This window comes from Oncorhynchus gorbuscha, linkage group LG13 (assembly GCF_021184085.1).
Source record: "Oncorhynchus gorbuscha isolate QuinsamMale2020 ecotype Even-year linkage group LG13, OgorEven_v1.0, whole genome shotgun sequence".
NCBI lineage: Eukaryota > Metazoa > Chordata > Actinopteri > Salmoniformes > Salmonidae > Oncorhynchus > Oncorhynchus gorbuscha.
In genome coordinates, this window is record NC_060185.1 from 49618445 (window position 1) to 49762623 (window position 144179).

A 144179-nucleotide genomic window follows, 5' to 3' on the forward strand; every position below is an offset into this window, starting at 1 on the left:
TCGGCAAGATGGAGCTGCTCTTCCTCCCGGGGAAGGACTGCCCGTTCCATGATCTCGCCATCACGGTTGACAACTCCATTGTGTCCTCCTCCCAGAGCGCTAAGAACCTTGGCGTGATCCTGGACAACACCCTGTCGTTCTCAACTAACATCAAGGCAGTGGCCCGTTCCTGTAGGTTCATGCTCTACAACATCCGCAGAGTACGACCCTGCCTCACACAGGAAGCGGCGCAGGTCCTAATCCAGGCACTTATCATCTCCCGTCTGGATTACTGCAACTCGCTGTTGGCTGGGCTCCCTGCCTGTGCCATTAAACCCCTACAACTCATCCAGAACGCCGCAGCCCGTCTAGTGTTCAACCTTCCCAAGTTCTCTCACGTCACCCCGCTCCTCCGCTCTCTCCACTGGCTTCCAGTTGAAGCTCGCATCCGCTACAAGACCATGGTGCTTGCCTACGGAGCTGTGAGGGGAACGGCACCTCAGTACCTCCAGGCTCTGATCAGGCCCTACACCCAAATAAGGGCACTGCGTTCATCCACCTCTGGCCTGCTCGCCTCCCTACCACTGAGGAAGTACAGTTCCCGCTCAGCCCAGTCAAAACTGTTCACTGCTCTGGCTCCCCAATGGTGGAACAAACTCCCTCACGATGCCAGGACAGCGGAGTCAATCACCACCTTCCGGAGACACCTGAAACCCCACCTCTTTAAGGAATACTTAGGATAGGATAAAGTAATCCTTCTCACCCCCCCCTTAAAATATTTAGATGCACTATTGTAAAGTGGCTGTTCCACTGGATGTCATAAGGTGAATGCACCAATTTGTAAGTCGCTCTGGATAAGAGCGTCTGCTAAATGACTTAAATGTAAATGTAATATTTGTAATAATGACAATTACAACAACACTTATTTTAACTTAACATCAATAAACATCAATTTAGTCTCAAATAAATAGTGAAACATGTTCAATTTGTTTTAAATAATGCAAAAACAAAGTGTTGGAGAAGAAAGTAAAAGTGCAATATGTGCCATGTAAAAAAGCTAACGTTTAAGTTCCTTGCTCCGAACATGTTAAAGCTGGTGGTTCCTTATTATTTTAACAAGAGTCTTCAATATTCCCAGGTAAGAAGTTTTAGGTTGTAGTTATTATAGGACTTTTTCTCTCTATACCATTTGCATTTCATATACCTTTGACTATTGGATGTTCTAATAGGTTTCTTTAGTATTGCCAGCCTAATCTTGGGAGTTGATAGGCTTGAAGTCATAAACAGCGCAATGCTTGAAGCACAGCGAAGAGCTTCTGGCAAATGCAGGAAAGTGCTGTTTGAATTAATGCTTACGAGCCTGCTGTTGCATACCATCGCTCAGTCAGACTGCTCTATCATATCATAGACTTAATTATAATATAACACACAGAAATTACAAGCCTTAGGTCATTAATATGGTCAAAAATGGGAACTATAATTTCAAAAACAAAACATTTATTCTTTCAGTGAAATACGGACCGTTCTGTATTTTATCTAACGGGTGGCATCCATAAGTATAAATATTGCTGTTACATTGCACAACCTTCAATGTTATGTCATAATTATGTACAATTCTGGCAAATTGATTACGGTCTTTGTTAGGAAGAAATGGTCTTCACACAATTCGCAACAAGCCAGGCGGCCCAAACTTCTGCATATACCCTGAATTTTCCTAGTTAAAAGCAATTCATGTTAGCAGGCAATATTAACTAAATATGCAGGTTTAAAATTATATACTTATGTATTGATTTTAAGAAAGGCATGGATGTTTATGGTTAGGTACATTGGTGCAACAACAGTGCTTTTTTCGCGAATGCGCTTGTTAAATCACCCGTTTGGCACCGCATCAATTTTATATATATATATATATATAATCAATCTGAGTAGTAGCCCACATTACAATACTATATATATATATATATATGCAACGCAGGACAAGTTAGATAAATGAGTATCATCAACCATGTGTAGTTAACTAGTGATTATGTTAAGGTTGATTGTTTTTTTACAAGATATGTTTAATGCTAGCTAGCACCTTACCTTGGCTCCTTGCTGCACTCGCATAACAGGTAGTCAGCATGCCACGCAGTCTCCTCGTGGAGTGCAATGTAATCGGCCATGATCGGTGTCCAAAAATTATTACCGATTGTTATGAAAACTTGAAATCGTCCCTAATTAATCGGCCATTCCGATTTAAATCGATTGACCTCTAGCCAGTAGTGTGCCCTAGAAGGCTATGCTGATCCAGTAATGATGACAACTAATTTCACTGACTTATCTACAATGAACAAAAATGTAAAACACAACATGTAACAGTTTCAAAGATTTACAGTTAGTATAAGGAAATGTAGTCAATTCAATTACATAAATTAGGCCCTAATCTGTCGATTTCACACATGCATCTGTTGGTATTAATTTTTTTAAAGGTTGTGGATCAGAGAACCCGTCCGTATCTGGTGTGACCACCATTTGCCTCCTGCAGCGCAACATATCTCCTTCGCATAGAATTGATCACGCTGTTGTTTGTGGCCTGTGAAATGTTTTCCCACTCTTCTTCAATGGCTGTGCGAAGTTGCTCGATATTGGCGGGAACTTGAACACGCTGTCGCACACGTCGATCCAGACCATCCCAACTGTGCTCAATATTTGACATGTCTGGTGAGTATGCAGGCCATGGAAGAACTGGGACATTTTTTGCTTCACGGAATTGTGTACAGATTCTTGCAACATGGGGCTGTGCATTATCATGCTGAAACATGAGGTGATGGTGGTGGATGAATGGGCCTCAGGATCTCGTCACAGAATGTCTGTGCATTCAAATTGCCATCGATAACATGTAACTGTATTCGTTGTTCGTAGCTTGTGCCTGCCCATGAACACACATCAATCTGAGAGACAGAGTAGTAGCCCATATTACAATACTATCTCTGCTGTATACTGTACACACGTCAATCTGAGAGGCAGAATAGTAGCCCACATTACAATACTATCTCTGCTGTATACTGAACACACATCAATCTGAGAGGCAGAGTAGTAGCCCACATTACAATACTATCTCTGCTGTATACTGTACACACGTCAATCTGAGAGACAGAGTAGTAGCCCACATTACAATACTATCTCTGCTGTATACTGTACACACGTCAATCTGAGAGGCAGAGTAGTAGCCCACATTACAATACTATCTCTTCTCTGCTGTATACTGTACACACGTCAATCTGAGAGGCAGAGTAGTAGACCATATTACAATACTATCTCTGCTGTATACTGAACACATCAATCTGAGAGGCAGAGTAGTAGCCCACATTACAATACTATCTCTTCTCTGCTGTATACTGTACACACGTCAATCTGAGAGGCAGAGTAGTAGATCATATTACAATACTATCTCCGCTGTATACTGAACACACATCAATCTGAGAGGCAGAGTAGTAGCCCACATTACAATACTATCTCTGCTGTATACTGTACACACGTCAATCTGAGAGGCAGAGTAGTAGCCCACATTACAATACTATCTCTTCTCTGCTGTATACTGTACACACGTCAATCTGAGAGGCAGAGTAGTAGACCATATTACAATACTATCTCTGCTGTATACTGAACACATCAATCTGAGAGGCAGAGTAGTAGCCCACATTACAATACTATCTCTGCTGTATACTGTACACACGTCAATCTGAGAGGCAGAGTAGTAGACCATATTACAATACTATCTCTGCTGTATACTGAACACACATCAATCTGAGAGGCAGAGTAGTAGCCCACATTACAATACTATCTCTGCTGTATACTGTACACACGTCAATCTGAGAGGCAGAGTAGTAGCCCACATTACAATACTATCTCTTCTCTGCTGTATACTGAACACATCAATCTGAGAGGCAGAGTAGTAGAGCATATTACAATACTATCTCTGCTGTATACTGAACACACATCAATCTGAGAGGCAGAGTAGTAGCCCACATTACAATACTATCTCTGCTGTATACTGAACACACATCAATCTGAGAGGCAGAGTAGTAGACCACATTACAATACTATCTCTGCTGTATACTGAACACACATCAATCTGAGAGGCAGAGTAGTAGCCCACATTACAATACTATCTCTGCTGTATACTGAACACACATCAATCTGAGAGGCAGAGTAGTAGCCCATATTACAATACTATCTCTGCTGTATACTGTACACACATCAATCTGAGAGGCAGAGTAGTAGCCCACATTACAATACTATCTCTGCTGTATACTGTACACACGTCAATCTGAGAGGCAGAGTAGTAGCCCACATTACAATACTATCTCTTCTCTGCTGTATACTGAACACATCAATCTGAGAGGCAGAGTAGTAGCCCACATTACAATACTATCTCTGCTGTATACTGAACACACATCAATCTGAGAGGCAGAGTAGTAGACCACATTACAATACTATCTCTGCTGTATACTGAACACACATCAATCTGAGAGGCAGAGTAGTAGCCCATATTACAATACTATCTCTGCTGTATACTGAACACACGTCAATCTGAGAGGCAGAGTAGTAGCCCACATTACAATACTATCTCTGCTGTATACTGTACACACGTCAATCTGAGAGGCAGAGTAGTAGACCACATTACAATACTATCTCTGCTGTATACTGAACACACGTCAATCTGAGAGGCAGAGTAGTAGCCCACATTACAATACTATCTCTGCTGTACACTGAACACACGTCAATCTGAGAGGCAGAGTAGTAGCCCACATTACAATACTATCTCTGCTGTATACTGTACACACGTCAATCTGAGAGGCAGAGTAGTAGCCCACATTACAATACTATCTCTTCTCTGCTGTATACTGTACACACGTCAATCTGAGAGGCAGAGTTGTAGACCATATTACAATACTATCTCTGCTGTATACTGTACACACGTCAATCTGAGAGGCAGAGTAGTAGCCCACATTACAATACTATCTCTGCTGTATACTGAACACACATCAATCTGAGAGGCAGAGTAGTAGACCATATTACAATACTATCTCTGCTGTATACTGAACACACATCAATCTGAGAGGCAGAGTAGTAGACCACATTACAATACTATCTCTGCTGTATACTGAACACACGTCAATCTGAGAGGCAGAGTAGTAGACCACATTACAATACTATCTCTGCTGTATACTGTACACACATCAATCTGAGAGGCAGAGTAGTAGCCCATATTACAATACTATCTCTGCTGTATACTGTACACACGTCAATCTGAGAGGCAGAGTAGTAGCCCATATTACAATACTATCTCTGCTGTATACTGAACACACGTCAATCTGAGAGGCAGAGTAGTAGCCCACATTACAATACTATCTCTTCTCTGCTGTATACTGTACACACGTCAATCTGAGAGGCAGAGTAGTAGACCATATTACAATACTATCTCTGCTGTATACTGAACACACATCAATCTGAGAGGCAGAGTAGTAGCCCACATTACAATACTATCTCTGCTGTATACTGAACACACGTCAATCTGAGAGGCAGAGTAGTAGCCCACATTACAATACTATCTCTTCTCTGCTGTATACTGAACACACATCAATCTGAGAGGCAGAGTAGTAGCCCATATTACAATACTATCTCTGCTGTATACTGTACACACATCAATCTGAGAGGCAGAGTAGTAGCCCACATTACAATACTATCTCTGCTGTATACTGTACACACGTCAATCTGAGAGGCAGAGTAGTAGCCCACATTACAATACTATCTCTTCTGTATACTGTACACACGTCAATCTGAGAGGCAGAGTAGTAGCCCACATTACAATACTATCTCTTCTCTGCTGTATACTGAACACATCAATCTGAGAGGCAGATTAGTAGCCCACATTACAATACTATCTCTGCTGTATACTGAACACACGTCAATCTGAGAGGCAGAGTAGTAGACCACATTACAATACTATCTCTGCTGTATACTGAACACATCAATCTGAGAGGCAGAGTAGTAGACCACATTACAATACTATCTCTGCTGTATACTGAACACACGTCAATCTGAGAGGCAGAGTAGTAGACCACATTACAATACTATCTCTGCTGTATACTGTACACACATCAATCTGAGAGGCAGAGTAGTAGCCCATATTACAATACTATCTCTGCTGTATACTGTACACACGTCAATCTGAGAGGCAGAGTAGTAGCCCATATTACAATACTATCTCTGCTGTATACTGAACACACGTCAATCTGAGAGGCAGAGTAGTAGCCCACATTACAATACTATCTCTTCTCTGCTGTATACTGTACACACGTCAATCTGAGAGGCAGAGTAGTAGACCATATTACAATACTATCTCTGCTGTATACTGAACACACATCAATCTGAGAGGCAGAGTAGTAGCCCACATTACAATACTATCTCTGCTGTATACTGTACACACGTCAATCTGAGAGGCAGAGTAGTAGCCCACATTACAATACTATCTCTTCTCTGCTGTATACTGTACACACGTCAATCTGAGAGGCAGAGTAGTAGCCCATATTACAATACTATCTCTGCTATATACTGTACACACATCAATCTGAGAGGCAGAGTAGTAGCCCACATTACAATACTATCTCTGCTGTATACTGTACACACGTCAATCTGAGAGGCAGAGTAGTAGCCCACATTACAATACTATCTCTTCTGTATACTGTACACACGTCAATCTGAGAGGCAGAGTAGTAGCCCACATTACAATACTATCTCTTCTCTGCTGTATACTGAACACATCAATCTGAGAGGCAGATTAGTAGCCCACATTACAATACTATCTCTGCTGTATACTGAACACACATCAATCTGAGAGGCAGAGTAGTAGACCACATTACAATACTATCTCTGCTGTATACTGAACACACATCAATCTGAGAGGCAGAGTAGTAGCCCATATTACAATACTATCTCTGCTGTATACTGAACACACATCAATCTGAGAGGCAGAGTAGTAGACCACATTACAATACTATCTCTGCTGTATACTGAACACACATCAATCTGAGAGGCAGAGTAGTAGCCCATATTACAATACTATCTCTGCTGTATACTGAACACACATCAATCTGAGAGGCAGAGTAGTAGCCCACATTACAATACTATCTCTGCTGTATACTGTACACACGTCAATCTGAGAGGCAGAGTAGTAGCCCATATTACAATACTATCTCTGCTGTATACTGAACACACGTCAATCTGAGAGGCAGAGTAGTAGACCACATTACAATACTATCTCTGCTGTATACTGTACACACGTCAATCTGAGAGGCAGAGTAGTAGCCCACATTACAATACTATCTCTTCTCTGCTGTATACTGTACACACGTCAATCTGAGAGGCAGAGTAGTAGACCATATTACAATACTATCTCTGCTGTATACTGAACACACATCAATCTGAGAGGCAGAGTAGTAGCCCACATTACAATACTATCTCTGCTGTATACTGTACACACGTCAATCTGAGAGGCAGAGTAGTAGCCCACATTACAATACTATCTCTTCTCTGCTGTATACTGTACACACGTCAATCTGAGAGGCAGAGTAGTAGACCATATTACAATACTATCTCTGCTATATACTGTACACACATCAATCTGAGAGGCAGAGTAGTAGCCCACATTACAATACTATCTCTTCTCTGCTGTATACTGTACACACGTCAATCTGAGAGGCAGAGTAGTAGACCATATTACAATACTATCTCTGCTATATACTGTACACACATCAATCTGAGAGGCAGAGTAGTAGCCCACATTACAATACTATCTCTGCTGTATACTGTACACACGTCAATCTGAGAGGCAGAGTAGTAGCCCACATTACAATACTATCTCTTCTCTGCTGTATACTGAATACATCAATCTGAGAGGCAGAGTAGTAGACCATATTACAATACTATCTCTGCTGTATACTGAACACACATCAATCTGAGAGGCAGAGTAGTAGACCACATTACAATACTATCTCTGCTGTATACTGAACACACATCAATCTGAGAGGCAGAGTAGTAGCCCACATTACAATACTATCTCTGCTGTATACTGTACACACGTCAATCTGAGAGGCAGAGTAGTAGCCCACATTACAATACTATCTCTGCTGTATACTGTACACACGTCAATCTGAGAGGCAGAGTAGTAGCCCACATTACAATACTATCTCTTCTCTGCTGTATACTGTACACACGTCAATCTGAGAGGCAGAGTAGTAGACCACATTACAATACTATCTCTGCTGTATACTGTACACACGTCAATCTGAGAGGCAGAGTAGTAGCCCACATTACAATACTATCTCTTCTCTGCTGTATACTGTACACACGTCAATCTGAGAGGCAGAGTTGTAGACCATATTACAATACTATCTCTGCTGTATACTGTACACACGTCAATCTGAGAGGCAGAGTAGTAGCCCGCATTACAATACTATCTCTTCTCTGCTGTATACTGAACACACATCAATCTGAGAGGCAGAGTAGTAGACCACATTACAATACTATCTCTGCTGTATACTGTACACACATCAATCTGAGAGGCAGAGTAGTAGCCCACATTACAATACTATCTCTTCTCTGCTGTATACTGTACACACGTCAATCTGAGAGACAGAGTAGTAGCCCACATTACAATACTATCTCTGCTGTATACTGTACACACGTCAATCTGAGAGGCAGAGTAGTAGCCCACATTACAATACTATCTCTTCTCTGCTGTATACTGTACACACGTCAATCTGAGAGGCAGAGTAGTAGACCATATTACAATACTATCTCTGCTGTATACTGAACGCACATCAATCTGAGAGGCAGAGTAGTAGCCCACATTACAATACTATCTCTTCTCTGCTGTATACTGTACACACGTCAATCTGAGAGGCAGAGTAGTAGATCATATTACAATACTATCTCCGCTGTATACTGAACACACATCAATCTGAGAGGCAGAGTAGTAGCCCACATTACAATACTATCTCTGCTGTATACTGTACACACGTCAATCTGAGAGGCAGAGTAGTAGCCCACATTACAATACTATCTCTTCTCTGCTGTATACTGTACACACGTCAATCTGAGAGGCAGAGTAGTAGACCATATTACAATACTATCTCTGCTGTATACTGAACACATCAATCTGAGAGGCAGAGTAGTAGCCCACATTACAATACTATCTCTGCTGTATACTGTACACACGTCAATCTGAGAGGCAGAGTAGTAGACCATATTACAATACTATCTCTGCTGTATACTGTACACACATCAATCTGAGAGGCAGAGTAGTAGCCCACATTACAATACTATCTCTGCTGTATACTGTACACACGTCAATCTGAGAGGCAGAGTAGTAGCCCACATTACAATACTATCTCTTCTCTGCTGTATACTGAACACATCAATCTGAGAGGCAGAGTAGTAGAGCATATTACAATACTATCTCTGCTGTATACTGAACACACATCAATCTGAGAGGCAGAGTAGTAGCCCACATTACAATACTATCTCTTCTCTGCTGTATACTGTACACACGTCAATCTGAGAGGCAGAGTAGTAGACCATATTACAATACTATCTCTGCTATATACTGTACACACATCAATCTGAGAGGCAGAGTAGTAGCCCACATTACAATACTATCTCTGCTGTATACTGTACACACGTCAATCTGAGAGGCAGAGTAGTAGCCCACATTACAATACTATCTCTTCTCTGCTGTATACTGTACACACGTCAATCTGAGAGGCAGAGTTGTAGACCATATTACAATACTATCTCTGCTGTATACTGTACACACGTCAATCTGAGAGGCAGAGTAGTAGCCCGCATTACAATACTATCTCTTCTCTGCTGTATACTGAACACACATCAATCTGAGAGGCAGAGTAGTAGACCACATTACAATACTATCTCTGCTGTATACTGTACACACATCAATCTGAGAGGCAGAGTAGTAGCCCACATTACAATACTATCTCTGCTGTATACTGTACACACGTCAATCTGAGAGGCAGAGTAGTAGCCCACATTACAATACTATCTCTGCTGTATACTGTACACACGTCAATCTGAGAGGCAGAGTAGTAGCCCACATTACAATACTATCTCTTCTCTGCTGTATACTGTACACACGTCAATCTGAGAGGCAGAGTAGTAGACCATATTACAATACTATCTCTGCTGTATACTGAACACACATCAATCTGAGAGGCAGAGTAGTAGCCCACATTACAATACTATCTCTTCTCTGCTGTATACTGTACACACGTCAATCTGAGAGGCAGAGTAGTAGACCATATTACAATACTATCTCTGCTGTATACTGAACACACATCAATCTGAGAGGCAGAGTAGTAGCCCACATTACAATACTATCTCTGCTGTATACTGTACACACGTCAATCTGAGAGGCAGAGTAGTAGCCCACATTACAATACTATCTCTTCTCTGCTGTATACTGTACACACATCAATCTGAGAGGCAGAGTAGTAGACCATATTACAATACTATCTCTGCTGTATACTGACACACATCAATCTGAGAGGCAGAGTAGTAGCCCACATTACAATACTATCTCTGCTGTATACTGTACACACGTCAATCTGAGAGGCAGAGTAGTAGACCATATTACAATACTATCTCTGCTGTATACTGTACACACATCAATCTGAGAGGCAGAGTAGTAGCCCACATTACAATACTATCTCTGCTGTATACTGTGTCAATCTGAGAGGCTACTGAAACACATCAATCTGAGAGGCAGAGTAGTAGACCATATTACAATACTATCTCTGCTGTATACTGAACACACATCAATCTGAGAGGCAGAGTAGTAGCCCACATTACAATACTATCTCTTCTCTGCTGTATACTGTACACATCAATCTGAGAGGCAGAGTAGTAGACCATATTACAATACTATCTCTGCTATATACTGTACACACATCAATCTGAGAGGCAGAGTAGTAGCCCACATTACAATACTATCTCTGCTGTATACTGTACACACATCAATCTGAGAGGCAGAGTAGTAGACCATATTACAATACTATCTCTTCTCTGCTGTATACTGTACACACATCAATCTGAGAGGCAGAGTAGTAGACCATATTACAATACTATCTCTGCTGTATACTGAACACACATCAATCTGAGAGGCAGAGTAGTAGACCACATTACAATACTATCTCTGCTGTATACTGAACACACATCAATCTGAGAGGCAGAGTAGTAGCCCACATTACAATACTATCTCTGCTGTATACTGAACACACATCAATCTGAGAGGCAGAGTAGTAGCCCACATTACAATACTATCTCTGCTGTATACTGTACACACGTCAATCTGAGAGGCAGAGTAGTAGCCCACATTACAATACTATCTCTTCTCTGCTGTATACTGAACACACATCAATCTGAGAGGCAGAGTAGTAGACCACATTACAATACTATCTCTGCTGTATACTGAACACACGTCAATCTGAGAGGCAGAGTAGTAGCCCACATTACAATACTATCTCTTCTCTGCTGTATACTGTACACATCAATCTGAGAGGCAGAGTTGTAGACCATATTACAATACTATCTCTGCTGTATACTGTACACACGTCAATCTGAGAGGCAGAGTAGTAGCCCGCATTACAATACTATCTCTTCTCTGCTGTATACTGAACACACATCAATCTGAGAGGCAGAGTAGTAGACCACATTACAATACTATCTCTGCTGTATACTGTACACACATCAATCTGAGAGGCAGAGTAGTAGCCCACATTACAATACTATCTCTTCTCTGCTGTATACTGTACACACGTCAATCTGAGAGGCAGAGTAGTAGCCCACATTACAATACTATCTCTGCTGTATACTGTACACACGTCAATCTGAGAGGCAGAGTAGTAGCCCACATTACAATACTATCTCTTCTCTGCTGTATACTGTACACACGTCAATCTGAGAGGCAGAGTAGTAGCCCATATTACAATACTATCTCTGCTATACTCATCAATCTGCTGTATCTCTTCTCTGCTGTATACTGTACACACGTCAATCTGAGAGGCAGAGTAGTAGCCCATATTACAATACTATCTCTGCTGTATACTGTACACACATCAATCTGAGAGGCAGAGTAGTAGCCCACATTACAATACTATCTCTGCTGTATACTGTACACACGTCAATCTGAGAGGCAGAGTAGTAGCCCACATTACAATACTATCTCTTCTCTGCTGTATACTGTACACACGTCAATCTGAGAGGCAGAGTAGTAGACCATATTACAATACTATCTCTGCTGTATACTGACACACATCAATCTGAGAGGCAGAGTAGTAGCCCACATTACAATACTATCTCTGCTGTATACTGTACACACGTCAATCTGAGAGGCAGAGTAGTAGACCATATTACAATACTATCTCTGCTGTATACTGTACACACATCAATCTGAGAGGCAGAGTAGTAGCCCACATTACAATACTATCTCTGCTGTATACTGTACACACGTCAATCTGAGAGGCAGAGTAGTAGCCCACATTACAATACTATCTCTTCTCTGCTGTATACTGAACACATCAATCTGAGAGGCAGAGTAGTAGCCCACATTACAATACTATCTCTGCTGTATACTGAACACACATCAATCTGAGAGGCAGAGTAGTAGCCCACATTACAATACTATCTCTGCTGTATACTGAACACACATCAATCTGAGAGGCAGAGTAGTAGACCACATTACAATACTATCTCTGCTGTATACTGAACACACATCAATCTGAGAGGCAGAGTAGTAGCCCACATTACAATACTATCTCTGCTGTATACTGTACACACATCAATCTGAGAGGCAGAGTAGTAGCCCATATTACAATACTATCTCTGCTGTATACTGTACACACATCAATCTGAGAGGCAGAGTAGTAGCCCACATTACAATACTATCTCTGCTGTATACTGTACACACGCCCACATTACAATCAATCTGAGAGGCAGAGTAGTAGCCCACATTACAATACTATCTTCTCTGCTGTATACTGAACACATCAATCTGAGAGGCAGAGTAGTAGCCCACATTACAATACTATCTCTGCTGTATACTGAACACACATCAATCTGAGAGGCAGAGTAGTAGACCACATTACAATACTATCTCTGCTGTATAACACACATCAATCTGAGAGGCAGAGTAGTAGCCCACATTACAATACTATCTCTGCTGTATACTGAACACACATCAATCTGAGAGGCAGAGTAGTAGCCCACATTACAATACTATCTCTGCTGTATACTGAACACACGTCAATCTGAGAGGCAGTAGTAGTAGAACACACATCAATCTGAGAGGCAGAGTAGTAGCCCACATTACAATACTATCTCTGCTGTATACTGAACACACGTCAATCTGAGAGGCATTACAATACTATCTCTGCTGTATACTGAACACACGTCAATCTGAGAGGCAGAGTAGTAGCCCACATTACAATACTATCTCTGCTGTATACTGTACACACGTCAATCTGAGAGGCAGAGTAGTAGCCCACATTACAATACTATCTCTGCTGTATACTGAACACACATCAATCTGAGAGGCAGAGTAGTAGCCCACATTACAATACTATCTCTGCTGTATACTGTACACACACATCAATCTGAGAGGCAGAGTAGTAGCCCACATTACAATACTATCAATACTATCTCTGCTGTATACTGAACACACATCAATCTGAGAGGCAGAGTAGTAGACCACATTACAATACTATCTCTGCTGTATACTGAACACACATCAATCTGAGAGGCAGAGTAGTAGCCCACATTACAATACTATCTCTGCTGTATACTACACACGTCAATCTGAGACACACGTCAATCTGAGAGGCAGAGTAGTAGCCCACATTACAATACTATCTCTGCTGTATACTGTATACTGAACACACATCAATCTGAGAGGCAGAGTAGTAGCCCACATTACAATACTATCTCTGCTGTATATGTACACACGTCAATCTGAGACACATTACAATACTATCAATCTGAGAGGCAGAGTAGTAGCCCACATTACAATACTATCTCTGCTGTATACTGTACACACATCAATCTGAGAGGCAGAGTAGTAGCCCACATTACAATACTATCTCTGCTGTATACTGAACACACATCAATCTGAGAGGCAGAGTAGTAGACCACATTACAATACTATCTCTGCTGTATACTGTACACACGTCAATCTGAGAGGCAGAGTAGTAGCCCACATTACAATACTATCTCTGCTGTATACTGTACACACATCAATCTGAGAGGCAGAGTAGTAGACCATATTACAATACTATCTCTGCTGTATACTGTACACACATCAATCTGAGAGGCAGAGTAGTAGCCCACATTACAATACTATCTCTTCTCTGCTGTATACTGAACACATCAATCTGAGAGGCAGAGTAGTAGCCCACATTACAATACTATCTCTGCTGTATACTGTACACACATCAATCTGAGAGGCAGAGTAGTAGCCCACATTACAATACTATCTCTGCTGTATCTACACACGTCAATCTGCTGTATACTGTACACACGTCAATCTGAGAGGCAGAGTAGTAGCCCACATTACAATACTATCTCTGCTGTATACTGAACACACATCAATCTGAGAGGCAGAGTAGTAGACCACATTACAATACTATCTCTGCTGTATATCAATCTGAGAGGCAGAGTAGTAGACCACATTACAATACTATCTCTGCTGTATACTGTACACACGTCAATCTGAGAGGCAGAGTAGTAGCCCACATTACAATACTATCTCTGCTGTATACTGTACACACGTCAATCTGAGAGGCAGAGTAGTAGCCCACATTACAATACTATCTCTGCTGTATACTGTACACACGTCAATCTGAGAGGCAGAGTAGTAGCCCACATTACAATACATCTCTTCTCTGCTGTATACTACACGTCAATCTGAGAGGCTAGACCATATTACAATACTATCTCTGCTGTATACTGAACACACATCAATCTGAGAGGCAGAGTAGTAGCCCACATTACAATACTATCTCTTCTCTGCTGTATACTGTACACACGTCAATCTGAGAGGCAGAGTAGTAGCCCACATTACAATACTATCTCTGCTGTATACTGAACACACATCAATCTGAGAGGCAGAGTAGTAGCCCACATTACAATACTATCTCTGCTGTATACTGTACACACATCAATCTGAGAGGCAGAGTAGTAGCCCACATTACAATACTATCTCTGCTGTATACTGTACACACGTCAATCTGAGAGGCAGAGTAGTAGCCCACATTACAATACTATCTCTTCTCTGCTGTATACTGAACACATCAATCTGAGAGGCAGATTAGTAGCCCACATTACAATACTATCTCTGCTGTATACTGAACACACATCAATCTGAGAGGCAGAGTAGTAGACCACATTACAATACTATCTCTGCTGTATACTGAACACACATCAATCTGAGAGGCAGAGTAGTAGCCCATATTACAATACTATCTCTGCTGTATACTGAACACACATCAATCTGAGAGGCAGAGTAGTAGCCCACATTACAATACTATCTCTGCTGTATACTGTACACACGTCAATCTGAGAGGCAGAGTAGTAGCCCATATTACAATACTATCTCTGCTGTATACTGAACACACGTCAATCTGAGAGGCAGAGTAGTAGACCACATTACAATACTATCTCTGCTGTATACTGTACACACGTCAATCTGAGAGGCAGAGTAGTAGCCCACATTACAATACTATCTCTTCTCTGCTGTATACTGTACACACGTACACACGCTCTGAGAGGCAGAGTAGTAGACCATATTACAATACTATCTCTGCTGTATACTGAACACACATCAATCTGAGAGGCAGAGTAGTAGCCCACATTACAATACTATCTCTGCTGTATACTGTACACACGTCAATCTGAGAGGCAGAGTAGTAGCCCACATTACAATACTATCTCTTCTCTGCTGTATACTGTACACACGTCAATCTGAGAGGCAGAGTAGTAGACCATATTACAATACTATCTCTGCTATATACTGTACACACATCAATCTGAGAGGCAGAGTAGTAGCCCACATTACAATACTATCTCTTCTCTGCTGTATACTGTACACACGTCAATCTGAGAGGCAGAGTAGTAGACCATATTACAATACTATCTCTGCTGTATACTGTACACACATCAATCTGAGAGGCAGAGTAGTAGCCCACATTACAATACTATCTCTGCTGTATACTGTACACACGTCAATCTGAGAGGCAGAGTAGTAGCCCACATTACAATACTATCTCTTCTCTGCTGTATACTGTGAACACATCAATCTGAGAGGCAGAGTAGTAGACCATATTACAATACTATCTCTGCTGTATACTGACACACATCAATCTGAGAGGCAGAGTAGTAGCCCACATTACAATACTATCTCTGCTGTATACTGTACACACATCAATCTGAGAGGCAGAGTAGTAGCCCACATTACAATACTAGTAGCCCACATTACAATCTATCTCTTCTCTGCTGTATACTGACACACATCAATCTGAGAGGCAGAGTAGTAGCCCACATTACAATACTATCTCTGCTGTATACTGAACACACATCAATCTGAGAGGCAGAGCAGAGTACATTACAATACTATCTCTGCTGTATACTGAACACACATCAATCTGAGAGGCAGAGTAGTACTATCTATCTCTGCTGTATACTGTACACACATCAATCTGAGAGGCAGAGTAGTAGCCCACATTACAATACTATCTCTGCTGTATACTGAACACACATCAATCTGAGAGGCAGAGTAGTAGACCACATTACAATACTATCTCTGCTGTATACTGAACACACATCAATCTGAGAGGCAGAGTAGTAGCCCATATTACAATACTATCTCTGCTGTATCTGAACACACATCAATCTGAGAGGCTAGTAGACCACATTACAATACTATCTCTGCTGTATACTGTACACACGTCAATCTGAGAGGCAGAGTAGTAGCCCACATTACAATACTATCTCTGCTGTATACTGAACACACGTCAATCTGAGAGGCAGAGTAGTAGACCATCAATTACAATACTATCTCTGCTGTATACTGACCACATTACACATCTCTGCATCAATCTGAGAGGCAGAGTAGTAGCCCACATTACAATACTATCTCTGCTGTATACTGTACACACGTCAATCTGAGAGGCAGAGTAGTAGCCCACATTACAATACTATCTCTGCTGTATACTGTACACACGTCAATCTGAGAGGCAGAGTAGTAGACCATATTACAATACTATCTCTGCTGTATACTGTACACACATCAATCTGAGAGGCAGAGTAGTAGCCCACATTACAATACTATCTCTTCTCTGCTGTATACTGTACACACGTCAATCTGAGAGGCAGAGTAGTAGACCATATTACAATACTATCTCTGCTGTATACTGTACACACATCAATCTGAGAGGCAGAGTAGTAGCCCACATTACAATACTATCTCTGCTGTATACTGTACACACGTCAATCTGAGAGGCAGAGTAGTAGCCCACATTACAATACTATCTCTTCTCTGCTGTATACTGAACACATCAATCTGAGAGGCAGAGTAGTAGACCATATTACAATACTATCTCTGCTGTATACTGAACACACATCAATCTGAGAGGCAGAGTAGTAGACCACATTACAATACTATCTCTGCTGTATACTGAACACACATCAATCTGAGAGGCAGAGTAGTAGCCCATATTACAATACTATCTCTGCTGTATACTGAACACACGTCAATCTGAGAGGCAGAGTAGTAGCCCACATTACAATACTATCTCTGCTGTATACTGTACACACATCAATCTGAGAGGCAGAGTAGTAGCCCACATTACAATACTATCTCTGCTGTATACTGTACACACGTCAATCTGAGAGGCAGAGTAGTAGCCCACATTACAATACTATCTCTTCTCTGCTGTATACTGTACACACGTCAATCTGAGAGGCAGAGTAGTAGACCACATTACAATACTATCTCTGCTGTATACTGTACACACGTCAATCTGAGAGGCAGAGTAGTAGCCCACATTACAATACTATCTCTTCTCTGCTGTATACTGTACACACATCAATCTGAGAGGCAGAGTAGTAGACCATATTACAATACTATCTCTGCTGTATACTGAACACACATCAATCTGAGAGGCAGAGTAGTAGCCCACATTACAATACTATCTCTTCTCTGCTGTATACTGTACACACATCAATCTGAGAGGCAGAGTAGTAGCCCACATTACAATACTATCTCTGCTGTATACTGAACACACATCAATCTGAGAGGCAGAGTAGTAGCCCACATTACAATACTATCTCTTCTCTGCTGTATACTGTACACACATCAATCTGAGAGGCAGAGTAGTAGACCACATTACAATACTATCTCTGCTACTATCTCTGCTGTATACTGTACACATCAATCTGAGAGGCAGAGTAGTAGCCCACATTTACAATACTATCTCTGCTGTATACTACTACACACATCAATCTGAGAGGCAGAGTAGTAGCCCACATTACAATACTATCTCTGCTGTATACTGTACACACATCAATCTGAGAGGCAGAGCCCACATTACAATACTAGTAGAACACCATCAATCTACAGTAGCCAATATACTATCTCTGCTGTATACTGTACACACATCAATCTGAGAGGCAGAGTAGTAGCCCACATTACAATACTATCTCTGCTGTATACTGAATCAACAGGCATACAATCTGAGAGGCAGAGTAGTACTGTACCACATTACAATACTATCTCTGCTGTATACTGTACACACGTCAATCTGAGAGGCAGAGTAGTAGCCCACATTACAATACTATCTCTGCTGTATACTGAACACACGTCAATCTGAGAGGCAGAGTAGTAGACCACATTACAATACTATCTCTGCTGTATACTGTACACACATCAATCTGAGAGGCAGAGTAGTAGCCCACATTACAATACTATCTCTGCTGTATACTGTACACACGTCAATCTGAGAGGCAGAGTAGTAGCCCACATTACAATACTATCTCTTCTCTGCTGTATACTGTACACACATCAATCTGAGAGGCAGAGTAGTAGACCATATTACAATACTATCTCTGCTGTATACTATCAATCTGAGAGGCAGAGTAGTAGCCCACATTACAATACTATCTCTGCTGTATACTGTACACACGTCAATCTGAGAGGCTCACATCAATCTGAGAGGCAGAGTAGTAGCCCACATTACAATACTATCTCTGCTGTATACTGAACACACATCAATCTGAGAGGCAGAGTAGTAGCCCATATTACAATACTATCTCTGCTGTATACTGTACACACATCAATCTGAGAGGCAGAGTAGTAGCCCACATTACAATACTATCTCTGCTGTATACTGAACACACGTCAATCTGAGAGGCTGCCCACATTACAATACTATCTTCTCTGCTGTATACTGAACACACATCAATCTGAGAGGCAGAGTAGTAGCCCACATTACAATACTATCTCTGCTGTATACTGTACACACATCAATCTGAGAGGCAGAGTAGTAGCCCACATTACAATACTATCTCTCTGCTGTATACTGTACACACGTCAATCTGAGAGGCAGACCACATTACAATACTAGTAGTAGCTGTATACTGTACACACATCAATCTGAGAGGCAGAGTAGTAGCCCACATTACAATACTATCTCTGCTGTATACTGTACACACGTCAATCTGAGAGGCAGAGTAGTAGCCCACATTACAATACTATCTCTTCTCTGCTGTATACTGTACACATCAATCTGAGAGGCAGAGTAGTAGACCATATTACAATACTATCTCTGCTGTATACTGTACACACATCAATCTGAGAGGCAGAGTAGTAGACCACATTACAATACTATCTCTTCTCTGCTGTATACTGAACACATCAATCTGAGAGGCAGAGTAGTAGACCATATTACAATACTATCTCTGCTGTATACTGAACACACATCAATCTGAGAGGCAGAGTAGTAGCCCATATTACAATACTATCTCTGCTGTATACTGTACAATCACATCAATCTGAGAGGCAGAGTAGTAGCCCACATTACAATACTATCTGCTGTATACTGAACACACATCAATCTGAGAGGCAGAGTAGTAGACCATATTACAATACTATCTCTGCTGTATACTGAACACACATCAATCTGAGAGGCAGAGTAGTAGCCCACATTACAATACTATCTCTGCTGTATACTGTACACACGTCAATCTGAGAGGCAGAGTAGTAGACCACATTACAATACTATCTCTGCTGTATACTGTACACACGTCAATCTGAGAGGCAGAGTAGTAGACCATATTACAATACTATCTCTGCTGTATACTGTACACACATCAATCTGAGAGGCAGAGTAGTAGACCACATTACAATACTATCTCTGCTGTATACTGAACACACATCAATCTGAGAGGCAGAGTAGTAGACCACATTACAATACTATCTCTGCTGTATACTGTACACACGTCAATCTGAGAGGCAGAGTAGTAGCCCATTACAATTACAATACTATCTCTGCTACAATACTACTGTATACTGAACACATCAATCTGAGAGGCAGAGTAGTAGCCCACATTACAATACTATCTCTGCTGTATACTGTACACACGTCAATCTGAGAGGCAGAGTAGTAGACCATATTACAATACTATCTCTGCTGTATACTGAACACACATCAATCTGAGAGGCAGAGTAGTAGCCCACATTACAATACTATCTCTTCTCTGCTGTATACTGAACACACATCAATCTGAGAGGCAGAGTAGTAGCCCACATTACAATACTATCTCTGCTGTATACTGTACACACATCAATCTGAGAGGCAGAGTAGTAGACCACATTACAATACTATCTCTGCTGTATACTGAACACACATCAATCTGAGAGGCAGAGTAGTAGCCCACATTACAATACTATCTCTGCTGTATACTGTACACACATCAATCTGAGAGGCAGAGTAGTAGCCCACATTACAATACTATCTCTGCTGTATACTGAACACACATCAATCTGAGAGGCAGAGTAGTAGCCCACATTACAATACTATCTCTGCTGTATACTGAACACACATCAATCTGAGAGGCAGAGTAGTAGCCCACATTACAATACTATCTCTGCTGTATACTGAACACACATCAATCTGAGAGGCAGAGTAGTAGCCCACATTACAATACTATCTCTGCTGTATACTGTACACACGTCAATCTGAGAGGCAGAGTAGTAGACCACATTACAATACTATCTCTGCTGTATACTGTACACAGTCAATCTGAGAGGCAGAGTAGTAGCCCACATTACAATACTATCTCTGCTGTATACTGTACACACGTCAATCTGAGAGGCAGAGTAGTAGACCACATTACAATACTATCTCTGCTGTATACTGTACACACGTCAATCTGAGAGGCAGAGTAGTAGCCCACATTACAATACTATCTCTTCTCTGCTGTATACTGAACACACGTCAATCTGAGAGGCAGAGTAGTAGACCATATTACAATACTATCTCTGCTATATACTGTACACACATCAATCTGAGAGGCAGAGTAGTAGCCCACATTACAATACTATCTCTTCTCTGCTGTATACTGTATCAATCAGGCAGAGTAGTAGACCATATTCAATCTGCTGTATACTGAACACACATCAATCTGAGAGGCAGAGTAGTAGCCCACATTACAATACTATCTCTGCTGTATACTGTACACACATCAATCTGAGAGGCAGAGTAGTAGCCCACATTACAATACTATCTCTGCTGTATACTGTACACACGTCAATCTGAGAGGCAGAGTAGTAGCCCACATTACAATACTATCTCTGCTGTATACTGAACACACATCAATCTGAGAGGCAGAGTAGTAGCCCACATTACAATACTATCTCTGCTGTATACTGAACACACATCAATCTGAGAGGCATTACAATACAATACTAGTAGTAGCACCACAATCTAGGCAGAATACTAATACTATCTCTGCTGTATACTGTACACACGTCAATCTGAGAGGCAGAGTAGTAGACCATATTACAATACTATCTCTGCTGTATACTGTACACACGTCAATCTGAGAGGCAGAGTAGTAGCCCACATTACAATACTATCTCTGCTGTATACTGTACACATCAATCTGAGAGGCAGAGTAGTAGACCACATTACAATACTATCTCTGCTGTATACTGTACACACGTCAATCTGAGAGGCAGAGTAGTAGCCCACATTACAATACTATCTCTTCTCTGCTGTATACTGTACACACATCAATCTGAGAGGCAGAGTAGTAGACCATATTACAATACTATCTCTGCTGTATACTGTACACACATCAATCTGAGAGGCAGAGTAGTAGCCCACATTACAATACTATCTCTGCTGTATACTGACACACATCAATCTGAGAGGCAGAGTAGTAGACCATATTACAATACTATCTCTGCTGTATACTGAACACACATCAATCTGAGAGGCAGAGTAGTAGACCACATTACAATACTATCTCTGACACACATCAATCTGAGAGGCAGAGTAGTAGCCCACATTACAATACTATCTCTGCTGTATACTGTACACACAGAGTAGTAGACCACATTACAATACTATCTCTGCTGTATACTGTACACATCAATCTGAGAGGCAGAGTAGTAGCCCACATTACAATACTATCTCTGCTGTATACTGTACACACATCAATCTGAGAGGCAGAGTAGTAGCCCACATTACAATACTATCTCTGCTGTATACTGAACACACATCAATCTGAGAGGCAGAGTAGTAGACCACATTACAATACTATCTCTGCTGTATACTGAACACACATCAATCTGAGAGGCAGAGTAGTAGACCATATTACAATACTATCTCTGCTGTATACTGTACACACATCAATCTGAGAGGCAGAGTAGTAGCCCACATTACAATACTATCTCTGCTGTATACTGAACACATCAATCTGAGAGGCAGAGTAGTAGACCATATTACAATACTATCTCTGCTGTATACTGAACACACATCAATCTGAGAGGCAGAGTAGTAGCCCACATTACAATACTATCTCTTCTCTGCTGTATACTGTACACACGTCAATCTGAGAGGCAGAGTAGTAGACCATATTACAATACTATCTCTGCTGTATACTGAACACACATCAATCTGAGAGGCACAGTAGTAGCCCACATTACAATACTATCTCTGCTGTATACTGAACACACATCAATCTGAGAGGCAGAGTAGTAGACCACATTACAATACTATCTCTGCTGTATACTGAACACACATCAATCTGAGAGGCAGAGTAGTAGCCCACATTACAATACTATCTCTGCTGTATACTGTACACACATCAATCTGAGAGGCAGAGTAGTAGCCCACATTACAATACTATCTCTGCTGTATACTGTACACACGTCAATCTGAGAGGCAGAGTAGTAGCCCACATTACAATACTATCTCTGCTGTATACTGTACACACATCAATCTGAGAGGCAGAGTAGTAGACCACATTACAATACTATCTCTGCTGTATACTGTACACACGTCAATCTGAGAGGCAGAGTAGTAGACCACATTACAATACTATCTCTGCTGTATACTGAACACACATCAATCTGAGAGGCAGAGTAGTAGCCCACATTACAATACTATCTCTGCTGTATACTGTACACACGTCAATCTGAGAGGCAGAGTAGTAGCCCACATTACAATACTATCTCTGCTGTATACTGTACACACGTCAATCTGAGAGGCAGAGTAGTAGCCCACATTACAATACTATCTCTGCTGTATACTGTACACATCAATCTGAGAGGCAGAGTAGTAGCCCACATTACAATACTATCTCTGCTGTATACTGAACACACATCAATCTGAGAGGCAGAGTAGTAGCCCACATTACAATACTATCTCTTCTCTGCTGTATACTGTACACACATCAATCTGAGAGGCAGAGTAGTAGACCATATTACAATACTATCTCTGCTGTATACTGAACACACATCAATCTGAGAGGCAGAGTATCTCTGTAGCCCACATTACAATACTATCTCTTCTCTGCTGTATACTGTACACACGTCAATCTGAGAGGCAGAGTAGTAGACCATATTACAATACTATCTCTGCTGTATACTGAACACACATCAATCTGAGAGGCAGAGTAGTAGCCCACATTACAATACTATCTCTGCTGTATACTGTACACACGTCAATCTGAGAGGCAGAGTAGTAGCCCACATTACAATACTATCTCTTCTCTGCTGTATACTGAACACATCAATCTGAGAGGCAGAGTAGTAGCCCACATTACAATACTATCTCTGCTGTATACTGAACACACATCAATCTGAGAGGCAGAGTAGTAGCCCACATTACAATACTATCTCTGCTGTATACTGAACACACATCAATCTGAGAGGCAGAGTAGTAGCCCACATTACAATACTATCTCTGCTGTATACTGAACACACATCAATCTGAGAGGCAGAGTAGTAGCCCACATTACAATACTATCTCTGCTGTATACTGTACACACGTCAATCTGAGAGGCAGAGTAGTAGCCCACATTACAATACTATCTCTGCTGTATACTGTACACACGTCAATCTGAGAGGCAGAGTAGTAGCCCACATTACAATACTATCTCTTCTCTGCTGTATACTGAACACATCAATCTGAGAGGCAGAGTAGTAGACCATATTACAATACTATCTCTGCTGTATACTGAACACACATCAATCTGAGAGGCAGAGTAGTAGCCCACATTACAATACTATCTCTGCTGTATACTGAACACACATCAATCTGAGAGGCAGAGTAGTAGACCATATTACAATACTATCTCTGCTGTATACTGAACACACATCAATCTGAGAGGCAGAGTAGTAGCCCACATTACAATACTATCTCTGCTGTATACTGTACACACATCAATCTGAGAGGCAGAGTAGTAGACCATATTACAATACTATCTCTGCTGTATACTGAACACACATCAATCTGAGAGGCAGAGTAGTAGCCCACATTACAATACTATCTCTGCTGTATACTGAACACACATCAATCTGAGAGGCAGAGTAGTAGACCACATTACAATACTATCTCTGCTGTATACTGAACACACATCAATCTGAGAGGCAGAGTAGTAGACCACATTACAATACTATCTCTGCTGTATACTGTACACACGTCAATCTGAGAGGCAGAGTAGTAGCCCACATTACAATACTATCTCTGCTGTATACTGTACACACGTCAATCTGAGAGGCAGAGTAGTAGCCCACATTACAATACTATCTCTGCTGTATACTGTACACACGTCAATCTGAGAGGCAGAGTAGTAGCCCACATTACAATACTATCTCTGCTGTATACTGTACACACATCAATCTGAGAGGCAGAGTAGTAGACCATATTACAATACTATCTCTGCTGTATACTGTACACACATCAATCTGAGAGGCAGAGTAGTAGCCCACATTACAATACTATCTCTGCTGTATACTGTACACACATCAATCTGAGAGGCAGAGTAGTAGACCACATTACAATACTATCTCTGCTGTATACTGTACACACGTCAATCTGAGAGGCAGAGTAGTAGCCCACATTACAATACTATCTCTGCTGTATACTGTACACACATCAATCTGAGAGGCAGAGTAGTAGCCCACATTACAATACTATCTCTGCTGTATACTGTACACACATCAATCTGAGAGGCAGAGTAGTAGACCACATTACAATACTATCTCTGCTGTATACTGAACACACATCAATCTGAGAGGCAGAATACTATACTATCTCTGCTGTATACTGAACACACATCAATCTGAGAGGCAGAGTAGTAGCCCACATTACAATACTATCTCTGCTGTATACTGACACACATCAATCTGAGAGGCAGAGTAGTAGACCACATTACAATACTATCTCTGCTGTATACTGTACACACGTCAATCTGAGAGGCAGAGTAGTAGCCCACATTACAATACTATCTCTTCTCTGCTGTATACTGTACACACGTCAATCTGAGAGGCAGAGTAGTAGACCACATTACAATACTATCTCTGCTGTATACTGTACACACGTCAATCTGAGAGGCAGAGTAGTAGCCCACATTACAATACTATCTCTGCTGTATACTGTACACACGTCAATCTGAGAGGCAGAGTAGTAGACCACATTACAATACTATCTCTGCTGTATACTGTACACACATCAATCTGAGAGGCAGAGTAGTAGCCCACATTACAATACTATCTCTGCTGTATACTGTACACACGTCAATCTGAGAGGCAGAGTAGTAGACCACATTACAATACTATCTCTGCTGTATACTGTACACACATCAATCTGAGAGGCAGAGTAGTAGACCACATTACAATACTATCTCTGCTGTATACTGAACACACGTCAATCTGAGAGGCAGAGTAGTAGCCCACATTACAATACTATCTCTGCTGTATACTGTACACACGTCAATCTGAGAGGCAGAGTAGTAGCCCACATTACAATACTATCTCTGCTGTATACTGTACACACATCAATCTGAGAGGCAGAGTAGTAGCCCACATTACAATACTATCTCTGCTGTATACTGTACACACATCAATCTGAGAGGCAGAGTAGTAGCCCACATTACAATACTATCTCTGCTGTATACTGAACACACATCAATCTGAGAGGCAGAGTAGTAGCCCACATTACAATACTATCTCTTCTCTGCTGTATACTGAACACATCAATCTGAGAGGCAGAGTAGTAGCCCATATTACAATACTATCTCTGCTGTATACTGAACACACATCAATCTGAGAGGCAGAGTAGTAGCCCACATTACAATACTATCTCTGCTGTATACTGAACACACATCAATCTGAGAGGCAGAGTAGTAGCCCATATTACAATACTATCTCTGCTGTATACTGAACACACATCAATCTGAGAGGCAGAGTAGTAGACCACATTACAATACTATCTCTGCTGTATACTGAACACACATCAATCTGAGAGGCAGAGTAGTAGCCCACATTACAATACTATCTCTGCTGTATACTGAACACACATCAATCTGAGAGGCAGAGTAGTAGACCACATTACAATACTATCTCTGCTGTATACTGAACACACATCAATCTGAGAGGCAGAGTAGTAGCCCACATTACAATACTATCTCTGCTGTATACTGTACACACATCAATCTGAGAGGCAGAGTAGTAGACCACATTACAATACTATCTCTGCTGTATACTGTACACACATCAATCTGAGAGGCAGAGTAGTAGACCACATTACAATACTATCTCTGCTGTATACTGTACACACGTCAATCTGAGAGGCAGAGTAGTAGACCACATTACAATACTATCTCTGCTGTATACTGTACACACGTCAATCTGAGAGGCAGAGTAGTAGCCCACATTACAATACTATCTCTGCTGTATACTGTACACACATCAATCTGAGAGGCAGAGTAGTAGACCACATTACAATACTATCTCTGCTGTATACTGTACACACACGTCAATCTGAGAGGCAGAGTAGTAGCCCACATTACAATACTATCTCTGCTGTATACTGTACACACGTCAATCTGAGAGGCAGAGTAGGCCCACATTACAATACTATCTCTGCTGTATACTGTACACACGTCAATCTGAGAGGCAGAGTAGTAGACCACATTACAATACTATCTCTGCTGTATACTGTACACACATCAATCTGAGAGGCAGAGTAGTAGACCACATTACAATACTATCTCTGCTGTATACTGTACACACATCAATCTGAGAGGCAGAGTAGTAGCCCATATTACAATACTATCTCTGCTGTATACTGAACACACATCAATCTGAGAGGCAGAGTAGTAGACCACATTACAATACTATCTCTGCTGTATACTGTACACACATCAATCTGAGAGGCAGAGTTGTAGACCATATTACAATACTATCTCTGCTGTATACTGAACACACATCAATCTGAGAGGCAGAGTAGTAGCCCACATTACCACATTACAATACTATCTCTTCTCTGCTGTATACTGTACACACGTCAATCTGAGAGGCAGAGTAGTAGACCATATTACAATACTATCTCTGCTGTATACTGTACACACATCAATCTGAGAGGCAGAGTAGTAGACCATATTACAATACTATCTCTGCTGTATACTGAACACATCAATCTGAGAGGCAGAGTAGTAGACCACATTACAATACTATCTCTGCTGTATACTGAACACACATCAATCTGAGAGGCAGAGTAGTAGACCATATTACAATACTATCTCTGCTGTATACTGTACACACATCAATCTGAGAGGCAGAGTAGTAGCCCACATTACAATACTATCTCTTCTCTGCTGTATACTGAACACATCAATCTGAGAGGCAGAGTAGTAGACCATATTACAATACTATCTCTGCTGTATACTGAACACACATCAATCTGAGAGGCAGAGTAGTAGACCACATTACAATACTATCTCTGCTGTATACTGAACACACGTCAATCTGAGAGGCAGAGTAGTAGACCACATTACAATACTATCTCTGCTGTATACTGTACACACATCAATCTGAGAGGCAGAGTAGTAGCCCATATTACAATACTATCTCTGCTGTATACTGAACACACGTCAATCTGAGAGGCAGAGTAGTAGCCCATATTACAATACTATCTCTGCTGTATACTGAACACACATCAATCTGAGAGGCAGAGTAGTAGCCCACATTACAATACTATCTCTGCTGTATACTGAACACACATCAATCTGAGAGGCAGAGTAGTAGCCCACATTACAATACTATCTCTGCTGTATACTGAACACACATCAATCTGAGAGGCAGAGTAGTAGACCACATTACAATACTATCTCTGCTGTATACTGTACACACATCAATCTGAGAGGCAGAGTAGTAGCCCACATTACAATACTATCTCTTCTCTGCTGTATACTGTACACACGTCAATCTGAGAGGCAGAGTAGTAGACCATATTACAATACTATCTCTGCTGTATACTGAACACACATCAATCTGAGAGGCAGAGTAGTAGACCACATTACAATACTATCTCTGCTGTATACTGTACACACATCAATCTGAGAGGCAGAGTAGTAGCCCATATTACAATACTATCTCTGCTGTATACTGTACACACATCAATCTGAGAGGCAGAGTAGTAGACCATATTACACTACTATCTCTGCTGTATACTGTACACACGTCAATCTGAGAGGCAGAGTAGTAGACCACACCTCTCAACAGCTGGCCCCATTTCCATCATATAAACAGACACAAGAGAAGATAGTGCTTTCCACTTACCATGAGCATTGTAGCAGGGTAGCGTCAGCAAAACTGTACAAATTCAAAAAGCAAATTGTTAAAGAAAGGAAGTCTAGAGGTTCTACCCAAATTCTAGCGAATGTGCAGAGTTTGAAAGGGATGGTCACGTACCAAACATCAGAAGTGGAATTGTCATGGTGACTCTTTCAATGAAGCAGTCTCATTCATAGATGAAAAACTAAGATGCACAGAAATAAGTAGTCTATTTCAGCCACACCTACAAGTACCACCCCTGAAAACAATATCCAGTTGGCTAGCTTTCCCCAACACACCATAGTATGACCCAATCTCAGTCAATAATATGTTGTATGAGTCATTTGTTTTGTCTGGGGACCTACTTTTACAGTTGTAGATGGTGAAAATGTAAAGTGAAAATTACTGCATTAACAATTTCAACTAACTATTTTGTTAATTTCCACCTAATTGTTACTCATGTCATAAAGGTGATTCTACAACTTCGGGCACTTTCAGAAGTTAAAATGTATTGATACACAATTGTACCAGTATTATAATTGTAGAAACAATATCTGATAATAGCTGTGATCGTACCATTCAGGATTGTATATATTCTTGTATTTTTTCCCGGACAGCCAAAGACAAATGTCATTTCCATCACGTCATTAAACATCCATTTTAGCTTCAAATCATTTTATTGAACACATTTCTTATACATTTGTACATTAACGTTTTTAAATATTATTTTAAGTGATTAAGGTTTTCCTAATATTAATAATTCAACACAATGCCTGAATGTATAAACTTACATTGGTGACAGTTGAAAACATATATTTATCATGATAAATATGCTATTTCCAACCAAACTTGTGAGATTATGATAAAAACCATATGATTTCCCTATTTAAAAAAATCAATCAATGTAATTTATACATAATATACTCATTTACCTATGGGTTGTGGTAGAAATGTTACACATTTAATTAATATAGGACAAACATTTCAAACCACTGGAACTAGCATGTTTTCAACATGAGAACAGTGTTTTGTCATTGACTGCACTTAGATGCAACAACTAGAACGTCTTGCACCTATTGTCGTGCTTCCACCTGTCACCAGAGGGCGACAGAGACAGCCCTAGAGACGATGACGCAAAGGTGTTTTCTAATACTAAATATGATTCCCTTGTAAGAGGTGTGTTTCTGTTACCCTTTGCAGAAGCTTGATTCATTTGCGCTTGTCTCCTGAGTACGTTTTCAAGTCCTGGTGTTTATTTTTCCCCCCCAGTGTTAAGTTGTACCTTCTGTTTAACCGTTTCCTAGTAAAGTATTTCCACTATACCACTGATTCCCCGTCTGGTTCTCTGCTGCTGGGTCTGACCTCATGTCACGCCTATATATTGAGGGAAGAGTTCATTGAGAGATGCACATGTTCTATTTAATGTTTGATTTTATGTCCTGCTTTGTATGTACTGTATAGTGAGTATCTAAGGCTTAGAAAGAGAGCTAAGTTCCTCCTAGAACAAGGCATCCAGCCCCATGTGCCTTTTGGTCACTGGATGGGCCTCTGGGAATAGTCCAACCACATGCTGTGGTCTGTATCATATGATGTTGTCTCACATCGCAATCAGACAAAGTTGGTTTGTTTTAGTCATCCTCAAACAATGTTTGAACATTGTGGATAACCACCGGACTTGAAATCCACTAGTAATGACTCTAATGCTGAACTTTCGATTAAACATTAGCCTTTGAACCGTGTCTGTCCCTTTCATTAGGCTTCGCACATGAAAAAAGATACAGGCAGCCTAGAAGATACTGCTGATTTTATATATGTGAGAGTGGAATAACTGCTCCTCCTTCTAGAAATGTTTTTTTCTCTTCTAAAAATACATACAAAAGTAATGTTTGCATCCGGCTACTAGGAAATTCCATGTGACTTTCTGGAAGTTAAGGGTGGAGAGAGAGAGAAATTATTTTTTAGACCTATACTGGGTTGAAGGCCCATCACTCACAAAGTGTACAGCAGTAGCCTTTGGAGAGAGCTCAAGGAGGTAGGCTGGTGTTTTTGAGAGATGGGCCAGATACCAGAGGGGTCATGCCGCATAGAAGAGGTCAAAGAGCAAAGTGAAACCTTATCATTTGTGGTATATCCAACACAGGTGTGGAGGGTCACCTGCTTGTGAGAATCACCAAAGTGAACTGCCTAGATTTCACTGGTGTATTTTACACAGGTAGGTCTCTGCTTAGTCAATATGCGCGATTACCTCCTTTTTCCCCAGATTCTCTTTTAATTCTCTGTTTGGAGTATTGGTGTTGAATGTTGTACAGGTGTTTACCCAACTTCTCTTTCAATCCTTTGGAGAGGTCCACTAGAATCTGCAATGTGACACACTCCCTTTTACTGTCAAATGTACCGTGAACTTCTCCATGTTTCTCGCTTTTGTCTATCTTATCGCTTTCATCGGCTTTGTTTTCCCACTCAACCATGTCTGCTCACCAGCATCAAAGCGCAATGTTTTACGCTCTTTTGCTTGGCAATGGGAGCACTCTCTGTACAAGCACTTTTTCTGTCAGGTTCTCACAGCACAAAGACTCAATAAGGTTCTCAACGTTGCTGCAGCTGATCACCTTCTGATACTATAGTTTGTCCGCCATGAACTGGAGGTTGGCGTGGGTTTTGCAGAGGCATGTGTCCCTATCCTGGACTGTTTTTTAATTTTTAATTTTACCTTTATTTAACTAGGCAAGTCAGTTAAGAACAAATTCTTATTTTCAATGACGGCCTGGGAACAGTGGGTTAACTGCCTGTTCAGGGGCAGAACGACAGATTTGTACCTTGTCAGCTCGGGGATTTGAACTTGCAACCTTTCGGTTACTAGTCCAACGCTCTAGCCACTAGGCTACCCTGCCGCCTGACAACCCAAAAAAAGGATATATTATGAATAATTCATAGGAAACTTTTTATCTCTGAATATTCCCTCTTAAACTTCTGATAAAGGGGCCACCCGAGTGACCCAGTGGTCTATGCCGAATTCCAAAGAAGAAGCCTGGAGGAGAGAGCGATGACTAGAAACTAACCCGGTTGACCTTTTTATCTGTGGATTAATTGTCGGAGTAGAGGACCTTGTGCATTTCAGGTAAAATAACAACTCAATGTTTATATCCCTGGACAAATGAAATAGCAACCGCAAGCTGGCTAGCTAAATTTCCATGAATATTGAATGCTTTTTCGATTTGTCACCCCACACTTGACGCGATCAGGACACGCAGGTTGAAATATTAAAATGAACTCTGAACCAATTATATTACATTTGGGGGCCGGTCGCAAAGCATTCAACATTTATGGCAATTTAGCTAGCTAGCTTGCTGTTGATATAAACGGTTAACAGAGTTTGTTTCTATTAATCTCTCCTCCTTCAGGCTTCTTCTTTTTTGGACTTTATATGGCAGTTGGCAACCAACTTTAAGGTGCATTACCACAACCGACTGGAGTGGGGACCTCAGTTAATCTTTCAATCACCCATGTGGGTATATGCTCCTAAAAACCATTGAGGAGGTGAGAGGCTCAATGTCAACAGGACTTGTGAGGCATATTTCTCAAACTAGACACTTTAATGTACTTGTCCTCTTGCTCAGTTGTGCACCGGGGCCTCCCACTCCTCAAAAACAGAGAAGCTCAAATGTCTGGGTCACGGGCAAAACAGTGAAATTAAGGTATAAAATGCATCTGAAAGGTAGCTAAAATCCTTGATCGAGAGGTGTTAAAGTCTGGGGTGATTGTAGTGTGAACTTAACATAAAGAATAAAATAATCGTTTTAAATCAAATGTAAAAAAATTGTGCCCCGATGACATAAGTGCCTGTAGTTGCAGAACCACCCATAAATGTGTATATTAAAGTATATATAGTGCACAAACACGGTTGAATATTACACGTTGTTAGCATGACCACTGCTTTTAATCAGGGCAAGGTGACTGGAAACATGACCGAATACAAACAGTGTAGCTATTCCCTCCGCAAGGCAATCAAACAAGCTAAGCATCAGTATAGAGACAAAGTAGAATCGCAATTCAACGTCTCAGACACAAGAGGTATGTGGCAGGGTCTACAGTCAATCACGGATTACAAAAAGAAAACCAGCCCCGTACGGACATATTCAATCAATCCTTATCCCAGTCTGCTGTTCCCACATGCTTCAAGTGGGCCACCATTGTTCCTGTTCCCAAGAAAGCTAAGGTAACTGAGCTAAACGACTACCGCCCCGTAGCACTCACTTCCGTCATCATGAAGTGCTTTGAGAGACTAGTCAAGGACCATATCACCTCCACCCTACCTGACACCTTAGACCCACTCCAATTTGCTTACCGCCCAAATAGGTCCACAGACGATGCAATCTCAACCACACTGCACACTGCCCTAACCCATTGGACAAGAGGAATACCTATGTGAGAATGCTGTTCATCGACTACAGCTCAGCATTTAACACCATAGTACCCTCCAAACTCATCATCAAGCTGGGTCTCGACCCCGCCCTGTGCAACTGGGTACTGGACTGCCTGACGGGCCGCCCTCAGGTGGTGAGGGTAGGTAACAACATCTCCACCCCGCTGATCCTCAACACTGGGGCCCCACAAGGGTGCGTTCTGAGCCCTCTCCTGTACTCCCTGTTCACCCATGACTGCGTGGCCACGCACGCCTCCAACTCGATCATAAAGTTTGTGGACGACACTACAGTGGTAGGCTTGATTACCAACAACGACGAGACGGCCTACAGGGAGGAGGTGAGGGCCCTCGGAGTGTGGTGTCAGGAAAATAACCTCACACTCAACGTCAACAAAACTAAGGAGATGATTGTGGACTTCAGGAAACAGCAGAGGGAACACCCCCCTATCCACATCGATGGGACAGTAGTGGAGAGGGTAGGAAGTTTTAAGTTCCTCGGCGTACACATCACAGACAAACTGAATTGGTCACCCACACAGACAGCATCGTGAAGAGGCGCCTCTTCAACCTCAGGAGGCTCAATTCGGCTTGTCACCAAAAGCACTCACAAACTTCTACAGATGCACAATCAAGAGCATCCTGTATCACCGCCTGGTACGGCAACTGCTCCGTAAGGCTCTCCAGAGGGTAGTGAGGTCTGCATAACGCATCACCGGGGGCAAACTACCTTCCCTCCAGGACACCTACACCACCCGATGTTACAGGAAGGCCATAAAGATCATCAAGGACATCAACCACCCGAGCCACTGCCTGTTCACCCCGCTATCATCCAGAAGGCGAGGTCAGTACAGGTGCATCAAAGCTGGGACCGAGAGACTGAAAAACAGCTTCTATCTCAAGGCCATCAGACTGTTAAACAGCCACCACTAACATTGAGTGGCTGCTGCCAACACACTGACTCAACTCCAGCCACTTTAATAATGGGAATTGATGTCAAATATATCACTAGCCACTTTAAACAATGCTACTCAATATAATGTTTTTACATTATATCTCATATGTATACGTATATACATTATTCATCATCATACATGTATCACTAGCTACTTTAAACTATACTTTGTTTACATACCCTACTTTACTCATCTCTACTATATCATCTACTGCATCTTGCCATCTTTATGTAATACATGTATCACTAGCCACTTTAAACTATGCCACTTTGTTTACATACCCTACTTTACTCATCTCATATGTATATACTGTACTTGATACCATCTACTGCATCTTGCCTATGTCGTTCTGTACCATCACTCATTCATATATCTTTATGTACACATTCTTTATCCCTTTACACTTGTGTGTGTATAAGGTAGTAGTTTTGGAATTGTTAGTTAGATTACTCGTTGGTTATTACTGTATTGTCGGAACTAGAAGCACAAGCATTTCGCTACACTCGCATTAACATCTGCTAACCATGTGTATGTGACAAATAAATTTGATTTTGATTTGATTTGAGTTAGATTTTTTTATGAACCAAACTGAAATTCAGTGCCCCCTGGTGGAATGTTTTTTTTTTTGTAATTCCTAGTTCTTAATCATTTCGTAGAAATGTTAAATTCTCAAAGTATAATGTGCACAAACATGGTTGAATATTATATTTGAAGAGGACCCCCGTACCATACCACCAAGGAACCTTCTACTTCCTTGGGTGGTATGGTTCGGCAGTCTCAAAGCATCCTATCACGCTACAAATCAAGAACCATGCATAAATCCAGACAATTTTACTACGACACACCCACTATGTGACCAGTACTAACTGCTGCTGTCAGGTTAAAGGCTCAAAACCCCACCCTGTAGAACAAACAGGGAACACAAGTTCTTCATATCAACCAGCATCAGGTTCCGAAATACAGGAAGACTAAACTGTAACCCACCACCTACAGTATACCTCTATCTATTTGTCTGTCTGACTTTGTCTTGTGAAGTATGTCCTGTGATATGTTGTATTTAAGTGAAGTTTTGAATGTCCTGTGATGTGTGCCATTAGATTAGATTCTGGGTTAAACTTGAAACATTGTTATACTCAGAAGCATAGTATAGAAGGAGTGAAAGAGACTGGTTTTTACATCAGAAGTTAATGGTTATCTGTAGGAGCCAAATGGCTTTGGAATGTGTTGGCGGAGACAAGCGGAGATCTTTGGATTAGGCCTCAAGGGAGTTGAGGTCAGGTCAGTTTCACCTTAAGGGAGAAAAAATGGTTTGTCTTCATGTCGGACCATAACAGATGTAAGGATTGGAGAGGAGTGTCTACATTGGAGTATATATATTTGTGGTGGTAGAAAAGTTTTGTCTGAATGCAGCTGTATTGATCCTCTGGGAAGAATTCAACTTGGTTCAGCTTTCCTAGTGTCCGTGGAGTCATTTACTCTTCAAATTACAACCTAACAGAACAATTACGTATTCATTCATCAACTGTTGTCTGTCTATTGGATTCCCTCCATCAAATTCCTGAAAAACATAACATGCAAATCCTGGATCCCATCCTCTGCTGTTGTGATAATAATGTTGATTCTTATGTTATTTCAACTTTTTCCAGTAGCCGTGTGTATTTTGCCTCTAGTTTCGTATTGACTGGTAGAACCCAGATTCAAAACACCCCTCACTTCCCCTCTGGCTGTGACACAATACAGATCATTCATAGTATATAAAGGCTCCTTTTTTTCAAGTATTCAAGTAGCTTTAATTACCTGTTAATGAGGGGCCACCTTAAAGCAAACAGTTTGTGCAGGTTTGGCTTTAATTACCTGTTAATGAGGGGCCACCTTAAAGCAAAAGGTTTGTAATAATAAATAATAATATGCCATTTAGCAGACACTTTTTATCCAAAGCGACTTACAGTCATGTGTGCATACATTCTACGTATGGGTGGTCCCGGGAATCGAACCCACTACCCTGGCGTTACAAGCGCCATGCTCTACCAACTGAGCTACAGAAGGACCATGGTTTGTGCAGGTTTGGCTTTAATTACCTGTTTATGAGGGGCCACTTTTTAAAGCAAACGGTTTGTGCAGGTTTGGCTTTAATTACCGATTCTGAAACTGTTACTTACGTTACTTTTTTTGATTTGATAGTTGGAGTTAGATTTGAGATGCAGATGTAAGAGAGAGAGAGCAGGCATTTTTCTTATGGAAGGGTTTGAGTCTTTGACAACTCTTTTCCTATAAGCATTTTTAGGTATTGTATTTTTGACATCCAATTTGTACATACTTGTTAGGTTATTGAGTTGGAAGGTACAGTGGGGCAAAAAGGTATTTAGTCAGTTCTCCCACTTAAAAAGATGAGAGGCCTGTCATTTTCATCATAGGTACACTTCAACTATGACAGACAAAATGAGAAAAAAAATCCAGAAAATCACATTGTAGGATTTTTTATGAATTTATTTGCAAATTATGGTGGAAAATAAGTGTTTGGTCACCTACAAGCAAGCAAGATTTCTGGCTCTCACAGACCTGTAACTTCTTCTTTAAGAGGCTCCTCTGTCCTCCACTCATTACCTGTATTAATGGCACCTCTTTGAACTTGTTATCAGTATAAAAGACACCTGTCCACAACCTCAAACAGTCACACTCCAAACTCCACTATGGCCAAGACCAAAGAGCTGTCAAAGGACACCAGAAACAAAATTGTAGACCTGCACCAGGCTGGGAAGACTGAATCTGCAATAGGTAAGCAGCTTGGTTTGAAGAAATCAACACAGACGTCCTTGCAGTTGCAATGAACACCATTAGTACTTAGCCACAATTAATTGTTTTTTTAATTTAAAAAAAAAGTTATTCAACATTGAGTGAAAAAAAGTCACAGTCCCGAAGCAGTTCCTGTTGAGTCTAATCTGTTCAACTGAAGAAATATTTTCATGGACAGAATAGTCCAATGCTAGAGTCCCATCACCAAGGATAAATGTCTTCTCCTGATTTCAATCCAACCCTTTAACTTCATAAGCCCAGCTGTTGGTTATACACACAAACACAAGTCACACAGAAGAGGGCTAGTGAAATGAACTGGCTGTGAGAGAGATCCCATTCTTCAAAAATCCACTATACCTCAGTTGGTGTGTCTGATGCTCCTCCTACAAAGCAGTCGACTTTGTCTTGGTCACAAATGAACCGCCCGGCATGTTTGGGACCCTCAATGCTGGTCCCAGACTATCTTTTTCTGGGAAGCCCAAATAAGGCATCAGCTTCAATAACTTGATGACCGTTTTCCTTTAAAACAATGATGCAAATAATTAATGATACAACATTTTTAGGGATACAGGGAACGGACATTGGCAAGGGTATTTCTTAAACACCTTTGCTTTTTGGGAAGCATCGGTCATTTAAGCTGTTGTTTCTTCATGAATGTATCTGTAATCGTTAGTGTCTACTACAAAGATGTTTGGTCCACCTAGTTTTACCAGAGCACCGTTATCCAGCGTGCTGTAGATCCAGACAGCACTTCATGGCCTGTCTGGCAATCCTGTAGTTTACCCATTTCCACCTACCACAACTTGGCCGAGGGGTTGGGTTTTTGAGAGGCTTGCAATGGTATTGCCGCATAACATTAAAACTGTTTGGCAAGGCAATGATAAGACAATTGAGGTTGGATATATTTCCCCTTTTATAGATGAACAACACTAAATGCAAAGAAGAATCCTAGCTTACTGAGACTTTGTAGTTGTTCCTTAATTGTTATCATTGACATGCCTGTGGACAGACGATACACTTTGTTTCATCCGAGGTCAGTGGTGCAAACTTCCTGCCAACCTCCCTCCGTTTCTCGTACAAACGGCCAGTGTTTGAACTCCTCAGATGACTCATTTGGGAGCTCCGTGCTAGAGCTCAGCTGTCTGGAGATGAAAGGGGGGGAAAACATATCCTCATAGTAAAAAACACGTGTGGTTTGATTTCCAATTTATAACACAACAACTACCTTCCAGCATGCTTTAGATTTCTGGAAAGCCAAGGTGGTTCCCCCTCAAAGTCAACCCACATTCCAGCTGCAGTGCTGCAAGCTGGCGAAGGAGGTCCCCTGAACTTGCGGCAGATGGGAGGGGGCAGGCCAGAGTCTGTGGCGGGTCAGGGTGACAGGTTCCAGCGGACAGCTGCAAAACTGCAGCTAGATGTTCATGAGCTCGTCCTGAAATGAGGACATTCCGTTTCTTAGATTGCATTGCTGAAAATGACATCCGATGCAGGTGAGATACATGTCTCTTGAGAACTTTTGAAATGACTCCATATTTTCATCATAACGACAGAGTGAAGAGGGTTATGGTAAACTAGATCAAATGAAATCAGAATCAAGGTCGTCATTTGTGCAAATACAATGACATAAGTAGATAACTACAGTATATTAAGTACAGTACAGTAGTTGCCATAGCAGCAAAGAGTCAGTTCAGTTTTCATTAACAGTCTTATGTCTTAGTGGAAGAAACTGTCTCTGAGCATGGTGCTGCTCCACTTGATGCTCTGGTTCAGTTTGTAAGATGGTAAAGGAGCCAGATGTCTTAGTTTCCAATTTTGATATAAGGCCTACCTCTAACGTCAACAACAGTCAGAAGACGGTTGTACTGGCTTAGACAGTCATGGTCATCCTGTCCCCTCCACTCCCATCGTAGGCCCACCAGGACACATGAGATGAACTGCCCTGACTAAGACAGACAGGCAGACACAAAGTTGTTGTAAACTCAGCAAAAAAAGAAATGTCCCTTTTTCAGGACCCTGTCTTTCAAAGATAATTTGTAAAAATTCAAATGACTTCACAGATCTTCATTGTAAAGGGTTTAAACACTGTTTCCCATGCTTGTTCAATGAACCATGAACAATTAATAAACATGCACCTGTAGAACGGTCGTTAAGACACTAACAGCTTACAGACGGTAGGCAATTAAGGTCACAGTTGTGAAAACTTAGGACGCTAAAGAGGCCTATCTACTGACTCTGAAAAACACCAAAAGACCAATAATTTGCAATGTGCGATGCCTAAGACAGCGCTACAGGGAGACAGGATGGACAGCTGATCGTCATCGCAGTGGCAGACCACGTGTAACAACACCTGCACAGGATCGCTACATCACACCTGCGGGACAGGTACAGGATGGCAACAACAACAGCCCGAGTTACACCAGGAACCCACAATCCCTCCATCAGTGTTCAGACTGTCCACAATAGGCTGAGAGAGGCTGGACTGAGGGCTTGTAGGCCTGTTGTAAGGCAGGTCCTCACCAGACATCACCGGCACAATTGAAACTACACTATCAGGGGGGATATCTCATTTCACAAGTTGTTAGAAAACTAAAAAAGCGGCACATTTACAGTTCCCTGCAGCGGTAAGGTAACTTTTATAGAAACTGAACTGTATGTAGATGGTCAACATTTTTGACTGGGGAAGCACGTTTTTTTAAGCCAGAAGTTTACAGGTTTGTTGACATACTTTACCTTCCATAACTCCAACTGATGGACTATGTTGGGAGTGTTGTGTTTTTCTCACAGCACAGGTGGCACAGAAATATGTATCTGAGCCACAATCCCCACAGCTCAGCCTCCTCCAAAACTCACACACTGCAGATGGCGTTGGGTGGATGACATTCCAGCACGACTGAAGGCATGTTGACCATGTTGACCATGTACACACAGCTCCCTCAACCCCTTCCAGGCCTCAACATCCGCTGCCTTCCTTTTGTTTTTAATGCTGGTTGAAGAGGTGCATCACTGCAGCTGGGCACAACTTCTGCTGAAGAGGGAACGGCTCTATTCTCCCAGTACTCCCTAGAGAGTAGTGACACTTGTTACTGAGTGGACTATCCTGGTAAATTAAGTTGAACAGAACTGAACAGAGCAACTTTCTCACTGATCCAAGTTGATGGCAGGGGAGTAGGCACTATCATGCCTCTAGTCAGGTCTCTGTAAACCAGCGTGGCTCTTTTTCTTCTAAAAGATGGCCTCTGTGAAAAACAAGTTTTTGATTTATTCTAAATGAAGACATAATATTAATTACATTTAAAGGATCTGATCTATAGGACACATAATTATCTACTAGGAGGAGTGTTGGGCCAGTAACCGAATCCCCAAGCCAACAAGGTAAATAAATGTGTCGTTCTGCCCCTGAGCAAGGCAGTTAGCCCACTGTTCCCCGGGCGCCAATAGCGTGGATGTCGATTTAAGGCACCTCTGATTTAGAGGTTAAATGCGGAAGACACATTTCAGTTGGATGTATTCAGTTGTACAACTGACTAGGTATCCCTCTTTTCCTTTTCTAGTTGGATCATGGCGCATGACTAGTGGAGTTACTTTGCTTACACTCAGTTATTTTCTTACCAATCTAAAAGGTCGTTATGTGTAGGAAGTTGTGCGTCGCATGGACATTAAGTAGTCTGAAATGCCTCCAGAGACAAGTGATGACACATCTTTGGGCTTCAACAAGCACGGGACGGGAAGATTTTGGGCATCTTGGCTAATGGTTTATTGTTGGAATTGTTATAATGTACCATCTAATACTTGCCTAGTCCAGTGGCTCTCAACCTTTTTTGGTCATTGTAGGCCAAATCATATGTTGCTCTGCCCAAAGTAGTACCCCTCATATGCATTTTAAAATGTCGGCATATCACAACAGGAGTCTTAAGTACCCACGTTGGATATTTGTTCCTGGTTATATGAATGGTGTATAAGCATTGGCAAAGAGAGAGTTTAAATCCATGCGAGGAAGTGTACTAGTGAACGCTTCTGGAAAAGTATGGAGATTTGAGACAGGAGCCAAAGAAATTAGACGCAGGCCTAGCACTGAAAACAGGAAATGACACCATGCCGTGGTACCCAGGAAATTTGAAGCCGAAAAGACTTAATGCTAAATTGCAAATAATTTTTAAAGTATTATATATTATGATTGCGCTCAATAAATGTTTTTTTCCTCAAAACCAGATCAAAGTCCAGGAGGTGCAGAGTGGCAGACAGGCTCGTGGCCAGGCAGACGGGTACAGAGTCCAGATACAGGCTAGTTGGCACTGCTTATCAAACGACAGCATCAAAGCTCATCTAATACTCTTTTATGCCACTGGTTGAGAGAAATTGGCATTGTTTTGGGGTGGAATTATGTGAGGTTTAATGTGTTGTTGTTGGAGGTGCGTCTTGGTCAATTGAGCTCAATCTGCCCAATGAGCAGGCCGGCCATGGGCCTATGAGTTTATTCTGTATGGCCTGTAGCGGAAACCAAAAGATCTGGAGCAGTAGTTGTAATAATTGTAAAGTTCAGGGGAATTGTAACAATATCATAGGAAACCTATCAGTCTCTCGCCTATGAGGCCTTCCACATGCCAACACACTAGCAATTCCAACTCCAACAAGCCAACTGTAAGTGCTGTTATTGTAAAGTGGAAATGTCTAGGTGCAACAATGGCTCAGCCAGGAAGTGGTAGGCCACACAAGCTCCCAAAAGGGACCGCCGAGTGCTGAAGCCCATAAAAAAAATATATCTGTCCAACATTCACTACAGAGTTCCAAACTGCCTCTGGAAGCAACGTCTGCACAAGAGCTGTTCGTCAGGATCTTCATGAAATGGATTGCCATGGCTTAGCACACAAGCCTAAGATCACCATGCACAATGTCAAGCGTCGGCTGGAGTGGTGTAAAGCTCACCGCCATTGGACTCTGGAGCAGTGGAAACGCGTTCTCTGGAGTGATGAATCACGCCTAACCATCTGGCAGTCTGACGGACGAATCTGGGTTTGGCGGATGCCAGGAAAACGCTATCTGCCCCAATGCATAGTGTCAGTTGTAAAGTCTGGTGGAGTAGGAATAATGGTCTGTTGCGATTTTTCATGGTTTGGGCTAGGCCCCTTAGTAAAGGGAAATCTTAACGCTACAGCCTACAATGACAAACTAGACGATTCTGTGCTTCCAACTTTGTGGAAACAGTTTGTCCCTTTCCTGTTTCAGCCTGACAATGGCCCCATGCACATTGCGAGGTCCATACAGAAATGGTTTGTTGGCCTCCCGGGTGGCGCAGTGCATCGCAGTGCTAGCTGTGCCACCAGAGACTCTGGGTTCGAGCCCAGGCTCTGTCGCAGCCGGCCGCGACCCGGGAGGTCCATGGGACGATGCACAATTGGCCTAGCGTTGTCCAGGTTAGGGAGGGTTTGGCCGGTAGGGATATCCTTATCTCATCGCGCACTAGCAACTCCTGTGGCGGGCCGGTCGCAGTGCACGCTGACCAGGTCGCTAAGTGTACGGTGTTTCCTCCGACATATTGGTGTGGCTGGCTTCCGGGTTGGATGCGCGCTGTGTTAAGAAGCAGTGCGACTTGGTTGGGTTGTGTTTCAGAGGACGCATGGCTTTCGACCTTCGTCTCTCCCGAGTCCTTACGGAAGTTGTAGCGATGAGACAAGATAGTAACTACTAACAATTGGATACCACGAAAATGGGGGTAAAAGAAAAATTATGGTTTGTCGAGATCGGTGTGGAAGAACTGGTTTGCACTGAGCCCTGACGTCAACCCCATCGAACATCTTGAGGATGAATTGGTACGCCGACTGCGAGCCAGGCCTAATCACCCAACATCAGTGCCTAACCTCACTAATGTTCTTGTGGCTGAATGGAAGCAAGTCCATTCAGCAATGTTCTAACATCTAGTGGAAAGTCTACCCAGAAGAGGGAAAGGGGGGACGAACTCTATATTAATGCCCATAATTCTGGAATAAGATGTTCGACGAGGAGGTGTCCACATACTGTGTCCACATGTAGTGTATGTGCACACGACCAATAAAATTGTATTTGATTCGTCGCTGTCCAACAACTGGGGGTGCTGAAATCGCAGAGCTAGCCCGCCTATGTTTATTTGGCGCTGATTTGTGCCACTGTTCATGGTCCTGAATCAATATGTGTCTGCTGTTTTACTGGGCACATCTTGGCATTCATGGGGCTTCTCCCATGGCAGGCCACGAAGCCTAATACACAAACTTCTGAACGTGGACAAGGGCTTCGAAAAACATGTAGGAGAGGCTACTTAGTAGTTCCACATTATGGTGAAATATACCTATATTTCTTCTTTATTTTGACACTTATAGGGCTTGATATGTTCATGACACCTCATAATTATTTCCACCTCTACAGGATTAATTGGACGCTACAAAGGAGATCTGGAACAGTCACCCGATCCGCCCCTGAAAGAACGAGATTGTCCCCCATGGTCAACCTGATGTCATGTCCACAGCTCCAGAGTTGTATGATACACATTCAAACTCCTGAGAGTCCATGGTGGTATGCTTGACTGAGACTGTAACCCTATTTACTTCTCCCTCTACTCCGTTCACCACACAGAAATATTCTAGGTATTTACCAGTCATATTATTTTCCTTTTAGGTAACAGTGTATTTTTACTTTTTCAGACAAATAATAAGCCATGTTGACTTGTCGTCAAAGACCCTTTTATTTAATTGGCATGTAAACACGTGAACACAAACTTTGAATTCAAACAAATTTAGTTTTTACAAGCTATGCTATTCCTGAGTGTGGCGAGTGCGCACCGTGGCGGCTTTAAAAAAAAAGTGGTAGTTGTTTGGCAAATGTAGATGCATTTAGAATAAGTGACTGTCCCACTGGATGTCATAAGGTGAATGCACCAATTTGTAAGTCGCTCTGGATAAGAGCGTCTGCTAAATGACTTAAATGTAAAATGTAAATGTAGAAGTCTCTTCTTTTTGATGGTCTATAAAAATCAAAACATCTGGGCTGTATGCGATTTGAAAGTATGATTAAAAAAAAAAAGTCTATTTTTTTGTTAAGAAAACTTAAACAGAACATGGGCTCTGTTTCCTGGCTCCTTGAGACCGAAATTACACGCTGTGCTTCAGCGTTTTCAGCCACAACTTCACAATCGATAATATTGTCACCCATCAGAGTATTCTCAATGGAATACATTTCATTTATTTATTATATGTGTGGAAATGGTTTTTGTTTCTTGTTTAGGTGTAGTTTTGATGGGCAAGCAACTGTTAGGTGAAGGGAGGGAAAAAAAACACTCCCAAAAACGGCTTATGTTTTGTAAAAAAAAAAAGAAAGTAAAGGATGGGGACAACAACAACACTGTGTACCGCATGTGTGTGTTCTTCAGCAGTCTTGGGGGGCTTCTTCCAAAGTCACTCTTGGTCTCAGCACAAGGACATCTGCACCGGTTTACCAAAGTGAGTTAGGGTAATACATCACTTAGCCTTACGTTTAGTTAACAGAAAATCATGTCCAACATTCATTGGTTCTATTTATCGTTTTATTGGTTCGGGGTAAGTCAAGTCCTGACAATGTTTAACCTTATCATACCTCAAATGATCCATAAAGGGACCACTGAACATTTCTCAGAATACTCTTTTTCACAACTTACGTAGGTCGACGTGTGGGTGTGCAAGTTTTACAGTATTATCATTTTTTCCGTTGTTACTTTATCCTCACTAGTAACCCAGTATACTTTTCTTCACCAATTCCTCCATTAGACTAGTGTTCTATTCATACAGGGGTTTAGATATTCACACTAGTTGTTCTATTTAACGGCAAATTCAGGAATAATACTCACTTCTTTCATATCTCCATACAGAATCCCTATATAACGTCATAAATAGTTATTAATGTCCACATGGCAGCAAGGATCACAGCGCAGCAGCCCGAGAGGTGCACAAGGACCACAGCGCAGCAGCCCGAGAGGTGCACAAGGACCACAGCGCAGCAGCCCGAGAGGTGCACAAGGACCACAGCGCAGCAGCCCGAGAGGTGCACAAGGACCACAGCGCAGCAGCCCGAGAGGTGCACAAGGACCACAGCGCAGCAGCCCGAGAGGTGCACAAGGACCACAGCGCAGCAGCCCGAGAGGTGCACATCTCCGGTTGCTGTTACCCTCTCTTCTCCTGTCAGTGGTCGCTACCTGTAGATCGGTTGGGCGGTGGTTGACAGAACCTCTAGGTAACGTTATAGATCTGAAACGCTCAGCTCACACAGAAATGGTTTGGGGTGTTCATTATTTTCCCGATTATAAAATTATACCCAGGTATTCACACCCACACCACTCCATGTGCATCTATGCACCGACACTTCAACGATCGGAGCCTCCCAGAGACGGTGGTCCCAGAACACATAGACATTTCAGAAATGCAGATGAAAGAAAAGCACACTTTTTTATCCATTTAAAACAACATCGCATTTATCAGAAATACAGTGTAGACATTGTTAATGTTGTAAATGACTATTGTAGCTGGAAACGGCAGATTTCTTTATGGAATATCTACAGTTGAAGTCGGAAGTTTACATACACCTTAGCCAAATACATTTAAACTCAGTTCTTCACATTTCCTGACATTTAATCCTAGTAAAACTTCGCTGTCTTCGGTCAGTTAGGATCACCACTTTATTTTAAGAATATGAAATGTCAGCATAATAGTAGAGAGAATGATTTATTTCAGCATTTATTTCTTTCATCACATTCCCAGTTGGTCAGAAGTTTACATACACTCAATTAGTATTTGGTAGCATTGCCTTTAAATTGTTTTACTTGGGTCAAACAATTCGGGTAGCCTTCCAGAAGCTTCCCACAATAAGTTGGGTGAATTTTGGCCCATTTCTCCTGACAGAGCTGGTGTAACTGAGTCGGGTATGTCTGCCTCCTTGCTCGCACATGCTTTTTCAGTTCTGTCCACAAATCGTCTACAGGATTGAGGTCAGAGCTTTGTGATGGCCACTCCAATACCTTGACTTTGTTGTCCTTAAGCCATTTTGCCACAACATTGGAAGTATGCTTGGGGTCATTGTCCATCTGGAAGAACCATTTGCAAAAAAGCTTCAACTTCCTGAGATGTTGCTTCAATATATCCACATAATTTTCTTTCCTCATGATGTCATCTATTTTGTGAAGTGCACCAGTCCGTCAACTGTATTTAAACTTCCGACTTCAACTGTAGCTAGCTAGACTGTGGGAAAACTACTGGTCGCTATTGCACAGTGACCTGTCCTAACTTCGACCTGTTGACCATTAAAAGTTAATGTGATTGTTTGATTCCACCAAAAAATGTCCCTAATACAATTGAATGGCAGATGCCTAATATCAAGCTTCTGATGGCCTAGACAATGGCTGACATAGCTAGCTAGAGTTATCTCCCCAGAGCCCACCAAAGAAAAATCCTGATGGGATAATTTTTCTTCTTCAGCGTTAACCTTTTCCTTTCTAACGAAAATTGAAGAGATTAAATCAGAACATAATTGAAAATAATAATATTATTGTTGTTTGTATTTTTTAAATAAATCCTTAGCCTTTCTCTGAAAGTGTAGAAGGCCCTCATTGTTCCCCATTATGTTTGGGTTAGTAAACATTTGTAGAGTTATTATTATTATATATTATAGAGTGGCTCTATTTGCCCACAACAAGCATTTTTCACCATTCGGAATGACGAAAGAATCCATATGTTCTTCTGGAATGTGAACACAGAAATTCTGTACAGTTTGAACTCTTATTATGGTGACGGAAAAATTACAGTCATGGTCTTGAATTGGAATCTAATTTTTCTGGTCTCGGTCTCTGACTTCTCCGTCCCCCTCCTAGTCTCGGTCTTGACTCAGTCTTGCCCCACCTCCGGTCTTGGTCTTGACTCGGACTGTATTCTCTCCGGACTTGGTCTTGAATCGGTCTCGCTTTAGGTGGTCTCGAACACAACACTGGAAGTGGGTGTCCTATACTCAAGGCCAATTTTCTAGAGTGCTGCTTGATCTAAAAGTCTATCCGGGAGAAAATCTGCCCCGTGGTTTACCAGTAACAATGGCTATTTATAGTGGTGTTTGCTTTACTTCAGCTATATACTGTATTGTCATTTTCAGCTGCACAGTTAGTACTGTAAGCCCCGCCCTGCAACCAGTTAACAATGGAGGAGCTCCTCTTTTGTGTGAGTGTGCGTCAGACGAAGGACAACTAGAGCTCTCTTTCGGTGTCTTTTCTATCGCTTGGCACTCTGTTGATAGAGGATGTGTGCACAGGTAAGAAAGTTAGACTCTCTTTTCTATCATGTGAACTTTCTTGTGTAATTGGGTATACATTTTGTGTATGTGCATGCTAAGGTTTGTGAGTGCATAAAAGTTGTCTGTCTGTTATTCATGCTGTGTGTGTGCTGACACCCTGCTGACTGGCGTGTGTCTCTCTCCCAGTGCCGCGCTACAACTCCGTATGGCAAGGATCATCAACGAGATTCAACCGCGGACTGATTTTGTTCTTGAGCGGATGGTCGGGGGGCCAGAACATAATTGCAAATCATTTGTAGACTGCAAATTGGCTGCAAGAAGCCCAAACAGATATAACATTTGATTAAAACATAAAAATGTCAAACCTTCCTTTTGTATATAATTATGTCTCTCTATTATGCGTGGAAATACTTGGGAACAGATATCCCAAATGAAAATCACTAGGGGCTGATATCCTGGTGTTCTTCAATGTCCAACAATGAAAACAAAACATGGGGGCCAAATAAAACCACCCGGAGGCCAAATTCAGCCCACGGGCCACCAGTTTAGGGAACCCTGCCATATGGTATAGAGGACCATGGGGTGCTATGGTGTAACCAGACCTTACACAGTGTGGTGGAGGATGGGCACCAGTGCTCCCCAGGTGGCCACTTCTTTCTGCCATCCCATGACGTGTGGATCACTCATTCATATCAACAATCCAGTAACAATCCAATAATTAGATCACTTCATATTCAGCAGACTGTATCCATCCTGTTGATGCAATGTCTTGAAATGTGTGTGAGTGTTTGTACTATAACTATGGAAAATATTTTCCAATCCACTGTCTGAGACTGGGTGTGCATATTTGTTTGCTTATGTGTGCAAGACACAGATGCATTTAAATGTGATTCAAAATAACATTTCCAATACCTCAGAATGTGGGAGAATTCTGTGTGCGGTCACAGACTACCACAGACATTTTTCAAAATGGCGTCTTCCACTGCAGCCAAAGGTCTAAGAGTCTCCTACTGTTCTGTACTTTACTTCCCCTTTTTCCAGTCAGAGGCATTCAGCCAGGGATGTCTGCTTTTGCGTCTCCAGGAAAGGGGTCAGACAGTGGGTAGCTGTTTTTTTTATGCTGTCTGACTTGTGCTTGGCTTCGGTGTGTGACTCCAGGAGGAGGCTGGTTGATTCTTGTTTGGGATTTGTGGAATCTTACTAATGTACAGTTGAAGTCAGAAGTTTACATACACCTTAGCCAAATACATTTACTCAAGTTCTTCACAATTCTTGTCTTTTAGTCCTGGTAAAAATTCCCTGTCTTAGGTCAGTTAGGATCACCACTTTATTTTAAGAATGTGAAATGTCAGAATAATAGTAGAGGGAATGATTTATTTCAGCATTTCTTTCTTTCATCACATTCCCAGTGGGTCAGAAGTTTACATACACTCAATTAGTGTTTGGTAGCATTGCCTTTAAATTGTTTAACTTGGGTCAAACGTTTCGGGTAGCCTTCCACAAGCTTCCCACAATAAGTTGGGGAATTTTGGACCATTCCTGCTGACAGAGCTGGTATAACTGAGTCAGGTTTGTAGGCCTCCTTGCTCGCACACGGTTTTTCAGTTCTGCCCACAAATTTTCTATGGGATTGAGGTCAGGGCTTTGTGATGGCCACTCTAAAACCTTGACTTTGTTGTCCTTAAGCCATTTTGCCACAATTTTGGATGTATGCTTGTGGTCATTGTCCATTTGAAAGACCCATTTGCGACCAAGCTTTAACTTCCTGACTGATGTCTTGAGATGTTGCTTCAATATAACCACATAATTTTCTTTCCTCATGATGCCATCTATTTTGTGAAGGGCACCAGTCCCTTCTGCAGCAAAGCACCCCCACATGATGCTGCCACCCCTGTGCTTCACGTTTGTCCCCATGTGCAGTTGCAAACTGTAGTCTGGCTTTTTCATGGTGGTTTTGGAGAAGTGGCTTCTTCCTTGCTGAGCAGCCTTTCAGGTTATGTCGATATAGGACTCGTTTTACTGTGGATATAGATACTTTGGTACCTGTTTCCTCCATCATCTTCACAAGGTCCTTTGCTGTTGCTCTGGAATTGATTTGCTCTTTTCGCACCAAAGTATGAGCGGTATGACGGCTGTGTGGCCCCATGGTGTTAATACTTGTGTACTATTGTTTGTACAGATGAACGTGGTACCTTCAGGTGTTTGTAAATTGCTCCCAAGGATGAACCAAAATTGTACACGTCTACAATTTTTTTTCTGAGGTCTTGGCTGATTTCTTTTGATTTTCCCATAATGTCAAGCAAAGAGGCACTGAGTTTGAAGGTAGGCCTTCAAATACATCCACAGGTACACCTCCAATTGACTCAAATGATGCCAATTAGCCTATCAGAAGCTTCTAAAGCCATGACCATAATTTTCTGGAATTTTCCAAGCTGTTTAAAGTTACAGTCAACTTAGTGTATGTAAACTTCTGACCCACCGGAATTGTGATACAGTGAAATAATATGTCTGTAAACAATTGTTGGAAAAATTACTTGTGTCATCCACAAAGTAGATGTCCTAACCGACTTGCCAAAACTATAGTTTGTTAACAAGAAATTTGTGGAGTGGTTGAAAAATGAGTTTTAATGACTCCAACCTATTTGTATGTAAACTTCTGACTTCAACTGTATGTTCCCAGTAAACGTTGTTCATTAATGACTGAAATAAGCAGGAAGTTTGTGAGAACAGTGCTGTTGAGACTGACACACTTGAATGTACTTTAGTGGCTGATTCTAAAATCATTCCCTTATCCTCACACCAACATTTGCGCGTTCACATACACCTCAGCCATATGCGGAGGGAGTGAACATTATCGAGGGTGTATGGGGCGAATTAGACTCTCATATAGCCACTTCTACCGAGCCAGCAAGGCTGCCAGCTCCAGAGCCAAGTGGCATCCCAACATGCACTGCGTTATGTTTGGAGTTTTCGTACAAAAGAAGAGGCGTGTCTAATTATGAGCCCTGTTTATTATGTTTGTGTCTGATTGAGGCATGACACATGAAATAAAATACATCCCAAATGAAATGTTTAACTGTTACTGAAGTGAAGATAGTGTAAAAACGACAGGGGAATTAGTTAATTTGCATTTCATGCTTGTTCTATTATTTAAATGTGGAAAATGAATTGCTTCATTCAAGTCACGGGTGTGGCCTGAAGTTGAGGGGTTTATTGATCCTCTCGCCTCTCTTGAAGTCACCCTCTGAGTTTCATCAGCAACACGTGACAACGGAGGCCACCTCCGAGCGAGTTGGTAGGATTGAGTGGCTAGTTTGGGATCAGTGGTTGAAAAAGTACCCAATTGTCATAAATATAAATGGTAAAGTACAGATAACCACCAAAAACTACTTAAGTAGTACTTTCAAGTATTTTTACACAACTACTTTACACCACTGTTTGGAATTCACTGAATGATGTACAGTGGCTTCAAGATGCCGACCAAAAGTAAACATTTGAATAAACTGCCCTAACCAAAAAAAAGGTTATCAAATTAATTGATTAGCTAAATCGATGGCCTCCCCTCTTGAGTACTGCAGTTGGTAATCTCTCTTCAGCCCTCAATATGTTGATTCAAGCAATCAATGGGCTAAAACTAATCATTCTTATAGCTAGACTCTCCAGATTGCATTTCCTTGAGTGCTATATTCATCAAAGTATAATGGGTAAAATCCATGAAATGATAAATAATCTGAACAATATGGCTCTGAGTTCACCCAACATGACAGCTCTCTTTCTATCGGGAGGTCAAATGTTTTCTCTCTGCACAGACACAACTGGTTGGGAAACATGTCCTGCTGTGGAGGGAAGGTGTACAACCCCAGCAGCGGCCAGATGAAGTGCTGTGCAGGGACTCTGTACGACCTGCAGGTTCAGGGCAGGCTCACAGAGGATACCCAGTGCTGTGGGAGTGTTCTGATGGAGGCCGGCTCCACCCAGACCTGCTGTTCTGCCCCAGGGCTAGACCTGCTCTATCCTACCCAGCCAGGGTTCACCTGTTGTGGGCACCGCTACCCCAACACATCCCTGTGGTCTTGCTGCGCGGGGGTACTGTACTCAGGGCCTGAACCACACACCACCAGCAAGAACGGGATTCCAGGTCAGTGGGAACCGGATACAATCCAAACTTGATTCCCAGTCCTGAGTTACACTGAAGTTTAAAGTTTAGAATGAAGTTTAAAGCATAGAATGAAATGAAACATTACTCAATACTTTGACCTTAAACCAGAACAGTGGGAAGCACTTTAAACTACACTGAAGAAAAATTTAAACGCAACATGTAAAGTGTTGGTACTATGTTTCATGTGCTAAAATAAATCCCAGACATTTTCCATACACACAAAAAGCTTATTTCTCTCCAATTTTGTGCACATGTGTTTACATCCCAATTAGTAAGCATTTCTACTTCGCCAAGATCATCTCACCACCTGACAAATGTGGCATATCAAACTGATTAAACACAGTGGTGTAAAGTACTAAAGTAAAAACACTTTAAAGTACTACTTCAGTCGCTTTTTGGGATATCTGTACTTTACTATTTCTTTTTTTGACTACTTCACTAAATTCCGAAAGAAAATAATGTACTTTCTACTCCATACATTTTCCCTGACACCCAAAAGTACTCGTTACATGTGTAATGCTTAGCAGCACAGGAAAATGGACCAATTCAAACACTTATCAAAGAACATCCCTGGTCATATCTACTGCCTCTGATCTGACGGACTCACTAAAAACACATGCTTAGTTTGTAAATGATATCTGAGTGTTGGAGTATGCCCCTGGCTATCTGTAAATAAAATAAAAACAATAAAATGGTTCCATCTGGTTTCTTTAATATAAGGATTATGAAATGATTGATACTTTAACTTTTAATACTTAAGAATATTTTAGAAAACACATTTACTTTATATTTAAAACCACATGCTTATAGACTTTTACTCAAGTAGTATTTCATTGGATGACTTTCACTGGAGTCATTTTCTAATAAGGTATCTTTACTTTTACTCAAGTATGACTATTGAGTACTTTTCCCACAGCTGATTAAACAGCATGGTCATTACACAGGTGCACCTTGTGCTGGGGACAATAAAAGGCCACTTTAAAATGCGCAGATTTATCTCACAGCACAATGCCACAGATGTTTTGTGCAATTGGTATGCTGACTGCAGGAATGACCACCAGAGCGGTTGCCAGAGAATTTTATGGTAATTTCTCTACCATATGCTGCCTCGAACATCGTTTTAGAGATATTGGTAGTGCGTCCAACGGGCCTCACAACCGCAGACCACATGTAACCATGCCAGCCCATGACTTCCACATCTGGCTTCTCCACCTGCGGAATCATCAGGGGGGGGGTGCTGAGGAATATTTCTGCCTGTAAAAAAACTCAATCTGATTGATTCGGACTGGCTCCCTAGTGGGTGGGTCTATGCCCTCCCAGGCCCACCCATGGCTGCACCCTGGCCCAGTCTTGTGAAATCCATTGATTAGGGCCGAATGAATGAATTTCAATTGACTTACTTCTATTTCCTTATATGAACTGTAACTCAGTAAAATATTTAATTATTGCATTTTTATTCAGTATACTTTCGTTTTGACACTGCACAGTGGCTTCACAACGCTGATCAGAAGCGTGTGTGTGTGTGTCCAGTTCTGCTAGGGACAGTGGAGTGTCTACGTTAACTGACGATAAGCTTAAAACTAGCATCTTTATGATCTCTCATGAGCCATATCTCAGTGTAAGTCATATTTTGTCTGTCTGGGTAGTGGTTTTCTGTAATATTATCACAAAAGACTGACATGTTTTGTTGCCATCTGTAATTGGTGCATCCCTTTTTGGATGTTTAACTTAATTATAAATAAACTAAACTTAATTATAAATAAATGAAATAGAAACATCCTCTCACTGTCAACTGTGTTTATTTTCAGCAAACTTAACATATGTAAATATTTGTATGAACAGAACAATATTCAACAACAGACAATCTGAACAAGTTCCACAGACATGTGACTAAAAGAAAATGTATTAATGTGTCCCTGAACAAAGGGGGGGTCAAAAATCAAAAGTAACAGTCAGTATCTGGTGTGGCCACCAGCTGCATTAAGTACTGCAGTGCATCTCCTCCTCATGGACTGCACCAGATTTGCCAGTTCTTGCTGTGAGATGTTACCCCACTCTTCCACCAAGGCACCTGCAAGATCCTATACATTTCTGGGGGGGGTGGCCCTAGCCCTAGCCCTCACCCTCCGATCCAACAGGTTCCAGATGTGCTCAATGGGATTGAGATCCGGGCTCTTCACTGGCCATGGCAGAACACCTACATTCCTGTCTTGCAGGAAATCATGCACAGAACAAGCAGTATGGCTGGTGGCATTGTCATGCTGGAGGGTCATGTCAGGATGAGCCTGCAGAAAGGGTACCACATAAGGGAGGATGTCGTCTTCCCTGTAACACACAGTCCTGTCTGGTCCAGTGACGGTGGGTTTGTGCCCATAGGCAACTTTGTTGCCAGTGATGTCTGCCTTACAACAGGCCGACAAGCCCTCAGTCCAGCCTCTCTCAGCCTATTAGGGACAGTCTGAGCAGGGATTGTGTGTTCCTGGTGTAACTCGGGCAGTTGTTGTTGCCATCCTGTACCTGTCCCGCAGGTGTGATGTTCGGATGTAATGATCCTGTGCAAGTGTTGTTACATGTGGTCTGCCACTGCAAGGACGATCAGCTGTGTCCCTGTAGCGCCATCTTACAGTACGGACATTGCAATTTATTGCCCTGGCCACATCTGCAGTCCTCATGCCTCCTTGCAGAATGCCAAAGGCACGTTCACTTAGATGAGCAGGGACACTGGGCATCTTTCTTTTGGTATTTTTCAGAGTCAGTAGAAAGACCTCTTTAGTGTCCTAAGTTTTCATAACTGTGACCTTCTGTCCTGCTAGGCAGGGAAAGGCAGGGACCTACCGTCTGTAAGCTGTTAGTGTCTTAACGACCGTTCCACAGGTGCATGTTCATTCATGTTTATGGTTCATTGAACAAGCATGGGAAACAGTGTTTAAACCCTTTACAATGAAGATCGGTGAAGTTACTTTGGATTTTTACAAATTATCTTGGAAAGACAGGGTCCTGAAAAAAGGACAGTTATTTTTTTGCTAAGTTTATATACCCATTGATTCTTGAAGAATATAATCGGTCTCATGGGTTTAGTTTAACTGTCATACACCATCAGAACCCAAAATAAGCGTGTTTTAAGCTGTGAACAATGTACTTGTAACCAAACTCTGTATAGCCTCAAAACATGGTTAAAACCATTTTAAGCTCATGGAGTCTGCATCCATAGCCGTCTCTGAATTTGAGTGGTTACATTTCTCCAGCCCCATCTCTCAGCTGTTTACCAAAGACAGTGGCCCTGCATATTTATTGCCTGGAGATTAAAGGGGCAATGGTACTAGGTTAATGATGTTTGTATTTTCTATAAATAGAGTACCACATTTTGTGCCATAACACCTATAAAACCTGGCGGGCAAACAGGGAAATGGTTCCAATTATTTTTCCACCATTCATTTTTTTCCCAGAGGATTTTAGGAACACTTAAAATAAGGGTTGTGTGGACTCCCGAGTGGCGCAGCGGTCTAAGGCACTGCATAGCAGTGGTTGAGGCATCACTACAGACCCGGGTTAGATCCCAGGCTGCGTCACAACCGTCCGTGACCGGGAGTCCCACAGGACGGTGCACAATTAGCCCATAGTTGTCCGGGTTAGGGGAGGGTTTGGCCTAGAGGTCGACCGATTATGATTTTTCAACACCGATACCGATTATTGGAGGACCCCCCCCCAAAAAAGCCGATGAAGATTAATCGTCCGATTTTATACATGATTAACACTTATTTTAACACAAATAAAATCAATTTCTTCTCAAATAAATAATGAAACATGTTCAATTTCGTTTAAATAATGCAAAAACACAGTGTTGGAAAAGAACGTAAAAGTGCAATATGTGCCATGTAAAAAAGTTTACGTTTAAGTTCCTTGCTCAGAACATGAGACCATATGAAAGCTGTTGGTTCCTTTTAACATGAGTCTTCAATATTCCCAGTTAAGACGTTTTAGGTTGTCATTATCAATCATAGACTTAATTATAATATAAACACACATAAATACGAGCCGTAAGTCATTAATATGGTCAAATACAGAAACATTTTAGTAAGTCGCTCTGGATAAGAGCGTCTGCTAAATGACTTAAATGTAAATGTAGTATTTTATCGAACGGGTAGCAACTCTAAGTCTAAATATTGATGTTACATTGCACAACCTTCAATGATATGTCATAATTATGTAAAATTCTGGCAAATTATTTATGGTCTTCACACAGTTCGCAACGAGCCAGGCGGCCCAAACTGCTGCATATACCTCGACTCTGCTTGCACTGAACGCGAGAAGTGACAATTTCTCTACTTAATATTGCCTGCTAACATGCATTTATTTTAACTAAATATGCAGGTTTTAAAAATATATACTTCTGTTTATTGATTTTAAGGCATTGATGTTTATGGTTAGGTACATTTGTGCAACGATTGTGCTTTTCTTGCAAATGTGCTTCTGTTAAACTTCACCAAACGGGTGATGATTTAAGTAGGCTGTGATTCAATGATTAATTAACAGGCACCGCATTGATTATATGCAACGCAGGATAAGCTAGTTAACCTAGTAATATTATCAACCATGTATAGTTAACTAGTAATTATGTTAAGATTGATTGTTTTTCATAATATAAGTTTAATGCTAGCTAGCAACTTACCTTGGCTCCTTGCAGCCACAGGTCCTTTTGACGCTGCACTCGCGTAACAGGTGGTCAGCCTGCCACGCAGTCTCCTCGTGGATTGCAATGTAATCGGCCATAATCGGTGTCCAAAAAGGCAGATTACCGATTGTTATGAAAACTTGAAATCGGCCCCTAATTAATCCACTATGCCTCTAATTATCGGTCAACCTCTAGTTTGGCGGGGTGGGGGTTTTACTCGAGCGACTCCTTGTGGTGGGCCGGGCGCCTGCAGGCTGACTGGTCGTCAGTTGAACAGTGTTTCCTCCAACACATTGGTGCAGGTGTTAAGTGCGGTTTGGTGGGCCTTATTTCGGAGGACGCATGACTCGACCTTCGCCTCTACCGAGCCCGTTGGGGAGTTGCAGCGATGAGACTAGATCAAAATTGGGGCGAAAAAGGGCTTGATGTATAGCGTATGCTTACCCTGGCATGATGTTTTGATAACCTTTAAAAAGCCTTGCCATGGATTGCGCATGTGTGCCATTCAAAAGGTAAAGGGGCAAGACAAAAGATATAAGTGCCTTTGAACGGGTTATGGTAGCAGGTGCCAGCCGCACCAGTTTGTGTCAAGACCTGCAACGCTGCTGGGTTTTTCCACGCTCAACAGTTTTCCATCTGTATCAAGAATGGTCCACAACCCAAAGGACATCCAGCCAACTTGACAACTGCGGGATGCATTGGAGTCAGCATTGGCCAGCACCCCTGTTGAATGCTTTCAACACCTTGTAGTATCCATGCCCAGACTAATTGAGGCTATTCTGAGGGCGTTCATGTCTTAGGTGTCCTTAATGTTGTCGACTCAAGTGTGTGTCAAGGTGGTCCTGCTTGGAGTGTGAATGTTGTAGAACAATTGAAAAATCATAAGTCCAGGCAAAAATAGTTAAATCTGCTATTAGTAGACACTTTGACATCAGTATTATTAACATTACAACCCGAGATTCTGTCGTTTCAGAACATTCAAAATAAATTCAAGTGACTGAAAAACAGAAATCAAGCCATCATAATTAATATATTTCTATTAATACCTACAAGGCTGTTTCTTGTTGTTGTTCATGTTCGGAACATCGACCATTCGTTTAAAATGGAGGGTAGACTGTCTTTCGCGGGTAGTGTTGGACAGGTTGTGCATCCTGGTTCCCTTCATGTCACACTTGGTTCTGGACCCTTCCAGATTCCGCCAGCACAACTCACCAATTTCCCCACCATGACACATTGCGTTCACACATGGAATGATTTTTTTTTTTAAAGAAATCACAAGAAATCCACAGACGGCGCAAAGATCTGATAATTCTGAGATATGTACTGCAACTATCCACCCTCAACTGGGCCTCCAACATTCACAACCTGGCCTCCAAATCATTACTGTTACCCAAAATATAAAGAATACAGTACATCACATTTGTTTTACTTCACTTGAACTAAAAAAAAAAAAATAGGAAGTCCACATTAATTACAATTCGCTGCAGATCCCCCCACACAAAGAGGGAGAGTTAGACTGAAATTTGTGGCTGTGTCCATGACAGAATACAATGACTTCTTTTCTCTGGCAAATGACATTTCACTCTGCCTGGTTTCCACAGGTCCTCTTCACCCCAGGAGCGAGGGCGAGAAAGGCGGATAAGTTGGTCGTGGTTAATCGTTCTTCTTCTCATCCTTTGCTTTTTCTGTTATGGCTGCGACCTCCCCAGTGGCTGCGACCTCCCCAGTGGCTGCGACCTCCCCAGTGGCTGCGACCTCCCCAGTGGCTGCGACCTCCCCAGTGGCTGCGACCTCCCCAGTGGCTGCGACCTCCCCAGTGGCTGCGACCTCCCCAGTGGCTGCGACCTCCCCAGTGGCTGCGACCTCCCCATGCGCTGTGCTGTCCTTGTTAGGGTCCACTCCAGTGGGTTCCGCTCCGCTGGTGCCAAATTCGTTCATCCGGTTGGGATCCACCCTGTAGATCCAGCGCTGGTACAGGTAGACAAAGAATACTACATCTGTGGGAGGGAAACAGAGTTATTACAGGGGAACTAGGGATGTAACGTTCACCAAAACCAACAGTTTGGTACATATCGCTTTTTCGGGGGTCACGGTTCGGTTTCAGTACAGCAGGAAAATGAAACGCTAACAATTACTGTAGTAACAATTGTTTTGGTATTCCTGATTCCATGTATGATCATGAGTCATATAAAGCCTGAAGAGAGCACCATCACAAGTACCAACATGTTGCATTTTTATAAAGTAAAACAATTACTCAACACTAAAATAAAGTGCAATATGCATGTGATGTCAATATGTAAAACATGGCTTGGATATTGCGCACTGAGTGTACAAAACATTAAGGACACCATCCTAATACTGAGTTGCACCCCACCTTTTGCCCTCAGAACAGCCTTAATTCGTCGGGACATGAACTCTACAAGATGTCGAAAGCGTTCCACAGAGATGCTGGCCCATGTTGACGCCAATGCTTCCCACAGTGTGTGTCAAGTTGGCTGGATATCCTTTGGGTGGTAGACATTTCTTGATACACACAAGAAACTGTTGAGCACGACAAACCCAGTAGCGCTGCAGTTCTTGACACCGCTACCATAACCTGTTCAAAAGACACTTCAATCTGTATCTTGCCCACACCTCCTCTGAATGGCACAGCTACACAATCCATGTCTCAAGGGTTGAAAATCCTTCTTTAACCTGGTCTCCTCCCCTTCATGTAAACCAGGGATGGGCCCGCAGACCATTTTGTAGACCAAATGGACCAACTCAGTCGAGGTCTCAACTTACTGTTGAGAGTTAGATTAATAGATTACAAACGGTGAAATTTGAAAATGTGGTTGTGCATCAGAAGTTCGTCTAGCGGCCAGCTAACTAAACTTGTAGTAAGCATGGTCAAATTACTGACCGGGTGAGGCCCACTGTCCATCAGTTAGCATATTAAAACCTGCAAACATTTGCCTCCACCCTATGGCAAAATGTGTAGAATTGCAGGAAACTAGCTGTAAAACTGCCATTTTCTTTCTTTCCGCCGCATGGCAAAATTACTAGAATAGCATGTGTAGAATTGCAGGAAATTAACTTAAAAACGTAATTTCTCTCTTCTCGCTGTCACGCATCATACCGGCTGTATTTCTGTATTTAAAAAAAAGATATCTTAAACATGATTGCTAACATGCAAAACAAATGTGGGACTATGTCAACAATATACTAATGAAACAAATACCAATAGATGTTTTTGGGGTGAAATGTTTCTAAGTAGCTCTCTGTAGGTTTGGAGGTCCATCTGTAGCAGGGATGGGCAACTCCAGTCCTCTGGGCCACACTTTTGCCCCAGCTAACACACCTGACTCCAATAATCAACTAATCATGATCTTCAGTTTAGAATGGAATTAGTTTAATCAGCTGTGATAGAGATGGTGTGACACCAGTCCTCGAGGACTGGGGTTGCCCATCCCTGACCTGTAGTAAGCGCAATACATGGTGCATTGGCAAATTCATTGACAACCTCAGCTTTAGTGGGTTAACTGCCTTATTCAGGGGGAGAACGACAGATTTTTACCGTGTCAGCTCGGGGATTCGATCTAGCAACCTTTCGGTTACTAGTCCAACGTTCTAACCACTAGGCTACCTGCCGCCCAATCGAATGAATTACTTTAGGCTTGGCCTATTTAGTAGGCTATTTTTCAGCATAAAGCTGAGTGACTCACCCATTTTTAGCTTTTGATCAAAATAAATAAGTACAGACATTCTTTCTGATAGTCAAAACATTTATTTATTAAAGACTAAGTGAATCTGCTCGTGTATATGTTAAATAATTTGATATTGTGGTTACAATAAAGAATGCAAACAAAATAAATCCTATTCATAATTAATTATCAGATTCGTGTTAGGAGCTGTAATGTGGAACAACCCGCCAACTGACAGAAATATTCACACCTCCGTTAATTTACAAGGGACAGTCTAACAGCTCGGCTTGGTGTGAAAAATCCCAATTTGTGCCAGTTTAGACAACAGATAGATTCTGCGGTCAGTCAGAGTTGAGTCATATTGTAAAGTGTACCCTAATGGCCAAACTTGCAATGTATTCGAGGCTTAGTTGTGCTAAATGCGGATGACACATTTCAGTTGTACAACTGACTAGGTATCCCCCTTTCCTTTAAGTCCTCTAAAGTTTTATATTTAACTTAATATCACAGAACTGAATTACCCTAAAGAAAAATGTATCAACCCCTAAAAAAATGTCAATTTATTATAATCCGCATAATTCAAACTAAAGACTGGGTACGCTAAAGATGATCAGAAAGAATTTATTTAACCCTGCTTTTATAGTATAACTTGTTTTGAACGAAAGCCCCAAACAAGTGAATCACTCGGCCCTGTGCTGAAAAATATAGCTGTATACGGTGCTGAAACAACCTTCAGTGCGCCATTGAATTGTCAACTTTCCCTCTATGTTGATATGTGCATAGTGACGAAAATTGATGATACAGGAAACACTTAATTACACTGAATACAAATATAAACCTCAAAATGTATAGTAATTTGTCCCATGTTTCACGAGTTTAAATAAAAGATCCATGAAATGTTCCATACGTACAAAAAGCTTATTTATCAAAAATGTTGGACTAGTGTGTTTACATCTGTATTAGTGAGCATTTCTCCTTGGTCAAGATAATCCATCCACCTTACAGGTGTGGCATATCAAGAAGCTGATTAAACAGTATGACCATTACACAGGTGCACCTTGTGCTGGGGACAAAAGCCACTAACAATGAAGTTGTCACACCACAAGTTGAGGGAGTGTGCAATTGGCATGCTGACAGCAGGAATGTCCTTCAGACCTGTTGCTCCCAAGCACAAAGCGAGGTCCATACAGAAATGCTTTGTCGAGAGCGGTGTGGAATAACTTGACTGGCCTGCACAGAGCCCTGACTTCAACTCCAAACACCTTTGGGATTAATTGGAAAGCCGACTGCAAGCTAGGCCTAATCGCCCAACATCAGTTGCCCGACCTCACTAATGCTCATGGCTGAATGGAAGCAAGAACCCGCAGCAATGTTCCAACATCTAGTGGAAAGCCTTCCCAGAAGAGTGGAGGCTGTTATAGCAGCAAAGGGGGGGGACCAACACCATATTAATACCCATGATTTTGGAATTAAATGTTTGACGAGCAGGTGTCCAAATACTTGGTCACGTAGTGTAAATCAACAGGAATAAGACATATGCTGCTTTTGTTGCCCGTTTGAGTGTTTAATAGCCTACTGATTGCGTAAGCACCAAGCCTCAAATAACTGCAAAACGGTCAGCTAAAGCAATTTCACAAATGTGTTTTTAATCTTTGCTATGCTGTAATAAAGGCTTTTTTTGTAAGACGACTCTCTGGTATTACTTATTTATATAGTGTTGTGTACACTGTTCCAAAACAGGCAGAAAAATAATGTAAGACAACATGTCGTTAGTCACAATCTGCAAGCAGCTCTCACTCCTCTACCCTCCTTTTTCCCCATACCTCATTGTTATTATTACAATTATTATGATCATCACTATAATAAGTAATGTCATTATCATTAGTAAGCTTAGTATAGTATCATTGTATAACCACCGTTGAGCTGTAGGCCTAAGAGTAAATCCTGTTTAGTTTTAATACCGTAACTTGCTATGCGTGAAGCCTCTCCAGTCACATGAGTTCCACCTCGTTAACACCTCATAAGCAGCCCTAACATATTAAACGTGAATTATATACTAATGGTTGTATATGAATTTCACCTACTGTAGATGAAAAAAGCTTGTCAAGTTTTCCTATTGTTTTTACTGGTTCCACTTCTGTATTTCATCACTAGGTGGAGACATTGAGCACCAATCTGTATGGTCTACCAAACATCTCTCGTGAGCACCACCAGCTGAAGAGAGTTATCCCTAATTGTCTTCCCCATGGCCTAGATCCCCCAATCCCAAATCTGGGCCTCGGAGCCAGTTCCACTGCATTTTTTCATTGTTCCCCTCTAAATCAGGGACTGATCTTGAACCTGGAACACCAGGTGTGTGCAATTAATTAATTATCAGGTAGAACAGAAAACCAGCAGGCTCCAAACCTCGTAGGGTAAGAGTTGAGCACCCCTGCCCTATATAAACTTGTCCATTCACTTTGTGATTATCTACTGAAGGCAGAAACGTCAATGTTTTTAAACTTGCTTAATAAAACAATTTCTCATGGTCAGTGAGCGTTGTGCCTTTTCCTTTCCAACGCTGTTTACACGTTTCTAGGTTACACCTCGGCTCACGTTGGTTAAGCAACCTCTACTTTTTTCCGTATAATTATCAACCCATAAATAATCTACACCTATATGCAAAGTTCTCTCTTGACAATGATTTTACATCAAGCCTAATTGACATATGCCTAAAATACTATTAGGCAAATAATCACATTTTGCTTTTGATTATTTAAATCAAACTACGTTATTTCAAGTTATCCATTTGTAGCGCATTAAAAAAATAGATTTAGAGTTGTTGAACGGGAGTTAGGAGTGTGTTGATATGAACGGTAATATGATCAAAATTCCTCTCAACAGGCATAATACTGTACGATTCAGTGCAATGCCTATCAACATATCAGAATAGGTTAAATAAAGGTTCTGCATGCCAACATATAAAGGCAAGAATTAGGAGTAGGCAAAGTGATCGTAAATCGTTTGGCAGCCTAAACTATTATTGGGATACAAAAGAAAGCATCCAACCTTGATGGGTCATCAGCAGGATAATAGACTTGCTGAGTTGAGTTCTATTTTTAGGGACTAAAAATGTATGTATAGCCAGGCCTGGAATTTCATGATTTTAGGGTCATGGCCATTCGGCCTTCAATAGCTGCCAGGGCACCAAGGCCCTCTGCAAGGGCACCAAAGCCATTAACCAAAATAGCCAAACCCCCCCCCCCCCCCCCCCCAACTATTCTTATGAAAAACACAAGTGTTTGTAAATGTACATAAATAATTAGCGTACATGTTAAAGTGTAGGTGATAGCCTATGCTTATTTGGCTACAACCTGTCCGGACCGATGCTGACATAAGGCGCCTGAGAATGTAGCCAAACTTTAATGAGACTTTTAATTACATATACATAGTGTGGCGTACATTAGGTCAGCCACCACTCGGAGACTCGTCGAGGCCTGGTGGCAGACGGACTCTACACCACGAAGGCGATGGCCAGGTCTCGACGGGCTCTCCAGACAGGACTAATTGGGGCTGAATGTGGTTGGCTGATTGCTCACCAGCTGTACGAGTCCCATAAAGCTGCCAGAAGGGCAGCACACAGAGAAAGGGACTGGGGGAAGAAAGGTGACTTCCGTATAGTTGGAGACGGTGCCTGAGGTAAAAGGAGGGAGTTCAGTTTTTGTGCCCGACAGGATACAGCAAGACCCGGAGCCCAGAAGACGGTATCCTGGAAAGGGTCTCATGGGGGAGACCTACCCTTTTCTTTTGATTTATTATTTAAATAAACACCCTTGAAACAGAGCTAATCTTACTCTGTCCGTGTCTGATCTGTGTAAATGTCTTGACCAAACCCCTTGGTCTGCCACATAGGCTAAACGCCAGTCATGTTTGACAAATATAATGTAGGAACATTATTGTCGAATGGCTTGATTCTGTCGACATACTTGAGTCAACTTTTGTTCTGATAGAGAAAGGCTAGTGCCTGTTGCACACTGCAACACCCACCTTGCCATCGGAGCAGTCTTCCAATAATCATACGACTGCACTGTGACATGAATTGAGTATATAGTATGTTTATTGGTCATAGTATGGATATAGTTAGTATGCCAAAATTTCCCGGATGCCGAGACAAAACGCGAAGAGCACTTTTTGCCAGTCCCGTCTGGTCCAGCGACGGTGGGTTTGTGCCCATAGGCAACGTTGTTGCCGGGGATGTCTGGTGAGGACCTGCCTTACAACAGGCCTACAAGCCCTGAGTCCAGCCTCTCTCAGCGGACAGTCTGAGCACTGATGGAGGGATTGTGCATTCCTGGTGTAACTCAGGCAGTTATTGTTGCCATCCTGTACCTGTCCCGCAGGTGTGATGTTTGGATGTACCAATCCTGTGTAGGTGTTGTTACACCGCGTCTGCCACTGCGAGGACAATCAGCTGTCCGTCCTGTCTTCCTGTAGCGCTCTCTTAGGCGTCTCACAGTACGGACATTGCAATTTTTTGCCCTGGCCACATCTGCATGCCTAAGGCCCCATTCACACAGATGAGCAGGGACCCTGGGCATCTTTCTTTTGGTGTTTTTCAGAGTCAGTAGAAAGGCCTCTTTAGTGTCCTAAGTTTTCACAACCGTGACCTTAATTGCCTACCGTCTGTAAGCTGTTAGTGTCTTAACAACCGTTCCACAAACATGAATAGTTTATGGTTCATTGAACAAGCATGAGAAACCGTGTTTAAACCCTTTACAATGAAGAAATTAGGATTTTTACAAATGATCTTTGAAAGACAGGGTCCTGAAAAGGGATGTTTCTTTTTTTGCTGAGTTTAGTATGTAGTATATTAGTATGGGTATTCGAACACAGCTTGAGACTCATTTTATGAGACATGTCTTGCCACGTTCTGATCATAGGACTGTTAAGGCGATTCTTATATAAACACTTCCTCATATGCAATTGAAGTCAGTATTTATTTCTCTCATGTTCTCAACTTTCTTTTGTTGTCTAGCAGCCTAAGACAAGTGTTCTAATATTAAACAACCCATGTTTGTTGATGAGTCTTTGTGTCTTCCCTATTTCTGAGGGATATTTTCATCCGTCATATTTGCAGTGCACTTCTGAGAAGGGTGTTTTCCCGACCAATTGCATTTTGAAACATTTGTGCTTATAGCCTACGGCAGTTTGCGCATTGCTGGACTTCTGTGAAGAAATAGTTTATCAACATTTTAAGCAAACATTGGGATCTGTTGCATCAGCCTCGTTGCTTGTAAATGTTTAAAAATAATAATGCATGTACAGTGGTTGTATTCATTTGGGATCTATTGCGTCCCACAACTGTCCCAGAGTACATTACATTACATTTACATTTAAGTCATTTAGCAGACGCTCTTATCCAGAGCGACTTACAAATTGGTGCATTCACCTTATGACATTGAGAGTATGTTTGGAATATTTCTCTCGCACAGAAAGGGCAAGCTGATCAATAGAGGTCAACATTTCTACTATAGATTGACATACGCTAGAGTTTTTTTGCTGTTCGTTAGGCCTACTCATCCTGTTGGCTGACGAAAAGTACATGCGGACAGAGCTAACATTTTCAATATGAGCATCCAAATTAAATAAGGACGCGATCCGATGAATCCGTCTGTCTTGTGGCCTCACTGAACGCTTCGATGCCTGTGAGAAGGACACCGATCACGTGATGGGCATTGGCTAATAAGAATGAAGATACTTGGTGATTGGTAGCAGGGAATTCATTAACTTAAATTCAGACCATTTGAAAACACAACAAATACAATAATAGTACAGCCCAGATTAAAAACAGTCGCATTCCACTGTGATTGCAATTGCTTTAGCCAACATGTTGCAGTTCATTTATTGTTTAATTATTCTAGGCTCCTTTCTCACTTATTTTTATAAATAAAATGCTTGAACGAAATTATCAGACCAAAAGATAACAGTTCACCTAACAAGACTGAAGTTTGAAATGTCTAACTCAATATCAGACCTGATTTTCCCTAATGAAAATGCCTCAACCCCCTACAAAATGTAAATGTATTATAATCCACATAATAATCAAAGCCACCTTATAATAGGGCATGACAGTATTTGTTCATCAGCATCTAGGTGTTTTCGTTAATAAAGACGCCCTCTGGTGGTTCAAAGGAGCATTAATGGCCAACACTGCGACTCACTGACACGTGTCCCAGCATACCGCTCACTATAATGCAACTTCTTGAATGATGAACCACTGTAGTCGTTTTAACATAACAGCCCAAATTATTATTTTTTCAGCGCCGGTGTACTCAAGAGGCATACAACGCCGAGTATGCATAGCCTACAGCCAATGACGTGAATGTCGATGAAGGCAGCCCCCCCCTGCACCTCTCTGATTCAGAGGGGTTGGGTTAAATGCTGTACACTCATTTCAGTTGAATGCAGTGAGTTGTACAACTGACTAAGTATCCCCCTTTCCCTACATGCTTAGTGTTTTAATTTTGTACATCATTTTTAAATCCATTATTTTGGGCCCACGGTGCGGCCCGAACAGCAGTCCCCATACCAAAGGGTTCGGTAGGAATACGTGTACCGTTAAAACACCTAAGGGAACTAGTTTATTTGTATTTTTATATATCAACGGGATAGTTATTGTTAAGAACCGGAATAGGCTGTACTAAGTGTATGAAATATGTGTGTTTGGAGGGCAGTAAGTAATAACGCACCGTCTCTGAGACATCCTATCCTGTACATCATGGGCATCTTGATGACAAAGGCGAACAGGTCGTCGATGAAGGTGTTCAGTGCCTTGTAGGTGAGCATCCTCCATGGGAGGTGGGCCACAGACTTCATCTTATAGTTGATGAACAGCTGTGGCGTCATCGTGATGAAACCTGAGCCAATCACAAAGCAGACACGACAACACGTCATTGAGGGTAGAATATCAATTCATTTTTAAAAAGTCATTTTGGAGAGAATGCCAAGGACAGACCATCAATAAAGCTAGACTGGCTGCTAGGACAGACTGTCAATAAGGATTAGACTATGTAAATGAGGATTAAGACGGCATAGACTGCCACTTGTCCTGGACTGCACAACAGATATTTAGCGATGTGATCATCGCAGCATAGAAAACGAGAGGAAAGGATGATTTTCCAAGACCAGGGTGGAGCTCAGTCCCATTACAGATAAAAAGGCTAAATATATCACACTTCTGAACAATGACCACCAGAGACTCACCAAAGGTTAACAAGAAGCCATAGAGCATGCCCAGTACGAATGAGTACCAGCCTTTGTGCTCTTGGTACAACACACTGTAGACGGCATAGCATCCGAACAGAGGGTAGAGCAGCCATGACAGGTACTTGAAGGCCATCTGCGCAGAGGGAAGAGGACAGGACAAAAACCATCAGTACAAGATTGTCCATACGAGCGGTAAATGAAGAGAGAATGGTGGTGCCGCGTTGACGCGTTTCCTTACGTCGTCGAAGACTTTGGTGGAGGACTGCACGTACGTTGACTTGTCTTTTATTGATAAGCGTGGGAGGATCCCGAACAATTTGTTCTCTCTGTCCAACTGGGGAGGAGACACATCCGGATGAGCAAACAGGGATTCATTTGTGCAACCAAACGCATTGAAATACTCGTCGTCCATCTCACCTTGACATCCATGACCTTGGTGATCTTCCAGAAGTCGATGAGCAGGCCGATGAACACGCTGACCTGGATGTTATGGGACACGAGATGGGGGTTAGTAAAGGGACCACTCTGCTATAGTACAATGGTCATGAATGACATGCGTACAGAGCCTGCCGTGATGAGTGACATTACAAAGGGTCTGGTGACAAGTCTTTATTTAATCCTATTTGAGAATAAATGAAAAACCCACTGACCTGCACCACGAAGTTGGTCTCATTGTCCAGGATGTAGAGCAGCACCACCAAGGACTGGAACACCCCAAAGATGATGGAGCGCACAGAGAGACCCTCCATAGACTGCCTGCTGTTCCAGAACTGGATGTCTGACACACACACACACACACACACACACACACACGAGTATAGAAACAACATTCTACCACACCGTAGAACACATATAATCCAAAAGTGGTCTTCTAATAGGCAGTTAAGCTGTGGGAACAGAGGCACGGCGAGCTCACCATTCTTAAATGCCAGGAACTCGAAGATGCTGTGTACGATGGAGACCACGATGGTCACGCCCAGGAGGTACGGATTGGTTTCCAGCAGGGCCACCTACAGACAACACAGTTCCTTAGCAACTGTTACCAGGGAAACAACATGGAGTCTAGACTCCGGGACCAGTCTGATTCTAAGATGTGCTACATTGGAGGATCAAAAGCAAAACCGAGATCTATATCTCCTTCTCTATTTACACCCTGCCCCGGCCTATGACCTCTAACCCCTGACCTTGACAGAGTCCTGGTCCTCGTCAGACTGTTCGTAGGTGTCCTCTGGAAGGAAGTTCCATGGTGAGCGGGCGTTCTGGGCAGCGTAGAGCTGCCAGCGCCACAGGGACAGTGGGCAGTAGGACAGGCGCAGAGGCAACGACTGCAGGCTCTCATTGATGGGGTAGTAGTCTTTCTGCAGGTTCCAGTAGTCGTTGAAGTAGACGATAGGATAGTAGTCACCGCTCACCGCGTCAAACTTCACATCTGTAGGGTTGGGAAGGGTAAAAATAATGGGTTGAGAAAATGAGACAGCCAGAATAGAGCATTAACTAAAAGGTATTTCACCTTTAGTTAGATTTTTGTAAAGAAGCAGTAGATCTCAACTCTCCTAGTACATGCTCTGGTATAACCCACTGAGAAGCGTGAGAATAGGTGGGTAGAGCTTACGTTGGTCCAGTGGAGGGGGGACCGAGCCCTTGACCCAGGCTGTATGGTCATCCACCATGTTGATGGTGAGGTTGGGGTGCCAGTGGGAGATGATCTCCACTGGGCCGTGGCTCTCCGCTCGCTGGGGGAGAGGAAAGAGGAATGGCAGTCAGTCTACGGACTGAAAAGGAATGAGGTTTATGAATCATGGTAAACACATCTGACCTTGATCATCTCCGGGTCGGTCTCGGTCTCCCCCCGTCAGCAGGTTCTTAGTCTTCACGAACTTCCTGCGTTTGAACTTGTTCAGCACTGAAAGAGTCAAAGAGGAGTCAAACCACTTACACACTAGTTTGAAAAGGTCATTCATGCACCAGAGTAGGCGGTGTGTGTCCGTCACTTACTTCGCGTGGCATGGACTGTTGCTAGCCGACGATACTGGCTCTTGCGTTTGGGGTCTGGGTGGAATCCGGTCTTTGTGAAATACACGTGGATGTAGAGGGAACCATTCATTTGCACCTTCTGTAGCACATAGGATCAGAGAGAGAGATTAGAAAATCCTACTATTACCTTTCCCTCCCCAGTCTCCCCCCCTTCACCTCTTGGATGTCCAGGTCCAGTGAGTGCTCATAGCAGCCGTCCCCCTCGTCTCCAGTGTTCCAGTCTCCGTAGACCAGGTCTCTATGGAACCAGAACAGGGACTGTGTGTCGTTGAAGTCAGAGAAGACCTCATCCTGGGAGATGTACACATACAGGTCCTGAGGACAGAAGGAAAAACAGGTTAACATTTATTTCCTTCATGTTCTCCTATTGATTTGCCCATATGGTACTACTTTGGGTGGTTGTTTGCTGCGGCACAGCTTCTTTGTCCGGCAGTGTGCACTAAATTACTGAGCGCAAGTCAACAAGCGAGCCAGGACCAAGCTCGTCAATGGACACCAGCTGTTCACCCAGAGAACCTACAATGAGCAGCAGGCACAGACCAAAGGTCAACCAGGAAGTCAATAGTCACATGACCTGGGGTTAATTGCTTATGCAGAACGGTGCGAAAAGGTTGGCGTACCATGAGGCTTTCCTTGGGGAAAAGGTTTCGGCTGGGTAAATGCGGTGCCCCTGCTGGGGTACTTGGGTCTGGTGTAGAGGACCTGCGGAACCAGCTGCTGATGGCCCAGATGACGAAGATCCTGCAGAGGACGAGGACAAGGGAAGAGAAGGTCAGCTTTGTCTAATTGAAACCAATTCAACATATTGAAAAATCCCTTTACACTACACATTTTACTAAGTGGAATGCTTGGGACCATAGAAACATAATTGAGATGGGTGGTCTCAATCATCATCAACTGACATCACCCCATTGAAGTTTAAACTTAAACCAGTTAAGGTAAGGGTTAATGTTAGGGTAGTACCAACGATCCCACTTAGCATCTACCGTAAAGTAAGTGTGTGTGTCTGAAACAAAAAGGTTGAGATAAAGACAAGCGGTTGTTTTATATATATATATATATTTAGCATTAGACGTTGGAAAGGATTGAACCTTGTTGCCTAATCTGATGGTCTCGTATCCCATCGAGCTACCACTGTCAGGCTCACAACAATGGGGGCTTCTTCCAAGTTTGACATCTTGTTTTGAGCTTCAAGTAATCAGCTGACTGAAATACTCTAGGGGAATGTGTTGCAACAGTATGACACTCTCACACCGTACTGCTTCTATGATAGGAGCCAACTCTCCTGGTACTTATTAATACACCTTCATGTCGTTCTAACCCCTCGCCGGCCCCAGCACTCTGTTTCTGGTCTCCACTCATGAGAAGACCAGCAGAGTACAGTGATTCCAATAGGTTGAGAACATGTATCATCATCTAGCAAACACTGAAAGTTAAACAAAATCACACATTTAAGACACCTCCGAGATTCATTTAATTAAATGATGCTGGTGTGCATGACATGAATGAATGTCTTTAGTCATTGTATCAACAACCAAGGTTGCCTCCCTATCACTTTAAACCCTGCGTCTTGAAGTGTGAACTGGTTTCTCTCTAATGAGTGCAATGTGTCTCTGGCAACAATCCCCTGATATGACACCACAATACAAAGCCTGCATTTGAATCTATTAGGCACTGTAAATTAATTGACTGCGGGTCAGTAGAGCTGTAATGGGACTGAGCTCCACCCTGATTCTAACAGACCTAAACTAGCAGACCACTCTAGGTGAATGGCATGGCCCCCAGGGCCCCCAAGGATTGCCTTACCATCAACCCTACTACTTAAAAACACATCCCACATTCAAGTAAACAGGGGATGCCTATTGTCTATTCATATCAGTGTGTGTGTGTGTGTGTGTGTGTGTGTGTGTGTGTGTGTGTGTGTGTGTGTGTGTGTGTGTGTGTGTGTGTGTGTGTGTGTGTGTGTGTGTGTGTGTGTGTGTGTGTGTGTGTGTGTGTGTGTGTGTGTGTGTGTGTGTGTACACACATCTCTGACCCACCTGAAGAGGACTCCTTTTATGACCGACCATGCATTGGGTGGTGGAGCCGGCTGTTGCGGTGCAGGGTCCCCAGTAGCAGTCTGTACAGCCTGGCCATCCACGGCTGCAACAGCTCCATTGCTGCTCACCTACACACACACAATAGATCAATCAGGGAATCCTAAAAATAGGTTTCCTTCCACTAGCTAATTATAGACTAAAAAGATACAGGTTTTTTCCATCAAACTGGCTTGTTACGGATGAAAAGCTGTGCCTGATGACATAGCATAGTGCAAATAAACATTTTCAGCATAAGTTTCCATGTACTGCATAAAAAAACAGAAGTTCAATGGGATTCCATAGCATTTCCATTGGTTGTCACAAAAACTGTTGCTATCAATAGCAAACTTGCCCAACCTTGTCTTGGTGGATGCCCTCTAGACAACAGTTTACTGATAAAAGAGAGTGTAGCTTGCAAAAAAATGTTTATTTTACTTTTAAACAAATCATCCATTTCACTAGCTAGGTGACAGATTTTCATGCGAATATTCTAAACTTTGCCTAAACAAAATATGTACATTTTCCCACCAGAGACGTTTCCATCAAACGGACTAGTTTTGGATAAAAGTCTGTGCATGATGACATGGTGCACATGACTTTTGCTGTTCAATTCCCATGTACGTTTTCAACTCTAAATGTTGTGTTATATAGAATGTGCCCAATCTGGTATTGTGTGTATAGCCTACATAATAAGATTATTATGGACAAAAGAGCAAGTTTTCAAAATATCAAAACGGCAGCCAAGCATCAACAGAATAAGACCCTCAATATTTATTGAAAAAGAGCATCAAGCTTGTCACCTTGCACTTTCACCGCCCTGTGAAGTCATCAATTGATTTAATCTGTAGCTGAATAAAATGCATAGTTTTCCGAGTCGTAGTGGGACGACCACATATCATCGCGTGACTCACACGATATCAAAATTTACTTTGATATCCACCTCCATTTATTGCATAAAACATTTTACCGACACAAAAAGATCCCACAATGTTGAACGAACAAATTGCCTGAAGAAATTGTCTGTTGTAGGGAAGGTCGACCAATTATGATTTTTCAATGCCGATACAGATTATTGGAGGACCAAAAAAAACCCGATGCCGATTAATCGGACGATTTTTATTTTTTATTTGTAATAATGACAATTACAACAATACCGAATGAACACTTATTTTAACTTAATATAATCACATCAATAAAATAAATTTAGCCTCAAATAAATAATGAAACATGTTCAATTTGGTTTAAATAATGCAAAAACAAAATGTTGGAGAAGAAAGTAAAAGTGCAATATGTGCCTGTATGAAAGCTAATGTTTAAGTTCCTTGCTCAGAACATGAGAACATATAAAGGCTGGTGGTTCCTTTTAACACGAGTCTTCAATATTCCCAGGTAAGAAGTTTTAGGTTGTAGTTATTATAGGAATTATAGGACTATTTCTCTCTGTACGATTTGTATTTCATATACCTTTGCCTATTGGATGTTCTTATAGGCACTTTAGTATTGCCAGTATAACAGTATAGCTTCTGTCCCTCTCCTCGTCCCTACCTGGGATCGAACCAGGAACACATCGACAACAGCCACCCTCGAAGCATCGTTACCCATCGCTCCACAAAAGCCACGGCCCTTGCAGAGCAAGGGGAACAACCACTCCAAGTCTCAGAGCGAGTGACGTTTGAAACGCTATTAGCGCACACCCCGCTAACTAGCTAGCCATTTCACATCAGTTACACCAGCATAATCTCGGGAGTTGATAGGCTTGATGTCATAAACAGCGCAATGCTTGAAGCCTAGCGAAGAGCTGCTGGCAAAACGCACTAAATTGCTGTTTGAATGAATGCTTGTATGCTGGTGCCTACCATCGCTCAGTCAGACTGCTCTATCAAATAGACTTAATTATAACATAATATAATAATATGGTCGAATCCGGAAACTATCATCTCGAAAACAAAACATTTATTATTTCGGGAGGCATAATAATAATAATAATAAATGCCATTTAGCAGACGCTTTTATCCAAAGCGACTTACATACGACTTACATGTGTACATACATTCTACGTATGGGTGTTCCTGTACCCTCGCAAGGCAGCCAGCCCAGAAATCCCTAGCCGTGTCCTCAGAGCATGCGCAGACCAGCTGGCTGGACATATTCAATCTCTCTCTATCCCGGTCTGCTGTCTCCACATACGTCAAAATGTCCACCATTGCTTTCTTGGGTACAGGAACAAAGGTAACTTAACCAAATGACAATCGACCAGTAGCACCCACTTCTGTCATCATGAAGTGCTTTGAGAGACTAGTCAAGGATCATATCACCTCTACCTTACCTGCCACCCTAGATCCACTTCAATTGGCTTATCGCCCCAATAGATCTACAGATGATGCAATCGCCATCGCACTGCCCTATCCCATCTGGACAAGAGGAATACCTATGTAAGAATATTGTTAATTGACTATAGCTCAGCCTTCAACACCATAGTACCCTCCGAGCTCGTCACTAAGCTTGGGGCCATGGGTCTGAACCCCGCACTGTGCAACTGGGTCCTGAACTTAGGAAGTTAGGAAACATCACTTCCACTTCGCTGATCCTCAACACAGGGGACCCACAAGGGTGTGTTCAGCTCCCTCCTGTAACCCCTGTTCACCCATGACTGCGTGGCCACACACGCCTCCAACTCAATCATCAAGTTTGCAGACGACACAACAGTGGTAGGCCTGATTACCAACAATGACGAGACAGCCTTCCATGGAGATGTGGGCCCAGGAATATAACATCTCATCCAACATCAACAAAACAAAGGAGCTGATCATGGACTTAAGGAAACAGCAGAGGAAGCACCCCCCTATCCACATCGACTGGACCACAGTGGAGAAGGTGGAAAGCTTCAAGTTCCTCGGCGCACACTTCGCTGACAAACTGAAATGGTCCACCCAGACAGACAGACTGTGCAACAGCTCCAAAATTTGTCTTAACAACTAAAACCCTCAATCATTTACAGATGCACAATTGAGAGCATCCTGTCGTGGTGTATCACCGCCTGGTATGGCAACTACACCGAAGGCCAAAAAGATCATCAAGGACAACAACCACCCGAGCCACTGCCTGTTCACCTCACTATCATCCAGAAGGCGAGATCATTACTGGTGCATCAAAGCTGGGACCGAGAGACTGAAAAACAACTTTTATCTTCAGGCCATCAGACTTAAATAGCCATCACTAGCCAGCTACCATCTGGTTACTCAACCCTGCACATTAGAAGCTGCTGCCCTATATACATAGACTTGAAATCACCGGCCACTTGAATAACTGGAACAAGTCACTTTAATAAATGTTTACACATTTTGCATTACACATCTCATATGTATATACTGCATTCTATTCTACTGTATTTTAGTCTATGCCTCTCCGATATTGCCACTCCAAATATGATGTGCATGTGTGATAAAAAAAGATGCATGACAAAATTGAAAATACACACGCACCAATTTAATTCCACTCAATTATGCAAATGCACCTATAGACCGATAAGCATTACTGGACAAATGTATTTTCGGCTGCTAACCAATTAATGGTTAACATCCCTAGTCTGTCGGCATTCAAAAATTTGTACCAAAACTTCCGGTTTCCATTACAGCTGTCATGATTTTACTCACATAAAATGTAGATGGAAATGTGGTTAGACAACAAAAAATTTGCCCATGTCTGGAGTATTTTGTTCTGTCGACAGCAGAACATTTTAACCAAAAATGTGCAGTTTCCATGATCACTATAAGAAAAGATAATTGGGGCAGCATGGTAGCCTAGTGGTTAGAGCGTTGGACTAGTAACCGAAAGGTTGAAAGTCTGAATCCCCGAGCTGACAAGGTATAAATCTGTCGTTCTGCCCCTGAACAGGCAGTTAACCCACTGTTCCTAGGCCATCATTGAAAATAAGAATTTGTTCTTGACTGACTTGCCTAGTAAAATAAAGGTAAAAAAATGGATTTACCAGCAAAACATGTTTTTCTACCGAAGACAAACAATGTCAGGTGTAAATTAGTACTAATTGTTCCTCTGCCTAAACCAAAATTGTCACACAGGTAAATGTTCCTCAAATTTGCAAAAGGAACCCATGGAGCTTGGACATGAAGTGGCTAGATAGTTAGCTAACAATTAACCAGCAGATCCGACCTCTTGCTTACAGCTGAACTTGGGTCAGACAAGCTTCCTGTGTAGTTTAGCCGGCGTCTCAGGGATAAGATAGCCAGGGATAGCCACAGCAGCCATTATGGAAAGGCAACTCCGTTGAACAAGAGCTGATTGTCTGAAACTGCAATTCCAAAATGGCTAATGTGGCTTCTGCTACCTACCGTAAGGATGAAAAGTGCAGTTTTCCAAAAACACCCCCAGTAAATCTGGGACACTCAAATTAATATATGTTAAGGAAACAATTCAAAGGGTGGTTGGGCGGGGTGGATGGATGGGCATATAATAAGAATGTCTAGCAAGTTGTCATCATGGACAGCTTGAGCATTTTAGCTAATTGCAACTTTAACAACTTAACCTTACCCCCAGCCGACGTTAGCCGCCAGCCAGATTTCATAACATACTGTAAATCGAGCAAATTCTTAACATATCATGCGAAATGGGTGAAAGACATCCACAAATTATACGTACCATACCATACTAAATGGAGCGTATCGGATTCACATACAGAATAATACTAAACGCTTTGAGACCAGTTTAGGAAAAACTATTTGTCGTTCAATCTTCTCGGTGTATAATGGGATAATTCAACACATTTCTCATCCCTGGATTGTGGTACAGTGGGTTTTCAACCCATACTTTTGCGCCAGCTCCGCTGTCTCTTAATCTACACAGGTGACCTGTCTGACCCAAGTGCAGTTGTAAAGAAGCTGGTCGGATATGCTTGTTAGTTAATAACAAGATATAACATCCATAACTAGTTAACTACAGCAAATCTAGAAAGCACATCGATATATTCTCAGTGACGGGTCGTGATTCGTTTCGCACCCAGTCAATCAATGATAGGCAGCAGACTAGTCTAGTCAGTCAAGGAATAACGTTAGTCCATTGAAAAAAGACGTCTGGCAAATTAATCTGCTAACGTGAGATAGTTACATACGCCGACCAAATAGCATTGTCAGTCTAGCTAGCCACTTGTAACTAACTAGTTAGCCAGCTAATAATACCTAGCTGACGTTAACTAATTTAAAGCCGGCTAACCCAATAATATACTGTCATAACGTGTATCTGTTTCCCCAAGTACCGACCTCATTATTTTATTTAGAAATAGGTTTGTCAACAGTTCTAATGTTAGTTTATCAGAAAATAACAGCTACCTTGCAAGACGCAGTAATAAACGCATCGTGAAAGGCAGGGGGTCGTTTTTAAACCGACCGGCATTGACAACGTCAGAGGCTCGTGTGAAATTATCACAATTCAATAACAATATCTGCAGTGCCACTCACTCCTCTCGAGTTAACCATATGCCGCTATTAGTAGTAACAAATTGAAGACAGTCATACAATTTCATTCATTTTACCTCGCCGTTGGTTTGCGGAGAAGCTTCGGTCTCCTGCGACGCCATCTTTGCTGTCTCTGTCGCACACTGGCAATGAAATCGCAGTCCTCGCGTGAGTTCAGATTGGTACGTCAACGTGATGTTTTTTGCAAAGAAGCAAGTCATCCCCTGTTGGTCTAAACAATAGAGACCGCGGCGTGTTATATCTGCCACATTCTCTTTACTGTATGCTGTGCTTACTGTATTTGTGCCTATTGTAACTCAGTGATCTTATACTTTAAAGTATGTTTTACTTAATACTGTAACGACGTTTTTCGGAGTATCTGTACCTTACCATTTATATTTTTAGCCAACGTTTACATTTACTTCACGACATTCCTAAAAAAGTTTTACACGATACATTTTCCTGACAACCAAAAGTACAGGTAAATGATCCAATTCACGGACTAACTAAACACAAATGTAAATTGTGTGTGTCCCTGGCTTACATAAATAAAAACAAGAACATTGTGCCATCTGTTTTTGAAATGATTTATACTTCTACTTACATTTCAAACCAAATAATTTTACTCAAGTATTTTACTGGGTGATTTTCACCCATTTTCGATTAAAGGTATCTTTACTTTCACTAAAGTATGACAATTGAGTATATTTTTTCCACCACTGACCATATTCCTGCCCTGTCAGGGGTTCACTGTCCAGTTTCCTGTGCAGTGTCCCACTGCAACCTGACAGTTTCAGGATACGTGTGATGACCATCGTCTTTAACCCATGCCCAGACAATAGATCTCTTAGTCATCTCTTTTCACCATGCATGAGCTACTTTATTTCTGTCCTGCTAATGGTGAATTCGAGTAAGAATCGGTCAAATACACCTTGATCACCACATCTGCTGGTAATACTACGTTTTATTATGCATAAGATACCATTACACTTTGGCACATCAACACCTTTGAGATTTCATAAAAACAGATGGCAAATCTCTGGGCATGTTAGTTGCTGACAACATCTTGGGAAAAATACAATTCAATAAAAAAGGAACAAATGAATCAATTGCTTTTGTATCCACATTTTCTCTTACGAAACTCACTCAACCAGGAGTGACACAACAAATGACAGATCACATGCGTTCATGAGTCAAACTGTTAGAAGTGGCGATGAGGATTAGTACAATGAAGCTCAGACAAGACGTGATATCTACATGAAAAAGTGCATTGTCACCACCTGGGCAGCCGGTTTGAACTGTATGCTGTCAATGTGCACAACTGATGTTTCGACATTCTAATAAAATCTTATTGGTCACATACACATGATTAGCAGATGTTAATACGAGTGTAGCGAAATGCTTGTGCTTCTAGTTCCGACAGTGCAGTAATATATAACAAATCCAAAATAATTACCTAATACACACAAATCTAAAGGGATGGAATAAGAATATGTACGTATAAATATATGGATGAGCAATGACCACACGGCATAGGCAAGATGCAATACATTGTATAAAATACAGTATATACATATGAGAAGAGTATGTAAGATAAACATTATTAAAGTGGCATTATTAAAGTAACTAGTGATCCATTTATTAAAGTGGCCAATGATTTCAAGTCTGTATGTAGGCAGCAGCCTCTCTGTGTTGGTTGTTTAACAGTCTGTGATGGCCTTGAGATAGCTGTTTTTCCCCAGTCGGTCCCAGCTGATGCACCTGTACTGACCTCGCCTTCTGGATGGTAGCGGGGTGATGGCTCGGTGGTTGTTGTCCTTGATTATCTTTTTGGCCTTCCTGTGACATTGGGTGCTGTAGGTGTCCTGGAGGGCAGGTAGTTTGCCCCCAGTGATGCGTTGTACAGACCGCACAATCCTCTGGAGAGCCTTGTGGTTGTGTTATGGTGTTAGTAATATAATAATAATAAATAATATATGCCATTTGTTAGAAGCAGTGTAAGTTTCCAGAATCTAAAACAGGGACACGACACACAAAAACAAACAGCTTCTATGACACACAAAAACAAACAGCTTCTATGGTACAATAACCAATGAACTAACATATATTCAAATAAACTGAACATTTTGCCACTGGTCAGTAGTACAAATAGAAATGTTGTTGTTGCTTGTATTCTTGCATTCAAAAGCATGGGATTTATTTTAGAAAGTTTGATAGAACCCTGGCTTGGGATGATAATTGACATTTGATGAACATTGTTGTGATTTTTATGACTGCCTATTATTCATATAGAATCTAGGATGTGATAGGCAATTCAGGTTCAATTCAAAATTCTGAGGACATCAAATTTAGAAACGCTTGCTTTCTACATCCACCGAATAAAAGGACATTTACATTAAATACAGCGACAACGTATTTGTAACAATGCAAAAACATTGTGCTTTTCTCATCTCTCCTCATTCAATATACAGTAAATTCCACTTTTTTTTTTGTTTTTGCTAGGGGCGTCTGTCATGACGTCTCTAGCACGGAGATGCAGTGCCTTAGACCGCTGTGCAACAAGAGATGTCATAAGCTAGAGTCGGTCCTAGGTGATACTGCCTCCTTCCCCAGTTGCAGCTCTCTATAGTCCAACCCATACCTCCCTGGCCAGCACATAACAAAATAAAGTTATTAATCGCAATGACACTGTCCCTCGCCCCGGGTTCGTAATCAGACTGGAGGTCTATGTTGAACCCATCTCCCCACACCCCTTGACAGGGTGACAGCATCACAGTCCTACATCTCGTCCAGGTGAAAGTCTTCCTCTGGGAAGTGTCCCACGGTCTTTGTGAGGGGCCTGACAAACACAACGTACTTGTTCTCACATTCAAAGTATCACTTCTCCTTCACACTGTAAGGAAAGAGAGAGTGGAGATATCAAGTACATTTATGACAGAGAAACTCACCATGTCTGCACCTCCCCACAGGTTTATTACCAGAAAGACAAGTCAAGATGTAAGGTACCTCTAAACAGTGAACATGTCAGACACCATGTGATGACGTCACAAAATTACATCCATTGCCCTCACCTGCCCGTCATGTTTCCCAAGAGGCTCGTTATACTTCACTCCCACCCAATGACCTGGCTTGAAATCTACTATACCTGCAAGACAGAAAATAAGTTGTTGGAAGGAGTGCCTTAAGTATTCATACCTCTTGACTTATTCCACATGTTGTTTTGTTACAGCCCGAAAACATTGATTAAAACAATTCAACCATATACCGCATAATGGAAAAAGTGAAAACCTGTTTAGACATTTAAAATCAGAAATACAGTGTAGACATTGTTAATGTTGTAAACGACTATTGTAGTTGGAAAAGGCTGATTTTGTAATGGAAAATCTACAAAGGCGTACAGAGGCCCATTATCAGCAACTTTCACTCATGTGTTCCAATGGCACGTTGTGTTAGCTAATCCAAGTTGATCATTTTAAAAGGCTAATTGATCATTAGAAAACCCTTTTGCAGTTATGTTAGCACAGCTGAAAACTGTTGTACTGATTAAAGAAGCAATAAGACCAGTTGAGTATCTGGAGCATCAGCATTTGTGGGTTTGAGTACAGGCTCAACAAAGACCTTTTTTCTGAAACTCATCAGTCTATTGTTGTTCTGAGAAATTAAGGCTATTCCATGCGAGAAATTGCCAAGAAACTGAAGATCTTGTACAACACGGTGTACTACTCCCTTCACAAAACAGCGCAAACTGGCTCTTGCTGATAATGGGCCTCTGTACACCTATGTAGATATTCCATCAATTATATCTATTTTTTTATAGTCATTTACAACATTAACAATGTCTACACTGTATTTCTGATGAATTTGATGTTATTTTAATGGACAAAATGTTTTCCCTTTTCAAAAACAAGGACATTTCAAAGTGATCCCAAACTTTTGAACGGTAGTGTATGTGGTGAGTTGATGCCTATTTCAGCTATTTTGCATGCGTTGTTGCTTGGCAACTTTGTACTTTACAAAGTTTATTGAACAGACTCCAGAACGTTCCACAAATTATACCCAACCATAATGTGGTCAGCAATCATGTGAGTGTTGCAATCGCTTGTGGAGGGCGTAAGGGGTCAGCAGGGTTAGGCACAGGGGTCTCAGCCTGGCTTTAAACGTACTGTAATTAAACAGCAGGGATTAGGTATCGAACCCTCGACCTTTGAGCCTGAAGTCCGGCATGCCATCGACTGTGCCGCAAAAGCATGCTCCACGGCAGAGTCGATTTCCGCGCTTATAAACCCAGGGTCGTTACACTACTCCCTCCTTTCAAGGAGCGAGTCCTCGCGCTAGCTTGCGACTCTACGTCTTACAAGAACGCGCTCACCGGCCAAGCACACGCACTGTCGTGGATGCAAGTGTGATCACTTTTGACATCAGTGTAATGAAACAGCAGGGAGCAGGTCTCGGACCCTCGACCTTGTAGCCGGAGGTCCGGCACGCCATCGACTGTGCCACAAAAGCATGCTCCACGGCAGAGATGGATATTTTTTTTGTCACTCAAATACAGACGTGGCAAAAATGTATAGAATTGCAAAAGAAAAACAGCAAATTATTTGCACCATATGACAAAATGTGTAAAATAGCAGGAAATAAGCTTAACCTGCAAAAATCTTTCCACCAATAAGAGGGGTGTGAACAGTGTGCCATGAACCGCACTTGTGCCCATAGAAATAGGCGTGGCGTGCGCAGGATGTTCCCCAATGTTGGAAAGGGAGCCCAGAGTTAAAAAGTTTGGGAACCCCTGGGTTAAGAGACCCTATCAACAGATTCAACAGTAGGTCCCAACTTACTCCAGTGTGAACAATACTAAACAGGGGACATACCCTGTGGGTGTCATGTGAGCATTCTTTCAGAACACAGAAGTACATGCATTCATTTTGCAGTCATCATGCACAGGGTAGGAACCTAGCAGGGCCTGGTTGTCGTCCAGCTTCTGAACTTGTCGGTGGTGTTGAAGAAAAGCTGTAGTTCCATAATGGAGGCCGGGGTACCCACAACCATCTCCAATTTACCCTGGATGAAAACGTAGACTGTGAAAAACTGCATCACATGGCCACAAGCTGTGCTGCAATGGCAGCAGGAAGAGGGACAATACATTATTACGTTTCAGAGGCACGAAGACCAATCAGACATGACCAACATAATTTAGCTACCTTGAATTTGGCGATGGTGTTTCCCCTATTGTATCGTTTATTCCCCTCGAACGAAATGATGGTACAGGTCAAACGCACCGATACCGTGGGATTGGTGATCAATCACGCCATTCTCCATTTTCAAGCTTTAGTTTCACCGGCGTTTAATTTACTCAGGCAACAAAGACCACTTCATCAAATACAACAGTTAGCTAGCATTATTACCCGATTAAATAGCACACAACTATTTGAAGCTTTGAAATAGCAACGTTAGTAGCACGCACTCAGCAAGTTACACAAACTTAGCTAACGTGAGTTCTTCCAGTTCCAGATTGGTCCCTCACAAATATTTACATGTTCTTTTGTGCTTTTCTTGACGATCTCTGTAAACAAATTTCTACTATCAGTTCCCTGGGTGTTTTTTATTAAATCAATTCAGGTACCATGTGCTGTATAATCTCAGTGAACGGGGTGGTTGGTTTGTTTCCCTCAAAGACGTCACAGATCCTGCTACTCCCAGTTCTGGAAGTTTATACCCGCCCACAAACACAGTGAACCAGTCATGTCGTTAAAATGTCGGGTGGGTATTTAGGTTGACCAATTGGGTAGCACATTTCTAAGACGTCTTAACAGGAAGAAATGCATTTTGGGTGCCAATGATGTTGACGGAGGGGGACTTTCATGATTAGTAACCAATCATCAATGTTGGAATTAAAGCTGGGTTTTGGTGAAAGTGCCACACCCAAATTATGGAAGTACCAACTGTATCCACGTAGTCGCGCCATAAACCATGGTATAAAGCTCATATTGTTACTTTTGTAACAAAGTCATGCAACGTTAGCTATATACATTGTTACAAACAATGTTCAATTGTGATAAGAGCATTTTTTATTAGAGCATTGAATGATTTTAAAGTTAGTCTGTTGATTTAATTTAAAAAACACATTTATTTTAATTTTGTCAAGTGTGGAATAAGATAAAATTGTCCTTCTGTGCTAAGGTGCTCACTGCTCTGTGACATATTAATCACAGGGAGAAAGAGACTCATGGTTACCTTTGAAAAGTTATTACCAGGCCTTGCCTTTGACATATAATGGTTGTCTACTCCAATATCTACTCATTGATTTATGAATGGGAAATAAATGGATCAGACAGGAACATAAAATAACATCTGTGCATCAAATTAGAATTTAGGACTGAGAGAAGAAAAGAAAAGATCACAGAAAGGAGTATGGGGTGCAGCCAGAAGACAGACAGCTTCCCCACTACCCCCACCCCCAGATGAAAAGTTTACATTCCTGTTTCAAGCTGAGATGGGGTGTTTGGCCTTGCCTCATTACACTCTGTCTGTCTGCACATCCAGGTGTACGTGCTGCTGTTCACAGTAGGTCACAGCTCTCTCACACACACACACACACACACACACACACACACACACACACACACACACACACACACACACACACACACACACACACACACACACACACACACACACACACACACACACACACACACACACACACACACACACACACACCATCTCTCTCACCTGGTCACACTCTTCATTCTGTAGCTCAGTTGGTAGAGCATGGCGCTTGTAACGCCAGGGTAGTGGGTTCGATCCCCGGGACCACCAATACGTAGAATGTATGCACACATGACTGTAAGTCGCTTTGGATAAAAGCGTCTGCTAAATGGCATATATTATTATATATTATTCATTCTCCAGGGAACTCGTAAAAGTCACAAATGTGCACATTGTCTGACATTCTTCTATTTAGACAAACTAGCTCTTGTGCCAACCCCACTGTCAGAATGATGGGCACTTTTCAATGAACATAACAATTCTGCAGATTTTAACTCTAAAACATTCACATCATGGTGTGTATGTGTGTGTGTGTGTTGCACTGAGAGTATTTGCATAAAGAAACAACACCAGGTGCCCATTCAGATGCCCGCTGAGGAACTGGAGAGACAACTATCAACCATCCAAAGTCAAAACACACAGCAAAGAAAGAACAAACAGAACACAGACAGAGGCGGTGCAGGGCCGAGTTCACCAGTAGAACTATCTTAGAGATGACAAGAGCTGATCCTGCTCAATCAACTGTTCATGTGAAATCAACAGACTTTGAGATCAGTAAACAAATGGACACATCTACAGTGCATTTGGAAAGTATTCAGACTCCTACACTTTTTCACATTTTGGTACGTTACAGCCTTATTCTAAAATTGAATAAATTGTTTTGTTTACTCATTAACCTGCACACAATACCCCATAATGACAAAGCAAAAATATAATTCTGAAATGTCACATTTACATAATTATGCAGACCCTTTATTCAGTACCTTCTTGAAGCACCTTTGGCAGCGAGTCTCCTTGGGTATGACACTGCAAGCTTGGCACACCTGTATTTGGGGGGTTTCTGCCATCCTTCTCTGCAGATCCTCTCAAGATCTGTCAGGTTGGATGGGGAGCGTCGCTGCACAGCTATTTTCAGGTCTCTCCAGAGATGTTCGATCGGGTTCAAGTCCGTGCTCTGGCTGGGCCACTCAAGGACATTCAGAGACTCCACTCCTGTGTTGTCTTGCCTGCCTACATAAAGCTGTCCTAACACAGCAGAGTCCTAACAGTGGTCTCTACACCTTACCACTGCTACATCTGGGACTCAGCGAAGCCTTGTCTGGCAGCGAAACATTTAATTTGGTCTCATTTACTGCCTTTAAAAAAACTGATATGACTGACTTGCTTAAACAAATGTGGTTTCTAGTGACAATTGAGATCTACAAACTATGGCATAAGGGGACAAGCAGATAAGAGGCCATCCGTAATTTCGATTAAGGCATTAATGAGCGAGCCAGGACGGACGTAGTCAATATACTTATTTGTTCACCACTTTTGAAATGTACAGCGGCAGAACATGGGCCGTTCTTACAGTGTTCTCCCTGTACACCAAGTCAGAAACGTAGGATATAAAAATGGGGCATATAAGCAGACAACTAAAGCTTTTACAATATTCTATGATTACATTTCTCTAAAACATGTTATCGTCTGGATGTGCACCACCAAGTCAGAACAGTAGGTGAGATTCAGAGGTGAAAATAGACCCTGGATTTTGAAGCTGCCCTACTCTAGAAAGCATGTTTGTATGGAGGCTTTATTAACTCAATTATATACAGTTGAAGTCAGAAGTTTACATACACCTTAGCCAAATACATTTAAACTCAGTTTTTCACAATTTAATCAGAGTAAAAATTCCCTGTCTTAGGTCAGTTAGGATCACCACTTTATTTTAAGAATGTGAAATGTCAGAATAATAGTAGAGACTGATTTTTTTCAGCTTTTAATTCTTTCATCGCATTCCCAGTGGGTCAGAAGTTTACATACACTCAATTAGTATTTCGTAGCATTGCCTTTAAATTGTTTAACTTGGGTCAAATGTTGTGGGTAGCCTTCCACAAGCTTCCCACAATAAGTTGGGTGAATTGTGGCCGATTCCTCCTGACAGAGCTGATGTAACTGAGTCAGATTTGTAGGCCTCCTTGCTCGCACATGCTTTTTCAGTTCTGCCCACAAATGTTCTGTAGGATTGAGGTCAGGGGCTTTGTGATGGCCACTCCAATACCTTGACTTTGTTGTCCTTAAGCCATTTTGCGACAACTTTGGAAGTATGCTTGGGGTCATTGTCCATTTGGAAGACCCATTTGCAACCAAGCTTTAACTTCCTAACTGATGTCTTGAGATGTTGCTTCAATATATCCACATAATTTTCCTCCCTCATGACACCATCTATTTTGTGAAGTGCACCAGTCCCTCCTGCAGCAAAGCACCCCCACAACATGATGCTGCCACCCCCGTGCTTCACTGTTGGGATGGTGTTCTTTGGCTTGCAAGCCTCCACCTTTTTCCTCCAAACATAACGATGGTCATTATTGCCAAACAGTTCTATTTTTGTTACATCAGACCAGAGGACATTTCTCCAAAAAGTACGATCTTTGCCCCCATGTGCAGTTGCAAACTGTAGTCTGGCTTTTTATGGTGGTTTTGGAGCAGTGGCTTATCCCTTTCTGAGCGGCCTTTCAGGTTATATCAATATAGGACTCGTTTTACTGTGGCTATAGATACTTTTGTACCAGTTTCCTCCAGCATCTTCACAAGGTCCTTTGCTGTTGTTCTGGGATTGATTTGCACTTTTCACACCAAAGTATGTTAATCTCTAGGAGACACCTTCCTGAGCGGTATGATGGCTGCGCGGTCCCATGGTGTTTATACTTGCGTACTATTGTTTGTACAGATCAACATGGTACCTTCAGGCATTTGGAAATTGCTCCCAAGGATAACAAGAAATTTGTGGAGTGGTTGAAAAACGAATCTTAACAACTCCAACATAAGTGTATGTAAACTTCTAACTTCAACTGTATATATTTTTCATTACATTGTTTGCAAACTGATATGTGACACGTAATTAATGCCAAAATAACATGCAAACAGGCAACATAATATTTTGGTTTTTTTTACAAGAAATTATTTCATTTATATTATTTTTGTGTGGTAAAAACCGAGCCCCATCTGCCCTGAATGATGGGTAGTCACTGCACCTGAGCTCAATTTCGAGTCTCATAGCAAAGGGTCTGAAATCTTATGTAAATAAGCTATTTCTGTTTTTTTAAAATATATATATATATATACACATTGCTAACATTTCAAAAAACAAATAATTCATTTTGTCATTATGGGGTATTGTGTGTAGATTGATGAGGGAAATAAATATTGACCTTTTAGAATAAGGCTGTAATGTAACAAAATGTGGGAAAAGTGGAGGGGTCTGAATACTTTCCGAATGCACTGTAGATGTGAAGCAATACGTTTTGCCTGGACACAGCCCTTAGCAGTGGTATATTCCCCATATACCCCCCCCTGCCTATTTGCTTAAATATACCACAGCTGTCAGCCAATCAGCATTCAGCTTATCTAGAATACTTACCCACCACATCGCCTGGCCCTAGCAAATCCTGATCCTCAGTAGACAGGCTGAAAAGTGCTTGCTGAAAAAAAAAGAAGGCTGTAGGCCTATTTAGTACAATCTGATAACAACATCAGATTGTCAACAAAATAATGTGAATGTTCAATCTTGAATTAAGCAATAACATTTATCTACCAGTAGCCTAATAAAAAGGTATTGAACAGGCAGTGCTGAGTGCTATAATGAATCTTCGAATGGGAGATTGACGAGGTTAGGGGCGTGTGTGACGCGTGTAGCTGTGGCAGACACTCGTCCACGGAGAATAGAGAGAGAGAGAGAGCGTGCAGGGGAGGGAGGAGGAACTAAAAGAAAAAAGTTCAAACTAAAAATGGCTTCCTTGTCTTTGGAGTCTGCAGAACAATCCGAGAATAGCACGGAGGAGTCTACTCAAGAGGCCGCTCTGGTAAAAGAAGAGACGGATCCGGATGAAGTTTCAGAACAATTGCTCAAAACTTTCCAGAACTCCGCGCTCAGCTTTTCGACAGATCAAGTAGCATGTCTGTGCGAAGCCCTTCTACAGGCGGGCAATGTGGATCGCCTGTGGAGATTCCTATCAACCATCCCTCCTTCGGCCGAGCTGCTACGTGGCAACGAGACGCTGCTCAAGGCCCAGGCACTGGTCGCTTTCCACCGGGAAGAATTCAAGGAGCTGTACGCAATATTGGAAAGCCACGACTTCCACCCCAGCAACCATGGGTTCCTGCAGGACCTCTACTTGCAGGCGCGCTACAAGGAGGCAGAGAGGTCCCGAGGTCGTAGCCTGGGCGCCGTGGACAAGTATCGGCTTCGGAAGAAGTTTCCCCTGCCGAAAACAATCTGGGATGGAGAGGAGACTGTGTATTGTTTCAAAGAGAAGTCTCGAAATGCACTGAAAGAGTGTTACAAAGGCAACAGGTATCCCACTCCAGACGAGAAGAAAAACTTGGCCAAAGTGACTGGACTCTCCCTCACGCAAGTTAGCAATTGGTTCAAGAACCGACGGCAGAGAGACCGAACCCCGTCCGGTACCAACAGCAAAAGGTAGGCTATGCATTCCTTTTATACATCTTGTAACCACGTACCCCATGAAACACTTGATTTGAAACAACGTTTCATACACGATTGCATGTCAAAGATCAATGTCAAAATGGGTTCCTCTTAAAATAAAATAAAACGTTTGTATGTAGTGTCATTTGCATAGTTGTTTATTGTTAGAGGCAGGCAGACTATGGGAGTTAATATAGCCTATACTGCTGTACACCGCACACACACACACGCTGTTCTAATATTTCATTTAATTTGACTCAAATGGACAATGTTCACCGAGATTCTCCTGCTCATATGAGTAGGAGTGAGCGCTAGAAAGTAGCCTAACGTGGTAACCAATTCTTACCTAAATGGATTTGTCAGCGGCAATATAATTTTAGTGTTCCAAACATGTTCTATGTAATGCAGAGTTTTCTAAATAATGGGCTCGACTGTGCGGTTGATCTCAACTACGGTTAATGTTCAGCATATTTCAATCAAATTCCATCAATCCCTGCAGTAACTACATCAATCAATCTGCGCATGAACTCTTTGACAGGGATAACACCACACATGTCTTGGAGAGCACGATTGGGAGCAAGAGCATGTTGCTTTGTTGTGAAATGTGAGATCCGGGCGCCCATTGTGGCTCAAGTTTCCTGAAATCCTGCACGGCAAAGTCTCCCGACGGACGCTGCCGATGCTCTGCACCGCTGCGGGAGCGAACATAGAGGAAATGGTGTTGATGCTGGGAAACAAAAGGAGGAAATATATCTAAAAACCTTTTAAAATGTCTTCAGCTCTCCTGTGCACATGTTAAACCCCCAAAACGTTGTTTTATTTTACTGCAGGACTACAGGCTACAGTACACTCGCTTTGGCCAGGGAAATTGGCAGCTTAAATGCAACACAGCTACACAGGAAATTGGCAGCTTAAATGCAACACAGCTACACAGGAAATTGGGTTTTCAATGTGTCAGTTGTTGATGTACTTTATTCCCATGTGCAGAGAGGAAGGTGTGTGTGTGGCGAGATAAAAAAAAAATATTTTTTTAAAGAATGCCGATCATCCCCCATGCAGTCCTGTCTTTATCTTCTCTATGGGCAGTGGGTGGCTGGGGGACTGTGTTAACCATACTGCTTTAGTGCACCAGGATAGTTGAGGACATACACATCACATACTGTGTAAACCATAGGATCAAAGGAGATTCACAGACTGTTATTGACCTACCATATATTGTGTGTTGTAACATTCGAATCCCTTTCTCCTCTTTTTCCATTCCATCTATCATGCAATCCTTGCCTACTCAACCTTCTTCCATATGCTGTCTCTGTTCATTGTCTCACTCACCCCACGGTTCACTCACCCTATCTTTCTCCTCCCCTGTGTTTTCTCAGTGAGTCCGATGGTAACCACAGCACAGACGATGAGGGTGATGACATCTCAGACAAACCAGAGGACATTGTGGGCTCCACAGCCTCCATCTCCCTCTCTGGCACCCCCTGCAGCACTGGAGGCCAGCTCTTCCTCAACGGGGCAGGTGGGTTCCTTACCGCCTCCCACCCCTTACTCATCAACGGGGGCTCCCTGATCTCCGGGGCAGGGGGTGGCGTCATCATCAACGGGCTGACCCTGAGCGATGGTCACACGGTTACCCTCAGTCCCATATCGGCTAACTCACCTCTGCTCTTTAATGGAGCGCAGGTCATATCCAAGAGCAGTGAGGATATGGGTCTTGAGGGCCAGGGGGTTATGGCCATGGAGGCCCAGCCCAGCTCTGCCATCTCCCTCCCTCTGACAGAGGATCTTAAGACGGACAATGTAAGCCTGACGAACCCCTTAACCATCCCCACCCTGGACTTCATCAATGTCCCAGAGGGGATGGTTCTCAAAGCCGAGGACATCCAGACAGTCTCTCCTTCCTCCTTGTCTTCCCCCTCAACATTCTCCCCCACCTCCCTTTCCTCCCTGGTTCTGACTCAAAATGGCTGCCTCTCCGACACCCTCACCCTTCCGGTCTCTATATCCTCTCCGGGCGTGGTCATCTCCAGCCCTGTAGTGGGCCTCCCCAGCCAGCAGGGGGGAGTATGTGGTGTTTGCCACGGCTGGTTCTCAGCTCACCCCCTCCAGCTCCATCTGCCAGGTGGTGTCCTCCTACAGCTACTCCACCCCACAGGTATTCTCCCTGCCTCAGGTGGTGCCCTCCATCCAGGGTGTCCCCGTATCCCAACTGGTCCAACACACACCTGGAGGCCAGGTGTCCCAGTGTCCCCAGTTAATCCCTGTGTCCCCCCTCACCTCCTCTCTCCCCCAGGGCACCCTCTCCCAGTTCCAGGCCCACCAGACTCTGAACATCGCCCCCCCGCCTCGCCCAACCCCTCCCCCAGCATCATACTAGTTCCTCTACGTTGGGAGAGGGAACCACCATCCTCTCCCTTTCCCAGCTCCCCAACGGACAGCTCCCTCAGGGACTCGCACTCCAGCTGGGTGAACAGACCTCAGCTACCATCCCCACTCTGACCCAGATCCAGTCTCCACTAGGCCATCACCAGATCATCTCTCAGTCCAAAGAGACAATCCCAGGCCAGTTGGTTCCCCTCTCCCTGCCCCAGCTGGTGCCTGTCTCCTCCACGGGACAACTCTCCTTCCCTCAGGTGGGCCCGTCCACCCCTTCTCTATCTGGATCTGGTGGAGCCTTCCAGATCCTAACCTCGGCCCCTGGAAGTGGGATGACTCAGGGGCCCTTCAGGATAAACCAGCTGGGACCCCTCCAGACTGTAGGCCCCCCGACCAGCATGGCTCCTGGTGTCCAGCTCCTCAACTCTGGGGTCATTCAGCTCCCCTCCGCCTCGCCAGGTAATTTAAGACTTGGACACACGGAGAAGACTGACTGCCGATTGGTACTGTCGGCATTCAACTTTTTGTTGTTCACATCATACCGATCAACCGCTGATCAGATCGTTAAAATACTCCAGGCCACAAGGTGGCAGTAGCTTTTAAGCTTTGTTTGGCTTTTGCTTGATAGCTAATGTTAGCTAACTATCAAGGTTTGCTAATGTTATTGCTAGCTAGCTAGAATTTGTAGAAAGCCCATGTGGCCATCTGGCTAGTAACAACTAGATAACTTAAGTAGCTAGCAACATTATAGGTCATTAAATCAACATGGATTTGTTTTTGAATGAAGTAGCTGACTGTTAGCTGTCAACAATCAGTGCAGTAGCTAGCTAGCTTTGTGCTAACTGGCAAATGGTTATCCTAACTGTTTAGCTAATGTTAGCTAGCAATGGAACTGGCACTGGCAGTATGGGATAGTGGAGAGTGAATGAAGTGATTTATTCATCATCTTGCTAGATGGCTAGTTCAAACTCTAGGCGGCATTCTGTCTTCTCCTTAGTTGTCAGCGTTTTGCTTCGCCTACGAATACTTTGAACTACAATCCCGGGCATTGTGTTTTAAGGTTTAGAAATGTCATTAATCATCGCTTGCAATATGGCTTTTTGAAATATATGACCCTTATATTTCATCAGTGAGAAAGAGTCCTTTAAATCAAAAAGATACAGTACATTTACTATAGCAGTTTTGTACAGAGCCGTGCAGCTGTGTAATGGAACTGAGAGTCATGATAAAGTGCTAGCTAGCTTGGTAAAGCAGCTAGTGTTATGTGCATTATGCTGCACTTTACCACCCAATGTGTTTCATATGAAGTGTTGTGTGACTGCCTGGCTCAGCGTGGAATTGATGTCACCAGGAAAAGGTGCCCTTTTTTCCTTGTCTTCTGTTGATCCTCCTTTTTCGGAGAAGGTGGGAGCTGCAACCCAATATGGCGACTGGAGTGTGGGTGTGTTAAGGAAAGTAGTGGGTGTGTGAAGTGCGCTGCTATAGGTTAGACGGTTTTTGATTGTGTGGTGTTTTTTAATTTTTTACTTCCGTTCCTTACCCCACAACTACCGTAGATTGAGCTACACTATCGCGAGAGTTTGGACTTCTGTTTTGAAGCTAGAGGATGAATCTGAGTAGTATTTCACTGGCAGTTCTACATTAATTGTATATTTTCATTTCTACCTGAATTCTACCTACTGGTGATGGGTGTACCGTTGCTTCATGAGTTGTATTCGTGTGCTTACTGTGACTGTCAACCTGATAGTAGGGAGCTACTTCCCACGCCATTGCCGGACAGTAATGCTTGTCAAGCGGGAACAAAGGGCACTGCGTCCCGGTGTTGTTGCTGTTTATGCCCTCCCCATTACCTAGGTCCCTGGACCTCGAAGCCAGTTCCACTGCATGTTTTCATTGCTCCCCTCTAATCAGGGACTGATTTTAGACCTGGGACATCAGGTGTGTGCAATTAATTATCAGGTAGAACAGAACCATCAGGCTCCAGATCTCATAGGGTAAGAGTTGAATACCCCTGATCTGGACTGTATGTGCATGTTTCAAGGTGACATCTAGATGGTTATCAATATTAGTTATACCATGTGTAGGTTACTATCCTAATTAAAATAAGATCATGGGAGGGGAAAAAAGTGGCCACTTTAGCTACTGCCGGTGACACGACTGTGGTATCATGGGCAGGTCTCAGGTTGGCTGGCATGTCCATACAACACCGGTGCACTGGTCGCTGGCTTATCGACTCGTCCTGCAGCCCAATCAGCCACACGAAATGGTCTCTAGTGGCAACACATCTGCCCAATTAGCTGATTCTTTTTCGACACATCCACTCGCTCATACTCCGGTTGCCATGTTGAACCGCAGCTACCCAGAGTTGTCTTTTTGGGGTTCGTGCTCTCTGATTGTCTCAGATTCAAGTCGTGAAGAATGTCAAGTTCGTCGATACGCAACAAGAGGTGTCTTTTTGTTCTAGCAAGAGAATGGCCTCCTACTGTGCTATTGGCAGTTAGTCTTCTCTGGGTGTCTGACATTAGTCATTTGTTTTTTTAGGGAAAATATAGCTATGTCATTGTTGGTTGATGAAATGCTAACATATTTCCCACTACTACTTCCCTACTAATTCCTCCACTTCCACCTCTCCTCTGTCCTGTAGGGAATCTCCTCTATGGTGGAAGCCCCATCCTGAGTTACCAGAACGGCAAGCTGATCCTAACTATCCCAGCTGGCATCCAGTTCGGCAGCCTGCCCATGAAATCCGTCCCTGAGGCTTCTAACCACCACACCAACGGAGTAGGCCCTGGACTCACCCTCAACCCTGTCATCCAACCTACACCTACTCTCCTCCCAGTCTCCTCCTCCGTCCCAACGTCCAACACCCTCCAGACGTCCCCCCTCTGCTTCATCAACTCCTCTCCGCTCTACTGCACTCCTGAGATGGGTGTCCCCACCAACCAGCCCCTCTCCACCACCTCCCCACACACCCTGGACCTCTCTGCCACCCACACTCCTCCCAATGCCCTCACCCCAGAGAGCATGCTCTCCCTCAGCCCCATGTGCAGCGGAGTGACCCCCACCACTCAGCTCTCCCACACCACCTGGAGCCCTGTCCCCCTCTCCACCTCTGCCAGCCTGACTATGTTTGACGTCCGTGGGAAGGGAGATCTGCCCGAGGACCCGCCTCTGCTGGACCTACCTGGAGGCGAGGCCCTGCTACTAGGCAGCACCTCTCCAGAACAGGATGTGGACAGGGGGTCGCAATTGGGGGACCCAGTGGCGATGGATGGAGACCCCAAGATCCTCACCCAGCTACAATCAGTCCCTGTGGATGATGGGTTGGGGCTGTAATCCAGTCCCCCAGCCCACACCACCACAAACTGTTACAGAACAATCTGTAAGGTTTTGTTTGTCTGACCTCAGTGCTCCTCCGGCTAGGTTTGCATTGAGGAGTGGACAGGCTTTGACTCGTAAGAGAAAGGTGCTTTGACTAAATAAATCCTCTGCCGATGATCCTTTGGATAAACCGTCATGGGATAGGCTGATTGTATGCAACGCGGAATGACCTGGAGGATGGCCTTTCATACAGGCTAGCCTATTCCCTGATTTGTGTTACTCAACTGTCCACTGCTTAGTCTCCACAATTTAAGCACTCATCTGCCTTCCATAAGCCCAGAGCCCTTCCTGTGTCCAGTAAGAGCACAACGTTTATTTGTAAGGACATTGCTACTTTTGTGCACAGACATCCGTTTCAGCCAAGACTATTTGTACTACAAGGGAATGAATGCCTTGGGTTTTATATGTGGTGTTGGTTGAGCAGTATGCCACGGCCAGGCTCTGTCTTAAGTCTCTAAACGCAGTCAAATGCAGACACAGACGAGCGTTCAGTCCTGTTGAGTTTGTGGTTTTGCATGGCTGCTCACTCTAGTGCTAGTGTAGTTTTGAGTGCTGCCGAGTATTGCACGGTTTGGCCTCGGTGAAGGCTACAGAGAGTGGACTGACAGTGGCACCAGAGACCCCGGACTTCTAGCATTGCGATGGACTGTGTACCCTCTCTGTCAAAACTGGTCAGCAGTGTCACCGCATCAATGGCGCCAGCTCATCATTTAATGACATTTTGGTATAAATGCTAAGCGCTATCACTTCTGAGGTATGTAGGAGGAAATGGGAGTCCCCTGAGATTTCTTTGTTCGTTAGTTTTTTTTACTCTATGCAATCAATGCATGTTCCTCGTGTAAATATGACCATGTGACACAGATATGACATGTATTACAAGCAGTATGTAAGCAAGTCTAATTGGGATAGACCAAGCTTTTATTAAAGACAGCCTTTTTATACACTATGAAATCTCATGCGCGTGCACTACAAAACGCCTGATCACATTATTGGATATTTCCAGTTGAATGCGCCACAATCGTACACTACATTGTATATTGCGTCTATGAATGACACAGAATAATAATATTGTGTTCTTATATTACTTGTATGGGTTTGATCTAGACCTAGTAAGTGCCTTATTATCCAGTTGCTGAGGTTGGCGGGCCAGTTATCTTGCCTTATCTTCAAAGTGAAGAATGTGTTCTACTCTTCACAAAATGTAAGCACCATTGACACAAGCTACTTCCCACATTGATGTTGAATGTGAGTTTTGTGATAACTCTTTTGAACTCCAGAGAAACGTAATCTAGTACTCCGTTGCTCGTTGAGCGTGACTTAACGCCTACCATGACATAATAACCATTGATCTCCCTCCTCGCTGTACGTTTTGCACATTTTCGTCCTTGTCATGTTTTACGTCTTTGGTGATGGCCAAATTCTATTCTGAAAACCTGCTGCCTTTTCTCTGGTCTTGACTAATTGCGCTCACTGTTCTGAAAGGGACGAGATAGGTCGAATCAGCTGGTTAGGTTTCAGGCAGCCTCTGTTTATCCTGATATCAGCAACAGTGAGTCATGAAGGCCTGAGAGCAGGCGACAGGACTCCTAGAATGGAATGCTATCCAGTGAGACGTGGTGCAGATGTTCTCGCCATAAACTTTAAAATACTCACCATCTCTCCATAACCACAGCACAAATGGCAAATTAGTTCTCTGGCCAACGGTACAACAACACTACTCTTCCGTGTCACTCCCAACTGTATGTTTTTGTTTCTTGTGTATTTAAAGCATGTATCAATCATTTTCTAGTAGTAGCTTTGGATGAAAAAACGAGCTGTCCATGAGGAAATTGGACACAGGAAAAGGCATCAATGGACCTTCCCAGGGGCTGGCTGGTTGTACAGTCTCAGAATAATGTGTACAGTCGTGGCCAAAAGTTGAGAGAATGACACATTAATTTTCACCAGGTTTGCTGCTTCAGTGTCTTTTAGATATTTTTTGTCATGTTACTGTGGAATACTGAAGTATAATTACAAGCATTTCATAAGTGTCAAAGGCTTTTATTGACAATTACATGCAGTTGATGCAAAGAGTCAATATTTGCAGTGTTGACTGTTCTTTTTCAAGACTTCTGCAATCTGCACACATTGAATGGTCTCAGGATGCTTTACTGTTGGCATGACACAGGACTGATGGTAGCGCTCACCTTGTCTTCTCCGGACAAGCTTTTTTCCAGATGCTCCAATCGGAAAGGGGATTCATCAGAGAAAATGACTTTACCCCAGTCCTCAGCAGTCCAATCCCTGTACCCTTTGCAGAATATCAGTCTGTCCCTGATGTTTTTCCTTGAGAGAAGTAGCTTCTTTGCTGCCCTTCTTGACACCAGGCCATCCTCAAAGTCTTTGCTTCATTGTGCATGCAAATGCACTCACACCTGCCTGCTGCCATTTTTGAGCAAGCTCTGTACTGGTGGTGCCCCGATCCTGCAGCTAAATCAACTTTAGGAGACGGTCCTGGCGCTTGCTGGACTTTCTTTGGTGCCCTGAAGCCTTCTTCACAACAATTGAACCGCCCTCCTTGAAGTTCTTGATGACCCGGTAAATGGTTGATTTAGGTGCAATATCCTTGCCTGTGAAGACCTTTTTGTGCAAAGCAATGATGAGGCCACATGTTGCCTTGCAGGTAACAATGATTGACAGAGGAAGAACAATGATTCCAAGCACCACCCTCCTCCATTGAAGCTTCCAGTCTGTTATTCAAACTCAATCAGCATGAGTGATCTCCAGCCTTGTCAACACTCACACCTGTGTTAACGAGAGAATCACCGACATGATGTCAACTGGTCCTTTTGTGGCAGGACTGAAATGCAGTGGAAATGTTATTTTGGGGGATTCAGTTCATTTGCATGGCAAATAGGGACTTTGCAATTAATTTCAATTCATCTGATCACTCTTCATAACATTCTGGAGTGTATGCAAATTTCCATCATACAAACTGAGTCAGCAGACTTAATGTGTCATTCTCAACTTTTGGCTACTACTGTAGATAATGATGACATCACCACTTCTCAAATGATATTATACACGTACAATCTGAATAGGATGTTAATACCTGTAGCATTCATGTGCCAAAGGAATGTTGCAAGTTTTTTTTTTTATTGGTGTTTGGACTTTTTTTTGTTGGTTCGGAGCGGTTTTTGTATACGATACTGTGCATGAGTTAGACACTAAAGGAGTGTGTGTGTGTGTGTGTGTGTGTTGTTTATCCATGAGCCCAACCTTTGTCTACATGTAGTGGTTTTTCTCTTTTAGTGTGTGGTGCTCCAAAGGCTGTTTGTGCACAATCTCCTACACACACACACACACACACACACACAGACACGTGTGCGCACACACACAACCTTCAGCTGAGTTATCCAAAGATATGAATTTTTTTTTTAATGTACTTTTTTAATAGCGAGTAAAGGGACTATTAGATCTTTTTAAACGTCTGTTTTGTCCTCTTTTGAGAGGTTGGTTTTGTACTTAAAGTTATTTTATTTTTTATATACAGTTTTATTGTGATTCTAATAAACTACATTTAGAATACATTTGTTTTGGGTGAATTTTGTAAACGTGAACACTTCTCTATTTAAATCTCCATGTGAGATTCGTAGGGGTCAAGGGATCAAACTATTGAGGAGTGCTTACACTACCAAATCACATTTTAGAAGCGCTTTTCAATTTGGTTTGTAAATTAGATTTAAATACTCTTGTTTGAACAACACAATCATGCTTTCTATCTGGATGAATGGGTACACAACTGAGTACAATCCGGTATGTGTGACTGTTTTTGTAACCCCCATACTCTCAGGTTACCTGTGAGTTCAACATTGCCAGGGCGGGACCGGGTATGGATAAGGATATATATACACACACACACACGTTCACACAGACTTATTCACCCAACAGCAGCTCTCTCTAAAACATTTCCCTTCACTGAGAGAGTTGTGAAAGGGCACAGAGGTAAGCCAACTAACCTTTTGACCTCTTGGTGTGCATGGGCTCCATCTCCATGGCGATGTTCTTCTCGGTAGAACAGGTGGCGTGTATGTGCGAGGTACTTCTGCAGAGCGGACGCATGGAGCGCTTGACTGACTTCCTCCACACTCTTCCCCCCTCTACCTCCTCTTGCCCGGGGGGTCTGGAGAGCATCCTGAAGGCGCGGGCTGCCGTGGCCTTCCATCTGGGGCGCTTCTCGGACCTCTACGCCCTCCTGGAGAGCTTCCATTTCTCCAATCGCAGCCACCCCCTGCTGCAGCAGCTCTGGCTGAGGGCACACTACCTAGAGGCCGAGTGTCAGAGAGGGCGCCCCCTTGGGGCTGTGGGGAAGTACCGCATACGCCGTAAGTTTCCCCTGCCAAGAACCATCTGGGATGGAGAGGAGACCAGCTACTGCTTCAAGGTACAGTGAATGAAATCTGCTAGGTTTGTTTGAGCAAATATTAATACTATATTTAATCATTATACTGCCTCAGCATTTTTGTTTCTTGTAAAACGAAATGTCCCTGGGACCTGGTCCATAATTAAGCTGTCTGTAATGCATTAGGTGTTTATCTTGAGTTTAGCCCTTGTGGTGTCAAGATGGTATGTCAAGACAAAAGGGACTTTCTAACTGGATGTTAAGCCTAAAGTGTGTTACACTCAGTCTGCTTCAAATGCACTGAACACCTGTCTTCACAGTACAGGTCAAAGCAGTATGATGGCTGTAACGTCCCTCATATCAGTGCAGATGAAGGGAAGGAGATGAGGAGCAGAGGCCTCTTACTGCTACCATGAACTTTAAATCATTAACCTACTTGTTTCATAAATCCGAGGTTAACGTTCCTATTTACAGGAGAAATCCCGGAGTGTGCTGTGGGAGTGGTATTACTGTAAACCCTACCCTTCACCACGTGAGAAACGAGCGCTTGCGGCCGCCACCGGTCTCACCGCCACCCAGGTGAGCAACTGGTTCAAGAACAGACGGCAACGAGACCGAGCAGCTCACGGTACTACCGGGTGAGTCTTCACTTTCTCCTTCTAATACATTTCATGAGAAATAGTTCTAAAGGAGTTTCTAAATGTTCATCCCTCCTTTAGTTTCTATTGAGGACTGCATGATTTTTCATTTAGCTAACAGCTTTGCAGTGGACTACCACTGCCCTCTTCTGGCACAACCAGGGAACTGACACTCTCTCTCTCTCCTCTTAGGGAACAGAAAGGTTGTGGACCACCTCTTGGCTCCAACAGAACCCCAGGAGCAGCATACCCAAAGGCCTACCCCTTCTCTGACAATGGACGTACAGCTCCCACTTCTAAGCCATATGGGCGGGGGACAACTCTGAATCTCTTCACTACCTGAGCCATCATGTATAGTAGGCTCACTTCATAGCCACGATTCACTTGTCTTGACAGAAATGTATGTAAGACCATTCAATCTTTTGAGTAGCGTAGTTTCATGATACCCTGTACTGAAAACTGTAGGTTGTGTTAAATCAAAGTCCAAAGCAAAAACATTTTTAAAATAGTTTAATTGAAAACAAATGTGTCATCAGACCTAATCATTTACAAGTACTTGAAGCATTTGGGAATAAACAATATGGTTTAAAAAAAAGAAGTGCTCCCATATCATGCTTCCTGAACACAACCCAGGTTGCAGCTGAGAGAAACCACGGCAAGCACACAGCCTCTCCCACTGTATGTCCCATAGGGACGGGTGTGAGATGATTCCTGTTCACTGAGCTTAAACAACATCATCCAGTGTGCACGCAAGCTGCCTGCCTCCCGCAGAGGCAATCTGGCCTATTTAGATTCGGACTGACGCTTTTGATTCAGCTGTGTTCTTATCCAGCTTACTTTCGCCCAGCACCTTCTCTGATTGAAGCCATTTTTGAAATTGGCACTCTGGTAAGATGTGAGACAGATGACATGCTAAACCAAGCCTGGGCCGGAAACCTCTTGGGGAGAGGTAATGCATACAGAAGATATCCAGTGATGGGACAACCATTTCAATGTCATTCATTATGTTCAAGTTTATCGGTCACTGCCATGCTCTGAATACAACCGTCAATGTCAGCTCAACGAGCTTATGGCATGAAATCAAGTCTACAGTCTATTCACTGAGTGTTGGAAAATCACAACAGAGGACCATATAGCATAAAAGATTAGGTTAGCGTTACCTTAAGACTTTACAACAAAAAAAGAGGCGATGAGAATATTAAAATCCACAAAGGCCTCTTCCAGTTATTTTTCATGAACATGTACCATCAAGGTTTTTCTCTGATACAAGCTGCCTACATCCAGCAGGGTCACTTGATGGTAGTTCTGCTCTCCGATCAATGTGTCTATGAGTGTTGGTTTCAGTGGATAGAACCTGTCCAGTGACAGAGGAACATTATCTCTCCTAGTCTTTTGCAACGTCAGGGCAAAACTGCCCCAAACCCCTGTCTGTATTTCCTACACTGTGGTTAAAAGGTGTCCCATGTAATCTGTTGGTTCTCGGGTTATGGGACCAGTCCAAGGGTGGGTCCAGGTGTGGTTAAAAGCCCAGGTACTCAGCCAGGAACACAGCCAGAATCTTGGTCAGGTTTTCCACTGTGGGTCGGTGCATGTTCTCCTCCGTGTCATCCAGCGTGTGCCAGAATGGGGGGAAGGGGGTAGCAATGACATGAAGCACAGGAACACCTGAGTTGGTGTGAAAGAAAGAATAGCAGGATTTAAATAATTTCTTAAGACAAAATCCCATCAGCCGAGGCGACGAAGTGTTGTGATAGTACAGTCGTGGCCAAAAGTTGACATTTATTTCCACAAAGTTTGCTTCATTGTCTTTAGATATTTTGTCAGATGTTACTATGGAATACTGAAGTAACACGCTTTTTCCAAGACTTCCGCAATCCTCCCTGGCATGCTGTTAATTAACCTCTGGGCCACATCCTGACTGTTGGCAGCCCATTCTTGCATAATCAATGCTTGACGGTTGTCAGAATTTGTGGGTTTTTGTTTATCCACCCGCCTCTTGAGGATTGACCACAAGTTCTCAATGGGATTAAGGTCTGGGGAGTTCTGGCCAAAATATCAATGTTTTGTTCCCCGAGCCAATTGGTTATCACTTTTGCCTTATGGCAAGGTGCTCCATTCATGCTGGAAAAGGCATTGTTCGTCACCAAACTGTCCCTGGATGGTTGGGAGAAGTTGCTCTCAGAGGATGTGGTGGTACCATTCTTTATTCATTGCAGTGTTCTTAGACAAAATTATGAGTGAGCCCACCTCCTTGGCTGAGAAGCAACCCCACACATGAATGGTCTCACGACGCTTTACTGTTGGCATGACACAGGACTGATGGTTGCCCTCACCTTGTCTTCTCCGGACAAGCTTTTTTCCGGATGCCCCAAACAATCGGAAAGGGGATTCATCAGAAATGTTTTCTTGGGCGACCTGAAGCCTTCTTCACAATTGAACCGCTCTTCTTGAAGTTCTTGAAGATCCGATAAATGGTTGATTTAGGTACAATCATACTGGCAGCAATCTCCTTGCCTGTGAAGCCCTTTTTGTGCAAAGCAATGATGACGGTTGGTTACCTGTTTCATTGCAGGTAACCATGGTTGAGGGGAAGAACAATGAATCCTAGCACCGCTATCCTTTTCAAGCTTCCAGTCTGTTATTTGAACTCAATCAGCATGACAGTGATCTCCAGCCTTGTCCTCGTCAACACTCTCACCTGTGTTAATGAGAGAATCACTGACATGATGTCAGCTGGTCCTTTTGTGGCAGGGCTGACATGCAGTGGAAATGTCCTTTTGGGGGATTCAGTTCATTTGCATGGCAAAGAGGGACTTTGCAATTAATCTGATCACTCTATACAAAATTCTAGAGTATATGCAAATTAACCATCATACAAACTGAGGCAGCAGACTTTGAAAAGTAATATTTTTGTTTCATTCTCAAAACGTTTGGCCACGACTGTATGTCAGTTTGTCTGTATATGAGCACACCCTCCCACCTTTATGTAGGAAGGGGATGTGGTCGTCCTGCACAGGGCCCAGGTACACGTCCTTCCTGAAGTAGGTCTGCTCAGAGGGGTGAGAGGTCAACAGACCCTGCCTGTGCAGCCTCTTCTCTGAGAGGGATGGATGGAGGAGAGTTAAAGCACAGAGTGCAGAAAGACAACGTCAATAAGGGAACTGACCCTCCCTGGGGTGTGTATGTTACCTGCAGCGATGAGACGGTCAAACCAGCGGGCAGTGTTGTCAAAGTGATTTACAATCAAAGGGTCTGGACCACCAAGCAGGTCCAGTAGAACAAAGAGATCCTAAAATGGACGGAGGTGAGAGTGAGTGGATGCCGATATTTTAATGTGCACACAAAGGTGTCTTACCACAGCCTGCAGCAGGTTGGTGTGTGTGGAGCCTAGTGGGTGGGGTGTGTGTGCCATGCGCTCTGCCAGGTGCCTTGATCCGTAGAGAGAGTCTGTGGCTGTCCACTCCTCAAACGACTCCTCTCCGTCAAAAAACACTAACTGGAGGGTTACAGCAGATGCCTACAGCACAGAGACAGAGGATGGAGGTAGGGTTTAATTGCATTAGACAGTGGTGAGAATGTTCTGCTCCGTTGCCAAGTAAAGGCCAAGGCAATGTCATTTCATCACATCTCAATTCCCAACAACAATTCGGTTGTGTGTGGTTGCGTGTATTTCTGACTACCAAAGTAAGTCTCTGGGGGGAGTGGCACTGCTAAACAGAGGATGAAGTCTGCTGCTAAAAACAGGGCTGCTCTCTGCAAGGCTACAGTCAGCACTTTTATATTCTACACTGCAGAGAGAGAGCGAGAGAGGAGGGGATAGAGAGTAGGGAGAGAAACCCAACTACTCAGCATCTCACCTCACTCTGTCTCCCTCACCAGTTCTCTGTTCTTTCCATTGCAGTATTTTATTCTGTTTATCTGAGTAAACTGCCTGCTGGCCTTAGAATGGTTCTCATGTTATGTAAAAAAAAATATATATATATATTGAACATTTGACTGTTTATCTCAAAATCTCTTATACTGACTAAACTGATAAATAGATCTAAAATGCAGTCCTGGGAAATAAACTGATGGACATGGTACCTGCTGATTGAGAGCTTTGAGCTGGGCGTCCAAGGCAGAAGCCAGCTCCAGGATCATGGCACATGGCACCGCTGAGTCGCTGGCCCCCAGGAACACCCTCTCCGGGACGCGGGGGTCCGGGGGTAGGACCTTGGAGTCATAGTGGCAGGTCAGCAGCAGCCTGCGAGGGGCCCCAGGGTCAAGGGTCGCAACGATGTTGGAGAAAGTAACCTGACCCCGAGGCGTTGGTGACAGGAAAGAGTCGAGTTCTACTGTCCAGCCAGCGGAGAGGGAGGACAAGGTGGAGGAGATGTGCTGATAAAGAAATGAGAAAAGGGTGTGAACTCGAGGCATTTCGTTTGATATTTAACTAGAAATGATATACTCTTTCCTACATGAAAGTGCTGTGAGAAACCATATAAATGCATCATCATTATTATTATTATTATTGTCACCTAGTCCACCGGACCCACTCACTTGGCGTACGGTCTGGCTGCCCAGGGTTCCTGGGAGTCTCTCAATGAGGATGGGCCTAAGGTGAGTCTCCCACAGGCGTGATCCGTCTACCTGGGACACCAGCCGTCGCACCTGGGATGGAGAAGACTTACTGGCCTTATGGGATAACTGGAGCAGAGGAATGAGTGGGTGGGTGGTAGAGAGAGAGCAAGAGATGAACTCGTGGAATAGAACACACAATAACAAACCACAAATCACTGAAACCCACACCATTCTGTGTGCCAACTGTACTTGAACAACAATCACTACCGCAACTGTAAATAGTACAGTAATTGATTGAGTTTAGTTCCTTACCCGGTCTTTTGCCAAATCTACGACGGGGATTCTGTTGTTGCGGTTGCTGCTTGTTTCGTTGGACAAATATAAGCCCAACACCATAGCAAGAGTCAGCACACCCAAGAGGCAGAAGACCAGTACCCGAGCACGGGGCATCCGAACCGAGTTGCAACCAGGGAGATCACCGTTATTCGCCTGCAAAGGCTTGTACCGTCGACTAGTTCTCGACATAACAAAGCTTTCTAAAACGCGGTTAGAACGAAAAAGACCCGTATCTCTATAACTGAAACTCACCACAGCTGCTCGGTCCTTGTTGGCCCGATCTACAGCTACGTGTCAGTCCCCGAACTGAACTTACAGTGAAACCACCTATTATGTGGTTAGATAGAGTCCGCAATTCAGCTCAGCGTCCTATTTTGAAGTTTTCGCCGTATTGCACCAGACGTCTATTATTTTCAATAGGTAGATACAGCAACTAACGTGGTTTGTAACTTCTGTAGCTTCTCACCCAACTGAAGTAATCGAATCCACTGATAACGCAACACAACTTGCTTTTTTTGGTGCCTGATTTCCGGGTTTTCGTTGACAGTGACGAGGCAAGGGCTTATTTTAAAGGCGCAGTCGCCGTCTGACAGCTCTCTTACTAAGCATCGATAGGTATTTAACGCATCAGCTAGCTAACTACTGAACATAAATATTTGTGAAGGTATCTGTGACCAACAGATGCATATCTGTATTCCAAGTCATGTGAAATCCATAGATTAGGGCCTAATGCATTTATTTCAATTGACTGATTTCCTCATATGAACTTTAACTCAGTAAAATCGTTGAAATTGTTGCATGTTGCGTTTATAGTTTTGTTCATATGTTAGAGCAATCTGAAGGTCGATGACCATTGGTTAATGCATGCAGTGTCTGAGCCAGAGGAACGTGCCCGTTACGTTGTTGCCGCTTCTATCCAATGACATTACTGTTCCATTTGGTTCCATTCAGGGTTTCATTTGAGGATTCAGTAGATGCATTGTATGCCTCAGGTCACATGCACAAGTACAAACAAAACCTGTTCATGTCATCAAATAGTTAAATTGACTCTGTCAATCACCACATTCTCATCAGCAGACTCAACAGCCTTGGTTTCTCAAATGATTGCCTCGCCTGGTTCACCAACTACTTCTCCGACAGAGGTCAGTGTGTCAAATCTGAGGGCCTGTTGTTCAGGCCTCTGGCAGTCTCTATGGGGGTGCCACAGGGTTCAATTCTTGGGCCGACTCTCTTCTCTGTATACATCAATTATGCCGCTCTTGCTGCTGATTCTCTGATCCACCTCTACGCAGACGACACCATTCTGTATACTTCTGTCCCTTCTTTGGACACTGTGTTAACAACCCTCCAGATGAGCTTCAATGCCATACAACTATCCTTCCGTGGCCTCCAACTGCTCTTAAATACAAGTAAAACTAAATGCATGCTCTTCAACCGATCGCTGCCTGCACCTGCCTGCCTGTCCAGCATCACTACTCTGACTTAGAATATGTGGACAACTACAAATACCTAGGTGTCTGGTTAGACTGTAAACTCTCCTTCCAGACTCACATAAAACATCTCCAATCCAAAGTTAAATCTAGATCGCCGAAGCTGATCCTCGACTTTGGCGATGTCATTTACAAAATAGCCCCCAACACTCTTCTCAACAAATTGGATGCAGTCTATCACAGTGCCATCTGTTTTGTCACCAAAGCCCCATATACTACCCACCACTGTGACCTGTACACTCTCGTTGGCTGGCTCTCGCTTCATACTCATTGCCAAATCCACTGGCTCCAGGTCTACAAGACCCTGCTAGGTAAAGTCCCGCCTTATCTCCGCTCACTGGTCACCATAGCAGCACCCACCCGTAGCACGTGTTCCAGCAGGTATATCTCACTTGTCACCCCCAGAGCCAATTCCTACTTTGGCCGCCTCTCCTTCCAGGTCTCTGCTGCCAATGACTGGAACGAACTACAAAAATCTAAAACTGGAAGCACTTATCTCCCTCACTAGCTTTAAGCACCAGCTGTCAGAGCAGCTCACAGATCACTGCACCTGTACATAGCCCATCTGTGACGACCCTCCCACTCTGTCTGCCGTATTCTGTCTTTGTTCTTGTTTCCTTATTAGGATGCCGGTGGGCGGAGTTGAGAGGGTCGTCAGCTACATGGGAAACACCTGGGCCAGGTGTCTCCCAGGATAAATAGACCTCTTCAACATTCATGGAGGAGACTCTCTCCATGCAGACACCTGTTGTAGATTGTGGTGTGGTTCTTGGTGGCCTTTTGTTTGTGTGCTTTGGCACCTTTCAACACCCTGCATTATCACATTCATGCATGCAAAACACTCACTTACACTACGGACTACTGATTACACACACCATTGGATATTTTCCTTAGTTGCTTTAGTTAATAAATATATCTTTTGTTACTCCTTATCTCCACGTTGTCTCCCTTTGTTACGGGCTTTGAGCCGGTTCGTGACAAGTGGGGGCTCATCCGGGATCTTTGAACTATTGGTTTGGGAGACCGTGGAGGTACGTGTTTGGTTTGAATATGGTGTTTGAGTGTGATCGGCCCAGTATTGGTTGCCTTTGTTGTTTGGTTTGTGTGCTGCGTTGGAGAGAGTATAATGGTTAGTTTCCAGGCCTTGCCTAGCCTGGAAACTCTTGTTCTACTTTCTGTTGGGAAGTCAGTCTGAGGAGGTGAGTAAATCGGCTGTGTACCTCGGTAGGAGATTTGTGTAGGGTAGTGGAACTTGCTACCCGGAGCTATAGCCTTTTCCCCTGATAGGTTTAGCGACGTGTTTCATTTTTGGAATATGTTGGGCATGGTTAATGTTTGTTATTTTTGTGTGGTGTCTGTGGACTGAGCAGTTGTCTCGGGGCACATCCGTGGCTTGGTGGAATTTGCCAGCATGCTGGGGAGTTCTATTTCCTTGCCAGCGGGCTACAGTGCGTAAATTCCCACCGCAAATCTGCACGAAGACTAGGGTTGAGTTATTGTAGGTTTTGGGGAAGCTCCATATCTCATCTCTCTTCTGTGGTGCTCAGGGTGATTGTCAATTCTCGGGTTGTGTTCTGGTGTGCTCAGCAGAAGGGAAGAGCGAGAATTTTTTTGTGTGATTATGGCGTCTTATGTAGATAAGTTCATTCGCTCTCCATCAGAGGAATTGTTAGATTTAGGTACTAAAGAACAGCTGTTGAAGGTCGCGGAACACTACAAGGTTGAGATTAGTGATAAACGTCTAAAGAATTCTATTAGGTTGATATTGAAAGCCAATCTGATGGAGAGTGGTATTCTTGAAGTTACCACCGGGCCAGCCTCTGCTGAGGATTTGTTGTCTCCCATAACGTTACAATGGCCATTCCATCGGTTAGTCCTAGTAGCCTTCTTTTTGAACAGCAGAAAGAACTGCTTTTGTTACAGCTAGAGCATGATCGTGAGAAGCTAGAGCATGATCGGCAGCATGATCGTGAGAAGCTAGAGCATGATCGTGTGAAATATGAAAAGGAATTGGCATTTAAACAATATATGGAGCGTGCTAAAATCAAGTTGCAACAAGAACGTATAGAGTTGGTTAGGGAAGGAAAGATCTCAGGGGAGAGTTTGTTTTGGGAAGGTGACCCAGATTTACCTAGGGGTAGTTCCGCTTTTGGTCGTGCCCCAGAGACATTTGATATTGTTGGGAACTTGCGGTTATTGCCTCGGTTTAATGAAAGGGACCCCGAGACATTCTTTTCGTTGTTTGAGCGGGTTGCTAACGCTAGGAGTTGGCCTGATTCTGACCGCACTTTAATGTTGCAGTGTGTGCTGACTGGTAAAGCGCAGGAAGCATATTCAGCTCTTAGTGTACACGACAGTGCCAGTTATGATAAAGTTAAAACAGCTGTGTTACAGATTTATGAATTGGTCCCTGAGGCTTACCGCCAACGATTTAGAACTTTAAAAGGGACGATAACCAGACTCATGTTGAGTTTGCGCGACAGTTATCTTTACAGTTTAATCGCTGGTGTTCTGCCTCTGCAGTTGTGACTTTCCAAGGGCTGTGTGATCTGATTATGTTAGAGCAATTTAAGGACACAATTCCTGATCGTATTGCCACTTATATTAATGAACAGAAAGTAAAGAATGTTGCTGAAGCTGCGGTTTTGGCGGACGAGTATGTGTTGACTCACAAAAGTGTCTTTGCAAAACCCCGTATTCGGAAAGAGTGGGGCGTTCGGATAGATTTGGGCTTCGCTCACCGAGATACTTTGATTCTCGGGCAGAGTTCTATTCAACTAGGGTTGAACCTGACTCCCATGGTAAGGCTGACTTTGGGCAGGAGTGTCACTACTGTCAAGGTTCAGGTCATTGGAAAAACGAATGTCCACTTCTCAGGTCAAAGGGTGCTTACGCTAAATCTAAGCCTGCTGCGTTAGCTGCACCTGTTCCACATCAGTTCATTCTTGACTCATTTCCTCAGGCCCAGGAGAATGTGAAAGTCCATATTGATCCAGACTATTTACCTTTCATTACAGAAGGTTTTGTGTCTATGTTAGGAAGTAAAGACCTAGTGCCAGTGAAGATCCTGAGAGACACAGGTGCCTCTGAATCATTTGTGTTGGAGTCTGTGTTACCCTTTTCTGCTGAGACTGATTCGGGGAATAGTGTTCTAATTAGGGGAATAGGTTTGAACACTCTGTCAGTTCCATTGCATAAACTGATGTTGGATTGTGGGCTGGTGAAGGGTGAAGTTGTTGTGGGGGTGCGTCCTTCGTTGCCTATTGAGGGTATCGACGTTATCCTTGGGAATAACTTAGCAGGTGAGCGTGTATGGCCAGTTGTGTTTCCATCTCTAGTGGTTTCCACTAAGCCGTCATTTGTTGGGATTCCTGATGAGAGTGTACAGAGTTTCCCAGAGGTGTTCTCTGCGTGTGCAGTGACACGTTCTATGAGCCGTGGCGAACTAGTCACTGCGCCGACTAATGATAATAATACAAAGTATGTCACTGTTTTCCCTGTTATCCCGTTATCTGTAACCCGCTCAGATCTAATCAATGCTCAACGGGATGACCCCACGTTGGAAGAGTTGCGTGATCAAATTGTGCCTATAGAACAGTTGGGAGATGTCGCCCATGGCTATTTTCTCCAAGAGGATGTCCTGATGAGAAAGTGGGTGTCTCATGATAGTGTTTTTCTGGGGGAGGCAATTAGTCAGGTTGTTGTACCAGTTAAGCTTCGTGAGTTGGTGTTGGAAACTTCTCACAGTGACGTTGCTGGACATATGGGGGTGAGGAAAACCTACAATCACATATTAAGACATTTCTTTTGGCCTAGATTAAAGAGGGATGTTTCTGATTTTATCAAAACTTGTCACACCTGTCAATTAACTGGTAAGCCTAATCAAGCTATTAAACCAGTACCATTGTTTCCTATTCCTGTACTCAGCCAACCTTTTGAGTATCTGATTATTGACTGTGTGGGTCCTCTGCCTCGTTCTAAAAAGGGTAGCAGTTACCTGTTCACTGTGATGTGTCAGACCACTAGGTTTCCTGCTGCCTATCCTCTCCGATCTATCACGACTAAATCGGTGTTAAAAGCTTTGACTCAGTTTCTCTCATTGTTTGGAATCCCTAAGGTCATTCAGAGTGATCAAGGATCTAATTTTACCTCTAATCTGTTTGGTCAGGTTCTTCAACAGCTCCATATTAAACACAATGTGTCTAGCGCCTATCACGCGCAAAGTCAAGGAGCACTGGAACGTTTCCATCAAACACTTAAGTCTTTGTTGAGAGCTTATTGTACTGAGATGGATAAGGATTGGGAGGAGGGGTTGCCTTGGTTACTGTTAGCCGCTAGGGAAGTTTCACAGGAGAGCACAGGTTTCAGTCCAAATGACCTTGTGTTTGGACATAGGGTGCGTGGACTTTTATCTGTTCTCCAGGATGACTGGAAGTCTCCCGAGCCTCCTCAGTCCCTGTGTTCGTATGTGTGTGATTTCCGGCGACGGCTGTATGCCGCTGGTGAAATGGCTAAAGAGAAGTTATCATCTTCACAGGATAGGATGAAGGGCATATTTGATCGCCGAACTGAGCCTCGTCACTTTAGTCCAGGTGACCAGGTTCTTGCTCTGCTGCCAATTGTTGGTTCTCCTTTTCAAGCCAAGTTTCAAGGTCCATATACAGTGGTGCGCCAGTACACTGAGCAAAATTATCTAGTTGCCACTCCAGAACGGAGGAAAGCACACCAGCTGTGCCATGTAAATCTGTTAAAACCCTATTATGCACGTTCCTCTGAGACTGAACAGTGGGATTCTACAGAGGACGGTAAACCTGTTCTTTTGGCTGATACCGTTGTTTCCTTGGGTTCTTGTCGTGCTAGATCTGTGCATGAGGAGGAAGATGTTCCTGGTCCTGACGATTGTATATTGCAGGGTAGATTGAAAAATTCAGAAACACTGGATATTTTAGACAGTCTTCTCACTCACCTACCTGTTGATGAGCGGAAAGAGATGGTTGGTCTGATTCAGAGATTTCCAGGTTTATTTTCTGATACACCTACACGTACAAACTTAATAGAACATGATATTGACATTGGAGGTGCTGACCCCATTCGTCAGCGGTTCTATAGAGTTTCTTCAGAGAAACTACGTTGTCTGGATGCTGAGGTCAAGTACATGCTGGAGAGTAAGATAGCAGAGCCTTCTTTCTCCAGTTGGGCTTCTCCCTGTATCTTGGTCAGTAAACCGGATGGAACAAACCGTTTTTGTACGGACTACCGTAAGGTAAACAGTGTCACAAAGCCAGATTCATTTCCTCTTCCTCGGATGGAGGACTGTGTTGATCAAGTCGGTGCAGCTAAGTTTGTGAGCAAATTTGACCTGTTAAAAGGCTATTGGCAGGTGCCACTGACGAGTAGGGCACGTGAAATCTCTGCCTTTATTACACCCTTTGGTCTGTACTCGTATTCAGTTATGAGTTTCGGTCTGCGCAATGCACCTGCCACTTTTCAGCGACTTATGAACAGGGTTGTCGCCGGTCTGACCGGGTGCGCTGTTTATTTGGACGATGTAGTGATCTATGCAGATACTTGGGAAGAACATCTGTCCCGTATTCAAGCCTTGTTTGAACGTCTGGCTGCAGGTCGCCTCACAATCAATCTGGCAAAATGTGAGTTTGCTCAGGCGACCGTTACATACCTTGGAAAAGTGGTTGGGCAGGGTGAAGTGCGTCCTGTTCGGGCTAAAGTGGTGGCTATTGATGCTTTTCCACCACCAACTACTAAAAAGGAACTGATGCGTTTCTTGGGCATGATTGGTTATTACCGTAGTTTTTGTAATAACTTCTCTACTGTGGTCGCTCCCTTGACAGATATGCTGAAAGCTAAGGCTGTTTACGTTTGGTCTACTCGTTGTCAACACGCTTTTGAAGATTCAAAGAGGTTGCTTACCTCAACTCCAGTGCTGGCTGCTCCTCGCATGGATTTGTCATTTACCTTGCAGGTGGATGCTAGTCATGTGGGGGCAGGTGCAGTTTTGCTGCAAGCAGATGTGTCTGGGATTGAGAAGCCTGTTAGTTTATTTTCTAAAAAGTTTAACGATTATCAGTTGAACTATTCGGTTATTGAAAAGGAAGCGCTAGCACTCATTTGGGCGCTACAACACTTCGAAGTGTATGTCGGGTCGGGGGTAGTACCTATTGTGGTCTACACCGACCATAACCCCCTCACTTTTTGAGGTCCATGATGTGTCCAAACCAGAGGATAATGCGATGGTGTTTATTTTTACAATCATTCCATCTAGATGTGAGGCACATCCGGGGGACTGAAAACGTGATTGCTGATGCGCTCTCTCGTGCGCCCTGTTCCTAATGTTTACGTGACTGACCATTGTTTCGTATTGTCATGTTCTCTCTGTCCTGTCTGCTCCCTCCTGGTCTTGTTTTCTTTCCTCTTAAATGTTGCTTCCTGTGCGAAGGTTGCTGAGGTCTGGGGAGGAGGTTGGCTGGGGCAAATTGTAAGTGTGAACACGTAAACCCTCATCAATTTGGGGCACAGAGGCCTGTGTCAATTTGGGACGCAGAGGCCTGTGTCAATTTGGGACGCAGAGGCCTGTGTCAATTTGGGACGCAGAGGCCTGTGTCAATTTGGGACGCAGAGGCCTGTGTCAATTTGGGACGCAGAGGCCTGTGTCAATTTGGGACGCAGAGGCCTGTGTCAATTTGGGACGCAGAGGCCTGTGTCAATTTGGGACGCAGAGGCCTGTGTCAATTTGGGACGCAGAGGCCTGTGTCAATTTGGGACGCAGAGGCCTGTGTCAATTTGGGACGCAGAGGCCTGTGTCAATTTGGGACGCGGGAGGCCTGTGTCAATTTGGGACGCGGGAGGCCTGTGTCAATTTGGGACGCGGGAGGCCTGTGTCAATTTGGGACGCGGGAGGCCTGTGTCAATTTGGGACGCGGGAGGCCTGTGTCAATTTGGGGCGCGGGAGGCTGGTATGTTGTTCCGGGGTCCTTGTTGGTCCCCGGTTTTATGGGGGGAATGTGACGACCCTCCCACTCTGTCTGCCGTATTCTGTCTTTGTTCTTGTTTCCTTATTAGGATGCCGGTGGGCGGAGTTGAGAGGGTCGTCAGCTACATGGGAAACACCTGGGCCAGGTGTCTCCCAGGATAAATAGACCTCTTCAACATTCATGGAGGAGACTCTCTCCATGCAGACACCTGTTGTAGATTGTGGTGTGGTTCTTGGTGGCCTTTTGTTTGTGTGCTTTGGCACCTTTCAACACCCTGCATTATCACATTCATGCATGCAAAACACTCACTTACACTACGGACTACTGATTACACACACCATTGGATATTTTCCTTAGTTGCTTTAGTTAATAAATATATCTTTTGTTACTCCTTATCTCCACGTTGTCTCCCTTTGTTACGGGCTTTGAGCCGGTTCGTGACACATCTATAAATAGCCCAAACAACTACCTTTTCCCCTACTGTATTTATTAATTTTGCTCCTTTGCACCCCAGTATTTCTACTTTGCAAACTCATCTACTGTTAAATCTACCATTCCAGTGTTTTAATTGCTACAGTGCCTTGCGAAAGTATTCGGCCCCCTTGAACTTTGCGACATTTTGCCACATTTCAGGCTTCAAACATAAAGATATAAAACGGTATTATTTTGTGAAGAATCAACGACAAGTGGGACACAATCATGAAGTGGAACGACATTTATTGGATATTTCAAACTTTTTAAACAATTCAAAAACTGAAAAATTGGCCGTGCAAAATTATTCAGCCCCTTTACTTTCAGTGCAGCAAACTCTCTCCAGAAGTTCAGTGAGGATCTCTGAATGATCCAATGTTGACCTAAATGACTAATAATGATAAATACAATCCACCTGTGTGTAATCAAGTCTCCGTATAAATGCACCTGCACTGTGATAGTCTCAGAGGTCCGCTGAAAGCGCAGAGAGCATCATGAAGAACAAGGAACACACCAGGCAGGTCTGAGATACTGTTGTGAAGAAGTTTAAAGCCGGATTTGGATACAAAAAGATTTCCCAAGCTTTAAACATCCCAAGGAGCACTGTGCAAGCGATAATATTGAAATGGAAGGAGTATCAGACCACTGCAAATCTACCAAGACCTGGCCGTCCCTCTAAACTTTCAGCTAATACAAGGAGAAGACTGATCAGAGATGCAGCTAAGAGGCCCATGATCACTCTGGATGAACTGCAGAGATCTACAGCTGAGGTGGGAGACTCTGTCCATAGGACAACAATCAGTCGTATATTGCACAAATCTGGCCTTTATGGAAGAGTGGCAAGAAGAAAGCGATTTCTTAAAGATATCCATAAAAAGTGTCGTTTAAAGTTTGCCACAAGCCACCTGGGAGACACACCAAACATGTGGAAGAAGGTGCTCTGGTCAGATGAAACCAAAATTGAACTTTTTGTCAACAATGCAAAACGTTATGTTTGGCGTAAAAGCAACACAGCTCATCACCCTGAACACACCATCCCCACTGTCAAACATGGTGGTGGCAGCATCATGGTTTGGGCCTGCTTTTCTTCAGCAGGGACAGGGAAGATGGTTAAAATTGATGGGAAGATGGATGGAGCCAAATACAGGACCATTCTGGAAGAAAACCTGATGGAGTCTGCAAAAGACCTGAGACTGGGATGTAGATTTGTCTTCCAACAAGACAATGATTCAAAACATAAAGCAAAATCTACAATGGAATGGTTCAAAAATAAACATATCCAGGTGTTAGAATGGCCAAGTCAAAGTCCAGACCTGAATCCAATCGAGAATCTGTGGAAAGAACTGAAAACTGCTGTTCACAAATGCTCTCCATCCAACCTCACTGAGCTCGAGCTGTTTTGCAAGGAGGAATGGGAAAAAATGTCAGTCTCTCGATGTGCAAAACTGATAGAGACATACCCCAAGCGACTTACAGCTGTAATCGCAGCAAAAGGTGGCGCTACAAAGTATTAATTTAAGGGGACTGAATAATTTTGCACGCCCAATTTTTCAGTTTTTGATTTGTTAAAAAAGTTTGAAATATCCAATAAATGTCGTTCCACTTCATGATTGTGTCCCACTTGTTGTTGATTCCTCACAAAAAATACAGTTTTATATCTTTATGTTTGAAGCCTGAAATGTGGCAAAAGGTCGCAAAGTTCAAGGGGGCCGAATACTTTCGCAAGGCACTGTATATTGTATTTACTTAGTCACCATGGCCTATTTATTGCCCTTACCTCCCTTCCCACCTCATTTGCTCACATTGTATATAGACTTATTTTTCTACTGTATTATTGACTGTATTTTGTTTTACTCCATGTGTAACTCTGTGTTGTTATATGTGTCGAACTGCTTTGCTTTATCTTGGCCAGGTCAGAGTTGGAAAGGAGAACCCTGTTCTCAACTTTCCTACCTGGTTAAATAAAGGTGAAGTAAGAAATGCATTTAAAAAATGCAGCACAAACGCACTGTTGGGGCAAGTGACTCTGAATTTACAATGGCTAGCCCCCAATTCGGTATATTTTTCTCTTGCGCTTTATGCTATTTGCCTTATGACTCCTGCATGCATTGTTGACCATGAACTTGCTTGTTTACCCAACCATGGGAGACTGTTTGTTCCCACACTCAGGACTTTGGTTACATGGACCCTTGGCCTCCCATCCTGTTCTAACCAACTCTCCCCGGCTTTGTAGTCATGTTACTTGATGAAATTGCTGTACAATATGATCTTGTCATCTAATGCACATTCAAATGTTATAAATCAACACTGAAGAGCTCTCCCAGTCCTCTGCCGTGCCTTGATTGTATTACTGCTGATTGATCTGGAAATGTACAGTACACGCTGGCCCATCTACTGTTGCTACCCAATTTTGATTTGTGCTCTGATATCTGCTTTACTGATTTCTGCACGTTAACACTAGAAGCTTTTTACCTAAAATTGATCAATTGCAAGTGTGGGTTCACAGCTCCAATCCAGATGCGTTGGTCATTACAGAGAAGTGGTTAAGAAAGTGTTTTGAATACTGATGTTAACCTTTCTGGTTATAACCTTTTTTCGGCAAGAGAGATCTTCCAAAGGTGGGGGAGTGGCAATCTTTACCAAGGATCACCTTCAGTGCTCGGTTGTCTCCTCCAAGTCTGTCCCCAAACAATTCGATTTGCTGGTTTTACACATTAAACTTTCAAATAACTCTTTGTTGACTTGCTGGGTGTTATCGGCCATTATCAGCACCGGCCTGTACCCTAAATGCCCTAAGCTCTCTCCTGGCCCCTTACACTAAGTTTGAATTTGTCCTGCCAGGTGACCTAAACTGGGACATGCTTAAACCACCTGACCAAGTCCTAAAGCAATGGGACTCCCTAAATCTTTCTCAGATTATTACAAATCCCTCAAGATATGACTCCAAACCCCAAGAAAAGGCTACTCTCCTTGATGTTATCCTCACAAATAATCCTGACAGGTATCAGTCTGGTGTTTTCTGTAATGACCTTAGTGATGACTGTTTTACAGCCCGTGTTCGTAATGGCTCCTCAGTGAAACATCCTGTCCTGATTTGTCATAGATGCTTGCTAAAAAACTCTGAGCAAGCCTTCCTTCATGACCTGGCCTCTGTAAAGTGGTATAGAATCAGCTTGTTTCCCTCTGTCGAAGAAGCTTGGACCTTCTTTTTTAATATTTTCATTGGTATTGTTAACAAATACGCCCCCATAAAGAAAATGAGAATTAAAAACAGGTTTAGCCTATGGTTGGACCGTGATCTGGCAGACTTACTCCACCTCAAGAATATAATTTGGCGAAAGGCTCAGGAACACACATACTCAGGCTGACTGGCTCTGGTTCAGGCAAATGAGCAAGTGCACTCAGGCTATCCGGAAGGCCAAAGTTAGTTACTTTAAGGAGCAGTTCTCTCTGTGGGTCTAACCCCAAAAAGTTCTGGAAACGGTTAAAGACCTGGAATAAACCCTCCTCCTCACAGCTACCTATGTCCCTTAATGTTGATGATGTGGTTGTTACTGACAAGGAGCACATGGCTGAACTCTTTAATCACCGCTGCATTGTCAGGATTCTTTTTTGACTCTGCCATACCTCCTTGCCCGTCCAACATTTCCTCATCTCCCGCCCCTTCTAATGCGACTATCCCCGATGCCCCTCCCTCTTTTTCCTCTGCCCCACTACAAAGTTTCTCCCTGCAGGCGGTCACTGAGTCCGAGGTGCTAAAGGAGCTCTTTAAACTTGACCCCAATGTTTCTTCTTTAAGGTTGCTGCCCCAATCATCACCAATCTATAGATGCTTGTTTTTTTTTTTTGCGACAGAGCCTGGGCGCGAACATAGTCTCTGGTGGCACAGCTAGCGCTGCAATGCAGTGCCCTAGACCACTGCGCCACCCGGGAGGCCCTATCTCTGACCTTTTTAACCTCTCTGGAGAGGTTCCCATTGCTTGGAGGGCAGCCACAGAGCATCCTTTATTTAAAGGGGGAGATCAGGCTGATCCTAACTATTGTAGGCTAATTTCTATTTTGCCCTGTTTATCAAAGTGTTGGAAAAACCTGTCAATAATCAACTGACTGGCTTTCTTGACGTCTATAGTATTCTCTCTGGTACGCAATCTGGTTTCCGCTCAGGTTATGAATCTGTCACTGCAACCTTAAAAGGTCCTAAATGACATCACAATTGTCCTTGATTCTAAGCAGTGTTGTGCTTTTGATACGGTAGACCATTCCATTCTTGTGGACCGGCTAACGAGTATTGGTGTCTCTGAGGGGTCTTTGGCCAGGTTTGCTAACTACCTCTCTCAAAGAGAGCAATGTATAAAGTCAGAACATCTACTGTCTCAGTCACTGCCTGTCGCCAAAGGAGTACCCCAAGGCTCATTCCTAGGTCCCACGCTCTTCTCAATTTACAACATAGCTCAAGCAGTAGGAAGCTCTTTCATCCATTTATATGCAGATGATAGTCTTATACTCCGTTGGTGTTAAACACTCTACAACAAAGGTTTCCTTAGTGTCCAACAAGCTTTCTCTGCCCTTAACCTTGTTCTGAACACCTCCAAAACAGAGGTCATGTAGTTTGGTAAGAAGAATGCCCCTTTCCACACAGGTGTGATTACTACCTCTGAGGGTTTAGAGCTTGAGGTACCTCATACACGTACTTGGGAGTATGGATAGATGGTAAACTGTCCTTCTCTCAGCACATATCACAGCTGCAGGCTAAGGTTAAATCTAGACTTGGTTTGTTCTATCGTAATCACTCCTCTTTCACACCAGCTGTCAAACTAACACTGATTCAGATGACCATCATATCCATGCTAGACTACGGAGACAATTTATAGATTGACCGGTAAGGGTGCCCTCGAGCAGCTAGATGTTCTTTACCATTCGGCCATCAGATTTGCCACCAATGCTCCTTATAGGGCACATCACTGCACTCTATACTCCTCTGTAAACTGGTCATCTCTGTATACCTGTCGCAAGACCCACTGGTTGATGCTTATTTATAAAACCCTCTTAGGCCTCACTCCCCCCTATCTGAGATACCTACTGCAGCCCTCATCCTCCACATACAACACCTGTTCTGCCAGTTACGTTCTGTTAAAGGTCACCAAAGCGCACACATCCCTGGGTCGCTCCTCTTTTCAGTTTGCTGCAGCTAGCGACTGGAATGAGCTGCAAACGCTCAAACTGGACAGTTTTATCTCAATATTTTACGTCAAAGACTCAATCATGGACACTCTTACTGACAGTTGTGGCTGCTTCACGTGATGCATTGTTGTCTGTGCGCAATAATGTTTGTACTATGTTGTCTTGCTACCATGCTGTGTTTTCATGTGTTGCTGCCATGCTATGTTGTCATTTTAGGTCTGTCTTTATGTAGTGTTATGGTGTGTGTTTTGTCCTATATTTTTCATCCCAGTTCCCGTCACCGCAGGAGGCCTTTTGGTAGGCCGTCATTGTAAATAAGAATGTTCTTAACTGACTTGTCTAGTTAAAATAAAATACCATTGCCAAAAAGATTAAATGAAAGATTCTATTTTAATATATGTTCTTATAAAATAATGAAAACAATTTACACTTTTAAAATGTACAGTCATTGATACAACATCCCCAAGAAAAACAATGTTCAACCGTAAGTTTTCGTCAATGCATAAAGCACTCCTGCCTCATGCAGAATGCACCAACAAAGTAAGAACAACTATGTAAATCATAGAAATCAGCTCTATACAAAGATTTAAAATCAAACAGCATATACAGAAATAAAAACAAAGTACCCTCTTAATTCCACTATTTTGTATTTTATGTCGCAAAAGTGGCCAATATGTTCCAAAAATAAATTAAGACAAATATTAAACATCTGAAAAAAAAAAAATCATACGATTGATCCATTTACCAAGTTTCGATGTTACCATTTGTGATTTGTGCACATGCAACATTGATGCATCGAGCCATGTTCAACATGTACAGTACAAGTTTGGATACACCTACTCATTCAAGGGTTTTCTTTATTTTTAACTATTTTCTACATTGTAGAATAATATTGGAGACAACAAAACAATGAAATAATCTCCTGGAATGCATTTCAATTAACAGGTGTGCCTTGTTAAAAGTTAATGTGGAATTTATTTCCTCCTTAATGCATTTCAGACAATCAGTTGTGTTGTGACAAGGTAAGGGGGGGGGGGGGTATACAGAAGATGGCCCTATCTGGTAAAAGACTAAGTCCATATTATGGCAAGAACAGCTCAAATAGGAACAGAGAAACAACAGTCCATCATTACTTTAAGACATTAAGGTCAGTCAATACAGAATATTTCAAGAACTTCTAAAGTTTCTTCAAGTGGAGTCTCAAGAACCATCAAGCGCTATGATGAAACTGGCTCTTATGAGGACCGCCACAGATAAGTTCATTATAGTTAACTGCACCTCATAAATCGTCAATTAACTGCACCTCAGATTGTTACTTGAAATCTGTGAGGTACAAACACATCTCAACATCAACGGTTCGAGGAGACTGTGTGAATCATGCCTTCATGGTCAAATTGCTGCAAAGAAACCACTACTAAAGGACACAAATAATAAGAGACTTGCTTGGGCCAAAAAACATGATAAATCTGTCCTTTGGGCTGATAAATCCAAAACTGCATTCTGTAGCGATACGCCATGCCATCTGGTTTACACGTAGTGGGACTATCATTTGTTTTTCAACAGGACAATTACCCAGCACACCTCCAGGCTGTGTAATGGCTCTTTGACCATGAAGGAGAGTGATGGAGTGCTGCATCAGATGACCTGGCCTCCACAATAACCCGACCTCAACCCAATTGAGATAGTTTGGGATGAGTTGGACTGCAGAGTGAAGGAAAATCATTCCACCTCATGAAGCTGGTTGATGGATACAAAGCTGTCATCAAGGCAAAGGGTGGCTACATTGAAGAATCTCACATATAAAATACATTTGATATGGCTCTTTGTTTGGTTGCTACATGATTCCATGTGTCATTTCATAGTTTTGATGTCTTCACTATTTATTCTACAATGTAGAAAATAGCAAAAATAAAAACACTTGAATTAGTAGGTCTGTCCAAACTTTTGACTGGTTCTGTATTTAACTACAGTTTTATTGAAATCAAATACAGCCAAACTAAATCCTTAAAAACACCGATACCCCTCCACACACAAATAAACAAAATAAAGATTAAGACATTGCAGATATCAACATCACAGCACATTTGCTGAGCTTCAGTGATAACATGAGTGTGTAGGGTTATGTTTGAGTTGCTCTTGGTATGTCCAAGATGATATAACTGGCTGGAGGAGGATGAGGCAGCTTACAGTACACAGAGAAATGGAGACAGATGTCTTTACAGTGCATTCGGAAAGTATTCAGACCCCTTGACTTTTTCCACTTTGTTACGTTACAGCCTTATTCTAAGATGGAGTCAATTGTTTTATCTCATGACTCTACACACAATAACCCCACATTTTTCACATTTATAAAAAATATTTATAGTAGTATTCAGACCCTTTACTCAGTACTTTGTTGAAGCACCTTTGGCAGCGATTATTACCTCAAGTCTTCTTGGGAATGACGCTACAAGCTTGGCACACCTGTATTTGAGGAGTTTCTCCCATTCTTCTCTGCAGATCGTCTCAAACTCTGTCAGGTTGGATGGGGAGCGTCACTGCACAGCTATTGTCAGGTCACTCGAGATGTTTGAGCGGGGTTCAAAGTCCTGGCTCTGGAGATGGCTTTTAAAGATCTCGCTGTTCTTTGCTCCGTTCATCTCTCTCTCTATCCTGACGAGTCTCCCTGCTGTTGAAAAACATATCCACAGCATGATGCTGCCACCACCATGCTTCACCGTAGGGATGGTGCCAGGCTGGCATGTGCCTTTTACTGAGGAGTGGCTTCCGTCTGGCCACTCTACCATAAAGGCCTGATTGGTGGAGTGCTGCAGAGATGGTTGTCCTTCTGGAAGATTCTCCCATCTCCACACAGGAACTCTGGAGCCATGTCAGAATGACCATCGGGTTCTTGGTCACCTCCCTGAGCAAGGCCCTTCTCCCCCGATTGCTCAGTTTGGTTTTGCGGCCAGCTCTAGGAAGTCTTGGTGGTTCCAAACTTCTTCCATTTAAGAATGGAGGCCACTGTGTTCTTGGGGACCTTCAATACTGCAGACATTTTTTGGTACCTGTCCCCAGATCTCTGCCTCAACATAACCCTGTCTCGGAGCTCTACGGACAATTTCTTCAACCTCGGCTCGGTTTTTGCTCTAACATGCACTGTCAACTGTGGGACCTTATATAGACAGGTGTGTGCCTTTCCAAATCATGTCCAACCAATTGAATTTACCACAGGTGGACTCCAATCAAGTTGTAGAAACATCTCAAGGATGATCAATGGAAACAGGATGCACCCGAACTCAATTAAGTCTCAAAGAAAAGGGTCTGAATACTTAAGTAAATAAATTTGCAACAATTTCTAAAAACCTGTTTTCGCTCTGTCATTATGGGGTATTGTGTGTAGATTGATGAGTGGGAAAAAAATAATTAAATACATTTTAGAGCCAGGCTGGAACATAAAAAAAATCTGGAAAAAGTAAAGAGGTTTGAATACTTTCCGAATGTACTGTACATGTTGCTCTTATCTCAACGTAATGTCTCTCGTAAATGTACAGACGTTTCTGAAAGAGTGAGGGCAGGGTTGTGTAGGTTGTTTTGTATGTTTTCTGCCATATGCATGTGAATGTCCACCGATCCAGCCACAAAGGGTTTACACCATATAGGTACATGTCCACACACACAAAACAATAAATACAAATAAATAGTACAGTCTGTAAAAGGGGATGTCTGAAGGGTCCTGAGAGTAGTGAAGGGAAGACAGGATTCCAGTTGAGGCAGGGCAGGGGGGTTCCTGAAAAGGGGGTCTACGATGACTTAACTGTGCTCGGGGGTTACATTTAATGGAACCAAAATAGTCATATGGTCCTTCAGCAGACATTTTCATTATTTTAGTAAATGGATGTGGTCCAAACGAGAATTGGAACCCACACCGTTGGTTTTGCCAGATCCATGCTGCCCCCATTTATCCCACATTCATCACAAACAATGGACACACATCGGTAAGAAAAATAGTTTCTATACAGAATATAACCAAGCGTGAGTGTTGATTTAGTTTAGTGTATTCCTGTCGTATGGACATTGTTTGTTTGTTTTCGAAATGGCCACACGTTTCACAGACCCATCACCACAGGATAAGTTACTTAAGTTATTTAGCTAGGTCTCACAGTTGTGTAGAAATTGTTCAGTTTGACTCTGTAGACACGAGGACTGTTAGCACACACACACAGCTATTGCACCATGACACAGGTGCTACAGTGTTTAAGTGATCGTTTCTATGTATTTTCTAAATGCACACAGATGTGTGTACTAGCAGTTGGTAAAAAAAAAACAGAAACCACAAAATATGATAATTCTACATATGTAAATTTTTTTTTTTTAAATGCTTAGATATTTGTAAATACCTTTAACATTGACCGCTAACCAAAAAAACTGAGATGAGATACTATCATTGAGTTTATGACACTATATTCTGTCTCTGAAAGTACAAGATGTCTCATCTCACTAGCGTAGCGGTCATAACACAGCGTGCTCATGACTGAAATGCCCCGTGCCAACCTATCACACACACACTCAACAAAGCGTATCAGTACAATATGCATGTGTTCAAGCTATATGTTGAACCACACGGGCAAAACTACAGTACCACATCTTTTATAAACACACGTATCCCAGAGCATTCTGGGAGTTGTAGTCTCTCGCTCTCTTTTTTTTGAGCCAGAGCTCGTGTTTGTTTTTGGCTGATTCGCTTCAGGAACAGTATTAGGCCTCTCTGGGTGATCTAGTGTTCTAAGGTTCATAACATCTCTCCTCTTTATTGGCTTTTCTCTGACGCAGAAGTATACAAAAATAAAAACCTACAAGCAGGGACAGAGGGATTCACTCTGGGTGCACAGGCTGAGGGAGAGTCAGCTTGTGCTGTGTTGGGACTCTTTTAGAGTAAAAAAAAAAATAATAGGCGTGTCTACTTGCAGGCTCTTCTGTCTAGGCAATTCGGTTTCAGATGAGCCAACGGGGATCCATTGGTTCTCTGCAGTCCCTGTGTCCATCCAGCCCAGAGCGAGGCATGGTTTCTGGTTGTGCGCCACAGAGAGGGTGGCGGCATAACGACAGGTCTCTCTCCCCAGAGCAGGTCAGTGGTGGAGAGGTAGTGGAGATGCAGGAGGGAGATGGTGTGGTTGGAATGTGACAGAAGCAGCAGGCGAGGGAAAGAACGTGAGAATGTAGGGTGGGGGTGGGGGGCGTTCTTTCCCTCTCTTATTTTCTTGTACATCATTTCACACACTAACTTCTATTTTCTATTGCCCATGTATTCCACAGTGCCTAACCAGACCCACTAACAAATCCATTCCCCACTCAATCCCAACAGCATGAAACTCACTGTGACTGTCGTTCCACTAAAATCACCTTTACCCTAACCTCTTCCCTCCTCTCCATCATTCTCTGGCTTAGGTCACAAGTTCTCTCTGCGGATGCTCTCGCACTCTCACTCCGAGGTCACTTCCTGTGTTCGTGTGAGCTCACTTCCTCTGCGGGGGGTCGGTGAAGAGCAGGCTGAACTTGCGGAGCTGCTCACTGGCTGAGTGGCTCTCTTCCTGGAGCCGCTGGTTATTCTGCCGCAGGTTAGCCATCTCAGCCAACAGGTGCACTTTGTCCTTCTTCTCCTGAGAGACAGAGAGGGAGGGAATGTGGGGAGGAGACAGAAAGAGAAAGAATGTGTTAATTATCTTGATCTTTCTGTTGTATTGGTATTTTATTTTCTGCCCATTTTCGAACTTGTCTCATCGCTGCAACTCCCCAACGGGCTCGGGAGAGGCAAAGGTGGAGTCATGTGTCCTCCGAAAACATGACACACCCGCCTGCTTAACCCGAAGCCAGCCGCACCAATGTGCACCAACCCAGCCTGCCACAAGGAGTCACTAGAGTTCGATGAGCCAAGTAAAGCCATCCCGGCCAAACCCTCCCCTAACTAGGACGACGCTGGTCCAATTGTGCGCCGTCCTATAGGACTCCAGGCCACGGCTGGTTGTGGCACAGCCCGGGAATGAACCCGGGTCTGTAGTAACGCCTCTAGCACTGCCTTAGACCGCTGTGCCACTCGGGAGGCCGTTTATTTATTACCAGATTAAATTCTTGCTGTGTCAGTGGTACAGCCATTTAAATGAGCATATAGTCTAAATGTCTCTCTGGTGTAAACGGTACCTTCTCCAGGTCAGTGTTGAGCCGCTTCAGCATCACCTCTAGGCTGTACAGCCGTCCCGAGAGGTCGTTGGGTACCTCATCCCTGAAAACACACAAAGACATTTATCTCACACTGTCTAATGGGTTAAGTAGCAGGTAGGGCAGACTGGTTTAACAAGGTGTGTTCAACAGAACAACAGAGTTTATAAGGACCGTACAAGGCAGCGTGTTAGTTTGGTAAACAAGAGGCAGTTTCCGTGACAGGCTGGTTGTAGTCATGCCCTGAAACAACACAAGCTGAACAGGCCCAGACTGCTTTAACTCAAACACTCCACTGTTTGTTCCCTATAGCAGGTGTTCAGAGAGATCCTTAGTAACTTGTTTGATCCATGTGTAATTACCAGAGCTAACCACAAGATGGCACTGCCAGTACAGCTCTCTACATGTGACTGGTGAGGTTGACCTGACAAAAGGAAAAATGGGAAGTCCAAGTGTAGCCAGTGCTTTTATACACTCAAATACTGTGTTTAGGATCTGTAGTATCGGTGTCAACTAGACAAAACAATCCCCATCTGCTGTAACCGCCATGATTGTGGCGGCTACAGACCGCGATTGTTTGAGCTGGTGTGTGAATCGGAGACTTACCCGCTGAAGGTGGGGGTAGTGCGTGGAGTCTGAGGTGTTTGGAACTGGACTGGACTGACGATCGGCCGCATGTCTGGAACCCCAACTTGAGGCTCGGTGAGCGAGAATAGAGACACTGCCCTTTGCACTGTAACACACACACACAGTTACAAGACTGCATTTCACCCTTCGCAGTCAGCTACCAAACATCCCCCCACCCCGCCCCCAATCCCCCATCTTCGCAATCAGCTTTTACAATGCAAGGTCTCCAGGGAGATTTCACCCAGTCAAGCCCGTCAAGGAGCGGGCTAGGGGCTGTAACTGAGGCCCAGGATCATGTCTCAGTTGGTCCCTGCCCGCTGGAACTGCTGTGAGAGGGTTTGTGGTGGCAGGGGACCAGATATCTGAACACACACACACAGAATACTCACACTCACCCTCGTAGGCCTTGGCAGCGTTGACCAGGCTGGACCACTCCAGGCCACAGGCAGTGTCAGGCAGGGGTATGAGCCCTGGGTCCAGCCTCCTCAGGGGGGGAACCTTATCCCTCACCTCTTTCAATGACAGCTCCGATGCAGACATAGGGACTGGCCAGCCGGGAGGAGGGCAAGGAGGTCAAATTAACTAAAGACTTAGCAGATTGGCATTCATGACGACGTCGCATGATAAACTTTGCTTCTTGAAAGTCATGCATCTTGAAAACTTGACAGCTGACATGCAAAACATTTTGGGACAGTATGAAAAGTGGACTGGTTAAAGAAACGCCAAAATATCTTTTTTGAGTGGACTACTCCTTTAAAGGTAGCACATAAATGATTCTTTGTATAACTATAACTGAGCTCTGTGCGTTCTTGACATACCATAATTAGGTACGGATACAGGGAAGTGAAAAGGTAACGACATCAAGCTTTGGCCCCACTCACCCTTCTTGTTGGGCATGTGGCTGGCAGAGTGTGCATGGCGCCGGGTGGGCAGGGTGGAGGTGAACAGTAGGTCACTGGGAGTGCCCTGGTCAAACAGGGGGGCAGTGCTGGCATAGCTGGCATCCCTGCGCCCGCTGCACAGAGACTCGTCGGAGAACGTGCGCTGAAGAGTGCGCCGAGGAGACTGAAAAGAGAAGGGCGGGAGGTTAGTCGTGGGGTAGTATGTTTGTGTGTGTGTAAATGTACTGTGTGTTTGTACTGTGTGTGTGTCCCTCACCATGTCTCTTTGTGGTATCTCGCCAGGGCTGTCCATGATGATGAGTTTCTTCAGGTCGTCCTCGACGGTGCTCTTGTGGGATCTCCGTGGAGACCGCAGGTCCCTTAGCGACGCTCTGAGACGGGGCTGTCCGAACACGTTCTTAGAATTCACGTCCACCTGCCTGAACACACACAGAGCAGGAATATAGGTTAAATACAGCAACAACTTATCACACCGGGCATAGCTTAACACAGTGGTGTGATGCTTGACTTTTGTGCTGGTGATGTAGAAAACTGGTGCACACACACACACACACACACACTTACTTCTTGCTGCTGTTGCTGTCAGAGCAGTAGGTAGTGGGTATGTTTGAAGGGGAGGGGGCGTTGTCATCTGGTTGCCAGGGGCCCAGCCTGTTCTTGCTGCATAAGGCCTTGGGGGCGGAGCTAGAGAGAGGGGTGGAGCTGAGTAGAGCAGAGTTGGGCGTGACCGTGGCAGCTCGGACCGGTCGCGATTTCTCTGCTGCAGGGGTCTTGTAACCCTGGGGTGTGTAGCAGGCCCTGTGACGACACACAAACAGACACACGCTCCAATCCATAAATCGATCTCCATCTATTTACATGCATAACAAAGTCAATATCAATGGTGCATAGGTTTAGGAGATACACACATGCTTGAATTGACGGATCAATTCAGGGTGAGATCCATAAGACACAACAAGCCACACGTCATGCAGAACAGCTGCTGGTGGAATTCTCCTCTCAAATCCCCTTTGTCTCCCAACTAAATTCCACCAACAACAAAAAAAGGCACCTCAACCAACATATGTTAGTGTGACAGCATAATCAGTGATTATCCCTGACCAGCCATCATGACTTTCCGTGCACACCATCCCCCCAATCACTCGAGCAAACCAACCATCTACAAAATGTCCCTCCAACCAACCCACAATCTACAAAATGTCCATCCAACCAACCCACAATCTACAAAATGTCCATCCAACCAACCCACAATCTACAAAATGTCCATCCAACCAACCCACAATCTACAAAATGTCCATCCAACCAACCATCTAAGAAATGTCCATCCAACCAATCCACAATCTACAAAATGTCCATCCAACCAACCAACTAAGAAATGTCCATCCAACCAACCCACAATCTACAAAATGTCCATCCAACCAACCCACAATCTACAAAATGTCCATCCAACCAACCATCTAAGAAATGTCCATCCAACCAACCCACAATCTACAAAATGTCCATCCAACCAACCCACAATCTACAAAATGTCCATCCAACCAACCCACAATCTACAAAATGTCCATCCAACCAACCCACAATCTACAAAATGTCCATCCAACCAACCCACAATCTACAAAATGTCCATCCAACCAACCCACAAAATCCATCCAACAAAAATTTCCATCCAACCAACCCACAATCTAAGAAATGTCCATCCAACCAACCCACAATCTACAAAATGTCCATCCAACCAACCCACAATCTACAAAATGTCCATCCAACCAACCCACAATCTACAAAATGTCCATCCAACCAACCCACAATCTACAAAATGTCCATCCAACCAACCCACAATCTACAAAATGTCCATCCAACCAACCCACAATCTACAAAATGTCCATCCAACCAACCCACAATCTACAAAATGTCCATCCAACCAACCCACAATCTACAAAATGTCCATCCAACCAACCCACAATCTACAAAATGTCCATCCAACCAACCCACAATCTACAAAATGTCCATCCAACCAACCCACAATCTACAAAATGTCCATCCAACCAACCCACAATCTACAAAATGTCCATCCAACCAACCCACAATCTACAAAATGTCCATCCAACCAACCCACAATCTACAAAATGTCCATCCAACCAACCCACAATCTACAAAATGTCCATCCAACCAACCCACAATCTACAAAATGTCCATCCAACCAACCCACAATCTACAAAATGTCCATCCAACCAACCCACAATCTACAAAATGTCCATCCAACCAACCCACAATCTACAAAATGTCCATCCAACCAACCCACAATCTACAAAATGTCCATCCAACCAACCCACAATCTACAAAATGTCCATCCAACCAACCCACAATCTACAAAATGTCCATCCAACCAACCCACAATCTACAAAATGTCCATCCAACCAACCCACAATCTACAAAATGTCCATCCAACCAACCCACAATCTACAAAATGTCCATCCAACCAACCCACAATCTACAAAATGTCCATCCAACCAACCCACAATCTACAAAATGTCCATCCAACCAACCCACAATCTACAAAATGTCCATCCAACCAACCCACAATCTACAAAATGTCCATCCAACCAACCCACAATCTACAAAATGTCCATCCAACCAATCCAAAATGTCCATCCAATCTACAATCTACAAAATGTCCATCCAACCAACCAACCATCTACAAAATGTCCATCCAACCAACCATCTAAGAAATGTCCATCCAACCAACCCACAATCTACAAAATGTCCATCCAACCAACCCACAATCTACAAAATGTCCATCCAACCAACCCACAATCTACAAAATGTCCATCCAACCAACCATCACAAAATCCATACAAAATGTCCATCCAACCAACCCACAATCTACAAAATGTCCATCCAACCAACCCACAATCTACAAAATGTCCATCCAACCAACCCACAATCTACAAAATGTCCATCCAACCAACCCACAATCTACAAAATGTCCATCCAACCAATGTCCATCCAACCAACCCACAATCTACAAAATGTCCATCCAACCAACCAACAATCTACAAAATGTCCATCCAACCAACCAACCATCTACAAAATGTCCATCCAACCAACCCACAATCTACAAAATGTCCATCCAACCAACCCACAATCTACAAAATGTCCATCCAACCAACCCACAATCTACAAAATGTCCATCCAACCAACCCACAATCTACAAAATGTCCATCCAACCAACCCACAATCTACAAAATGTCCATCCAACCAACCCACAATCTACAAAATGTCCATCCAACCAACCCACAATCTACAAAATGTCCATCCAACCAACCAACCATCTACAAAATGTCCATCCAACCAAGCATCTAAGAAATGTCCATCCAACCAACCCACAATCTACAAAATGTCCATCCAACCAACCCACAATCTACAAAATGTCCATCCAACCAACCCACAATCTACAAAATGTCCATCCAACCAACCCACAATCTACAAAATGTCCATCCAACCAACCCACAATCTACAAAATGTCCATCCAACCAACCCACAATCTACAAAATGTCCATCCAACCAACCCAATCTACAAAATGTCCATCCAACCAACCCACAATCTACAAAATGTCCATCCAACCAACCCACAATCTACAAAATGTCCATCCAACCAACCCACAATCTACAAAATGTCCATCCAACCAACCCACAATCTACAAAATGTCCATCCAACCAACCAACAATCTACAAAATGTCCATCCAACCAACCAACCATCTACAAAATGTCCATCCAACCAACCATCTAAGAAATGTCCATCCAACCAACCCACAATCTACAAAATGTCCATCCAACCAACCCACAATCTACAAAATGTCCATCCAACCAACCCACAATCTACAAAATGTCCATCCAACCAACCCACAATCTACAAAATGTCCATCCAACCAACCCACAATCTACAAAATGTCCATCCAACCAACCCACAATCTACAAAATGTCCATCCAACCAACCCACAATCTACAAAATGTCCATCCAACCAACCAACCATCTACAAAATGTCCATCCAACCAACCCACAATCTACAAAATGTCCATCCAACCAACCCACAATCTACAAAATGTCCATCCAACCAACCCACAATCTACAAAATGTCCATCCAACCAACCCACAATCTACAAAATGTCCATCCAACCAACCCACAATCTACAAAATGTCCATCCAACCAACCCACAATCTACAAAATGTCCATCCAACCAACCATCACAAAATCTACAAAATGTCCATCCAACCAACCCACAATCTACAAAATGTCCATCCAACCAACCCACAATCTACAAAATGTCCATCCAACCAACCCACAATCTACAAAATGTCCATCCAACCAACCCACAATCTACAAAATGTCCATCCAACCAACCCACAATCTACAAAATGTCCATCCAACCAACCAACAATCTACAAAATGTCCATCCAACCAACCAACCATCTACAAAATGTCCATCCAACCAACCATCTAAGAAATGTCCATCCAACCAACCCACAATCTACAAAATGTCCATCCAACCAACCATCTAAGAAATGTCCATCCAACCAACCCACAATCTACAAAATGTCCATCCAACCAACCCACAATCTACAAAATGTCCATCCAACCAACCCACAATCTCCAACCAACCAACCACAAAATGTCCATCCAACCAACCCACAATCTACAAAATGTCCATCCAACCAACCCACAATCTACAAAATGTCCATCCAACCAACCCACAATCTACAAAATGTCCATCCAACCAACCCACAATCTACAAAATGTCCATCCAACCAACCAACCATCTACAAAATGTCCATCCAACCAAGCATCTAAGAAATGTCCATCCAACCAACCCACAATCTACAAAATGTCCATCCAACCAACCCACAATCTACAAAATGTCCATCCAACCAACCCACAATCTACAAAATGTCCATCCAACCAACCCACAATCTACAAAATGTCCATCCAACCAACCATCTACAAAACGTCCATCCAACCAACCATCTAAGAAATGTCCATCCAACCAACCAACCATCTACAAAACGTCCCTCCATCCCACCATCAACAAAATGTCCCTCCAACCCACCATCTCACCATACCTCCACCCATCTATCTCACCACTCACACGTCTCTGTCCCCATTTCCTAAGCTCCTGTACCACAGTTTAGACTACATACCTTGTATGTTACGTGTTGGGTGCCTCTGTGTGTCAGAAAGCCAGTGTCCAGCCCTGTTCCCTGAGTGACTGGGGATAGACTGGGGGGTTTAAACCCCCAATCCTTTAATCCCCTATAGGAGTAGCTGGACTCTCTAAATATGTGTCCACATATATGTAGGGCAGGGGTGATACATCTGACCCATACATGCCCCCCATAGGGATTAAACCCTTGTGTGTTTTGGCATGTTCAGCATGAGGGGTGGGATGCCTGTGTGGACAAAGCATACAGTTCTTTCTCCTCCCCTTTCCACTACTAAAAGACAACCTGAGTTTGAGTGTATAAACGCTATGCGCAGTGTGTGTGTTTTTGTGTCTCTCCTACCTGGGTTTTAATGAGTCTGGCTTCTCCACGTTGGATCCAGGGGGGAAGGTGCGTGTGCGGTATCCTTTGTTCTGATTGGCAGGTAATACAGGCGATGACTGCAGTCTCCGCCCCTCGACGACGTTGCCCCTCGCCTCAGAGAGCTCCTGCAGCCCGCTATTATAGGTTGCTGAACAGTGCAGGGGCTTCTGTGATTGGCTGGACTGGTTTCCGTGGCGTGCGCCAGGCTTGGTGTTGTAGAGGGTGGGGGCGTCGATGCCGCTGTCACTGGACCCGCCCTTACTGAGGGGGTCGGGGTCAGGTTCAGCCAGGTCGCCTAGGTAACCCCGGGACCCCCCCGGGCCTCCTCTCTCCCCCCCGGCCCCGTCGAACCAGCGCTCGTCACTGTGGCTGCTGGACGCGTTACTGGAGAGAGTGTTACTGCTGGAGTGGCTGGAGTACTGGGTCTCACCCTACAGAGAGGGGGATGAGGTGAGAGAGTGTTACTGCTGGAGTGGCTGGAGTACTGGGTCTCACCCTACAGAGAGGGGGATGAGGTGAGAGAGTGTTACTGCTGGAGTGGCTGGAGTACTGGGTCTCACCCTACAGAGAGGGGGATGAGGTGAGAGAGTGTTACTGCTGGAGTGGCTGGAGTACTGGGTCTCACCCTACAGAGAGGGGGATGAGGTGAGAGAGTGTTACTGCTGGAGTGGCTGGAGTACTGGGTCTCACCCTACAGAGGGGGGGATGAGGTGAGAGAGTGTTACTGCTGGAGTGGCTGGAGTACTGGGTCTCACCCTACAGAGAGGGGGATGAGGTGAGAGAGTGTTACTGCTGGAGTGGCTGGAGTACTGGGTCTCACCCTACAGAGAGGGGGATGAGGTGAGAGAGAAAGAGACGGTAGATACACAGAAAAGCAACAGGCAGAAAATCTCTCTAAATAAAAGATGACAGTTATATCTGACCTTTGAGTGTCTGTTGGGGGAGTCTTTCCCTGGGACGTCCTGTCGGGTGGGTTTCCTCTGCCCCCCTCTTCCTGGCCCCCGAGATGATGAAGCTGGGACATGCCATAGGGGCTCTGGGCAGAAAAAAACACACACACACACACAAACACACACCGTTACACATTACTCATCACAGGCCTAATGTAGTGAAAGGTGTGGTATGTAGGCCATATACTCTGTGTCTGGTCACAGGTAATACACAGTGTATTGAGGTAGTCAGAATTCAAGACCCTTTTCATGGTGATGGATGGAGAACTCAGTTCGATTTGGAGACACTCCAAATGACTGTCTTTAATCCGGACTCTTATTTCTGTGTGTACGCATATGTACAGTTTAAGTCGGAAGTTTACATACACCTTAGCCAACTACATTTAAACTCAGTACTTTCACAATTCCTGACATTTTAATCCTAGTAAAAAATTCCCCGTTTTAGGTCAGTTAGGATGACCACTTTATTTTAAGAATGTGAAATGTCAGAATAATGGTAGAGATAATTATTTATTTCAGCTTTTATTTATTTCATCACATTCCAGGTGGGTCAAAAGTTTACATACACTCAATTAGTATTTGGTACCATTGCCTTTAAATTGTTTAACTTGGGTCAAACATTTCAGGTAGCCTTCCACAAGCTTCCCACAATAAGTTGGGTGAATTGTGGCCCATTCCTCCTGACAGAGCTGGTGTAACTGAGTCAGGTTTGTAGGCCTCCTTGCTCGCACACGCTTTTTCAGTTCTGCCCACAAATCTTCTATAGGATTGAGGTCAGGGCTTTGTGTTGTCCTTAAGCCATTTTGCCACAACTTTGGAAGTATGCTTGGGGTCATTGTCCATTTGGAAGACCCATTGGCAACCAAGCTTCAACTTCCTGATTGATCTCGAGATGTTGCTTCAATATATCCACATAATTTTCTTTCCTCATGATACCATCTATTTTGTGAAGTGCACCAGGCCCTCCTGCAGCAAGGCACCCCCACAACATAATGTTGCCACCCCTGTGCTTCACAGTTGGGATGGTATTCTTCGGCTTGCAATCCTCCTCCTTTTTCCTCCAAACATAACAATGGTCATTATGGCAAAACAGTTCTATTTTTGTTTCATCAGACCAAAGGACATTTCTCCAAAAAGTACGATCTTTGTCCCCATGTGCAGTTGCAAACTGTAGTCTGGCTTTTTTATGGCACACAAACATATAGAGGAGTTACCTCTCTCTCTCTCTCTCTCTCTCTCTCTCTCTCTCTCTCTCATATATAAATATATATAAATATATATAAATAAATATATATATATATATACGGCTCAAAAAAATAAAGGGAACACTTAAACAACACAATGTAACTCCAAGTCAATCACACTTCTGTGAAATCAAACTGTCCACTTAGGAAGCAACACTGATTGACAATCAATTTCACATGCTGTTGTGCAAATAGAATAGACAACAGGTGGAAATTATAGGCAATTAGCAAGACACTCCCAATAAAGGAGTGGTTCTGCAGGTGGTGACCACAGACCACTTCTCAGTTCCTATGCTTCCTGGCTGATGTTTTGGTCACTTCTTAATGCTGGCGGTGCTTTCACTCTTGTGGTAGCATGAGACGGAGTCTACAACCCACACAAGTAGCTCAGGTAGTGCAGCTCATCCAGGATGGCACATCAATGCGAGCTGTGGCAAGAAGGTTTGCTGTGTCTGTCAGCGGTGTCCAGAGCATGGAGGCGCTACCAGGAGACAGGCCAGTACATCAGGAGACGTGGAGGAGGCCGTAGGAGGGCAACAACCCAGCAGCAGGACCGCTACCTCCGCCTTTGTGCAAGGAGGAGCACTGCCAGAGCCCTGCAAAATGACCTCCAGCAGGCCACAAATGTGCATGTGTCTGCTCAAACGGTCAGAAACATACTCCATGAGGGTGGTATGAGGGCCCGACGTTCACAGGTGGGGGTTGTGCTTACAGCCCAACACCGTGCAGGATGTTTGGCATTTTCCAGAGAACACCAAGATTGACAAATTCGCCACTGGCGCCCTGTACTCTTCACAGATGTAAGCAGGTTCACACTGAGCACATGTGACAGACGTGACAGTCTTGAAGCCGTGGAGAACGTTCTGCTGCCTGCAACATCCTCCAGCATGACCGGTTTGGCGGTGGGTCAGTCATGGTGTGGGGTGGCATTTCTTTGGGGGGCCGCACAGCCCTCCATGTGCTCACCAGAGGTAGCCTGACTGCCATTAGGTACCGAGATGAGATCCTCAGACCCCTTGTGAGACCATATGCTGGTGCGGTTGGTCCTGGGTTCCTCCTGATGCAAGACAATGCTAGACCTCATGTGGCTGGAGTGTGTCAGCAGTTCCTGCAAGAGGAAGGCATTGATGCTATGGACTGGCCCGCCCGTTCTCCAGACCTGAATCCAATTGAGCACATCTGGGACATCATGTCTCGCTCCATCCACCAACGCCACGTTGCACCACAAACTGTTCAGGAATTGGCGGATGCTTTAGTCCAGGTCTGGGAGGAGATCCCTCAGCAGACCATCTGCCACCTCATCAGGAGCATGCCCAGGAGTTGTAGGGAGGTCATACAGGCACGTGGAGGCCACACACACTACTGACTTGTTTTAAGGACATTTCATCAAAGTTGGATCAGCCTGTAGTGTGGTTTTCCACTTTAATTTTTAGTGTGACTCCAAATCCAGACCTCCATGGGTTGATACATTTGATTTCCATTGATCATTTTTGTGTGATTTTGTTGTCAGCACATTCAACTATGTAAATAAAAAAGTATTTAATAAGAATATTTCATTCATTCAGATCTAGGACGTGTTATTTTAGTGTTCCCTTTATTTTTTTGAGCAGTATATATATGTGTGTGTGTGTGTTCTGTATGTTTGTCTACATACGTGTGTGTTTGTGTACCTGTCTTGCAGCGCTCCATAGTGCTTTCCTGGCTTGTGAAGCCCGAGGAGGACTCTCCACTAGAGGTGATGTCCAGATTGAGATGAGGTTCGTAGGCCAGCAGGGGACGCTGGGCTGAACCGTACCTACACAGATAAGAGGAACATAAATTTTACACACACAATATTTTACTATACACCGTTATTGATGCACGGGCTGGTTTGGGTTTTTACTTTGCCCTTTACAGCGTTATTTCAATGTTTGGTTTGTTAAATGGAAGACGCCAATCCAGCGGGTTTCTGGTTTTATAGTTTACTCTGTTTTCTACTTGAGTCATTTCTCCCTCTCCTCCTGCAAATAATGTTTTTATGTTAGAAAAAGGTTAAGAGTCCTAGCGAATTCCCATAGTGGACGCTAGCTAAATACAAACAAGGCATAAGCAAGGACAGACAACCAAGGTCATGGAAGTTATAGAACTATCTCAAAAGGCTACTCCCACTTGATCCAGAAGGGAATTGATCGTCTTTGCTGTAACCAAGAAGCTTGATATTGCAAGCTAGCCACCTAACGTTATAGCTAGCAAGTAAGCTAACCAAATCCATAGCTGGAGACAATATATTTGGCACATCTTAAATAGTTAACTTATAAGATATTTGTCTGGCAAACATTTGTAGTGAATTTTAAGTATAATTTGTTCACTTCTCTTGTGCTTTTCAACAGTTTATCGACACATTTTCTCCACATGCTCTTTGTAAACAAATTTACCATATGAATGGCTCAATTACATTTTCTGTTGTTGAATAAAATGAAAATAGAAAATCCTCCTCTGTACTTCAAAACACGCCTGTATATACGGTATACTGCCCAAGTCTGGTCCAAAAATGGAAAAATATTGGGATATGATATTTTGGCCAAACCGCCCAGGCCTAACTCACGCACCCGCACGCAAGGTTACACACAGACTAGGATGAACATACAGCTGGACAAAAAAGCCCTTGCCTTTATTGTCTAAGAAAATTGAGGAAAGAGGAAACCAACTTAATTCGGTCTATAATCAATAGCCTCACTGTTAAATGTGGCTGGCTTTATAAATGATACATACAGTGCATTCGATAAGTATTCAGACCACTTTACATTTTCCACATTGTTATTTTACTGCCTTATTCTTAAATTAAATAAATTGTCCCCCCCCTCATTAATACACACAATACCCTAGAATGACCAGGTAAAAACAGGTTTAGACTTTTTTTAGGCAAATGTATAAACCTTTTTTAAAATGGAAATATCACATTTACATAGGAATTCAGACCCTTTACTCAGGACTTTGTTGAAGCACCTCAGGCAGCAATTACAGCCTCGAGTCTTCTTGGTTTTGACAATACAAGCTTGGCACACCTATATTTGGGGAGTTTCTCCCATCCTTCTGTGCGGATCTTGTCATGCTCTGTCAGGTTGGATGGGGAGCGTTGCTGAACAGCTATTTTCAGGTCTCTCCAGAGGTGTTCGATCGGGATCAAGTCCGGGCTCTGGCTGGGCCACTCAAGGACACTCAGAGACTTGTCCCGAAGCCACTCCTGCGTTGTCTTGGCTCTGTGCTTAGGGTTGTTGTCCTGTTGGAAGGTGAACCTTGCTGCAGTCTGAGGTCCTGAGCACTCTGGAGCAGGTTTTTTCGTCAAGGATCTCACTGTACTTTGCTCCGTTCATTTTGCCTCGATCCTGACTAGTCTCCCAGTCCTTGGTGATGCTGCTACCACCATGCTTCACCGTAGGGATGGTGCCAGGTTTCCTCCAGATATGACGCTTGAAATTCAGGCCAAAGAGTTGAATCTTGGTTTCATCAGACCAGAGAATCTTGTTTCTCATGGCCTGAGAGTCTTTAGTTGCCTTTTGGCAATTCCAAGCGGGAGGTAATGTGCTTTTTAATGAGGACTGGCTTCAGTCTGTCCATAAAGGCCAGATTGGTGGGGTACTGTAGAGATGGTTGTCATGGAGCCATGTCAGAATGACCATCGGGTTCTTGGGTCACCTCCCTGACGAAGACCCTTCTCCCCCAATTGCTCAGTTTGGACGGGCGGCCAGCTCTAAGAAAATCTATTGGTGGTTACAAACTTCTTCAATTTAAGAATTATGGAGACCACTGTGTTCTTAGGGACCTTCAATGCTGTAGACATTTTTTGGTACCCTTCCCCAGATCTGTGCCTTGACACGATCCTGTCTCGGAGCTCTACGCACAATTCCTTGGACGTCATGGCTTGGTTTTTTCTCCGGCATGTGGGACCTTATATAGACAGGTGTGTGCCTTTCCAATTCATGTCCAATCTATTATAGAATTTACAGTTGGACTCCAATCAAGTTGTAGAAACATCTCAAGGATGATCAATGGAAACAGTATGCACCTGAACTCAATTTTGTGTCTCATAGCAAAGGGTCTAAATACTTATGCAAATAAGGTATGTTTCTTAATTTTTATAAATTTGCAAAAATGTATAAAAAACTTGTTTGCTTTGCCCTTATGGGGTATTGTATGTAGATTGAGGATTTATTTATTTATTCCATTTTAATATAAGGCTGTAATGTAGCAAAATGTGGAAACAGTCAAGGGGTCTGAATACTTTCCGAAGGCACAGTATACATCTACAGAAATAGGACCGATCCTGCTTCTATTGCCTGTTTGTTAAGTAGCCAACTGATTCCATGAGCACCAAGTCCCACACAACTGCAAAATGTTGGATAAAGCAATTTCACAAATTTGTCTGATTTTAATCTTACCTACACTGTAATAAAGGCATTTAAAAAATGACTCAGAACAGACACTGGTATTACTTTGCATTTATTTTGTGTCGTTTACACTGTAAGAAACTAAATGGCTGACATGATGTTGCAGTTCCAGCATGGACAGCGCAATAAACGCTTGCTGAGCTGTGGTGCGTTTTTGCTGCAGCAGGGAGGAGAGAGAGACAACGTGCACCCGTCAACACAGGCAAACGCTATCATTAAAAAAACGTTGTTTTTTTTACACAGCATGGCCATCGTGCTCTCTCGAGTCATTTGTCTGTCGTAATTACTTAATCAACCAGTGTGCTTAAAGCATCAGACAAGCTCAGTGCAAATATTTTATTCAAACGCACAGGGTGTCTATATACGGGAAATTACACCTTTAAAATGTTTAACCCATCGATTGGTCAAAAGAACAGATGACTCTCTGTTGACCAAAATGTTTTTAATTTTGTCGGGACAGCCCTAACACACACACACACAAATACGTTTAAGAACATTTCACAGTTTCTGTTGTTGCTATGCTCCCCGGTGGAGCTTATTTCAAACATGTTACATCCTACCAAACCAGAGGAACTAAATCACCACACGCACAAAACCACACAATATCAAGTCCTAATCCAAGTGTGTTCATAAATGTCTCAATTACTTACAAATCGACAGTCAGCTTCTCAAAGCATTAAACTAAATCAGTCACAGGTCTGCAGCAAGTTAGCTACCAATCCAAGCAACAAGCGCAAAAAGCCTGTCAAGTATCATACAAAGGAAATACCAGGGAACAGGGAGGAGTGACATTCTCCTCCAATACAAACAAATGAAAACCTCAATGATACGTCAATGTATACAAACAGAGATACACCCACCACACAAAGACACCAACCCACCTCGCCACACAAAGACACCAACCCACCCCACCTCGCCACACAAAGACACCAACCCACACCAACCCACCCCACCTCGCCACACAAAGACACCAACCCACCTCGCCACACAAAGACACCAACCCACCTCGCCACACAAAGACACCAACCCGCCACGCCACACAAAGACACTGACCCACCACACCACACAAAGACACTGACCCACCTCACCACACAAAGACACTAACCCACCTCACCACACAAAGACACTAACCCACCTCACCACACAAAGACACTAACACTTCCGCTGACTGACCTGTCAGGTGAGGGTTTGTAGCGTATGAAGGGCCCGCTGAGTATGGGTCCCCCCAGGGCTGCCATGCCCCCCAAGCCAGAGGGGGAGGAGAAGCTGGCTGAGGGGTTCCTGTAGGGCAGTACTCTGTCGCCCCCCGCTGGGGACAGGCTGTAGTGGTTCTCAGGAAAGCTCACCGGCCTGCAGGGAGCACAGCGGGACAGCAAAGATTAATCACAAGTAGGGTTGCACATTTTGGGGTATATTCAGAGGTGGAAACTTTCCGTGGGAATTAACGGGAATATATGCAAATTAATATTAGTACCATTTAAATGTAGATGTTTTTTGAATTGGATATATTTTCCATATCATATGGAGACAGAAACATTTTACCTTATCATAAGTTAGACATAATTGCAAATTATTAAATCCTTCCAAAAGAAATGTAAAAAACTATTTAGTTACAAATTGAACTTTAATTAAATGGGGTGATTTCACTGAACAACAAAAAGGGAATGATCCCCAATGATCCATCGAATCTCCCAAAAATGTTATCAACATACATCTGTAAAATGACAGTCTAGAAACTAAAGCTTTGGTTGTCTTCCTCTCAGGCTTCCATGTAATCTCCCTGGACGTCCTCAATGTCCACCTCTTGAACATCAGACTGAGGGCTTATCTTCACTGTCACTTTCCAACCTGGTTGAGGATGACCCGTTGTCAGGCTCAAAAAACCTCAAATTTGACTGGGGATGGCCACCAATTTTTCAACCCTTGTATTGGTCAGCCTGTTGCGTGCTTTGGTCTGTGTGTTCCCAAACAAGGACCAGTTGCGCTCTGAGGCAGCTGATGTTGGTGGGATTTGGAGGGTGATGGAGGCAACAGGGGAAAGCGCCTCAGATCCACAAAGTCCCTTTCACCAGATGGCTGATGAGATATGTTGGCACGACTGCCATATTGCATCTCCATCCCAAAGCTTGGAAGTGTACTTCGCCAGACTGCCAAGAACCTTGCCCTCATCCAGGCCAAGGTGGTGAGACACGGTAGTGATGACACCATAGGCCTTGTTGATCTCTGCACCAGACAGGATGCTCTTGGGGTCCAAAAGCATACTTGGGGTCCAAAATGTACGCTGTGGCGTGTATGGGGCTTCAGGCAGAAGTCTTCATGGTTTTTCATTTCAAAACTGCAGTTTCCTCTGCTTGGAGCAACAGTGAAGTGGGCAGGGCAGTACGGATTGCTTCTCTTACATCTGCAAGCAGAGTCTGAACATCAGACAGGATAGCATTGTCTCCTTCAATTCGTGCAATGGCTACTGCTATAGGTTTCAGGAGTTTCAGGCTGCTTACCAGTCTCTCCCAAAATACATCATCCAGGAGGATCCTCTTGATGGGGCTGTCCATATCGGCAGACTGTGATATGGTAATTTCTTGGAGAGACTCCTTCCCCTCCAGGAGACCATCATACATAATGACAACACCACCCCAACAGGTGTTGCTGGGCAGCTTCAATGCGGTGCTCTTATTCTTCTCACTTTTCTTGGTGAGGTAGATTGCTGCTATAACTTGATGACCCTTCACATACCTAACCATTTCCTTGGCTCTCTTGTAGAGTGTATCCATTGTCTTCAGTGCCATGATGTCCTTGAGGAGCTGATTCAATGCTTGAGCAGCACAGCCAATGGGTGTAGACCAAGCAGCATTAATGTTCGCAATAGTGTCTGTCACCAGTGCAAATACCTTCTGTGGTCCAAGGTCATTGATGACTGCCTTCAGCTCATCTGCAATGTAGAGACCGGTGTGTCTGTTGTCTCTTGTGTCTGTGCTCTTGTAGAATACTGGTTGAGGGGTGGAGATGATGTAGTTAATTATTCCTTGCCCACAAACATTCGACCACCCATCAGAGATAACTGAAATACAGCCTGCTTTCTCAATGATTTGCTTGACCTTCACTTGAACTCAGTTGAACTCTGCATCCAGCAAATGAGTAGATAAAGCATGTCTGGTTGGAGGGGTGTATGCTGGGCGAAGAACATTCAGAAATCTCTTCCAATACACATTGCCTGTGAGCATTAGAGGTGAACCAGTTGCATACACATCTCGAGCAAGACATTCATCAGCATTTCCTCCATTGAGTCCAAAAATAACTTCTGATTCCAGGAGGACCATGAGCTGTTGGTATTGATAAGGTGTCTGATTCATCCTTTTCACCTCAAATAGAAGTAGAGGGACTTTTGTCAGAGGTTGCTTGTCGTGAGCGCTGAGGGATCTTTATGCACTTGACCAGATGATTCTGCATCTTTGTTTTTTTCTTCACATATTCTACACAAATACACAGCATTTGCAGCATTTCCTTCTACATTAGCTGCAGTGCAATGTCTCCACACATCAGATAGTGCCCGTGGCATTTTCCTGTAAAGATTGAAAACAAATTAGTACAAAAATTAAAAATACAATTCCATGTACAGATAAATAGTTAAGCATTTATATTAAACAACTCCTTTGTAAGAAAAATGTTTATGGAAACAAGTGAATTAACACTCTTTAGTTAGCAGGCTCAAGCAACATGGTAGCAAAACTTGCAGAAATTGTTAGAAAAAGTTAGAAATGATTTAAACACACTTTGGCTACTATTTACTAGTTAACAACAAATAATGTATGTCATAAAATATATTCACCCCACCCAGTATTGTAATGAAAACTTACCAGAAAGCATGTAGTCCTTGGCTCAGACAGTGTAGTAGTGTGGGCTCAATATTATCTCATTAGTGTGAAAGATCTTGAGAATCAGCTGTACATGTGATGGAAGAATGCACTGTGCATGCAGAGGGTTGCAATTCCATTGAATTGGGGATAGTTTAAAAATGTCGATGAGCAAGTTGTTTTAGAATGGCCCAAGACGCACTTTATGAATGTAAAATGCGGCGATCCTCTATAGGAAGATAAAAATGCTGTGACGGTAATATGGGTAAGAGCTCTTGACCTGGTTGGGCTAGTCGAGGCAAGCTGTTTTCGCTGTAGTAATGGCGCAACCATGACACTAACGAATCGGCACTCAAATGGTTTCTCTAGGGAACTTGGAAACAACGATACTTCGAAGTCTTATCATTACAACAATTATTATCTGGGAGATCTTTTTTACATAGTTCCACAGTGCTCCCAAAATAAAACTCCCAGTCACACAGCAAACTGTTCTCACTTTAGAGCCCTGGTTTATGGGCATATCAAAGTTCCAGACTGGGATCTCTGTTACTTTCAGAGTTAAGATCCTATTTGTAAGTATTAGCAACACGGCAAAAACGTGAAAATGGATTCAAAATGGTCGCCCTCTGCTGGTGATTTGCAGGATGTGCAATGACAAGTAAAAGGGTTGTTATTGGTTACATTGGCTTCTATACCAATTTCTCTATAAAACAGGCCATAACTTTCAAACTAGCAGAGATCCCACTCTGAAACATTGACATGCCCGTAGAGTATATCATGTTCAACAACATATTGAAACATTTGCCAAATCCACAAAATATTTGTGTATATACACTACCGGTCAAACGTTTTAGAACACCTACTCAGTCAAGGGTTTTTCTTTGTAGAATAATAGCGAAGACATCAAAACTATGAAATAACACATGGAATCATGCAGTAACCAAACAATTGTTACATCAAAACACATTTAATCGTTGGGATTCTTCAAATAGCCACCCTTTGCACACTCTTGGCATTCTCTCAACCAGATTCACCTGGAATGCTTTTCCAACAGTCTTGAAGGAGTTCCCACATATGCTGAGCACTTGTTGGCTGCTTTTCCTTCACTCTGTGGTTCGACTCAACACAAATCATCTCAATTTGGTTGAGGTCAGGCGATTGTGGAGGCCAGGTCACCTGATGCAGCACTACATAACTCTCCTTCTTGGTAAAATAGCTCTTAGACAGCCTGGAGGTGTGTTGGGTCATTGTTTTGTAGGAAAACAAATGATAGTCCCACTAAGCTCAAACCAGATGGAACGGTGTATTGCTGCAGAATGCTATGGTAGCCATGCTGGTTAAGTGTGCCTTGATTTCTAAATAAATCACAGACAGTGTCACCAGCAAAGCGCCCCCCACCTTAACACCTCCTCCTCCATGCTTAACGGTGGGAAATACACATGCGGAGATCATCCATTCACCCACACTGCATCTCACCAAGACACAGCGGTTGGAACCAAAAGTCTCCAATTTGGACTCCAGACCAAAGGACATATTCCACTGGTCTAATGTCCATTGCATGTCTCTTCGTATTGGTGTCCTTTAGTGGTTTCTTTCCAGCAATTTGACCATGAAGGCCTGATTCACGCAGTCTCCTCTGAACAGTTGATGTTGAGATGTGTCTGTTACTTGAACTCTGTGAAGCATTTATTTGGACTGCAATTTCTGAGGCTGGTAACCAATGAACTTATCCTCTGCAGCAGAGGTAGCTCTGGGTCTTCCTTTCCTGTGGCGCTCCTCATTAGAGCGAGATTCATCATAGCGCATGATGGTATTTGCGACTGCACTTGAAAAAATGTGAGGTTCTTGACATTTTCCAGATTGACTCAACTTCACGTCTTAAAGTAATTGTAGAATGTAATGGGCTGTTCTTGTTGTTCTCTAAAGTAATGGGCTGTTCTTGCCATAATACGGACTTGGTCTTTTTAAAATTAATTTTTAAAAATCTGTATACCACCCTTACCTTGTCACAACACAATTGATTGGCTCAAATGCATGAAGAAGGAAATTCCACAAATTAACTATGAACAAGGCACACCTGTTCATTGAAATGCATTCCAGGTGACAACCTCATGAAGCTGGTTGAGAGAATGCCAAGAGTGTGCAAAGCTGTCATCAAGG

The 144179-nt window shown here is 43.2% G+C and overlaps 5 protein-coding genes and 1 long non-coding RNA gene across 13 annotated transcripts in view; 2 read left to right on the plus strand and 4 right to left on the minus strand.

Moving 5' to 3' along the window:
- Positions 1 to 57589: 57589 nt before the first annotated feature.
- On the minus strand, positions 57590 to 77424 carry LOC123993077 (cleft lip and palate transmembrane protein 1 homolog). The gene is given in 16 exon segments (XM_046294842.1): positions 57590 to 58700; positions 67115 to 67282; positions 67629 to 67764; positions 67870 to 67965; positions 68049 to 68111; positions 68282 to 68409; positions 68548 to 68641; positions 68816 to 69060; positions 69244 to 69364; positions 69448 to 69480; positions 69482 to 69534; positions 69627 to 69744; positions 69822 to 69980; positions 70286 to 70406; positions 71705 to 71832; positions 77289 to 77424. Coding segments are annotated over 16 exon segments (2052 nt in total). The 5' UTR covers positions 77334 to 77424; the 3' UTR covers positions 57590 to 58356.
- Positions 77425 to 79271: 1847 nt separating this feature from the next.
- LOC123993999 lies at positions 79272 to 82893 on the minus strand. The gene is made up of 4 exons (XR_006831555.1): positions 82410 to 82893; positions 82080 to 82269; positions 80283 to 80356; positions 79272 to 80104 (listed from the first exon to the last, which is right to left on the minus strand). It is a non-coding gene; the product is annotated as an uncharacterized LOC123993999 (long non-coding RNA).
- Positions 82894 to 87666: 4773 nt separating this feature from the next.
- Positions 87667 to 95141, plus strand: LOC123993078 (homeobox protein SIX5-like). Its single transcript, XM_046294843.1, is given in 5 exon segments — positions 87667 to 88435; positions 89818 to 90486; positions 90488 to 90752; positions 90754 to 91276; positions 93462 to 95141. Coding segments are annotated over 5 exon segments (2841 nt in total). The 5' UTR covers positions 87667 to 87743; the 3' UTR covers positions 94154 to 95141.
- Positions 95142 to 98112: 2971 nt separating this feature from the next.
- LOC123993080 (homeobox protein six1a-like) lies at positions 98113 to 99727 on the plus strand. Its single transcript, XM_046294846.1, has 3 exons — positions 98113 to 98621; positions 99054 to 99217; positions 99410 to 99727. Exons 1-3 carry the CDS (start codon positions 98217 to 98219, stop codon positions 99558 to 99560), a joined length of 720 nt encoding a protein of 239 aa, XP_046150802.1. The 5' UTR covers positions 98113 to 98216; the 3' UTR covers positions 99561 to 99727.
- On the minus strand, positions 99711 to 104511 carry qpctla (glutaminyl-peptide cyclotransferase-like a). Of its 2 annotated transcripts, none has more exons than XM_046294845.1 (7): positions 104090 to 104511; positions 103757 to 103867; positions 103301 to 103594; positions 102573 to 102734; positions 102407 to 102506; positions 102198 to 102314; positions 99711 to 100882 (listed from the first exon to the last, which is right to left on the minus strand). In XM_046294845.1, exons 1-7 carry the CDS (start codon positions 104300 to 104302, stop codon positions 100737 to 100739), a joined length of 1143 nt encoding a protein of 380 aa, XP_046150801.1. In that variant the 5' UTR covers positions 104303 to 104511; the 3' UTR covers positions 99711 to 100736. The 2 variants fall into 2 exon arrangements, with proteins under 2 accessions (XP_046150801.1, XP_046150800.1); XM_046294844.1 differs by having other exon boundaries at positions 103757 to 103903.
- An 18928-nt stretch (positions 104512 to 123439) lies between these two features.
- Positions 123440 to 144179, minus strand: part of sipa1l3 (signal-induced proliferation-associated 1 like 3) — a 121110-nt gene continuing 100370 nt past the window's right edge. For 6 of the 7 annotated variants that reach the window (XM_046294847.1, XM_046294849.1, XM_046294848.1 and 3 more), the window contains 11 exons: positions 139342 to 139518; positions 135412 to 135536; positions 132471 to 132583; positions 131527 to 131978; positions 126533 to 126766; positions 126225 to 126387; positions 125948 to 126131; positions 125456 to 125611; positions 125046 to 125172; positions 124422 to 124503; positions 123440 to 123883 (listed from right to left, as the gene is read on the minus strand). In XM_046294847.1, the coding sequence (XP_046150803.1) occupies positions 123740 to 123883; positions 124422 to 124503; positions 125046 to 125172; positions 125456 to 125611; positions 125948 to 126131; positions 126225 to 126387; positions 126533 to 126766; positions 131527 to 131978; positions 132471 to 132583; positions 135412 to 135536; positions 139342 to 139518 (1957 nt within the window). In that variant the 3' untranslated portion in view covers positions 123440 to 123739. The remainder of the gene's footprint in view (positions 123884 to 124421; positions 124504 to 125045; positions 125173 to 125455; positions 125612 to 125947; positions 126132 to 126224; positions 126388 to 126532; positions 126767 to 131526; positions 131979 to 132470; positions 132584 to 135411; positions 135537 to 139341; positions 139519 to 144179) is intronic. The other variant, XM_046294853.1, reaches the window with a different exon arrangement.

What these genes read in the sequence shown, in the direction of transcription:
- LOC123993080 (XM_046294846.1), top strand. Translation starts at nt 98,217, where the DNA reads ATGGGCTCCATCTCCATGGCGATGTTCTTCTCGGTAGAACAGGTGGCG. An exon ending in AGACCAGCTACTGCTTCAAG is followed by an intron (nt 98,622 to 99,053) that starts GTACAGTGAATG and finishes TCCTATTTACAG; the next exon opens with GAGAAATCCCGGAGTGTGCT. An exon ending in GCAGCTCACGGTACTACCGG is followed by an intron (nt 99,218 to 99,409) that starts GTGAGTCTTCAC and finishes CTCTCCTCTTAG; the next exon opens with GGAACAGAAAGGTTGTGGAC.
- qpctla (XM_046294844.1), bottom strand. Translation starts at nt 104,302, where the DNA reads ATGTCGAGAACTAGTCGACGGTACAAGCCTTTGCAGGCGAATAACGGT. An exon ending in TCAAAGCTCTCAATCAGCAG is followed by an intron (nt 102,735 to 103,300) that starts GTACCATGTCCA and finishes TCTGTGCTGTAG; the next exon opens with GCATCTGCTGTAACCCTCCA. An exon ending in TGACCGTCTCATCGCTGCAG is followed by an intron (nt 102,315 to 102,406) that starts GTAACATACACA and finishes CATCCCTCTCAG; the next exon opens with AGAAGAGGCTGCACAGGCAG.